Genomic DNA, 142,614 nt, shown 5'->3' with positions numbered 1-142,614 from the left:
CTTTGCAGGGATATCCCTGTGCTGCATGCCCTGTCCACGCTTGTCTTCACCTTGTCTCTACACCCCTAACTCATCTTTTCCACTGTTATCTTGTTTGTAAATGGTTCCCGGGGTGTTCTCTCTTATCTTAGCTGGCTCACACATTCTGTCTTTTAGCCTACTGACCTATTGACTTATCTATGTATCACAAACCGTCCTGTTTTCAGCCTGATGACTTGTTTACCTCCCTAATCCTGTCTTCCAAAGAATGACGCCTCCCCACATGTGTTTAAACACTCTGGTCAGGCCAGGCTTACCTGCATGTAGGACTCACACTCTGCACAAGAAATAACGGTGTAGACATTGGAGCTTGGGCTGTAGCTCAGACTCTGGCGCCTCGAGGCGGGGGGAGGGGATTTCAGAGCACAAGCTCCAGACTGACCCACAACATCAAAGCTCCACAGCTATTTGAACGCCATAGGGTGAGCCCCACTGAGCCCGAGTCTGTTGATGCAGGCTGGAGGGCTCAATGCAGTGGGCTGCTACATTCTGTGAGGGGCTGGATGCTCCGGGGTCACTGGCCCAGGAGCTCTGGCTCGGTTCCCTGGCTCACGTTCTGTGGGGAGATGGGGGCTCTGGGGTCACCAGCATAATCTATGGTGGGCTCTGCAGGGAGTGGAGCGGGGGGGATGTTGGCTGCTCAGGTTCCCATGGAGAAAGAAGCTGCCAGATCGGGGGAGGCAGTTGCCTCACAGCAATGGGAGGGGTCACGCAAAGGCACCCCAGGCCAGAGTGGACTCGCCACACTCAGCTGCTTCTACAGGGATTGCACCCTGTAGCAAACCTGTGGGATTGCTGTGATGCAGCTGCCTCTGGGGTGGAGCACAGGGGTTGTTTCCCCCCCAGTTTTCAGTGGCCTTCAATCTGCTTTCGCAGGAGGCTGGCTGGCTCTGGCTGCACTGCGTCCCTGAGGAGCTCAGTGTTGTAGATCCCAAGGCCAGCAGGGACTGTTGTGTCCATCCAGTCTGACCCCCTACAGCGTCCAGGACCAAGAACCCCCGCAGTGCTCCCTGCCTCCGGCCCGTCTCTCCAGCTAGAGCAGAGCTGTCAGAGACATCCATGGTTCTGTGCAGACTCCCCAGGATGGAGAATCCCCCCCACCCCTCGGCCAGCTGTTCCATGTCCCCTAAACATCTGTCCCTTCTTCCTAGCCTGCATCTGTCTGGGGTCAGCTCCAGCCAGTGGGTCCGGCTCTGCCTTTGCCGGGGGAGCACAGAGCCCCCTGCTCTCTGAAATCTCCTCCCTGGGCAGGTACCCACAGGCCAGGGATCGCGGCTCCTCTGACCTTCTTCTGGTCAGAGACACTGAGTCCACTGAGCTCCTTCAGCCTCCCCCTGCCCTGCAGGTTCCCAGCCCTGCAGGTTCCCAGCCCTCTAATCCTTCTTGTAGCTCTTCTCTGACCCCTCCCCGCTAGTCCCTGTACTGTTTGCAGTGAGGACACCCGACCTGGGCCATTACTGGTCTCACTAACGCCAGACACAGAGGCGATCCCCCTTCCCTGGCTGCGCTGGGAGCCTCTTGGCCCCTGGCTGCCCCCTGCTCTCCGGCACCCAGGCTGTCCTGTCTGGGGAGCAGCAATGCAGATGGGGGCAGGAGTGAAGCGCGGGAGGGACTGGGGGTTTCACACTCTCCCCTGCTGGCCAGGGCGTCAGGGCAGAGAGTGGGTGGCCGGGCGAGGGGAGAACAGGATGCTCCCACCCCTGGTGAGGAAAGGAGAAGAGGTCCCAGTCTCACACAAACACGGGAGCTTCACTTCTTTCTCAGCCCCCCGGCACAGACATCACACAGGATCCCCCGATGGCGCTCAGTCTCTGGCTGTGTCTGCTCGGTGAGCGTGCGGCCAGTGCGCACCTTCACGGGGGTCGGGGAAGCTGTGCGTGTGTGTGTGTGTGTGTGTGTTCCTGCATGTGTTTGTGTATGTGTGTTGTGTGTACACTGTGTGTGCATGCATGTCCGTGTGTGTGTGCATGCTTGTGTTCCTGCGTGTGTATGTGTGTATGCGTGTCCCTGTGTGTGTGTCCCTGTATCTGTGTGCATGTTTGTGTCTCCTTGCATATGTGTGTGCATGTCCCTGTGTGTGTACACTGTGTGTGTGTGCATGTCTGTGTGTGCGCGTTTGTGTCCCTGCATGTGTGCACACTGTGCATGTCCGTATGTGCACGTTTGTGTGTCCCTGCGTGTGTGAGTGTGTGTCCACGTCCCTGTATGTGTGTGTGCTTGTGCAAGTGAGCATCTGTCAATCCCTGCGTGTCCCTGCATGTCTGTGTGTGTGAGATCTACGTGGATGTGTGGGAGATCCTGGGGGAGCTGGAGTGATGGGAAAGATCCATGTGGCGTGACAGAACCCTACTCTGCCTGGGGAGAGAGAGCAAAAGGGGGCAGCGGATGGGGTGAGATAGATAGAGGATGTGGATGGGGTTAGATAGATAGATAGATATTTGCAGTGTAGTTGTAGCCATGTGGATCCCAGGATATTAGCGAGATGAGGTGGGTGAGGTAATGTCTTTGTTTGGACCAGCGTCTACAAGGATTCACGCTTACACAGAGCTCTCCTTCAGGGCTGGGAAATGTACTCCCAGCATCACAGCTAAATACAAGGTGGCGCAGATTATTTACCATACTTGGCTCATTAACACCCTTCCAGTCATAGGACCAAAAGTTATGAAGCCAACTTCGCTAGGCACCAGAAATCATGGTCTTCATAAAGAGACTGGATTTATGGCTTATTCCATCAATCTGTAACCCATAACCCTCCTTTTGTCCTATGACTGGAAGGGTGTTAATGGGCCAGGTAACCTCGAATGGTCCCTAGCAATCTGGATTAACTCTTTATGGTAAACAATCTGCGCCACCTTGTATTTAGCTGTGATGCTGGGAGTACATTTCCCAGCCCTAAAGGAGAGCTCTGTGTAAGCGCGAATCCTTGTAGACGCTGGTCCAATCAAAGACATTACCTCACCCACCTCATCTCCCTAATATCCTGGGATCCACATGGCTACAACTACACTGCAAATATCTATATCTATCTATCTATCTATCTATCTATCTATCTATCTATCTATCTAACTCCATCCACATCCTCTATCTCAGCCCATCCGCTGCCCCCTTTTGCTCTCTCTCCCCAGGCAGAGTAGAGTTCTGTCACGCCACATGGATCTTTCTCATCACTCCAACTCCCCCAGGTTCTGCCACACATCCATGCAGAACTCACACACACAGACATGCAGGGACATGCAGGGATTCACAGACGAATGCATCCAATGAAGTGAGCTGTAGCTCACGAAATCTTATGCTCAAATAAATTTGTTAGTCTCTAAGGTGCCTCAAGTCCTCCTGTTCTTCTTACAATCTGTGTATCTCCTTCTGCGACACACTCCGCTGCACCTTGCATTTAGCTGCGACACTCAGTGCCTTCCCCAGCCCTGCAGAAGAGCTCTGTGTGGCCCGAAAGCTTGTCTCTCTCCCCAGCAGAAGCTGGTCCAATACAAGATACGACCTGCATGACTGTGTGCTGGAGCTGTGGGTGCTGGAGAAGCGTGCAGTCTCCGGCCGCACCGCTCTCCCCTCCATGGCTTTCACACAGTTTGTGGTGATGTTACACTTGCAATGTGTGCAGGAACTGAGAGCAGCTCCCTTGCGGTGTAGACACCAGTGGCAGGCATGCGTCATGCATAACTACCTAGCAGTGCTGTGGGGGGACAGCACCAGGGAATGAGGAAGCAGCTACAGTGCCATGGTTACCTCCCCCAGAACCGTGCTAAAAACCCAAGAGGCTGAAACCAGCCGCTGTGCAGCGAGAAATCAGACAGAGCTGGGCTGAGCACCCCGAGACTGGCTGGGAGCTCGGGGCTGCTGTGGGGGATGGGGAGTGACTACGACCAGTGGTAGCCAGGCCTAGCGGAGCTGTGTGGTCACACGCCTGGCTCTCTTCTGGACCGTCGCCTGTGGGACTCTGCAAAAATCCCCACTTGACAAGCGGCTCTAATTAACTGCTGGGATTCTGGGCCTGATCTGGCAGCCCTCTGTGATGGAGTCTGTTTATACAGGGGCCCCTGGTCTGGTGCTGAGATAAGGCTGCCTCTGGGGTGGGGGATGGTTACAGGGACCCCCTTAACTGGCACCAAGAAGCAACTGCCTCTGGGGTGGGGCACAGGAGGTATTTATACAGGGACCCCTCACCCGGCTCTGAGCTGTGGCCTCATCTGAGGCAGGCCATGGTGTTGGTTATACAGAGACTCCTTGACTGGTGCCGAGACGCAGCTGCCTCTGGGGTGGGGCACAGAGGCAGTTTACACAGGGACCACTCACCCTGTGCTAAGATGCAGCCACCTCTGGGGTGGGGCACAGAGGCTGTGTACACAGGGACCCCTCGCCTGGCGCTCAGATGCAGCAAGTTGGCTACATGGTAGCTCTCACTGGCTCACTGTGCCCTGTCCCCATCACTGCTGTCTGCTCTCTTTTCCAGCCCCGGCTCTGCAGCTCACCAGCCAGAAGTCCTGCTGCCCGGAGGGTGAGTGCCCCGGCAGGCCCTAGAAAAGCCAACCCATCTCAGCAGGATGCCAAGCGCAGGGGCCCCGGGGCCCATTGCCAGTGAGAAGCAGGATGGGATCCCTCCGCTCTCCCAGCAGCGGAGCCTCGTGCGGCCCCTGTTTCCAGCTTCTCTTCCCAAATCCCAGGGCTGGGACCTGACTTTGTTTAACCAAAAACAGGGACAGCTCGGATCCCAGGGCTCCGGGAGCTGGGGCTGCAAGGGAACCCCAAACACTACTAGACTTTGGCAGATTCATGAACATCGGTGACCCTACCAGGCCAGGCAAAGGGGACCCCGATATCCCCCACAGTGACCCTGCACCTCACTCCAGAGGGGGAACCACCCCATCCCGATCTGGGAATCAGTGTCTGGCTTAGATGCTCTGCCCTGGTGGGAAATCTCTTGGGCCCCATGCTGTGTGGGGGTTCCCCTCCCCATGCCAGGGGATCTACCTGCTGGTCCCCAGCAGGGCAGCCCCCTATCAGCATATGCCTTGTCGCCAGCCCCGCGGCACTCACAGGGCAGGAGAGAGGCCCAAAATCCTGCAATTGGCTTCAAAACTAGCCAGACGCTCATTGGCGTTGTGATGGGGAGGCTGAGATTCTCCCCTCCCCCCGCATTGAGGGTCTCCCCATTGCCCCCAATGTGGTCTCTGCCCCTCCCCCACATTCAGGGCCTCCCCACCCTCCCCATGTGGTCTCTGCCCCTCCCCCACATTCAGGGCCTCCCCAATCACCCCATATGGTCTCTGCTCCTCCCCCACATTCAGGGCCTCCCCACCCTCCCCATGTGGTCTCTGCTCCTTCCCCACATTCAGGGTCTCCCCAATCACCCCATATGGTCTCTGCTCCTCCCCCACATTCAAGGTCTTCCCACCTGCCCCCCATGTGGTTTATGCCCTTCCACCCAAGGATCTGTCCCCTTCCCGACAGGCTGCTTTGGGTTTGTCTATTCTGCAGTTGTGCGCAGTGATTGCAGCTCATATAGACGTACCTGAGCCAGCTAGCTCGGGTTCCCGGCCCCTGGTAAGTGCTCCCCAGGCTCGCCTGTCTGGATGCGCACTCTGTGCTATGGGAACTAGCTAGGCCGGGTACGTCTACACCAGCTGCACCCGAGATACTAGTCTGACTCTGGTTTCTCAGTAGCTCCCTGGCCAGGCTCTCACTCCCGCTTCTCCCACCAGGGCCCCTGCTGGCTCCCCAGCTGTTTCTGAACGTGTCCCTGGCTTCCATCGGGGACACGGTTACCATAAGGTGTCTGGTCCCAGGAGAGTCCCCCATGACCTGCATTATCTTCTGCGAGGATGGGCAGGAAGCTGCAAGTCAAGTGATCACCCCCGGGCGATTCTCTCACCCATCGCGTCTCCGAACCGGGGTATGCCAAGGATTTCTCCTGCTGGTACCAGCCCAGGGGTGACAATAATGAGCTGGTTAATTCCAACCTGAGCACCCCCAAGACCCTGCGCGTGACAGGTGAGGCCCTGAGCCCCTGGCCTGCCCCACCCAGAGCGGCAGGGCAGAGACAACCCTGACCCCGCTGCTGGGACAGGAACCAGTCACTGTGCCAAGCTCAGAGGGCTCCGGGGCAGTTGGGGTGTCTGGGCAGGAGCCCCCATCATGCCCCTGCTGCTGGGCAGGGACTCTCTGCTACCTCCCACTGCTGTGTCTAGGGGAGCTGGCTGGGCTGACACAGCCAGAAAAGCCCAGGGTTCCCCAGAGTGCCCCGCGGTGTCCGAAAGCCTGGCTGAGCAGTGACTGCCTGGACTGGCTGGGCACTTTCACAAGCAGGGCCCGAGGCTCTATGCCAGCTGTTGGTGAGCCCCACGGAACCTGCCCCCACTCTGCATGTGGGGCTGTAACAGCTCCTGTGCCCTGCGGCTCAGCACAGCGGGGACCTGGACACTCTCTCCCCACTGGGTTATGGCGGCAAACCCACTAGCCCCAGCGGGAGTCACCCCCAGGCCATGCAGCACCCCCAGGAGCTCGTCTCTGGCTGGATGGCCCTGGAGGGGTGGTTCTAGCAGGCTCTGGGGCCAGAAGCCCCATCTGACAGAGGGGCAGCCCCTTTCCCTGCAGTCCTTGTGCCACCTTGGGCATGACTCAGGCTTGGTGCATTGTCCCTGCCATCAGCCTAGGCTGGCACAGGGCTCTCTGCCTCGCCGTTCCCCCTGCCAGCTCTCAGGGCTGACAGGAGGCCCAGGCTCTCTGCCCAGCAGGTGCTGCTGGTGCCACTCTGTGTGCATGTGCCCCCCATCTGGGATCGGAGCTGCCCCCATTCTCCCAGCATGCACTGGGACAGGCTCAGCTGGGATGGCAGAAAAGCTGCAGTCCAGAGCACTCTGAGCTGTACGTGGGCATGGAGGCGGTTTGGGGCTGCTGTGCAGCGGGGCCTGAGCCACTGTGGCTGGGGCGGATAAGGGGCAGGGCAGGAGAGGATGAGGCAGGAAGCGTCAGGCTGGTATTTAACCAGGTGCCCATGAACCAGGCAGGCTGCTGCCCCTAGGGGCAGACGTGCTGGCTAACAGGATGGGAGTATGGGGGCCTGGGCCTGCGGGGTAGCTGGGCGAAGCTGGGGGTGGCAGAGGATGCTGCTGTGCGGGACGATCAGCTGTGCCAGAGACCTGGAGGGCGGGCGGCTGCTGCCTCTTCTCCTGGAGGCAATTGACTCGTTCTGTGCAGGTTGGGGGAAGAGACGGCTCCTCTGGGGGCAGCCCGGGCCCTGCCTGCCCAGCCTGGCTCTCTCACTGGGGGTCAGTGTCAGCTCCCTGGCCAGAGCCCAGACCCACAGTGGGCACTGCCAGGCAGGGAGGGGGGCTGAGGGGCAGGGGGGGCTGTGGGCAGGCAGCAGGTCGGACCTGAAGGTCCCAGATATCGCGACACAGGGGCCTGGTGAACCTGGGGGACCCAGTGAGAGCCAGGAGCCCCTGTCGCTGCTCCCTGTTCCCCACAGCGCTTAGCACCCACCCGGAGAGCAACACAGAGCCGTGGGAGCCACTAGTGGCCTCTGCTGGGCCCTTCCCAAACTCTGCCCAGGGCTGGTGCTGCCAACGACCTGGGGGCTGGGCTGGGGGGCTGATATTAGGGGAGCGGCCTGGGGGGACTGGTATTAGGCGAGGAGCCTGGCTGGTATTAGGGGAGGGGCTTGGGAGCTGGACTGGGGGGCTGGTATTAGGAGGGACTTGGGGGCTGGGTTGGGGGGGTTGGTAGTAGGGGAGGGGCTGGCTGGTATAATGGGCAGGTCTGCTAGCCAGTGGCAAGGTTCATTGCTGGCTCTTGTTATTGCCAAGGTCCCTGCCTGGCTGTAAGGGGGCAGGGTAGGGGGCAGGGGAGGGTTGGGGGCCCAGGGTTTGGGGATTCCCTTCTCTCCCTCTGGTGGTGTCTGGCTTCCATCCCCAGAGGTGGGACCCGGGGCCCCTTGCCAGTGTCGCAGCCCTGGCCCCGCTGGGTCCCTCCTTACCTTACTGCAAATCTTCCTAGACGCGGAACCTGCCCAGGACGGAGGCGACTCTGCCAGCCCAGGTACCCACGCGTGAGCGCTAGTGATGTTCTCAGCCCCCAAAGCCCCTCCTCCTCACTGAGGGACGCCCCGACCCTTGCCGGGGGGGGGGGGGAGCTTAATTCCCTGCCGATGGCCCATGTTTAGGGAGGGAACTGAGGGGCAAAGGCATTGAGTGACACAGCCATTGTCAGAGCTGGGGCTAGAACCCAGGAGTCCTGGTTCCCAGCCCCCCACACCTCACTGCCCTGTTGGAGCCAGTAATTGAACCCCGGAGTCCTGGCTCCCAGCCCTCCTGTGCTCACTGCTAGGTCCCATTCCCCTCTCCACAAGTGGGAGGATGACCCCTCATCCCATTGTGTGTGCTGGTGTTGCCCTCTAGTGGTGAGCCCAGCTGGGGCGGGCTAGCGGCCCGGCTTGGGCCAGCCCTCTCAGGGCTGAGAGCCCGTGCGGGACCACCCAAGCTGGCCTGAATATCAAGGTCTGTTCATGGCCCTGGCCCCGGGCCATTCCTGGGCGGGGATCTCACAGCCTCTCCTGGGTGCTCTCTTCCAGCCAGGAACCTGAACCTGATCTTGAGCATCTCGGTGCCCTGCGCCCTGCTGCTGGGGCTGCTGGGGCTGCACAGGGGTAAGTAACGGGGTGGGCTCGGGGGAGAGAGAGGCAGAGATGGGCTTCCAGTGCCTGTGCGTGGCTAGCTCTGGGTGGCATGCTGAGCCCGCCCTCTGGAGCCACGGCGTGATTCCCGGTGCCCAGGGACAATGGGGACAGACAGAAAGACTGGCGAGGGGGGCCCAGGAACGAAAGCTGCATGCCCACATATAGGCCATGGAGCCCTCTGGCTCAGGGGGCCAGCCGTCCCTTAGATGGGGAGGGAGCGGGGCGGGCTGGCAGCGGGTTCAAACACAGCCACAGCTTGGTGGAGGAAGGGGGGTTGATGTGTGAGGTTCATAGTGACGTTCTCCCTCTCCTTTCCAGTGGCATCGTCCTGGCGAAGACCCAGGTAGGTGGGCGATTGTAGGGCATCGCCCTGGCACCATGCCCCAGGGAGTCCCTTGCAGCAGGGATGGGGGGGAGGGGCGGGGTGGATTTCGGTGTCATGTCCGAACTGCCCATGATCCCCCCAACAGACGAGAAGTGACGGCCCCGCCTGGGCACGGGTCCTGTCTGGAGCCAGCCCGCAGCGCACTCAGCTCCCCAGTCCCATGGCTGCGTTTGGCCCTCTGCCCTCCCCAGCCAGCCGAGCTGCTGTCTGGCTCCTGGGGTGGGGTTTGGGGTGCACTGGCAGCGCACAGGAGGGAGCAGGTCCGCAGAGGGCGTTGGGAGGGGCGGTGGGACTGGCTCTTGTTGAGTCAGCTGTGCTCATCCTCCACAGGGAGCTGGGCCCCACTGGCGGCGAGGCTGGCGTCGGTGATCATTACGGTGGCCGTGGTGGTGGTGGACACACTGAGGAGCAGCTGCACTGTGAGGACCCGCCAGGCTCCCCCAGCCTGGTGTCAGGAGGCTGGGCACCAAGAGCCGGGTCCTCTCCATCTGCAGATCTCACCGTCCCTGCCTGATGGAGACAGGCCCCCTTCCCCCACAGTGACCGCCCACCCCACGCCCTGTGTGGGGGTCCCCGCCGTGCGCGTCCATAGACTGAAGGGGTGGGGTGGCACCGTGTCCATGTACAGAGCCGGGCCTGACGCTGGAAGGGGCCAGGGGGAGCTGGTGAGGGAAGGACCCCAGTGGGAGCTATGTGGGGGGGAGTGACCAGACAGCAAGTGTGAAAAATCAGAATGGGGTAGGGGGTAATAGGAGCCTATATAAGAAAAAGACCCCAAAATCAGGACTGTCCCTATAAAATTGGGACATCTGGTCACCCAAGGCAGGGGTGTCTGGGGACTCCCCACACTGGGTATGGAGGAGATGGGGACGTCTGGGGACTCCCCTCACTGGGGATGGAGGAGTGCGTGGGGGGGGTCTGGGAGCTCCCCTCACTGGGGAAGGAGGAAACGTGGGGGTGGTCTGGGAGCTCTCTGCACAGGGGATGGAGGAGTGGAGGGTGGGGGTCTGGGAGCTCCCCGCACTGGGGATGGAAGAGTGGAGGGGGGGTCTGGGAGCTCCACACACTGGGGATGGAGGAAATGGGGAGGGGGTCTGGAAGCTCCCCGCACTGGGGATGGAGGAGATGGGGGCGGGGTCTGGGAGCTCCCCGCACTGGGGATGGAGGAGTGGGGGGGCGGGTCTGGGATCTCCCAGCACTGGGGATGGAGGCATGCGGGGTGTCTCAGGGCTCCCCGTACTCAGAGGTAGGGGTGTCTGGGGTGGGAAGCTGTGGGACCTACCCAGTCGTGCTCCAATCTCACCCCACCCCATCTCTCTCTCTCAGATGCTGCCATTGGCCAGTTCTGCAGCCCCAGGGTAAGTTCTGCCCCCCCACCTCGGCTTCGTTTGGGGGCCTCTGGGCTGGGTGACCCTGCCTGGGGGAGGTGTAGAGTGAGGCTGAGGGCCATGGGCTTGCCCCACTGCAGCAGGAGCTGACCCTGTCCCAGCAACCCTGGGGGTGTGTGACCCCACTGCACATCTGGGGGGACCCTGCTGCTGTGCAGTTGAGTGCCTGGCCTGGGGGAACCCTGCTGCCCTGGGGTTGAGCGTGGGGGGCTGCTCACCTGGGCAGAGACTCTGCAATGGCATTTGCTAACCCCTCTGCTCCTAGGCTGGGTGGGGCCTGGCACCTGCCGGGCAGAAGGGCACGCCCAAGCCACGGTCCCCATGGGCAGAGCAGCATGACCCGACCCCGCCGGGCTCTTTTTCAGACGCTGCCCCCCAAGAACGAGGACCCGGTGACATACGCGGCGCTGAGGTGAGCTTGTGCTGCTGCCCGCCCATACGAGGAGTCTGGTGAGTGGGGCCCAGCGCTGGGGGTGAAGGGAGCGTGGGGTGTGTGTCTGCACAGCCGGCATGTTTGTGGGGCCCAGGGCCCAGCAGGGGGCGCTGGGGGGAGCAATGGGGGACTTGCACAGCTGACACACACGCGGCATGGCCGTGTGGCACAGGGGCCAGCAGGGGGCGCTGGGGGGTAACAGGGGGCATGCACAGCTGGCTCACACCCAGCATGAGTGAGGGGCACACGGTCCAGCAGAGGGCGCTGAGGGGTAACGGGGGGACTTGCACAGCTGGCTTACACGCGGCATGGCTGTGGGGTGCAGGGGCCAGCAGGGGGCGCTGGGGGGTAATGAGGGGCATGCACAGCTGGCACCCAGCCAGCCATGGCACTGAGACACAGGGAGCAGCAGGGGGTGCTGGGGGGTAGTGGATGTGCTGGAGAGCTGGGCCCGGTGGAACTCCCTGCTGTTGGAGCACAGGCTCTGGGGGGAGGAGGTTACAGGAGCAGCTCAATCCTAGTGGCACCTCCAGCCCGACCAGGGAACGTGGCCCTCTGCCTCAGCTCAGCATCTGCTGGGGGGTTTCAGGGAGATGCCCCCATATCGCTGGGTGTGTTCCAGCCTCCATGCCTCCAGCACGAGATGCTGGCCAAGGCCCAAGACCAACCAGTCAGAGCCTTGCTGTGATCTGGGTGAGGTGATGGGGACTTAGGCTGGGGCAGTGAAACCGGGGGGCGGCAGGGCTGGGGGCTGGGTGTTCCGGATCAGGTGGCAAGGCTGGGTGCTGTGTGCCCTGGATCGGGGGTGGCAGGGTTAGGTGCTGGGTGCCCCGGATCGGGGTCGGTAGGGCTGGGTGCCCCGGATCGGGGGCAGTAGGGCTGGTGGCTGTAGTGTGTGTGGCTAAGCTCGCTCACATTTTCTCTCCCCAGGACGCAGAGGGGACGCCCCACGTCAGAAGGGCACCAGGACTCTCGGGCGCAGTGGCTGATGCTGGGGGGCAGAGAGGGCGCTGGCTGGGTACGGGGACCATGGTGGAGCCTGGGAGCTGGGTGGAGGCGTCTGGTGCTGCTGGCATCCCCAGGAAAGCCACTCTGGCCCCTCGCTCACCTCTTAAGCAAGGCGTGGTCCTGGCATGACCCCCAGCCCTGCGGCTGGGCTCTGAACACTGCTCAGCTGCCCCAGGAGCGGAGCGGGCACCTGCCCTGCTGCCCCTTGAAGCTGGGAGGAGCTGGCAGGGTGTGACTCACTCCCAGGTTCCCCCTGCAGCCTCTCCCCCATCAGTGCCCTCCCATGGCCCTGGCACCAGGCCCCTCAGCAGCCTGAGAGCCAGGCGCTCCTGACCCAGCCGTGTAGCAATGGCCGGGGTCACTGGGTTAATAAAACAAGCCGCGTTCTGCGGCAATGACCAAACCAACCAGGCCACCTCCCTTCGTCCATCTGTCTGTGTCTGAGCTCACGCCCTGCAGCACAGCGCCCCCTACTGAACCACAGTGCCCCCTACTGAGCCCCATCCCGCTCCCTGCAGCACAGCGGCCCCTAGTGTCACCCACCCACTGGCGAGCTGGACCAGGATTCCTGCATCTCTTTGTTTTTTCCATTTTCAGGAAAATGAGACCAACTTTTAAAAACGAACCAATTCTGTCTCTGTGAGTGACTCAAGTGATGACCAGTGCTGGCCCCAGGGGGTGCTTGGAGCTGGCCCCATGAAGGGCAGTGCCTGGTGCTGACCCCATAGGGTGCCTTGTGCTGGGGCTGGCCACACAGGGGGGCCCCACGGGAGGAGCGCCTTGGGGCTGGCCTCATGAGGGGTGCCTGAAGCTGGCCCCTGTTGGGGGTGGGGGGGAGGCTGGGACTGGCCCCACGGGGGGGAGTGCCTTGGGGCTGGCCTCTTGGGGGGTGCCTGAGGCTGGCCCCTGGGGGCGCTGGGGCTTCCCCCATGGGGTGTCTGGGACTGGCCATGGGGGTTGGCTGGGCCTGGCCCCAAGTCGGGAGTGGGGCTGGTGCTGGGGGGATGGCTGAGGCTGCCCCCATGGTGGGTGTCTGAGGCTGGCCGGGGAGTGGGGCTGGTGCCAGGGGTGTGTGTCTGGGGCTGACCCCAGGGGGCGGGAGTGGGGCTGGTGCCAGGGGGTGGCTGAGGCTGCCCCCATGGGGGGTGTCTGAGGCTGGCCGGGGAGTGGGGCTGGTGCCAGGGGTGTGTGTCTGGGGCTGACCCCAGGGGGCGGGAGTGGGGCTGGTGCCAGGGGGTGGCTGAGGCTGCCCCCATGGGGGGTGTCTGAGGCTGGCCGGGGAGTGGGGCTGGTGCCAGGGTGTGTGTCTGGGGCTGACCCCAGGGGCGGGAGTGGGGCTGGTGCCAGGGGGTGGCTGAGGCTGCCCCCATGGGGGGTGTCTGAGGCTGGCCCAGGGGTGGGGGGAGTGGGGCTGGTGCCAGGGTGTGTGGCTGGGGGTATTCCCCAGTCTCGGGGTCTGTAACTCAGGACTGGATGTCTGCCTGAAAGAGCCGCAGGAGCTCTGGGCTGGGTGCAGGGATCACTGGGGGGTTCCCGAGTCCAGTTCTCCCTAAGTCCCAGCTTTGGCGGCATGGTGATTCCCAAACTCCTGCTCACTCGGTGCAGGTGCCGTGTGGCCTGGTCACCCCTCTGCCCTCTAGCCCCAGAGCGCCCCATGAATCTGGGGCAGAGCCCTGCAGGGCTGAGCCCGTGCATGTGCACGGGGGCTAGACCAGGTGTCGGGGGCAAGACCAGATGTCAAGGCTGATTCCCCACTCTGGCACTCCAAGTGCAGAAGTGGGGCCCACAAGAATTCTAAAAATTAATACTGGCCACTCCAGGTTAGTATTAAACTCCCACGGTTACAGCTTATCTCTGACCTTGGATGGGTAGATGCTGCCACCACCCAAATGCAAACCCCTGGGAACCCAGGAAGGCGCATTTGGGAATTCCTTCCTGTGGGGTACCCTCAAGCCCTTTCACCCCCACTCCCGGGAAGAGCTGAGAAAGGAAACAAAGGAAATTAGCTGTGGCTACCAGCTAATCAAACAACATGTGCACAAACCTCTCAGGACACCAAAACCCAATCCTGTTCTTAAAAAAGGTAAATTTTATTAAAAACAAAAAGAAAGAAAATACATCTGGAACTTAGGCTTTTGCTAGATTTTAAAAGAGCAATTCCAAAAATTAAGCACCCAAAATAGCTTTCTTGGGGGTTCAGCTTAAAGGTTACAAGTAAACAAAGCACCCCGTGGTTAGCACAGAGGAGTCCACTCGCCATAAGAAATAAACAGAAATAACCCTAATCATGTCTGCCTCCTCTGCTGCAGGGAAAAAATTCACCCCTTCACTCCCAATACGTATCAGTACATATTGAGTGGGGGAAACTGAGTCACATCTTTTTTTTTCAGCATGGTTGTGGGGCCCAGGGCCCAGCAGGGGTGCTAGGGGGTAACGGGGGCATGCACAGCTGGCACACACCCTCTGTTGATAGTCACCCCTTCTTGTCAACTGTTGGGAATAGGCCGCATCCACCCTGATTGAATCGGCCTCGTTAGCATTGGCCCCCCCACTTGGTAAGGCAACGCCCATCTTTTCATATGCTGTATATTTATACCTGCCTACTGTAATTTTCACTCCAGGCATCTGATGAAGTGGGTTCTAGCCCACGAAAGCTTATGCCCAAATAAATTTGTTAGTCTCTAACGTGCCACAAGGATGCCGCGTTGCTTTTGCTGATACAGACTAACACGGTTACTGCTCTGAAATCTATCTGCTGTAAAACTTACCCATACACTAAAACTTGGTCGATCTCTAGAGCATTATGGCATGCCGATAGGCAGCGCGTGACTCGCGTTTGGGGAGGCTGGGCGTGAGTGCCAGAAGCTCCCTAGAAATGGGGGTCCAACTGGCGCCTGGACCGTGGCCCCGCCTCCCTCTTGGACTTCTCCCTGAGGCCCCGCCCATGCTCCACCCCACTCCACCCCAAGGCCCCACTTCTGCTCCACCTTTTCCCCCAAGGCCCTGCCCCCACTCTGCCTCTTCACCTGTGGGCCCCCGTGGCCACTTCACTCCAGCCCCAAGGCCACCCCGTTTGCCACATGTGCCTCTTTTCCCCCTCCCCCAAGGCCCCCCCCGGCCAGCGGCTCGCTCCTCTATGCCCCCTCCCCTGAGGCATGTGCATTCCGGGGGCGTGCTCCTCCAGCATTCCTGTTCTCAGCTCCCCACCCAGAGCTTCCCCAGATGCTGGCTCACAAGGGGGGCAGGGAGAGGCCCCCTCCTAGAGAGACATGCCCCCCCATTCCAGCTGCCATGAAGGGGCCAGGGAGAAAGGCTCAGACACTCCTGAAGGACAACCCCCCCACCCCCCACAGCTCCTGGTGCAGCAGCATGTGGGGCTGAGAGATGCCTCCTGCCCCCCACCTCCATGTCACCCCACTCAGTGTCCCTCCCCTCCCACCCCCTTAGTCCTCATCCTCTCCCCCTGCCCTGAGGCCTCCATCCCTATTTATCCCCACAATCCCACTCCCTTCTCTGCAGCCCATACCGCTCTCTCCCCTCCCCCTCTCCCTCTCCCCAGCACACATTTGATTGTGTGATTAATTGTTTTTTCAGGAGTAGCTGGAGCACCTCACTCCTCTGCTGCACTTTTCTCCAGCGCTGCCTGGCAGAGGGAGATGTCTCCTTGTTACTAGGGCAGATTTTTGCCCGGGGTGGATGGATTTAAACTCCCACTGCCGGGGGTGGGAGCCACAGGGGCCGTGAAGCTAGTCAAGCCTCTGGGGCTTTCTCTGCACGTACTGAGAGTCAGCAACTTAGGGATTTTTTTTTTCCCAATTGCCGTTTGATTAACACTTAAAAAAATACATTCACAGAAAACACCCACACCATAAAGTGCACATCAGCTTTTCAGAATACAGTAACCCAGACGGCCCCAATCTGTGGGGCACGGCCCCTAGAGGGACACGGAGGAATGTTTGGGGGGCACAGCTGGGGCCCGGGCCAGCCCCCAATAGGAGCGGGAAGGGAGTGCCGGCGCCACTCAGCTCCACTCCTGGCCCCAGCCACGGCCCCGTGCCCGGGGATCCGCTCCCACCCCCACAGCTGGGAACCCACTCCCAGCCGCTGGCCCCAGGGGTTAGGTTTTCCCAGGTTACTAGGTGGGGGGCTCAAGCTGGTTCTGTGTTGTATTGTTAAGTGGGACCCCTGAATGTTGAGCCCGGCCCTTGTTGCTGCCGACTCCACCTGGAAGAAGGGTTACACTGCCGAACCATAGCTATTGTTGAAACGTTTCATTGTATAATATGAATGGTTAAAACATAAATTCATTATTTGTGTTTCCCAATTTACAAACAAACACAATTTGTTAATATCAGTCCAACTAGTTAAAGAAAAATGCTTAAATTATTAAATTAAGATAAGATAAAGAGTAGATACAACTTCTTTAGGAGGGGGATTTAGGCCATGTCTACACTAGAGACCTTACCGTGCCAGAGCTGTAAGGATGCAGCTGCACCGCTGTAATATCTCTCCTGTAGTCGCTCTACGAGCAGTGGTAGCCATGTGGGCAGGAGAAGCAGGACCCTCTTCAGACATCTACCCCCGGGGAACCCAACACAGTTACGCCCCACAGCCAGGGTGCAGGCAGGATGTGGCCACACATGACAGAGGGGGTGTGACATTACTCCCCATATTCTTCATAGAAATCTTGTTATGATATGAATATGGCATAACTAATATATGTTTTATGCAAGATGGGTCATGTGAGGTATCATTGAAAAGGTTATGATCTACTGAATGTGATTACCAAATTTGTATACATGTATCATTTCTGTATCTGAAGTTAGGAATATTGACTATGTAACAGTTACAACTGTGTGTGTACTTGGGGAACGCCCACCAGACAGTCGGCAATCAGCCTAAATGAGCCATTTAAGAAGGACAATAGAACTTTGAAGATATTAATCTCCCACCTTCCTGGGGAGCTTCCTGGGATGTTGCTTTGACACTGCAGGGTCATCTGATGATGTCACCTGGTAGGGAGTACCACCTTGGACACTGCTGGTATTTTTCCACTGGAAACAAGGGGTTCCCACCTTATGTAAATTCTGTTGAAGGCTGGGGAGTAAGGCAATTGCGGAGATGAAGGAAGAAGGAGGCACGCCTCGGGGCCCTAATTCACCCCGGGGTGTTCGCTACTTCCCACCACCCAGCACGGATGTAATGAGGTTAAGTGGTGTCCGTATAAAAGAAGTAAGAACTACTAATTATTCCTCAAGAAAGACTTTTAATGACTTTTGAACAGCATAAACAAAACAGAAAAAGGAAAACCAAAGACCAGCACTGAATAAGAATTACTCTACATATGTTGGTCCTGGCAAGTCATAATAAAAGCCCCGAAGACAAGCATAAGTAAGGCTCTTATTCACCAGCTTTGTATTCCTGGTGACAAACTATTTCAAAGGCAACATAAAGCTGATGAACGACAGCACCACATGCATCTGCTCAGACTACTTAAAAGACAAGCACAAATACATGCAAAGCTATTATGCATCAGCTACCTACTGTCGACTTTATACTATGGTATCAATACGACTATGATCAATTCGACTCGAGTGACCAGACTTCTTTACTCCATAGACTTACCCTGCATTCGTCCGAAAATACATTACCCTTCAGTCAGCCGCCTTCCGCACTGGCCAGGTACAGACAGTCAAGAAGTGCATGTCCCTTTGATTCAGCGGGTGTGGATCAGGTGTGACCGAAAACGCACACCTATCCTCCCCCCACAGTCCCATGCCTTCGTCCTTTTAATCCGGTCTGACCGCTGTGTTTTAGAACAGACCAACCAATCAGGGTGGGCCACATTGTTTATGTGGTTGCCCTAATTGTATAATTGATGCATATTTAATTTTTATGTCCAATTGTTAGTTGTTCATATAATTGAGGCCTATTTATTCTCTGCAGCCAATTAGATCTTGATTGTGGGTAATCTGGGGTTGATAAGTACGTAGGAGTCAGCAGAAATTGCTATCTGGTAGCAGTGCGTCCTGAGCACAAGCCACAAGCTTAAGCTTTATTTTTGCAAGGCTCACATTTTGAAGTACACGGAAGTTTGAGGCCTAACATTTGCAATTTTTAAATTTCGTTCAAGCTTGACAAGACAGTGGTTCAATTTATTCACGTCCCCCCGAGGCCTAAACGTCTGGCTTGGGTACAATAACATTCACTTGTGTATACCCCGCTATAACAGGTGGCAGATAGCAAATACAAGCAAATATTAAGGCTCCAGTATGGAGTGTGGTAAAACAAGACTGTATGTTATGATAAAAAGTATGGTAAAACAGACTGCCAATCCCAGAAGAATGTGTCGCCCTGGGAATGTTAGGTCTGGGACCTTGACTGAGGAATGTAGTATTATGATTGAGCCTTAGAGGCACTCCCAAATCATTAATATATATGAATAATACGGATATGGCACAGATATTTGTAGTGTATATGGGCATATATGTATAGTATGTATGTATACATATAAGAGCACTTTATATTCAAGCATAACCATTTTTTTCCAATTTGTTGTTGTAGTTTGGCCCTTGTGGTACTGCAGATAGCAACCCACTTTTATTCGGGCAATTACAGTAACCATTTATATCATTATTAGCAGTAGGCTGAGTGTTTTAAAATACTGAGATAGGGATTGCGATAATGTGTTCCACAGTGCTATGTGTATGAGACGTAAAACAAAAATTTGGAGTAGTGACAACGGTAGTGTCCATTTATGTTATTGATTACCCTTACTGCTGGTTGTCACCCTTTGGTAAGCTTCACTGTGCAGGAAATAGGAACTGCTAGCTTCTCTGTTCCATGGATTGCATTGCCCCGTGATACATGGGTGATACATTAATACTGCAAATTTTGCAAGTAATTATATGATTTTTATCCATTTTTATTAAAAGTTTTAAATAACAAGGTAATAACTTGCTTATTTAGATGTTTAACCCTTTTGTTTATTTTGTATTTTTGTTTGCCTTATTTTTGTATAGTGATCAATAGAATTCTGGCACCATTTGTTTTAATTGTGTGTGTGTTGTATGTTGTTTGTCACGTGACTGTTTTGTATTATTTTTATTTTGTTGCAACAAAAGTCAATTTTATACCCTTTAAAATTGCCATAGATCCAGTTGTTTTTATGGATGTTCGCAAAAAGAAAAGGAGTACTTGTGGCACCTTAGAGACTAACCAATTTATTTGAGCATGAGCTTTCGTGAGCTACAGCTCACTTCATCAGATGCATACCATGTACTCCTTTTCTTTTTGCGAATACAGACTAACACGGCTGTTACTCTGAAACCTGTCTTTATGGATGTTGTTTTTCACAAAACCTACTGAATGGACAGTAACCAATTTCTCAAAGATTGCTGTGTCAGGATTAGTATCGGTACCAAGACACCGACAAAATTGATAGGGCAGACTTTGAACATGTTGTTTTGAATAACAGTGCCTTAGTTAGGATGCAGTGTTAGTAACCCAGATTATGAATGGTACTCACAAGGAATTTGTTTACCCAGTGTGTAGTTGCTGTGTAACTTAATTTCTTTACTAATTTGTTTTTTCCTTGCCTTTATGTTGTTTGCTGCCATTTATTTGTTGTTGGTTCAACAGTTGAGCAAGGTTATGCCCATTGTAAATGTTATCCAGCAATAATGCAGTTGTTTTTACAGAGTAACCAAGTTGAAATTAATGACAATTTATCCTGGTTCAGCTAGTGGTTTTTACCTGATTGTTAATTTAATTGTCCATATATGGTAGATAGAGGTGTATTTGACTAGTCTTTTATTAATAAAGCACTTCATTTTTCTTTTTTTGATGCTTGGGGGTTTCTTCACTATATACTGAGATCATCTGGTCTTTTTGTGGTGTGATATCTTCTGGTGTCTTTAGTCTGTGGGATGCAATTTAAATAGCTAGTTAGTTAACATAATAAAGGCTGGTTTTTGTTGTTTTTGGTGTTTTTTACGTTTTTGTTTTTAGTAACCCAAATTTAATACACAGATTAATTTAATGTGTTTACAATGTAATGGGGACCAAATCTTTTATAACACAAACTATCCTTTTTGCAATTGTTGTACAGACATTCATTTTCATTTGAGGTGCATTACTAATATTTTATACTAAATGTAATGCTTAACGGCTAAAACAAATGCTCACAATCTTCCATGAGAAGGTGTATTGCTTTCCCTTGCTGAACATTTTGTTTCAGCAAAAGAGTCAATAACATAATTTTAACAAGCCTTTTAGGGTTAATTTTCTTGTGATACCAACTTCACTCTTGTTAACTGTTTAGAAGCACAAACTTTAACACCCATCGCTTCCCATTAACATAACAAAAGAAAAGCATATAAAATTAAACCAACGATAAAATTAAACCAAAATAAATTTTAAATATAGGTCCGTGCAAATACTTTGAGGGTATTAAACTTTTATGATGCTTTGTTATGTTTGGGAGCCAAAGGTGGAAACCTGTTGAAATTATTTGGTTAGCTTTATGCATAAATTGTTATTTTAAAACATTTTTGCTATCACATTCTTATAACTATGTTCAAAAGTGCAAATAAGTTTATAAAAAGCCCACACAAGAAACTGACATTTTTTAAATATTATTTTTACCTTAATGTTGAGGTTTCCCCTTACATTTTTTCTTTCAATAACAAATTAAAAAAAAAATTAAAAAACAAAACAAACTGTGGTTGATAAAAGAGAACTCTTTTGTTTGCAATTGCATTATTTGTTGAGGCAGAAATATATGTACATATATTTGTAACTGAAACCTTTTTGAACTTTGCACAAAATATTGGTGCTAGTAATACTATGATTATACCCCAACCATGATCTTAAAATAGCTTGGTACCACATATACATATGTTTTTTAAAGGGTATAAAATTGACTTTTGTTGCAACAAAATAAAAATAATACAAAACAGTCACGTGACAAACAACATACAACACACACACAATTAAAACAAATGGTGCCAGAATTCTATTGATCATTATACAAAAATAAGGCAAACAAAAATACAAAATAAACAAAAGGGTTAAACATCTAAATAAGCAAGTTATTACCTTGTTATTTAAAACTTTTAATAAAAATGGATAAAAATCATATAATTACTTGCAAAATTTGCAGTATTAATTTAGTAACTTAAGGCATTTTTCATTACTTTATATTTAACATTATTTTAAAACTTTGCTATATGGAAATAAGAAAAGAGTGTGCATTTTTGCTGCTTGGCAACCATATCTTTAAGAAAATGAGGAATAATTCCAGCTGTTGTATTCCTGAACGGTTAAAATAATTGATTTACTGGATTTATGTAAAGTAAAGTTTTTACCTTGTTTTCTCTTTGTTTGTTGTTTTGTTTTGTTTTCAATTGCTTTGTCCTTTGGAGAGTTCTGTAAAAACTCTAACTTTTAACTTTTAAAACAAAGAGAGGGAGCCAGAGGGAGGTGAGGCGGGGGAAATGCATGAAGAGCAACCTAGGAAGGTAGCGAGATGAAAGTACAGGCAGCAGCAGCGAGGTTAGCAAACTGAGAAAGCCTATAAAGGACAAAACTTAACCGGTGTGTACAAATATTTTAGAAAGAAGGTTATGTTTTTAGATATGAGCGCGGAGTGTGGTTCTGTGGGTCAAAATAGTTGGGACCCTGCTGAGCTGGGAACTGGGCCCCTGGTTTTTATCCTGTCTTTGAGAGGAGGGGAGGGTAGTTACATGCTCTTGTAAAACCTGAATTTGTTCCCCCAGTGTCTGTTGCTTTTGTGTGCATGCCAAATGGATGGCAGGTGTGCTCTTTTTTGCTGTAGTTAACTGTTTTGGGGCAACTCCATGTCTTAATGCATCAATTTTAGGTGTTAACCCACTTAATTTTGGTTTTTTACTTTGAAATTCTTTTTTATTCACTTCCCTGGGATTGAGTCGCAGCTCCTGTCTCCTAATGACAGCCTCTGTGAGCTGTTCCATTTTTTTCTTCGTTTGATTTACCAATTCATTTGATTTAAACTTAAGTTTAAGTTTAACCAGAACCTGGCTTTTATTATAAGGTAGTGGCTGCAATGCAGTGGACCCAGTTTCATCTTTTAATTTTGCTAGGGCCACCTTTTTCCATTTCTGTCCCCATTTTTCAGGCACAGAGTAGCTACCTGAAGCCCGCTGTTTACCAAAAACATTTACACTAGGGGACGGCATGTGTATTTTTTGTAGGTTCCTTGCAGCTGTTTTCAGTGTTTTATTCTGTTCTGTGATGGCTGTCTTTGGGCTGCTTGCCACCCTGCAAGGCGGGTGGGAGCATTCCAGGGCTGTGTAGTGTCTTTTGATTTTTTTTTTTAACTCCTTCCTTGTTACTGTTACTTGCCCCGCCAATTTTGTGGCATGTTGTCTTAACCATTTAGCAGCCATGGTTATAGGTTGCAATACTTTACATTTTAAGGACGATAACAAATCACTCCAACAGCAAACAAACAAAAAAAAGTCCAGAAAAAATCCAGGTGGAAATTAATTCTGGATCGGACCATAAACTCATTTAGCTAATCATCAAACTCCACAGGGGGAAATAAAACCATACAATCGTGGACCTGCCACAGAACTTAATACCTGGGGAGAATTATAAATTCACAGTGACAACATAAACCCCAGCACAAGACAATTTTTATAACTTATGCTGACGCTGACATTATCACTGTAGATCAAAGGGATGGCACAATGGAACAAAAGGTAAACTATGTTGCAGAGTCTTACAGGTCTCAGGGCAGATGGGTTAAGTGTCTGACTGCGTCCCCTTATCCCAAAACTATACCGCAGAGTCTCTAGAGGCTTACGGGTCTCAGGGCAGATGGGTTAAGTCTCTGATTACATTCCCTTATCCCGGATTTTACAATCCCACTACTAACACCATGTGGAGATGAAGGAAGAAGGAGGCACGCATTGGGGCCCTAATTCACCCCGGGGTGTTCACTACTTCCCACCACCCAGCACAGATGTAATGAGGTTAAGTAGTGTCCGTATAAAAGAACTAGTAATTATTCCTCAAGAAAGGCTTTTAATGATTTTTGAACAGCATAAACAAAACAGAAAAAGGAAAACCAAAGACCAGCACTGAATAAGAATTACTCTACATATGCTGGTCCTGGCAAGTCATAATAAAAGCCCCGAAGACAAGCATAAGTAAGGCTCTTATTCATCAGCTTTGTATTCCTGGTGACAAACTATTTCAAAGGCAACATAAAGCTGATGAACGACAGCACCACATGCATCCGCTCAGACTACTTAAAAGACAAGCACAAATACATGCAAAGCTATTATGCATCAGCTACCTACTGTCGACTTTATACTATGGCATCAATACGGCTATGATCAATTCAACTCAAGTGACCAGACTTCTTTACTCCATAGACTTACCCTGCATTCGTCCGAAAATACATTACCCTTCAGTCAGCCGCCTTCCGCACTGGCCAGGTACAGACAGTCGAGAAGTGTACGTCCCTTCGGTTCAGGGGGTGTGGGTCAGGTGTGACCGAAAACAAACACACACACATACACACAGTCCCATGCCTTCGTCCTTTTTATCTGGTTGTTTTAGAACAGACCAACCAATCAGGGTGAGCCACATTGTTTATGTGGTTGCCCTAATTGTATAATTGATGCACATTTAATTTTTATGTCCAATTGTTAGTTGTTGTTAGAGGCCTATTTATTTTCTTTAGCCAGTTAGATCTTGATTGTGGGTAATTTGGCGTTGATAAGTACATAGGAGTCAGCAGAAATTGCTATTTGGTAGCAGCACGTCCTGACCACAAGCCACAAGCTTAAGCTTTATTTTTGCAAGGCTCACATTTTGAAGTACACGGAAGTTTGAGGCCTAACATTTGCAATTTTTAAATTTCGTTCAAGCTTGACAAGACGGTTGTTCAATTTATTCACAGCAATCATCACTTGTCTCCATTGCCTCCCGGTCCAAGAAGGAGGATTGCTAAAAACACCTGAAGGGAAAGGCAGGGGCTGAGTGCAGACTGAGACAGGGGTCCAAGTCTGTAAAGAGAAATAACTGGAACTCTAAGCTACAGAAACTCTGTAACCTGCCTGAAACAACATTTAGAGTGAGAAATTGCATTTTGTAACCTGTTTCTTGAGTGTATTAAGCTTATATTGTGTGTTTTGTTTTATTTGCTCAATAATCTGCTTTGTTCTATTTGCTATCCCTTATAATCACTTAAAAATTACCTTTTGTAGTTAATAAACTTAGTTTTTTGTTTATTACAAATCCCAGTTTGTACAATTGACATCGGGGGGTAGGTCTATGGGGGCGCAAAAGCTGTGCATATCTCTCTCCACATTGAGGGAGAGGGTGAATTTTTATGAGCTTGTGCCTTGCAGATCTTTCTATACAGCGCAAGACAATATTATTTTGGGTTTGTACCCCAAAGGAGGTGTGCACGTGAGTGCTGGGCAATCCCCAAGCTGATTCCTCCCACACAGAGCTGATCTCAGTGTCTCTGTGTCCATTTGCCACTGGGGTGTCCCTATCTGTGTGTGTGTGTGTGTATATATATCCTGGAGAAGGCTTGCGGGCCCGGCACAGCTAGGACAGGATGAGGAAACCCAGGCTGCTGGAATGGGCAAAACCAGTGGGACCCCAGCACACCAGGTGGGACCCCGGAAGGGGAGTTCAACCCATCACAGGGGATATCACAGGGGCTGGTCATGCCCCAGCCTGTCACCAGTCTCCTGGGACTGACCTCTTTAGTCTGCTGAGCCCCAAGGACCCACAGGGGCAGGCCAGTGCCCTCAAACTCCCAGCCTGGGCCTCCGGCACCAGCAACTCCTGTCTCTGTGGCTCCCTGCAGTGAGTCCAACCCAGCCAGACAGCCACGGGAGGCTTGTAGTGAGCCCTCCAGGGCACGATGCCCAGGGAACTGTCCCAAGGGCACTGGCAACCTTCGCAAAACAGGGGAACCAACAGAATCTGCAGATCCTTAGGTCAGCACAGAGAGGCAGAAGTTCAGCTGTAGACCACTCTGGCCAAGCCAGTGCCATGATGAGCCAGAGAAGCTGGGACGGCCTCCATCCCTGGCTCTCCCTCACTCTGCTTTGTCCTGCCAGGTGAGAGTGGCCCAGTCCCTCCCCAGGGCCACCTATCTCCTGGTCCCCGACACCTTTTCCCCTTTGTTCTCCAGCTCCTTTCCTACATCTGCCTGCAGGGTGTCCTGCTGTTAGGTGTTGAGTCCTTGGGGCGTCTCTTTGTCCTGCTGGACCAGCTGTGGATCTGGGTCAGGTTCAGCTGGCTCTTAAATGACTCTGTCCATTCCCACAACCAGGGAGGTGACACACACACCCCACTCCTGTTGTCTCCTGTACTGTTCCTGGAGCAGTGTTAACCCTTTGGCACCCACTGGGTAGCAAATGTACAGAGGGAAACTGAGGCACACCTAAGTTTCATGAAAATTCCCACTTTGTCACAAGGGGAAATTTAGGTGCCAAGCAGGGATCGAATATGGAGCCGACAGCAGAATCTGGAATAGAACCCAGGAATCCTGACTCTTCCCCCCACTCCCAGCTCTAACCATTAGCTCCTGTAAATAGAACCCAGGAGTCCTGATTCCCTGTTTTGGACAAGTCACATCTCTGCTCTGTACCTCAGTTTCCCCATCTGAACAAATGGGGATGACATTTACCTATTTCCGGGGCAGGGCTGTGAAACAGGATTTAAGGAGTTGTAGACTATTTTATCCTCTGCCACAAGGAGGAGCTGGCTGTGGGGAGATCAGAACACCTTGCCTGCTTAGAGCAGCCCCCCAGCCACGGTGCACCTTCAGGCCAGTCCCAAATAACCCTGCCCCCACCATACACCAGTGCCCCTCCCCGTGTGACCCTCGTTCCCTGCAGGGCCCAGCACCCTGCACAAACCGCAGGGCAAGCTGGGGAGTTGGCCAAGGGAACTGCCTGTAAAACCAGGGTTTGCCTGCGTGTGTGCACACAAATATGACATGTACACGCATGTGAGCACATGCCGGTGCATGTGCTGCATGCAACATGTGTGCGAACAGGCACACACCTATGCATGACTGTATCTGCACTCATGAGCCTGGAGCCAGCAAGGTGAGCCCCAGCGACTGGTAGCCCAGTGTGCTGCAGCCAGACACCAGCTGCCTTCTCTTGTCATCTTCCAGCCTGGCACATGTCCACCACTCTGCCCTTCACAACTGCATGCTGCTGAAGCCAGGCAAGGCCTGGGGGGATGTTCTGCCTGGTGCTGCCACCCCAGGCTGTCAGGGGAAGGTGGGGTGTGAGGAATAGTGAATAAATCACTGGTATTTGGAGAGTTTCACATGCTGCTGGGGCACAGTGACAGCTCAGAGAGCCAGGGAGATCCCAGGGGCTGAGGTATGGAAGCACAGAGTTTATATTATTAATGGTTCTATTATACTAACCCCCCCACAACCCCAGAGGGCTCAGGGACCTGTTGTGCCAGGCATGGCTCAGAGCTAACTAAGATGAGAAGCCCTACCCAACAGGGCATCCTCCCTAGCTACGCCCCTCCCCATGCCCCACATACCCTAACCTTGGCTGGTCCCTGTTACCCAAGATCCTCAAAACTTTGCACAGGTAGCATCACCTCCATTTTAGAGACAGGGAAACTGAGGCACCAGGGCATAACTAGGGTCCTACAATGAGAGAAACAGGGATAGAACCCAGGAGTCCTGACTCCCAGCTGCCTTGCTCTAACCACTTGACCCTCCAGGAGAAAGGCTCCATGTCTTATTCCCAACCAATCCAATTTATCTGGATCCTCCCACCTTGAGTGGAAGTGACCACTGGGTAACTGCTCCAGGGGCTGTACCCCACTGCAGAGCTCATGGTGCAGCTCCTGGCAGCAGCTGGCAGCCAGAGCGTGTGGGAACGACTCATTCTCAGCACTTGGGGCCGCAAAGTAATTCTGTTATTGTTTGCATTGCACTAGTGCCTAGGAGCCCACTCATGGTCCAGGACCCCATGGTGCTCGGTGCTGCACATCCTTTATTAGGTGTACTATGGTAACGCTTAGGAGCCTCAGTCATGGCCCAGGACCCCTGGCCCTAGGCACGGCCCAGCACATGTTATGGGAGTGCCCAGGAGCCCCAGTCATGGCCCAGGACCCCTGGCCCTAGGCACGGCTCAGCACGAACCCAGGGAGAGACAAAGGATTCCCACCTTGTGACAAAGCTATAAAAGGGGGTGAAACAGAACAAAGAGGGCTGCCAGTCATGGGAAATCCCCTAGTTCCCACCTGAGCTGGAACTAACAAGGGCTGTACCATGGGAAAGGATTGGGCCCAGACTAAGATGGGTCTAGTCTGTGAAAGAAGCTGATTGGAACATCTCTGAGGTTGAGATATTACCTGTAATCAGTTTCTTAATGTGTTAGGCTTAGTCTTGCGTGTTTTTGCTTTATTTAGCCTGGTGACTTACTTTGTTCTGTCTGTTATTACTTGAAACCACTTAAATCCTACTTTTTATACTTAATAATGTAACCCTTCTGCCCGTCAGAGTTGGCAGCAACAAGGGCTGGGTTCAATATCTAGGGGATCCATTTCAATAACACAATGCAAACCGCCTCGAGCCCCCACCCAGTGACCTGGGACAAATATATATACCACCCACACTGGGAGCCTTCAGGAGGCAATACTTCCCCTCTCCCAAGCACATAGTCTGAGTGTAGCAAAAAGTCTTGTAATAACAGAGAGAAACAATGTGGCATTATGTTGGGGAAACACCACCAACAGGATTCGTAACACAACCCATGAGTAAAAACCCACCCCAAGCAAATTGGGGCATGTCCTTTCCCTTTGGTTCTTGAGTCCAGCAACCCCAAATCATCCAAAGTCCCAAAAGTCCAATGACCCAAAAGTCTCTGTCCCTGGTCAGGGCAGCCCCAGAGTTCGAAAGTTTATCTGCAGAGCTTTACCTCCCAACCTGGGTGGAGATGGGGGGGGGGGGGGGAAGAGAGAGAGAGGTAAGGGGCACCTTACATGATCTGAAGCTGACTGCCCCACAGCTCCATAGGCCTTCGCTCCACTCCACCAGCCACCTCACAAACTGCTTTGCTCAGCTCCACTCTGCAGCCCACAAGCAGCTCCCGCCATCCTATGAACTGCTCCACCAGCCTGTCCACAACACACTCCAGCCGTCCTGCAAACTTCTCCACAATATATCTTCAGGCTCCCCCACTACTTAACACAACACTCAGTGATTTCATCTCTTAGTCAGTTCAGGTCTTTGGTGAATTCAGCTTGTAGTAGGGGAGCCTCAGTACTGCTGCACCATTAGCCTAAAGTGAGCTCAACAGCCTATAACTAGATTCCTAACAGGATCAAAATGAACTCTGATATTCCCCAGTGAAGAGAGGAGGAAGTACAATTAGCATGTAAGGCCCTTAACAAGAGGCCCATACCACCAAGTATTAATACTTATCCCCAACCTCTCCCAATTCACAGAGTTTTGGAACCCATGACCCTTGCCTAGCGAGTGCTACTTAGTTGATGGTGAGTCCCTCCATCATAACAAAAGGCCAAGTACAGTTCCAAGCACAGTTCCCATAATCAGGGTAATAACAATTTATTCTTCCTGCCCCAATAACAGAGACACTGGGGATCCCACAGCAGCCAAAGTGACCCTTTGGGCAGCTATGGCCTCATTCTAGGCAGGGTGGGTGTGCCGATGCAAATGAGATCGGCCCCTGAAGTTCTTTTCCACACCTTGCCACACCTCACCACCAGATGTCAGGGTGGAGCTCATCCTGACACAGCTTACATCAAAATCACTTTTGTTTATTAATTAACCCAGAGTAAGTGATAGCAAATATGGCAGGCGACCAGCTTGGCTTAACAGTGAAATCTTTGGTGAGCTTAAACACAAAAAGGAAGCTTACAAGAAGTGGAAATTTGGACAGATGACTATGGAGGAGTATAAAAATATTGCTTGAGCATGCAGGGGTGTAATCAGGAAGGCTAAGGCACAATTGGAGTTGCAGCTAGCAAGGGATGTTAAGAGTAACAAGAAGGGTTTCTACAGGTATGTTAGCAACAAGAAGAAGGCCAGGGAGAGTATGGGACCCTTACTGAATGAGGGAGGCAACCTAGTGACAGAGGATGTGGAAAAAGCTGAAGTACTCAATGCTTTCTTTGCCTCGGTCTTCACAGACAAGGTCAGCTTCCAGACTGCTGCACTGGGCAACAGAGTGTGGGGAGGAGGTGAGTGGCCCTCAGTGGTGAAAGAACAGGTTAAGGACTATTAAGAAAAACTGGACATGCACAAGTCCATGGGTCCAGATCTAATGCATCCAAGGATGCTGAGGGAGTTGGCTGATGTGATTGCAGAGCCACTGGCCATTATCTTTGAAAATTTGTGGCGATCAGGGGAGGTGCCGGACAATTGGAAAAAGGCAAATATAGTTCCCATCTTTTAAAAAGGGAAGAAAGAGAACCCGGGGAACTACAGCCTCACTTCAGTCCCCGGCAAAATCATGGAGCAGGACCTCAAGGAATCCATTTTGAAGCACTTGGTGGGGAGTTGGTGATCAGGAACAGTCAATATGGATTCACTAAGGGCAAGTCATGCCTGACCAAGCTGATTACCTTCTATGATGAGATAACTGGCTCTGTGGATGTGGGGAAGCGGATGTGATATATCTTGACTTTAGCAAAGCATTTGACACGGTCTCCCACAATATTCTTGCCAGCAAGTTAAAGAAGTATGGATTGGATGAACAGACTGTAGGGTGGATAGAAAGCTGGCTAGATTCTCGGGCTTAACAGGTAGTGATCAATGGCTCGATGTCTAGTTGGCAGCCGGTATCAAGCGGAGTGCCCCACGGGTCAGTCCTGGGGCCGATTTTGTTCAACATTTTTATTAATGATCTGGACAATGGGATGAATTGCACCCCCGGCAATTGAACCCATCACACCCAGATCTCGGTGACTGTTCCTATCATAGAATCATAGAATATCAGGGTAGGAAGGCACCTCAAGAGGTCATCTAGTCCAACCCCCTGCTCAAAACAGGACCGATCCCCAATAAAATCATCCCAGCCAGGGCTTTGTCAAGCCTGACCTTAAAAATATCTAAAGAAGGAGATTCCACCACCTCCCTAGGTAACGCATTTCAGTGTTTCACCACCCTCCTAGTGAAAAAGTTTTTCCTAATATCCAACCTAAACCTCCCCCACTGCAACTTGAGACCATTACTCCTTGTTCTGTCATCAGCTACCACTGAGAACAGTCTAAATCCATCCTCTTTGGAACCCCCTTTCAGGTAGTTGAAAGCAGCTATCAAATCCCCCCTCGTTCTTCTCTTCCGCAGACTAAACAATCCCAGTTCCCTCAGCCTCTCCTCATAAGTCATGTGTTCCAGTCCCGTAATCATTTTTGTTGACCTCCGCTGCACTCTTTCCAATTTATCCACATCCTTCTTGTAGTGTGGGGCCCAAAACTGGGCACAGTACTCCAGATGAGGCCTCACCAATGTAGAATAGAGGGGAATGATCACGTCCCTCGATCTGCTCGCTATGCCCCTACTTATACATCCCAAAATGCCATTGGCCTTCTTGGCAACAAGGGCACACTGTTGACTCATATCCAGCTTCTCGTCCACTGTCACCCCTAGGTCCTTTTCTGCAGAACTGCTGCCGAGCCATTCGGTCCCCAGTCTGTAGCGGTGCATTGGGTTCTTCCATTCTAAGTGCAAGACCCTGCACTTGTCCTTGCTGAACCTCATCAGAATTCTTTTGGCCCAATCCTCCAATTTGTCTAGGTCCCACTGTATCCTATCCCTACCCTCCAGCATATCTACCACTCCTTCCAGTTTAGTGTCATCTGCAAACTTGCTGAGGGTGCAATCCACACCATCCTCCAGATCATTTATGAAGATATTGAACAAAACTGGTCCGAGGACCGACCCTTGGGGCACTCCACTTGATAGACTAGACATGGAGCCATTGATCACTACCCGTTGAGCCCGACGATCTAGCCAACTTTCTATCCACCTTATAGTCCATTCATCCAGCCCATACTTCTTTAACTTGCTGGCAAGAATACTGTGGGAGACAGTGTCAAAAGCTTTGCTAAAGTCAAGGAACAACACGTCCACCGCTTTCCCCTCATCCACAGAGCCAGTTATCTTGTCATAGAAGGCAATTAGATTAGTCAGGCATGACTTGCCCTTGGTGAATCCATGCTGACTGTTCCTGATCACTTTCCTCTCCTCTAAGTGCTTCAGAATTGATTCCTTGAGGACCTGCTCCATGATTTTTCCAGGGACTGAGGTGAGGCTGACTGGCCTGTAGTTCCCAGGATCCTCCTTCTTCCCTTTTTTAAAGATGGGCACTACATTAGCCTTTTTCCAGTCGTCCAGGACTTCCCCGGATCGCCATGAGTTTTTAAAGATAATGGCCAATGGCTCTGCAATCACATCCGCTAACTCCTTTAGCACTCTCGGATGCAGTGCATCTGGCCCCATGGACTTGTGCTCGTCCAGCTTTTCTAAATAGTCCCGAACCATTTCTTTCTCCACAGAGGGCTGGTCATCTCCTCCCCATGCTGTGCTGCCCAGTGCAGTAGTCTAGGAGCTGACCTTGTTCGTGAAGACAGAGGCAAAAAAAGCATTGAGTACATTAGCTTTTTCCACATCCTCTGTCACTAGGTTGCCTCCCTCATTCAGTAAGGGGCCCACACTTTCCTTGACTTTCTTCTTGTTGCTAACATACCTGAAGAAACCCTTCTTGTTACTCTTAACATCTCTTGCTAGCTGCAACTCCAGGTGTGATTTGGCCTTCCTGATTTCACTCCTGCATGCCTGAGCAATATTTTTATAATCTTCCCTGGTCATTTGTCCAATCTTCCACTTCTTGTAAGCTTCTTTTTTGTGCTTAAGATCAGCAAGGATTTCACTGTTAAGCCAAGCTGGTCGCCTGCCATATTTACTATTCTTTCTACACATCGGGATGGTTTGTCCCTGTAACCTCAATAAGGATTCTTTAAAATACAGCCAGCTCTCCTGGACTCCTTTCCCCCTCAAGTTATTCTCCCAGGGGACCCTGCCCATCAGTTCCCGGAGGGAGTCAAAGTCTGCTTTTCTGAAGTCCAGGGTCCGTATTCTGCTGCTCTCCTTTCTTCTCTGTGTCAGGATCCTGAACTCGACCATCTCATGGTCACTGCCTCCCAGATTCTCATCCACTTTAGCTTCCCCTACTAATTCTTCCTGGTTTGTGAGCAGCAGGTCAAGAAGAGCTCTGCCCCTAGTTGGTTCCTCCAGCACTTGCACCAGGAAATTGTCCCCTACATTTTCCAAAAACTTCCTGGATTGTCTGTGCACCGCTGTATTGCTCTCCCAGCAGGGTGATTGAAGTCTCCCATGAGAACAAGGGCCTGCGATCTAGTAACTTCCGTGAGTTGCTGGAAGAAAGCCTCGTTCACCTCATCCCCCTGGTCTGGTGGTCTATAGCAGATTCCCACCACAACATCACCCTTGTTGCTCACACTTCTAAACTTAATCCAGAGACACTCAGGTTTTTTCTGCAGTTTCATACTTGAGATCTGAGAAGTCATACTGCTCCCTTACATACAGTGCAACTCCCCCACCTTTTCTGCCCTGCCTGGTCCTTCCTGAACAGCTTATATCCATCCATGACAGTACTCCAGTCATGTGAGTTATCCCACCAAGTCTCTGTTATTCCAATCATACCATAATTCCTTGACTGTGCCAGGACTTCCAGTTCTCCCTGCTTGTTTCCCAGGCTTCTTGCATTTGTATATAGGCACTTGAGATAACTCACTGATCGTCCCTCTTTCTCAGTATGAGGCAGGAGCCCTGTCCTCTCGCGCGCTCCTGCTCGTGCTTCCTCCCCGTATCCCACTTCCCCACTTACCTCAGGGCTTTGGTCTCCTTCCCCCGGTGAATCTAGTTTAAAGCCCTCCTCACTAGGTTAGCCAGCCTGCTTGCGAAGATCCTCTTCCCTCTCTTCGTTAGGTGGAGCCCGTCTCTGCCTAGCACTCCTCCTTCTTGGAACACCATCCCATGGTCAAAGAATCCAAAGCCTTCTCTCCGACACCACCTGCGTAGCCATTCATTGACTTCCACTATTCGACGGTCTCTACCCAGGCCTTTTCCTTCCATGGGGATGAGAAGGCTAGAACTTTTTAAAATTGAAAAAAGACTCCCCTTTTGTCTGTCTGTTGCTGTTCTCCCAGGGAGAGGTGGACAGGGCAGCAGCTATGCTGTAAGAAGCTTGGGCCAGGCATGAAAAAATCATACCTAGAAACTACTCCTTTAAAACCCCAGACAGGTAAATAGATCAGGAAATGTCTAGATAGACACAATTAGGTTTATCCCTTTGATTTTGTTATGGCTTGTGGATTCCTCTGTGCTAACCCCAGGTGCTTTTGTTTTGCTTGTAACCTTTAAGCTGGACCTTAGGAAAGCTATTCTTGGTGCTTAATCCTTGTAGTTGCTCTTTTAAAATTTAGCAATAGCCTGAGTTCCCGTGTGTATTTTCTTTCTTTTTGCATTAATAAAATTTACCCTTTTTAAGAACAGAATTGGATTCTTTTGTGCACATATTGTTTAATTAGCTGGTTGCAACAGCTGATTTCCTTCCCGCCCCCCCGGTCATCTTTTCCCAGGAGGGGGTGTGAAAGGGCTTGAGGGTACCTGACAGGAAGGAATTCCCAAGTGCACCTTCCTGGGCTCCCAAAGGGGTTCTGCACTTGGGTGGTGGCAACATCTACTAGTCCAAGGTCGGAGAAAAGCTGTAACCCTGGGAGTTTAATACTAACCTGGAGTGGCCAGTATTAATTTTTAGAATCTTTGCCAGAGTGGGGAATTAGCCTTGACAGAGCTTTAAAAAGGGAGACTTTGAGGACCAAACTGGCAGAGCAGACCTCTGGGATTCCCTGGGAAAAGGTTGACAGCTTCTACTTCGCTCCAGAGACTCTGTCTTTGTTGCTGAGCTTCAGTCACTGGGATGTCCAGGCCGGCATGTCAGTGAGGGCACCTGGCCATCAGCACTGGACAATCAAGGACCCCAGCCTCGTGCACATGAGATCCTTCCCTGTCTTCCCTTCCCTCCTGTGCTCCTTTCCACCCTCGCTATCTTCCTCCCATCCTCCCCCTCCCTCTCTGCTCTTTTCCTGAGTCATTTTGCAAGAGTCACGCTCCTAGATTGCAAGGTCAGCAGGGACTCTTGTGACCATCCAGTCTGACCTTCTGCATAGCATAGGCCAGAGGCCCTCCCCCGGCAAGCCCTGCATCTAACACCTAGCTTGTGGCTGGGCTGGAGCATGTCATAGAAAGGCATCCAAGATTATCCAGTCCCCTTCAGGTAGCCCCCTCCCGACCTCCCTGCGAGGCCCTTCCTCAGCCTCCTCCCCCGAAGAACCCTCCATCACCTGCATGACCCCAAACTGATACTGCCCATTCTTGGCGTGAATCACCCCAAACAGCCAGTTCCATCCCCCCAGCTCCCAAACAGCCAATTACATTCTGGACACACCCACAGCTTTGGGAATGGGCGGGGCAGGATGCACGCTATGAATGGGGGGCGCTAAGCAGAGCTGGGCAGCATGGGGCTGAGCCCCTCCCCTTTGTGCAGGACAGAGCGGCTGGGCCTTGCTTCCCGGGCCGGCTCCATTTTCTTCCCTGTGGACACAGGCTCCGGCTCTGTCCCACTCCAGTTAGCACCTCCCATTGGCGGATGCAGCCCAGCCACTATCACTACTGGGAGTGGGGGGATGCCCAGAAAGGGGCTGGCTCCCAGCTCCAAACACTCAGGCTGTGGGGAGGCGTAACTGGAGCGGGGGTTGCAGGGGAGCCAGAGCCTGTGTCAATGGGGCAGCGGAGCCTGGGGAGCCCTATGAGGCAGCAGCTTTGCTAGCAGCCTGCACCCACAGCGACCCAGCTTAGGGTTCCCAAGTATTTCCCTGGCTCTGCGACCCCCCCGGCATGATTCCACCCCACACTGTGATCTCTGAGCAGCATGGCTTTGGCTGGGGTCACCGGGCCTGGCACAGAGGAGGAGAAAAGGCACTTAGTGCAGGGCTGGCCAGGCAAACCATCCAGGCTTGGTGTCACAGGGAGGGGGAGTGACACACCAGAACGGCTCCCCTAGGGCTGGGGGATTTACCACCACAAGGAACCTGTCAGTCAGGATGGGGTGGCGGGGTTACAGCCTGGCCCAGCCCCCTCTGGCAGTCACCAGTCTGCTCTTCCGCAGCCCAGCCACAGGGCCCCACCTGCTTCCAAGCCAGCAGGGTCTGGGCTGAGTGTCCTCATTGTTCCTGGCTCTGGGTCTATAGGGCGCATGCCTGGCCCAGATCCCTTGGCTGAGCCCTTCCTTGTGGGATGAGGGTGTGATGGGCTGGGTCACAGAGACCCCTTTGGGACTGTCGCCTGACGTGCTGAGTCTACCTCTGAGCCTGTTTTTCCTGCCAGCTTGGGACTCCAGAAGCCTGTCTTGTTGAGCCAGACACGCTAGCCTGCTGAAAACACGGACCCAGGTCTGAGCCACATCCCTCAAAGCTGCAGGCTTTAACTAAAAACCATTTAGGAGGTACTCCTGTCTCCAACACCCAGATACCCAGTTCCCAATGGGATCCAAACCCGAAATAAATCTGTTTTACTCTGTATAAAGCTTATACAGGGTAAACTCATAAATTGTCCGCCCTCTATAACACTGATAGAGAGATACGCACAGCTGTTTGCTTCCCCAGGTATTAATTGCTTACTCTGGGTCAATTAATAAACAAAAATGATTTTATTAAATATAAAAAGTAGGATTTAAGTGGTTTCAAGTAATAACAGACAGAACAAAGTAAGTTACCAAGCAAAATAAAACAAAACATGCAAGTCAAGCCTAATACGTTAAGAAACTGATTACAGATGAAATCTCATCCTCAGAGATGTTCCAATAAGCTTCTTTCACAGACTGGACTCCTTCCTCATCTGGGCCCAATCCTTTTCAGACCAACATTGTAATTTATGGCCTGGTTCCAGCAATCACTCACACCCCCATAGTTACAGTCCTTTGTTCCAGTTTTTTTCAGGCATCCCTTTGGGGTGGAAGGGCCATCTCTTGAGCCAGTTGAAGACAAAATGGAGAGGCTTCCAGGGCCTTTTATATTCTCTCTTGTGGGCGGAAACCCCTTTGTTCTACTGTGCAAAGTCACAGCAACAAGATGGAGTTTGTAGCCACCTGGGCAAATCACATGTCCATGAATGATTCAGCTTTTTGCAGGCTGATGCCATTGTTTACATGTTAGTTTGAACGTTCCCAGGAAAGATCAGGTGTGGATTGGTGTCTCCCAAAGTCCATTGTCAGTTAAGTGTTTCTTGATTGGGCACTTACTGAGAATAGTCCTCTCTCAAGAAGCTGACTAAATGCTTCACTGAGGCTACTTAGAATCAAGCATAATGAGATATAAGTACATAGCCAATATTCATAACTTCAAATACAAAAATGATACACACATACAGATAGCATAATCATAACCAGCAAACTACATCCTTTCCATAGACACACCACTTGGCCTCCTCTGTACAAGACCTGGTGCAACCATAGGACAATGATCTATACGGTCACAGGTTTCAGAGTAGCAGCCGTGTTAGTCTGTATTCGCAAAAAGAACAGGAGGACTTGTGGCACCTTAGAGACCAACCAATTCATTTGAGCACGAGCTTTCGTGAGCTCGGATGCATTCAGTTCATGTCACAGTTCATGTCAATAATGTCACAGTGGGACTCTGCAGTCCAGCCCCCCCCAGCCCCTCCCTCAGAGCTCCTGACACCCAGAGCTGGAGGTACTCTGCCTTCTAATGTAACCCAGCCGGGGACAGCGTAGGTGGCAAGCCAGGAGCATGGGCCTAGCAAAGGGATTTCCTAACTTCGCTTATTTCACTCTTCCAAAGCACTAGAGAGTTACAGACGCCTGCTGATGTCTGATCTCACCCTATCCGTGAGTCTAAGGTCTGGCCCAGCTGGGCTGAATCCCTCCAGCCTTCTTCTCCAGCCCAGCCTCCCTGCTTGTGGCAATGGACAATCCCTGACCCTCACAGAGAAACCCTCTTAAATGCAGCCTCTGTCCTTTCTGCCCCTTGCTCCATTAGAATGCTTGTCCCATCTCCCCGCTGGACTCCTGTGTAGAGCCCACTGCTCCGCTGTGCTGGTAGCTGAGAGACCTTCAGAGTTGGTGGCCCTAGGGTTGCAAACTTCATGGCTTCTCTGAGATTGTCCTTCAAGGAAGAGTCAAGCCCCTTTCCTAGGCAGGGCAGCTGATGGCCATACACCACCAGGGCCTTGCTAGGGCGTGGTCAGACCAGAGCTCAGCTCGTAACACCAAGTGGAGACCCTATTTGACCATGGAGGCAACAAGACAGAACAGATTGACCCTGATGTTTCCCACTGTGCCACAGGCCTCACTAAATGCCCCACTCTACCTCCAACAGCAGCTACTGGGCTGGATGCAGGAGTCACTGGGCGCAATTGTCTGGCCTGGGAGTGGCAGGGCCCAGACTGGGGGATAGGAGCAGTTCCTGCTGGCCTCTACGTTGAGGGATCTGTGCCCTGCACATGCCAGCGGTTCAGGAGGTGCTGGTACCTCACCAAAGGGAGGAGAGAGGCCGGGATGAACTTTCCCCCGATGTGAATTGTGGGCAGCCCCGTTGCAGGCAGGGAGCTGAACCATTGATACTGGGGTGCATCTGGTCCACGGGGAAGGAGCTGGCCAATCCCGAGTGCAGAGAAGGGAGAGGCTCCAGCCATCACCACCAGAGGCAGTGTGACGGGGAGGAGAGTCCTGCCTGCAGGCACAGGTCAATCTCCGGTCCCCCTTCTCCAAAAGTGATAGCTAGGGTTTGCGGGGATTACTGAGCGGCTCTGGGGCTGGAGAGGGTGGCTGTGCTGACTGCACTGATGGGATTAATGCTGTGGGTCCCAGTCCAGCCAGGCATAGCCCTGACTCCCTGTGTCACCTCTGGGTTATAGCTCTTCCTTCTTCTGCAGACCCTGGGTCTCTCTGTCCCTAACAAAGAAAATAACAGAACGCCACTAGCCGTCACCTTCAGCCCCCAACTAAAACCCCTCCAACGCATTATTAAGGATCTACAACCTATCCTAAAGGATGACCCAACACTCTCACAAATCTTGGGAGACAGGCCAGTCCTTGCCTACAGACAGCCCCCCAACCTGAAGCAAATACTCACCAACAACCACATACCACACAACAGAACCACTAACCCAGGAACTTATCCTTGCAACAAAGCCCGTTGACAATTGTGCCCACATATCTATTCAGGGGACACCATCACAGGGCCTAATAACATCAGCCACACTATCAGATATCACACTATCGTTCACCTGCACATCCACCAATGTGATTTATGCCATCATGTGCCAGCAATGCCCCTCTGCGATGTACATTGGTCAAACTGGACAGTCTCTACGTAAAAGAATAAATGGACACAAATCAGATGTCAAGAATTATAACATTCATAAACCAGTCGGAGAACACTTCAATCTCTCTGGTCACGCAATCACAGACATGAAGGTCGCTATCTTAAAACAAAAAAACTTCAAATCCAGACTCCAGCGAGAAACTGCTGAATTGGAATTCATTTGCAAATTGGATACTATTAATTTAGGCTTAAATAGAGACTGGGAGTGGCTAAGTCATTATGCAAGGTAGCCTATTTCCTCTTGTTTTTTCCTACCCCCCCCCCCCAGATGTTCTGGTTTAACTTGGATTTAAACTTGGAGAGTGGTCAGTTTGGATGAGCTATTACCAGCAGGAGAGTGAGTTTGTGTGTGTATGGGGGTGGGTTTTTGGAGGGGGGTGAGGGAGTGAGAGAACCTGGATTTGTGTAGGAAATGGCCTAACTTCATTATCATGCACATTGTGTAAAGAGTTGTCACTTTGGATGGGCTATCACCAGCAGGAGAGTGAATTTGTGTGGGGGGGTGGAGGGTGAGAAAACCTGGATTTGTGCTGGAAATGGCCTAACCTGAAGATTACTTTAGATAAGCTATTACCAGCAGGACAGTGGGGTGGGAGGAGGTATTGTTTCATATTCTCTGTGTATATATAAAGTCTGCTGCAGTTTCCACGGTATGCATCTGATGAAGTGAGCTGTAGCTCACGAAAGCTCATGCTCAAATAAATTGGTTAGTCTCTAAGGTGCCACAAGTACTCCTTTTCTTTCTGTCCCCACTGGGGCTCAGGACAGCCTGATTCAGCAGTTGCTGCAGCTGCCCCCACCTGACCCCCAGCTTAGACACAGGAGCCAGCTGGTTTGCAGGGACTGAGGGTGCTCAGGCTTCCAGCACCTCCCTGTGGATTCACAGGGACTGGGACCAGCTCAGTACTTCTGAACCTGGTGACTCCAGGGGGGGACCAGGCCAGAGAGGGGAAGGGGGGTTATTTATATTGTTTCAAATGCTTTGGGATGGGTTAACCCTATTTAATTCCGATGCTGAATGTACATTGGGGAGAAAAGACCTGTCAGTTAAAGATGCTGAACCCTCTTCCCTGCAATGACAGCCTGAGCTCTCGAGTTCACGCTCTCTCTGACAGCTCTCACTTATCCCCCTCTGGGAGCTCTCACCCAGCCCTGGGAGATTCCCAAGGGCTCCTCCCACATGGCCGAGGGAAGCAGCATGGCCACTCATGGGGGCTGTAAACAAACTCCAGCCGGAATAATCCTTTTATGCCGCCACTGCACTTTGGGATCTTTACATGGGACAGAGGAGCTGCAAGAGCAGAGCAGACCAGGGTCCCACCCAGCCCAGGCGCCTCTCTGTTGCTGGGCAGAACCAGCTGCGTCAGAGGAAGCTGCAGGAAGCTAAGCTAGAGGGAAGAACCTGCCCCTGGGGGACTCTAGGGTTGCCAGGTGTCCGGTTTTCAACCAGAATACCCAGTCAAAAATGGACCCTGACGGCTCCAGTCAGCAGCACTGACCGGGCCTTTAGAAGTCCGGTTGGCAGTGCAGCAGGATAAGGCAGGCCCCCTGCCTGCCATGGCTCCGTGTGGCTCTCAGACACAGTGGCATGTCCCTCCTCCAGCTCCTACACATAGGGGCAGCCAGGGGGCTCCACATGCAGCCCCCGCCACAAGCATCGGCTCAGCAGCTCCCATTGGCTGGGAACCGCAGCCAATCGGAGCTGCGGGGGTGGCACCTGCAGACAGAGCAGCACATAGAGCCATCCCGAGCGCCTTCAGAAGCTAGCCAGAGACTGAGTCGCGTGACGCTCAATCTGCAAGGAGGCCACGTCCTTTTGGGATTTGCCGAGATGATAACATGGGAAGGTGGCTTGGGCGTAAGCTCAGGTGTGAATGGACCTGCTCTAGGTACACCGGGGGGGGGGGGTCCCCATGGGGTGAGGCCAGTGCAGTGATGTCCCATCCCTGGGCAGAGAAGGGCTGTGTCTACACCACAACCGCAGCAGGACCACAGTCCAGCGCTGCGGCTACGTCGCTGTGGTGTCGTGATGCAGACGCTGCAGCACTGGAAGGGGCTTTGCCGTCACCGTAGTTAATCCACCCTCCAAGCGGCAGTAGCCAGGCTGATGGGAGAATTCTTCATTCCACCTTCTGGTGTCTGCACTAGGGCTTAGGTCGGCTTAATCCCGTCTCCAGGGGTCTGAATTTTTCACACCCCTGAGCAATGTAGCTGGGTTGACCTAAGCTTTAGGTGTAGATCAGGCCAAGCCTCAGCCTCCTTCATCTGGAGTAAGAGCATCCACACAGCCCTCAGCATCGCTTTAACTGCATGGAATGATCCTCGCACACTCAGTCCAACCCGTGCGCCCGTCCCGTGTCCACCAGGCCTCCGTGGATCAGTTCTGCTGACTCCCGGTGAACCAGCTCTGGGAACAGTCCCTGCACCCCATGTGTCCCAGAACCAGCTGTTCCAAGAGGGGTTTGTTTGCTCAGCATGTTCCAGGAACACGTATTTCACAATCCAATGACATAAATAAAGCCACAGCGCAGAGCACAAGGATCACTTCTCCTCTGTGGACTCAGTTGCACACACCCACTGGGTCACTGCTGGGGGGCGTGGAGGGAGGGGTCTCTGCAGTGACAGGCCTGTCACATCCCCTGTCCCCTTGGATCCCTGCCCCCTTGGGTGCCTGCCCCATCTCCCCAGCCCCCCAGCCTGTGACTGTCACACAGACCTCAGCCTGCCTCTCTCACAAGGACGATTGCCTGCCCTAACGCCTGGCCACGCTGCCCCACAAGGACTGTGCGATGAACATGGGGTTTCCTGGGTGCCTCCTGCTCCCAGATGGGCACCCCTTTGGCAGGAGCTCAGCTGCCTATGCTGGAGCCGGGAACACAAAGGTCCCCATCCTCCTGGCCTGGTTTTGGGGTGAGTGGCCTTTTCCCTTTGCTCTAGCTTTGAATAGCCCTGGGGGCAACCTGTGATTCTCCAGCCCCACCCATCAGCTACAGCTGTCCTGGGAGCCAGAAATCCTGGGGTCTATTCTGCCTTGGGAAGGGGAGTGAGGTCTAGTGATTTGAGCAGGGAGTGGAACCAGGATCTATCTAGCTGTGTGTCCGATTTTACAATACAATTAGTTTAACTTTTGTTAAATGTTAAAAGAGTAAAAAGAAACCCGCATGTCTCTGAGTCCTGGAGGTGTTTCTCAGCCGCCCTGGGCTGGTCTCTTTAGGAACATGGGACACAGGGCTGGAAGGGCATGTTATATAATCCCAGTCACACACTTATCAAGCGCCATCTTCACGTGAGTTAGCACGTTCTCCCCTCACCCATTAGGAAGCTGTTCCTGAACCTTCTTCTCATTTCCAGCCTAAAGTAACTCCTGGCCAGTTCATGGTTCTCTGGCAGTGGGGAGCACAGGCCACTAGTTGCATGGAGGTGGGAGATTACCTGCAGCCTCCCCCCACCCCTCTCTGGGACAGGGACTCGGCCGTGAGGCTGCACCTGACCCTGACATAGTGCAAGGGCCAGGCTGGCCTCAGAAACACCCTGGGCCCTGCCCCCCTGCGCCAGGTGCCCCAGGTGTGGGTGAGCAGGCTCAGGCCGGCAGCAGGATCCAAGTGCAGAGGGACTTAGTGTGGGGGTATCCAGGTAGGGGTAAGAGAGTTCTCTGTGGGGCAATCTGGGTGTGGGTGGCTCAGTGGGAGATCTGGATGCACAGATGCTCACTGGGGGATTCTGTAGGGGATCCAGGTGAAGGTGTTTGGGGCTCAGCAGGGGGGTCTAGGTGCAGGGCAGGTGGGGTTCATTTAGGTGCAGGCGGTACAGATGCAGGGGAGGTGGGGCTTGTCAGGGTGAAGTTTCGATGGGCCTGCTTAACGGGGGAGCCCCAGCTTCTGCCAAGGGGATGCCACACGCTGGGCTCCAGCTTCCCCCCACTTCCCCCATTCCCTTCTCTTCCCCATCCCATGCCACTTCCCCACTGCTCCATCTCCTCCCCTCCGCCTCTTCCCCCAGCCCCCACTTCCCCCATCCCATACCCCTTCCCCACCGCTCCATCTCCTTCTCATCCCACCCCCTTCGTCCCCACTGCCTCTTTCCCCCAGCCCCCACTTCCCCCATCCCATACCCCTTCCCCACCGCTCCATCTCCTCCCCTCCCCACTGCCTCTTTCCCCCAGCCCCCACTTCCCCCATCCCATGCCCCTTCCCCACTGCTCCATCTCCTCCCCTCCGCCTCTTCCCCCAGCCCCCACTTCCCCCATCCCATACCCCTTCCCCACCGCTCCATCTCCTCCCCTCCCCACTGCCTCTTTCCCCAGCCCCCACTTCCCCCATCCCATACCCCTTCCCCACCGCTCCATCTCCCCAGGCCGGGGCAAGGTCACTCTACAACCCGCCGCCCGGTGAGTGCCGATGGCGCCTGACCCCTGCTGCTGCCCCCGGGACACGTAGCCCAGAGGAGGGGGTTGAGGGGGGAGGGGTGGAGAGGGGGCGGGGGCGGGGCAGCTTTCCTGGCCGGCCGGGGGATCAGGCTGCCTGGGGCCCCTTCTGACTCCAGGCATCGCCACCTAGCGGCTGTGCGGGTGTCACACCGCTCTGCTCTCCGCTCCACGGCCACGGCCGCGGCAGGGGCGGCGCGTTGTGTGGGCCGCTGGTGAATCACAGAATATCAGGGTTGGAAGGGACCTCAGGAGGTGTCTAGTCCAACCCTCTGCTCAAAGCAGGATGGATCCCCAATTTCTGGCCCAGATCCCTAAATGGCCCCCTCAAGGATCGAACTCACAACCCTGGGTTTAGCAGGCCAATGCTCAAACCACTGAGCTGTCCCTCCCCCCGGCAATGTTTGGGCCCGGTCTCTCCCCCAGCCCCTCCTGCCGCCCCCCCGCACCTCCCCCGAGTGTCCCGCGGCCCCCACTTGCTGCCCCCACGCACCTGCCCCGGAGCCTGCAGCTCACACGGACTCTGCTCTGCGGGCTCCCCGCATCAACTGCTGCCGCAGGGTCCTAGTGCCCCCGTCACTGATGGCAGGGCAGGCTGCCGTTACCCAGCCCTTCCACCCTAGCCTTGAGCCTCTCCAATGTCCCAAACCGCTCAACGCCAGCCCCAGACAGAGCCCTCATCCCCCTGCACCCTAATCCTCCGCCCCAGCCCTGAGGCCCTCCCACACCCCAAACCCCTCATCCCCAGCCCCAGCCCTCATCCTCCTGCACCCTAATCCTCCGTCCCAGCCCTGAGCCCCTCCCACACCCCAAACCCCTCATCCCCAGCCCCACAGCCCTCACCCCTGAACCTCCTCCTAACCCCAAACTCCCTCCCAGAGCCTGCACCTCCTCCCCCTTCCCACACACCCCCTCCGTCCCCCAAACGCTGTCCTAGAGCCTGAACCCCCTCCCCCTGCACCCCTCCACCCCGAAACGCCATCCCAGAGCCTGCACCCCTCATCCCCTCCTGCACCCCCACCCCCTGCCCCAGCCCGGAGCCTGCACCCAAACTCCATCCCAGAGCCTGCACCCCAGACCCCCTCCCACAACCAAACTCCCTCCCAGAGCCTGCACCCTTCCTGCACCCTAATCCCCAGGCCAGGGCCTGCACCCCAGACCTCCTCCCCCCACCCAAACTCCCTCCCAGAGCCTTAGGCAGGTGGAAGGTGGAGTTTGGGGGGCGGGTTCTGGGCACCACCAAAATTTCTACAAACCTGCCACTCCAGTGGGCCTGCACACTCAAGGTCGGGGCGGGAAGCCAGGTGTGGGGGTCCTTCAGCAATGCAGGCAGTGTGAAAGCAGGTGGCTTGGTTTGGAAAGTGTGGTGCAGTATCACTGGTTCTGATGTCACTAACCACGTCTTGTCTTTTGCCGGCTACTTAGGGCTCTTCTGCACTTGAAACATTACAGTGGCACAGTGGCAGCTCTGCAGCTAAAGCATTTCTGGGTCGACGCTACCGACGCCGACCGGAGGGGCAGGAGGGGCAACCCACCGCCCCGAGAGGCAGTAGATAGGTCACTGAAATACAACATGCCTCTGAGTCTTTTCTCTCAGTGCATCAGGAGATGGCAAGGGAGAGCTCACTCAGGCCGCAGCTTACATCAGCCTTGTTTGGAGATCCCCAAGGTGTCCAGCCATGGAGACAGAGACTTATCTCATCTCTTTGCTTTCTTTCAGTTTCCATGACAGGATTCCCCATGGCAGGTAAATACAAACATAGGCAAAGGGTGCGGGGTCTGTCCGTATGTGTGGGGTGCATGCTGCAGTGTGCAGCTATCTCATAAATTGGGGCGAGGAAGGGCAGAGTTAAGGTTATTTAATCTAGTCATTCAAGTGTAGAACTGGAATCTGGGTTCAAATCCTGCCTCCTCCAGACTCACCCCATGGTCTCAGCCCATCTCTTCCTCGCTACATGCCTCAGTTTCCCCTCCAGTGAATTGTTAACAAGGTGCACTGTGTGGCAGAGTGAGCAAGGCGCAGGGCATCCTGGCTGTTGGGTACCTGTGGAAATGCCACAGCAATTCAGCATCTCAAGGGCTCACCCTTGCCCAGTAAGACCGATTGAAATTTGGGCTCTGGCAGCGGCTGGCTGAGCTGCATCAGTCTGGGGTGACCCCAGATTTATCCTGAGGTATGATCTGCCCCAACAGATATTTTTGCCTTTAGTTATTGCTAGAGCAGTTTCAGCTCAGCCCTGGCTGTGGCTGGTGAATGGCCTCACCCCTGCAAAGGGCAAATGGAGGTACTGTGTACCGACACTGGGGTGCCGTGATGCTAGCTGGGGCCTGTGAGCGGTGGGGGTGGGGTACCAGGAGCTGGGCTGCCGTGGTGCTGTCACCACAGGAGGGTGCTCTGTCTGGAAGGCCCTGTCTGTCTGGATGCTGTGGAATATAGAGGAGCTGAGTCAGCCCCAGTCAGGGCCAGTGGAGGTTTTGGGGGAGCAGAACTACAGCCCTTTGGAGCTGCTGCTGTTGGCTCTGGTCAGGCAGGGGCATCAGGGCGCAGACGGGGAGGGAGCTCAGGCGGGGCAAAGGGCAGTTCAGTCTCCTGACCAGTTACACCCTTTGCCCCTCAGCTGGGAGCCGCTCGGACTGAGGGCTGGGCTGGGCTGCACACACCTGTCCTGTCATGGAGGGGAATTAACCCCAGCAGCTCATTTCACATTTTGGGCATCAGAGAGCTGCAATGGCTGCAACTTCCACTCACTACCAGCTTGGACCCACGACCCCAGGTGTGAAAACCCAGTGCCCGTTCCCCCCACACCAGCCACTGCCCCTGCCTGAGTTGGGGCCAAACAGGAACTGGTGCCCTCCAGGGGCAAAGCTTCAGGTCTCCTTCCCCCAATGTTTTGTCTCAGCTTGTCCCCCTCGTACAGACTGTACTGCAGCCAGCCAGCCCCTGGGGGGAAAGACCCTGTGTCCCATCCTCCATCCCACGAGTCAGCCATTCCGCCACGCCTGGGGCTGGATCAGAGCTGGTGACCTCCAGAGAGAAAACCCCCAGTGTCCCATTCTCAGCCCCCCTGAGCCAGCCAGTCTGCCACACTGGAACTATCAGAGGCTTGTTCACCTGCACATCTACCAATCTGATATATGCCATCATGTGCCAGCAATGCCCCTCTGCCATGTACATTGGTCAAACTGTACAGTCTCTCCGTAAAAGAATAAATGGACACAAATCAGACGTCAAGAATTATAACATTCAAAAACCAGTCGGAGAACACTTAAATCTCTTTGGTCACTCGATTACAGACCTAAGAGTGGCAATTCTTCAACAAAAAACCTTCAGAAACAGACTCCAGTGAGAGACTGCTGAATTGGAATTAATTTGCAAATTGGATACAATTAACTTAGGCTTGAATAAAGACTGGGAGTGGATGCAAAGTACACTTTACACAAAGTAAATTACACAAAGTAAAACTATTTCCCCATGTTTATTCCCACCCCCCATTCCCCACTGTTCCTCAGACATTCTTGTCAACTGCTGGAAATGGCCCACCTTGATTATCACTACAAAAGGTCCCCCCCTACCCTGCTCTCCTGCTGATAATAGCTCACCTTACTTGATCACTCTCGTTACAGTGTGTATGGTAACACCCATTGTTTCATGTTCTCTGTGTATATAAATCTCCCCACTGTATTTTCCACTGAATGCATCTGATGAAGTGAGCTGTAGCTCACGAAAGCTTATGCTCAAATAAATTTGTTAGTCTCTAAGGTGCCACAAGTATTCCTGTTCTTTTTGCGAATACAGACTAACACGGCTGCAACTCTGAAAACTGGAACTGAATGGGAGCCAGAGCAAACGATAGGGAACAAGCCCCATATTCCTTTCCTCTAGCCCATCCCTGTGTGTTTATCCCCTTGGGGTGTTTGCAGACTCAGGCATTTCAGAAGTGGCTCAGCTCCGACTGGTGAACGGCCCGAGTCGCTGTGCTGGGAGAGTCGAGGTGCTTCACGACGAGCAGTGGGGAACCGTGTGTGATGACGGCTGGGATTTAACTGAGGCCAGAGTTGTGTGCAGGCAGCTGGGCTGTGGGATGGCGTTATCAGCCCCACGTAAGTCTCGGTTTGGACAGGGAACTGACCGTATCTGGCTGGATGAGGTTAACTGCACAGGGACAGAAGCTGCCCTCTCCGAATGCAAGGCTCGGCCTTGGGGAGAGCATAACTGTAACCACGTGGAAGATGCCAGTGTTGTGTGCTCAGGTAAGCCTCATCTCTTCTGTCACGGTGGGTGCTGCAGGGAGTGGATTAGGAAGCTTTCAGCCCAGCCCCTGGTTCCCCATCTGAGTTCCCGTGCCCCAGCGCAGCGCTATGGGCCTGTACTGAAGGGAGCAGACTGGGAACACAGGAGGGGGTGCTCTCCCCTAGCAGTCTGGGCTGACCCCAGTCCTCCCGCTGGCTGACAAAAGGTCTGTGCTGCAGGGTATGGGGCTCTCGCCTCACAGTCAGCGACGCTCACAGTTCCCCAGAGCGGCGCTAGGGGGCGTGAGCTGCAGAGGGTGGAGTGTGGGGCACAGTGAGAGGCCCTCTCCCCGCTCTGATCGCTCTGATCCCCCGCCCTCCCTGGCACAATGGGGCGCTGGGTAAGCATGGATCCCAGCTGTGGGACTTGGTGTCAAACAGAGCTTCCAGTCGCTCCTGGGGATAGAAACCCAGGGTCACTTTGACAAGAGTTGGGCTCCTAACTCAGCCATGCTGGACAATTTGCACCACAAACAATTAGCCCTGAACCTGTAACGTCCCCCGCAGCTCTGACTGGCCCGGGCCAGGCAGCAGGAGCCAGGAACTAGGGGTGGTAACGGGAGCAAGGAGGAGGAACTGGCCCGGGCCAGGCAGCAGGAGCCAGGAACAAGGGGTGGTAACGGGAGCAAGGAGGAGGAACTGGCCCGGGCCAGGCAGCTGGAGCCAGGAACTAGGGGTGGTAACGGGAGCAAGGAGCAGGAATCGTGTGAGGTGGCAGGAATCTGGTCCCTGGGGTCTGGCCAGCAGCAGCCTTAGCAAGGAGTTGCTCAGACAAAGGGTAGGATGGGAACAGGGAGCTTTACAGCTGGAGGTGTCCAATCAGCAGTCTGCTTCTCGTCACCGGCTCGTGGTGGGTGGGCCTCTGCTGGTGGCCCATTAGCTACAATTCCCTCATCTCCCGGTGATGTGACAGGTAAGGCTGTAGTTCAGCAAGCTCGTGGATCTGGGCTTGAGCCCTGTAGTGCATGGGAGGTGCCTAATTCTTTCCCATTTCCTGCATAATCAGCTCAGCCAACTTTGCCGAGCTTGTCTCTCAGCTACCCTGATTCACCCCAGAAGCAGGAGCATGTCAGTGGTGGGAAGTGAGCCCGTGATGGGTATTCGCTGTGTGGACCCGTGCGTGGGAAGCACTACATTCTCCAGTGTCACTAGTGATCCGATGCACAGGAAACTCCCTGAGTGTTTATCCCCTTGGGGTGTTTGCAGACTCTGGCATTTCAGAAGTGGCTCAGCTCCGACTGGTGAATGGCCCGAGTCGCTGTGAACGGCCCTGGCACAGTGCTATTACATTGGGATCTGAACTGACTGCCCCGTATTGAGCTCCTACCCCACTCCCTGCAGCATCCACCAGGATGGCGGAGGGTTACCTGAGCACACAACACCGGCATCTTCCACGTGGTTACACTTATGCTCTCCCCAAGGCCTAGCCTTGCATTCGGAGAGGGCTTCGAGGTGCTTCACGATGAGCAGTGGGGAACCATGTTTGATGACAGCTGGGATTTAACTGAGGCCAGAGTCGTGTGCAGGCAGCTGGGCTGTGGGACGGCGTTATCAGCCCCACGCGGGTCTCGGTTTGGACAGGGAACTGATCGTATCTGGCTGGATGAGGTTAACTGCACAGGGACAGAAGCTGCCCTCTCCGAATGCAAGGCTAGGCCTTGGGGAGAGCATAACTGTAACCACGTGGAAGATGCCGGTGTTGTGTGCTCAGGTAACCCTCCGCCATCCTGGCGGATGCTGCAGGGAGTGGGGTAGGAGCTCAATACGGGGCAGTCAGTTCAGATCCCAATGTAACAGCACTGTGCCAGGGGCCCGTGCTGTAGGGAAAGTGTGCGGGCTCCTGAGAGACTGCTTTGCCCTCGCAGTCAGTGCTGGCCCCCATGTGGGTGAAGGTACTGTGCTGTAGGGAGCTGTTTGGGGACCACACAAGGGGGCCTTTCCCTCTGGAGTTCGTGCTGACCCCAGTGTCCCAGGGTGCTGACGGCTGTTGTGCTGTAGGAGGCAGGGTGGCGGTTTCAAGAATAACGTCCTCCCATTGCAGGCAGTGCTGGCCCCAGTGCCCCAGCACAGCTCTTAGGGCCTGTACTGCAGGGAGCGGGATGGGGGCTCAGTAGGGGGCGCTCTCCCCTCGCAGTCAGTGCTGAGCCCAGTGCCCCAGCACAGCACTTAGGGCTTGCGCTGCAGGGAGCAGTACGTGTGCCTCAGTGAGAGACCCTCCCCGTCACTGATCGCTCTGATCCCCCTGGCCCATGATAGCACAGTGGGGCACTGGGTAACCGTAGATCCCATTTGTGGGATTTGGGGGTGAATGGAGCCTGCAGCTGCTCAGAGGCAGTAGAAACCTGGGATCCCTTTATGAAGAGTGGGGCTCCTTCCCCCGTCACTCCGGGTGGTTTCCATCTCAGCTAATTACCCTTGAACCTGTTATATCCCCCACTGCTGTGACTGGAGACAGAGTTCTTCCTCACTCCCTCTCCTACATAGCCCATGAGTTTCTGTGCCTGGTCTCTCAGCAGTCCTGTCCCACTCCAAAGGTGGCTGAATGTCAGTGGTGGGGAGTGAAGCCCTGACAGGCAGTTGCAGAGGTGGTTCACAGCCGTCAGTGGGAGGTGCTACTTTCCCCAGGGTCACTAGTGATCAGATGCACAGCAACTTACTTGAGTGTTTATTCCCTTGGGGTGTTTGCAGACTCAGACATTTCAGAGCAGACTCAGCTCCGACTCGTGAATGGCCCGAGTCGCTGCGCTGGGAGAGTCGAGGTGTTTCACAACCAGCAGTGGGGAACCGTATGTGATGACAGCTGGGATTTAACTGAGGCCAGAGTCGTGTGCGGGCAGCTGGGCTGTGGGACGGCGTTATCAGCCCCAGGCAGGTCTCAATTTGGGCGAGGCTCTGATCCCATCTGGCTGGATAACGTTCACTGCACAGGGACAGAAGCTGCCCTCTCCGAATGCAGGGCTCGGCCTTGGGGAATCCATAACTGTCACCACGGAGAAGATGCCAGTGTTGTGTGCTCAGGTAACTCTCATCCATCACTGTGGGTGTTGTGGGGAGCGGGATGGGGGCTCAGTAGGGGGCGCTCTTCCCTCACAGTCAGTGCTGAGCCCCGTGTCCCAGCACAGCACTTAGGGCCTGCACTGCAGGGAGCAGTACGTGCGCCTCAGTGAGAGACCCTCCCCGTCGCTGATCACTCTGATCCCCTGCCCCATTACAGCACAATGGGGCGCTGGGTAACCATAGATCCCATTTGTGGGATTTGGGGTCGAATGGCGCCTCCAGGCACTCAGGGGCAGTAGAAACCCTGGGTCCCTTTATAAAGTGTGGGGCTCCTACCCCCATCATAGAGATTTCAATCTCAGCTAATTACCCCTCAATCTTTAACATCTCCCACTGGTGTGACTGGAGACAGGGTTCTTCCTCACTCCCTCTCCTATATAGCCCATGAGTTTTCATGGCCTGTCTCTCAGCTGCCCGTTCCCACCCCAGAGGTGGCTGTGTATTAGTAGGGCAGAATGAGCCCCTGCCAGGCAATTGGTATGTGTAGAGACTGATCAGATCCGAGGCACTACGTTCCCCAATGTCACTAGTGATCAGAGGCAAAGGAATCTCCCTGAGTGTTTATTCCCTTGGCGCATTTGCAGATTCAGCCATTCCAGAGCAGGCTCCAATCCGACTGGTTGATGGTTCTAGTCGCTGCGCTGGGAGAGTCGAGGTGTTTCACAACCAGCAGTGGGGAACCATCTGTGATGACAACTGGGATTTAACTGAGGCCAGAGTCGTGTGCAGGCAGCTGGGCTGTGGGACGGCGTTATCAGCCCCTGGAAGAGCTCAGTTTGGACGAGGATCTGACCGTATCTGGCTGGATGACGTTCACTGCACAGGGACAGAAGCTGCCCTCTCCCAATGCAGGGCTCGGCCTTGGGGAGACAATAACTGTCACCACGGAGAAGATGCCGGCGTTGTGTGCTCAGGTAACCCTCCTTTGTCATGCCCCTGTAAGTGCTGCGAGAAGCAGTTTGGGGACTCACTGGGGCGCTCTCCCCTCACAGTGAGTTCTGACCCTGATGCAAAATGCTGGGCTGGGGCTTAGCGGAGGCTGCTCTCCCTGCAGGCTCCTGCGTTACCACAAAGCCCAGGTCATGTCTAAGGGCCTTGCTGCAGGGGGCAGTTTGGGGATGACAGGAGGGGGCTGCTCTCTCTCTGAGTCAGTGCTGACCCCAATGCCCCAGCGTGGTGCTAGGGCACCGTGCTGCAGGCTGAGGTGTATACATCGCTGTGAGTGTCCCTCTGCCATGTCTGCTCACTCTGATCCCCCCACCCAACTCCAGCCCTATGGGTGCTCTGTGACCAGTGAGTTCTCGTCAGACTCACTTGCTGTCTTATTCTTATGAGATGAGAGGTTTGGTTGCTTCAGGGCATAGCCCTGTTGTGCCCTGCTTAGACATCTGCCATTTTTGTATGTAGTTTAGTTGCAGCCATGTCGGTCCCAGGATACAAGAGAGACAAGGTGGGTGAGGAAATGTCTTTTATTGGACCAGTTTCTCTTGGTGAGAGAGACAAGCTTTCAAGCTTACATAGAGCCCAGACCCAAAGAAGAGCTCTGCGTGAGCTCCAAAGCTTGTTTCTCTCACCAACTGAAGCTGGTTCAATGAAAGATATTGCCTCACCCACCGTGTCTCCCTAGATTTCTGTAAGGCATTCGACTTAACACTGCACAAGAACGATGCAAAATCAATGTGTCACCCGTTAAACTGATTAAAAATTGGACAACTTACTGGTCTCAAAACATAATTGGAAATGGAGAATCATCATCGGGAAATGTGTTTTGACTGGGGCCCTGCGGGATCACTGCTTGGCTTTACGCTACTTATCATTTTTATCAATGAACTGGAAGAAAACATAAAAACATCAGTCAGAAAGTTTGCAGATAACACGAAAATTGGGAGAGTAGTAAATAGAGAACAGGACAGGTCACTGACACATAGGGATCTGAATTGCTAGGTAAGCTGGGTACAAGGAAACAAGATTCCTTTTAATATGACCAAATGTAAAATTATACATCTAGGAACACAGAACGCGGGCTGTACTTACAGGAGTGGGGACTCTGTCTGGGAAGCAGTGACCCTGAGAAAGATTTGTGGGTGGGGGGTGGATAATCAGAAGAAGAGGAGCTCCCAGAGTGATACTGTGACCAGAAGGACTAATGCAATCCTGGGATGCGTACACAGGGGAATCTTGAGTAGCTGTAGAGAGGTTATTTTACCTCTGTAGTTGGTGCGAACGCTGCGGGAATCCTGTTTCCAGTATGATGGGATCCCCGGGGTGCAGCCTGGGACTGTGGGACCGTTGTGCCCCCTTAACTTTCTCCAGCCTGGTTTGTCTCACACAATGCTTTGCTAGTGACAAGCAGCAAACCCCTCCAGGCACTGTAATCACTCAGCACAACCCACACCCAGCTAGATTGCATGAATGCTCCTAGAGACATTAATGAATCACACTGAGAAAGGCACCAGCCAAATCCCCCCAGCTACCACCCTTGTACCTCAGGAATATACCGTCTTGTACTGCTCAAGATGAAGAGTGCAAATTTATTAATTGGTTCACTACTTCATCAATGGAAAGTGGATATACACCAGCCTTTGTAAATCTTAGGAGATTTACCAAACACTTCAGGCAAATTTAGTGGTAAAGATAAATAGTTAAACAAATTTATTGATGACAAAAGATATATTTTAATTGATTATAAGTGATAGGCAAAAAATCAGAGTTCGTTACCAAAATAAAATAAAATAAAATATAAGCACGCAGCCTAAACTCTCAACCCTATTAGACTGGGCAACAACTAGACTAAGCAGTTTTTCTCACTCCACTGGATATTACAGTTCTTAGTACACAGATATCGCCCTTGAAACCTGGGCCAGTCTTCTCTGTTGGAGTCTTCAGTCTTCTGACTGTCCTTGTTGCTTGCAGCATAGGTGGGGCGGGGGAGGAGGAGAAAAGGCCAAGCATGGGCCCGCTGTGTTTTGTTTTATACACTTAGTCCCATGTGCTTGGAGAACACAAGTCCAGGCATGTCTGGTCCCCAGTCAAGGTTGAGCAATTTCCCAGGTGTGGTCTTATGCAGCTGAGTCACTGAATTGTAACTCCCTTGCTGGACAATGGCTGTTGATGGTTGTTGGACAGCCACCTGCGCATTTGTTAGCTCTTTTGTCATTGTCTCTGGTGAGCTAGTATCTGGGTGCTTCCCAAACCCACAGCATATTTTAGTGAAAACTATACAACTCAATTCTTATAATATTATATGCATTAATGATACACATATTTAGATGGAACAATGGCTTTCAGCAGATCATAACCTTTCCCATGATACCTCACGTGGCATGCTTTATATGCAATATCACAATTATATGTAAATGAGGAATATGGGGGTTACAGGGCGCTCCCACAAGGTATAGAATATCACATCCAGTTCTGGTTCCCACAATTCAAGAAGGATGCTGATAAATTTAAGAAGGTTCAGAGAAGAGCCATGAGAATGATCAAAGGATTAGAAAACCTGCCTTGTGGTGACAGACGCAACGAGCTCAGTCTGTTTAGTTTAACAAAGAGAAGGTAAAGGGGTCACTTGATCACAGTCTATAATTACCATCATGGGGAACAGAAATGTGATAATAGAGGACTCTTCAATCTTACAGGAAAGTGTTTCATAAGATCCGAAGGCTGGAAGTTGAAGAGAGACACATTTAGATTACAAATAAAGTGCAAATTTGTAATGATGAGGATTATTAACTGTTGGAACTGTTTACCAATGGCTGTGGGGGATCCTCCCTCACTGGCAATCTTTAAATGAGGATTGGATGTTTCTGAAAGATCTGCCCTAGGAATTACTCTGGGGCAGGTCTCTGGCCTGTGCTACACAGGAGGTCAGACTAGGTGGTCAGAGGGGGCACTTTGGGCCTTGGGAGTCTATGAATCCCACTGATCAGATTCAGTGCCAGATGGAGCCTGCAGCCATTCACAAGGAGTAGGAACCCTGGGTCACTTTGTTAAGCATCAGGCTCCTAACCCCATTGCCCCGGCCAATTAGCATCTTAGCTGATGAGCCATGAACCTTTAATATTTGGCACCATGGTGACTGTATGCAGAATTCTTCCCCATGTCCTGCCTAAATGACTGGGCCAGATTTCCCTCGCCTGTTTCTCAGCTGCACCCTTGTGGCGGCTGCATATCTGTGGTGGAAGTGAGACCCACTGATAGGCGGTAGCTGTGTGTGGAGGCTGTTCAGACCCACCAGTGGGAGGCGCTACGTTCTGCAGCATCACTACTGATCAGATGCAAAGGAACCTCCCTGAGAGTTTATTCCATTGGCGTGTTTGCAGACTCTGGCATTTCAGAAGAGGCTCAGCTCCGACTAGTGAATGGCCCGAGTCGCTGCGCTGGGAGAGTCGAGGTGCTTCACAACCAACGGTGGGGAACTGTGTGTGATGACAGCTGGAACATAACTGATGCTGGAGTCGTGTGCAGGGAGCTGGGCTGTGGAATGGCATTATCAGCCCCAGGAGGGGCTCGATTTGGGCGAGGATCAGACCATATCTGGCTGGATGACGTCAACTGCGCAGGGACAGAAGCTGCCCTCACCGAATGCAGGGCTCGGCCTTGGGGAGACAATAACTGTAACCACGGAGAAGATGCTGGTGCTGTGTGCTCAGGTAACTCTCATCTAGCACCGTGCATGTGGCAGGGAGGAGCGTGGGAAGCTCATTACAGGGCATTGTCCCCTCACAACCGTTACTAACCCCAGCATGGTGCTTGGGGCCTGTGCTTCAGGGAGCTATATGGCGGTTCCAATAGGGGGTGCTCTCCTCTCACACGCTGTGCTGACCCTAATTCCCCTGAGCAGTTCTATAGGCCTGTGCTGCAGGGAGCAGGGTGGAGGCTCAGTAGGGGGCGCTCTCTCCTTGAAGTCCGTGCTGGCACCAGTACCCTAGTGCAGTGTCAAGGGGCCTGTGCTGCAGATAGGGGGATGGGGTGTCAGTATGGGGTGCTTTCCCCTTGCAGTTGTGCTGACACCAATGCCCCAGTGTGGTGCCATGGGCCCCTGGCATGAGGAAACCTTGTCTGTGCCCGCTGGGGGGAAGCTCCCCGACTCTCCTGGCTACAGAACACAAGCTGTGCCCTTTAGGCCTCACGGGGTGGCTTCTTTCCGGGTTGTGAGAGGCACACTCCAGCCCCCAGCCCTCCGAGCATCCCCCTGCAGCACCCAGCCCCTGTCCCGCCCAGTCACAGATCCGCTGCTCCCAAAGGAACAGGGCCCCCAGCTGACCAGCTCCAGCTCCCATCTCTGCCCCAAACAACACACAGCCCTAGATCCCTTCATAGGCACACCAAGGACAAGTGATTTCACAGAGTGTAGAGTTTCGAGGAGTAGCAAGGAGTAGGGTTGGAAAGAAATGGTTCCATGGCCAATAAAATCAAACCACCTTGACTAGACCCTAGACTCATTGAACGAGATACTTTTCTGTCTGGTAGAGCAACGCTCACCCCACAGTCCTTCCGGGGTTTTACTCCAGGCTTGGCTGTGATCTCCTGTTCCTGAGACAAACACTGTCAGCCGCCTCCAGGGTGAAAGGCAGCTCTTGTCCCCTCTCCTCTTTCTTTGTAGGTACAGACCATTTTCTCTTCCCAGAGGAGGTCTCTCTTTGGAGACTTGTGCTGAGGGTCCTTGGTCTTTGCAAATTCTCAGGCCCCCACTGGGCCCAGACAGTGAATATAGCCTGTCTCCATGGCTGTGCTTTGTTCTATGTGCTGATTGGCTCAGCCAAAGGGATTGCCATGGCGCAGGTGACAAGCTTCACTTCCACACTTCTGGAGCGTCATATTCCACATTTTACATCTCTCTTCAACTGTGTCCCATACAAAGATCTTGCCTCTATTAGGGAGACCAGCTGGCTGCTGGCTGTTGGTAGAGACCTCACATGCCACCTCTGGTGAGCTATTGTGCATATATCTCACCTAGGGGATCCCCGTAAAACTCTAGGCATCCCTCTGCTCTCTGCCAGTTGGTGTCTAGTTATCTCTGGGCCAGCGTCCACAATGGGGACCTGGGTATCTGCAGCTTTCACTGGTTGGATTTTGTGTCAATGGAGCCTGCAGCCGTTCACTCAAACTAAAAATCCAGGGCCAATTTCTCAAGAGTTTGGTTCCTAATCACTTTATTCTGGCTAATTTCCATCTCAGGAAATAAGCCAAGAACCTGTAATTTTCCCAAGAGCTGAGATGTAGGACATGTGATTCTTCCTCACTTCCTGTCCTACACAGCATACATATTTCCTTGTCCTGTTTCTCAGCTGCCCTGTCCTGCCCCAGAAGTGGCTGCATGTCAGTGCAGGGAGTCTTCTTCTTTTGTGTATGTCACAAGTCGATATCTATGAAACCTTCTGCCAGTGGAGTTGGCAGTGACCAGGGCCGGGTTCAATATCTAGGGGTTCCTTTCCAGGAATATAACACAGGTCTGGTTTGAGCACCCACCCCAGTAACCGGGGACAATTACACACCACCCCCTGGGTGCTTCTACGAGGCAAAGCTTCCCCTCTTGTGAGCACAGTCTTAGTGCAGAAAAGAAACTTTTTAATAAAAGCAGGGAAGCCCAGCAGCATTAACTTTGGAAAACGCCGGAAACAGATAAAACCATGAGCAAAACACCTATCCCAGCTTATGCTGGGCAGTATCTTTTGCCTCAGGATCTTGAATCCAGCAACCCAAAGTTCCTTTAATGTGCCCCTCCCTTGTCCCTCCACTGACCCCTCTCACAGTGGTTGTCTTTGGTTAGTGAAGACCCAGAGTTCAGAGGTGCACCTGTGTGAGTTCAGCTCCCACCATGGGGGCGGGGAGGAGAGCGCCTGGCTCGCTCTCCTGTCTGGGTGCTTGCTCTGGTGGCAGCTGCCCTGCCAGCCACTCATCACTCTGCTCGCCCTCACCTTCTGCTGCCCCCGGCCTCTCTACTGTGGCCTCTGCAGGTCGCTCTCTTGAGGCTCCCCCCAGCTCTTAGTGGAGAGACCTCAGTGCTGAAGCAGGCTGGGCAGAAACACTGTGTCACAGCAGATGATTTCTGCTCTAGTGATCACTTAATCCCAAAAGACTCCTAATGGAGCCTTAATTAGCTCTACCTTTGAAGAGTGGTGAGAGGCAGATTAAACTATGCCTAGACCTCTTACACAGAGCCCACACGCCTCAGCAGGAACACCCATCTCCACCCCGTCTCACTCTTGATAGGGGTCTGGTGTCTAAGCCCCCTGGTTAGTGGGTTTAGTTCAGTTTTGGGTGACCCCCTCAGTCAGGGCAGGCTAAGCCCAGTTCTGCTGCCCTTTTCTCAATCAGGATAACAACATTTCACTAGCCCTGCATTCAAATACACAGTGATTTGTAACCCAGCACCAGCCAACACAGCTCTGTCTGCTGGATATCTAGGCAGAGTGGGTGTGTGCATGTAAATACCGTCTGGTCCTGAAGTCTTTCCCCCTCCCCAGCTCATCACTAGCTGTCAGGGAAGAGGGTCATTCAGACCTTGCTTATGTAATGCCGACAGACCCTGGTCATCCGTGGACAGGATCAAACTGGGCCCTCTGGAGCTCAGTGCATGAGCCTCTATCACATGAGCTAAAAGCAAACTGGCTGTTAGCTAAGGCTGTAGAGCAGACTCATTAATTGCTCTCTCCTAAGTGGTCTCAGTGCCAGTAGATGGGATACAATACCACACCCAGGAGGTGTGTGGGTTATGCTTATCTCTAGCTTGTTCAGCCATCTGACTGTGCATCCTTAAAGTCCACTCTTCTGACGGGGCTCTCCTCCACCACGACCACGTGTGACTGTCTGTATTGCTGCCCCACAGGCAGATGGAGAATATCGGGCTAAGCCACATTTCTGCATTGTAACAATTCCTCAGGTCAGTTTAGTCAGGGCCCACTAAGCCTAGTCCAGGATCTGTATCCCAGGTTGCAAATAGGCAGATACAAGTTAGGGCTTCTGAAAATCCATGAGCAAGCCAGTCTCTCTATCCCAGAGTTGCTGCCCCTCTGTGAGTGCACAGTTGTCAACCCAGCTCTGCCCTCATTCATCTGAGACTGGTCCTGGACCGGCAGCACTAGACCCCACTGCAGCAATGGTTGCCACAAAACGATGTTGCCAAGTCAGTCGTGGCAAGTCAGGAGGAATCGCAGGGGCAGGTGTTTGCTTCAGGAGGGGTCCGATCTGCTTGGAGGAAGTGTGCATTGCCTCTGCACTGGGCACAACCCTTGTCAGCCTGGAGTGCAGCAGAGTCCTGGCAGCCGTCACTGCTCTCCAGGCAGTTCTCAGGGGGATGGACTCTGGGTGACATTTTCAGGAGCTATGGAGCCAACACATGTAAATTCGATGCTGATGTCAGGCTAAGGCAGCCACTAAGGACACGGGTGACTGTGTTCATCTCCCAATCACCGATATGCTTATGGCAGCGTCTATCCCCCAGCCCTGCACAGTATCCCACTGGAGCGAATTCCAGCCCCAGGAGTGAGGGTGTAAATCTGCTCCCCAGGAGGTTCCCGCCAGCTTCTACATCAAGGCAGTGCGGGGGAGGGGGGATGATCTTTTTCATTAAGTGCTCTAGTGGGAGCAGTAGGTCAGACTGCAGTCCAGTCTGCCTAACTAGGTGAGAGCTGGCTGGGAGGGGAGTGGAAAAACTTCAACACTGCCCCAGTAATTAGCCTGGTCAGTGGTGGGGAGCCCTTGATAGGTAGTTGTTGTGTGCAGAGACTGGTCAGACCCGTCAGCAGAAGGCGCTACATTCCCCAGGGACACGAGAGATTAGACGTACAGGAGCCTCGCTGAGTGTTTATTCCCTTGGGTGATTGCAGAATCCGGCATCTCAGAAGTGGCTCAGCTCCGACTGGTGAACGGTTCGAGTCGCTGCGCTGGGAGAGTCGAGGTGTTTCATAACAAGAAGTGGGGAACCATCTGTGATGACAGCTGGGATTTACAGGATGCTGGAGTCGTGTGCAGGCAGCTGGGCTGTGGGACAGCGTTATCAGCCCCCGTCGGGGCTCACTTTGGGCAAGGATCTGAGCATATCTGGCTGGCTAATGTGAACTGCACAGGGTCAGAAGTTGCCCTCTCCGATTGCAGGGCTCGGCCTTGGGGAGACAGTAACTGTACCCACGGAGAAGATGCTGGTGTCGAGTGCTCAGGTAACCTTCATCCATCATGTCACTGTGGGTGGTGCAGGGATTGGGCTGGGAAACTTTCAGCACAGACCCAGCTCTCCTGAATCAGCGCTGACCCCAGTGCCCCAGCATGGTGCTAAGGGAGACAGTTCGGGGTCACAGTAAGTGTTGCTCTTCCCACGGTCTCAGTGCTGACCCCATTGTCCCCACAGAGTTCTACATGCCTGCACTGCAGGGAGCAGGATGGGGGCTCAGTGGGGGGCGCTCTCCCCTCGCAGTCAGTGCTGGCCTCAGTGCCCCAGCACAGCACTTAGGGCCTGCGCTGCAGGGAGCAGTACGTGCGCCTCTGTGAGAGACCCTCCTCGTCGCTGATCGCTGTGATTCCCCTGCCCCACTACAGCACGAATGGGGTGCTGGGTAACCATGGGTTCCATTTATGGGATTTGGGGTTGAATGAATCCTGTAGCCACTGAGGGATCCCTTTATGAAGTGTGGGGTTCCTACCACCATCACTCCGGGTGATTTCCATCTCAGCTAATTACTCCTGAACCTGTAATATGCCCCAATGATGTGGCTGGAGTCAGGGTTCTTCCTCACTTCCTCTCCTACACAGCCCATGAGTTTCTGTGCCCTGTCTCTCATCTACCCTGTTCCACCCCACAGGTGACTGCATGGTCGTGGTGGGGAGTAGGGCTGTCAAGTTATTATGAAAATCATAATTAATTGTGAGATTAAAAAATTAATCATGATTAAACATGCAATTAATCGCACCTTTACACAATAATAGCATACCCTCACTTTATATTAATTTTTGATTACAAATATTTGTACTGTAAAAAAGAAACAAAAGAAATAATATTTTCAATTCACCTCATACAAGTACTGTAGTGCAATCTCTTTATCAGGAAAGGAGAATGATTTACAAATAACTGCAATCAAAAATAAAACAATGTAAAATTTTAGATCCTACACATCCACTCAGTCCTACATCTCATTCAGCCAATTGTTCAGACAGACAAAAGTTTGTTTGTCAGACAAAGTTTGTTTACATTTGCAGGAGATAATGCTCCTTGCTTCTTGTTTTCAATGTTACCTGAAAATGAGAACAGGCATTCATTCACATGGCACTATTGTACCCAGCGTTACAAAATATTTACGTGCCAGATGTGCTAAAAATTCATATGTCCCTTCATACTTCGACCACCATTCTAGAGGACATGTGTCCATGCTGATGATGGGTTCTGCTCGATAACGATCCAAAGCAGTGCAGACCTACAAAAGTTCATTTTCATCATCTGAGTCAGATGCCACCAGGAGAAGGTTGATTTTCTTTTTTGGTGGTTCAGGTTCTGTAGTTTCTGCATTGTAGTGTTGCTCTTTTAAGAGTTCTGAAGGCATGCTCCACACCTCGTCCCTCTCAGATTTTAGAAGGCACTTCAGATTCTTAAAGCTTGGGTCGAGTGCTGTATCTAGCTTTAGAAATCTCAGATTGGTACCTTCTTTGCGTTTTGTCAAATCTTCAGTGAACGTGTTCTTAAAACGAACAACATGTAATGAATCATCATCCGAGACTACTGTAACAGGAAAGATATGGCAAAATGCCGGTAAAATACATCGCAGGAGATACACAATTCTCTCCCAAGAATTTCAGTCACAAATTAAATTAACACATTACTTTTTTAACAAGCATCATCAGCATGGAAGCATGTCGTATGGAATGGTGGCTGAAGCATGAAGGGGCATGTGAATGTTTAGCATATGTGACACGTAAATACCTTGCAATGCTACCTGCAAAAGTGCCATGCAAACCCCTCTTCTCACTTTCGGGTGACATTGCAAATAAGAAATAGGCAGCATTATCTCTTGTAAGTGTAAACAAACTTGTTTGTCCGAATGACTGGCTGAACAAAAAGAAAGACTGAGAGGATATGTAGGCTCTAAGTTTTACATAGTTTTTTTTCTGAGTGCAGTTATGTAACAAAAAAAATTCTACATTTGTAAGTTGCACTTTCACAGTAAAGAGTTTGCACTACAGGACTTGTATGAGGTGAACTGAAAAATACTATTTCTTTTACCATTTTTACAGCGCTAATATTGTTAATCCAAAATACAGTAAAAGCTGTTTTATCCAACGCTTCACCAACTGGAAAGCTCTATAAATCAGCATTTCTGATTTTCATTGAAATGCTGATTTATAGTCCGGTTGGTGCAGGGCTAACAGGGCGTTGGGGCGCAGGATGGGGTGCGGATCAAGGGCTCTGGGAAGGACTTTGGGTGTGGGAGGGGGCTTAGTACAGGAGAGGGGGTGCGGGGTGTTGGATCCAGTTGGATCCAAGTTGGATCCAAGGAGGAAGGGCAGTGTGGATACCAGATTAATAGGTCATACTGGCTGTAGAATGACCATGCCTAATCAGGTAAAGAATGTGAGCGAGGCCAAACAGCAAAAATTAAGATGTTTGTACACCAGTGCGAGGAGCCTAGGTAACAAAATGGAGGAACTAGAGCTACTGGTGCAGAAAGTGAAACCAGATATTATAGGGATAACAGAAACATGGTGGAATAGTCGTCATGACTGGAGTGCAGGTATTGAAGGGTATGTGCTGTTTAGGAAAGACAGAAATAAAGGTAAAGGTGGTAGAGTAGCATTGTATATCAATGATGAGGTAGGTTGTAAAGAAATAAGAAGCAGTGGAATGGATAAGACAGAGTCATCTGGGCAAAAATCACATTGGGGAAGAAAACTACCAGAGCCTCCCCTGGGATAGTGCTTGGGGTGTGCTATAGACCGCCGGGATCTAATCTGGATATGGATAGAGCCCTCTTTAATGTTTTTAATGAAGTAAATAGTAATGGAAACTGCGTGATCATGGGAGACTTCAACTTAGAATCATAGAATCATAGAATATCAGGGTTGGAAGGGACCTCAGGAGGTCATCTAGTCCAACCCCCTGCTCAAAAGCAGGACCCATCCCCAATTAAATCATCCCAGCCAGGGCTTTGTCAAGCCTGACCTTAAAAACTTCTAAGGAAGGAGATTCCACCACCTCCCTAGGCAACGCATTCCAGTGTTTCACCCTCCTAGTGAAAAAGTTTTTCCTAATATCCAACCTAAACCTCCCCCACTGCAACTTGAGACCATTACTCCTTGACCTGTCCTCTTCCACCACTGAGAATAGTCTAGAACCATCCTCTCTGGAACCACCTCTCAGGTAGTTGAAAGCAGTTATCAAATCCCCCCTCATTCTTCTCTTCCGCAGACTAAACAATCCCAGTTCCCTCAGCCTCTCCTCATAAGTCATGTGTTCCAGACCCCTAATCATTTTTGTTGCCCTTCGCTGAACTCTTTCCAATTTATCCACATCCTTCTTGTAGTGTGGGGCCCAAAACTGGACACAGTACTCCAGATGAGGCCTCACCAATGTCGAATAGAGGGGAACGATCACGTCCCTCGATCTGCTCGCTATGCCCCTACTTATACATCCCAAAATGCCATTGGCCTTCTTGGCAACAAGGGCACACTGCTGACTCATATCCAGGTTCTTGTCCACTGACACCCCTAGGTCCTTTTCTGCAGAACTGCTGCCTAGCCATTTGGTCCCTAGTCTGTAGCTGTGCATTGGGTTCTTCCGTCCTAAGTGCAGGACCCTGCACTTATCCTTATTGAACCTCATCGGATTTCTTTTGGCCCAATCCTCCAATTTGTCTAGGTCCCTCTGTATCCTATCCCTGCCCTCCAGCGTATCTACCACTCCTCCCAGTTTAGTATCATCCGCAAATTTGCTGAGAGTGCAATCCACAGCATCCTCCAGATCATTTATGAAGATATTGAACAAAACCGGCCCCAGGACCGACCCCTGGGGCTCTCCACTTGACACCGGCTGCCAACTAGACATGGAGCCATTGATCACTACCCATTGAGCCCGACAATCTAGCCAACTTTCTACCCACCTTATAGTGCATTCATCCAGCCCGTACTTCTTTAACTTGCTGACAAGAATACTGTGGGAGACAGTGTCAAAAGCTTTGCTAAAGTCAAGATACAATACATCCACTGCTTTCCCTTCCCAGATATAGACTGGAGGACAAGTGCTAGTAATAATAAAAGGGCTCAGATTTTCTTACATGCGATAGCTGATGGATTCCTTCATCAAGTAGTTGCTGAACCGACTAGAGGGGATGCCATTTTAGATTTGGTTTTGGTGGGTAGTGAGGACCTCATAGAAGAAATGGTTGTAGGGGACAACCTTGGTTCAAGTGATCATGAGCTAATTCAGTTCAAACTGAACGGAAGGATAAACAAAAAGAAATCTGCAATTAGGGTTTTCGATTTCAAAAGGGCTGACTTTCAAAAATTAAGGAAATTAGTTAGGGAAGTGGATTGGACTGAAGAACGTATGGATCTAAAGGCAGAGGAGGCCTGGGATTACTTTAAGTCAAAGCTGCAGAAGCTATCGGAAGCCTGCATCCCAAGAAAGGGGAAAAAATTCATAGGCAGGAGTTGTAAACCAAGCTGGATGAGCAAGCATCTCAGAGAGGTGATTAAGAAAAAGCAGAAAGTATACAGGGAGTGGAAGATGGGAGAGATCAGCAAGGAAAGCTACCTTATTGAGGTCAGAACATGTGGGGATAAAGTGAGACAGGCTAAAAGTCAAGCAGAGTTGGACCTTGCAAAGGGAATTAAAACCAATAGTAAAAGGTTCTCTAGCCATATAAATAAGAGGAAAACAAAGAAAGAAGAAGTGGGACTGCTAAACACTGAGGATGGAGTGGAGGTGAAGGATAATCTAGGCATGGCCCAATATCTAAACAAATACTTTGCCTCAGTCTTTAATGAGGCTAATGAGGATCTTAGGGATAATGGTAGCATGACAAATGGGAACGAGGATATGGAGGTAGATATTACCATATCTGAGGTAGAAGCGAAACTCAAACAGCTTAATGGGACTAAAGCGGGGGGTCCAGATAATCTTCATCCAAGAATATTAAAGGAATTGGTACATGAAATTGCAAGCCCATTAGCAAGAATTTTTAATGAATCTGTAAACTCAGGGGTTGTACCGTATGACTGGAGAATTGCTAACATACTTCCTATTTTTAAGAAAGGAAAAAAAAGTGATTGGGGTAACTACAGGCCTGTAGACTTTGACATCTGTAGTATGCAAGGTCTTGGAAAAATTTTGGAAGGAGAAAGTAGTTAAGGACATTGAGGTCAATGGTAAATGGGACAAAATGCAACATGGTTTTACAAAAGGTAGATCGTGCCAAACCAACCTGATCTTCTTTGAGAAAGTAACAAATTTTTTAGACAAAGGAAATGCAATGGATCTAATTTACCTACATTTCAGTAAGGCGTTTGATACGGTGCCAATTGGGGAATTATTAGTTAAATTGGTTTCAGAGTAACAGCTGTGTTAGTCTGTATTCTCAAAAAGAAAAGGAGTACTTGTGGCACCTTAGAGACTAACCAATTTATTTGATCATAAGCTTTCGTGAGCTACAGCTCACTTCATCAGATGCATACTGTGGAAAGTGTAGAAGATCTTTTTATACACACAAAGCATGAAAAAATACCTCCCCCCACCCCACTCTCCTGCCGGTAATAGCTTATCTAAAGTGATCATTCTCCTTACAATGTGTATGATAATCAAGTTGGGCCATTTCCAGCACAAATCCAGGTTTTCTCACCCCACCCCCCCACAACCCACTCTCCTGCTGGTAATAGCTTATCTAAAGTGACCACTCTCCTTACAATGTGTATGATAATCAAGGTGGGCCATTTCCAGCACAAATCCAGGGTTTAACAAGAACGTCGGGGGGCGGGGGGTAGGAAAAAACAAGGGGAAATAGGTTACCTTGCATAATGACTTAGCCAATCCCAGTCTCTATTCAAGCCTAATTTAATTGTATCCAATTTGCAAATGAATTCCAATTCAACAGTTTCTCGCTGGAGTCTGGATTTGAAGTTTTTTTTGTTGTAATATCGCAACTTTCATGTCTGTAATTGCGTGACCAGAGAGATTGAAGTGTTCTCTGACTGGTTTATGAATGTTATATTCTTGACTTCTGATTTGTGTCCATTTATTCTTTTACGTAGAGACTGTCCAGTTTGACCAATGTACATGGCAGAGGGGCATTGCTGGCACATGATGGTATATATCACATTGGTAGATGTGCAGGTGAACGAGCCTCTGATAGTGTGGCTGATGTTATTAGGCCCTGTGATGGTGTCCCCTGAATAGATATGTGGGCACAGTTGGCAACGGGCTTTGTTGCAAGGATAGGTTCCTGGGTTAGTGGTTCTGTTGTGTGGTATGTGGTTGCTGGTGAGTATTTGCTTCAGGTTGGGGGGCTGTCTGTAGGCAAGGACTGGCTTGTCTCCCAAGATTTGTGAGAGTGTTGGGTCATCCTTCAGGATAGGTTGTAGATCCTTAATAATGCATTGGAGGGGTTTTAGTTGGGGGCTGAAGGTGACGGCTAGTGGCGTTCTGTTATTTTCTTTGTTAGGCCTGTCCTGTAGTAGGTGACTTCTGGGAACTCTTCTGGCTCTATCAGTCTGTTTCTTCACTTCCGCAGGTGGGTATTGTAGTTGTAAGAATGCTTGATAGAGATCTTGTAGGTGTTTGTCTCTGTCTGAGGGGTTGGAACAAATGCGGTTGTATCGCAGAGCTTGGCTGTAGACGATGGATCGTGTGGTGTGGTCAGGGTGAAAGCTGGAGGCATGTAGGTAGGAATAGCGGTCAATAGGTTTTCGGTATAGGGTGGTGTTTATGTGACCATCGTTTATTAGCACTGTAGTGCCCAGGAAGTGGATCTCTTGTGTGGACTGGTCCAGGCTGAGGTTGATGTTGGGATGGAAATTGTTGAAATCATGGTGGAATTCCTCAAGGGCTTCTTTTCCAGGGGTCCAGATGATGAAGATGTCATCAATATAGCGCAAGTAGAGTAGGGGCTTTAGGGGACGAGAGCTGAGGAAGCGTTGTTCTAAATCAGCCATAAAAATGTTGGCATACTGTGGGCCATGCGGGTACCCATAGCAGTGCCGCTGATCTGAAGGTATACATTGTCTCCAAATGTGAAATAGTTATGGGTGAGGACAAAGTCACAAAGTTCAGCCACCAGGTTAGCCGTGACATTATCGGGGATACTGTTCCTGACGGCCTGTAGTCCATCTTTGTGTGGAATGTTGGTGTAGAGGGCTTCTACATCCATAGTGGCCAGGATGGTGTTATCAGGAAGATCACCGATGGATTGAAGTTTCCTCAGGAAGTCAGTGGTGTCTCGAAGGTAGCTGGGAGTGCTGGTAGTGTAGGGCCTGAGGAGGGAGTCTACATAGCCAGACAATCCTGCTGTCAGGGTGCCAATGCCTGAGATGATGGGGCGCCCAGGATTTCCAGGTTTATGGATCTTGGGTAGTAGATAGAATATCCCAGGTCGGGGTTCCAGGGGTGTGTCTGTGCGGATTTGATCTTGTGCTTTTTCAGGGAGTTTCTTGAGCAAATGCTATAGTTTCTTTCGGTAACTCTCAGTGGGATCAGAGGGTAATGGCTTGTAGAAAGTGGTGTTGGAGAGCTGCCGAGCAGCCTCTTGTTCATATTCCGACCTATTCATGATGACAACAGCACCTCCTTTGTCAGCCTTTTTGATTATGATGTCAGAGTTGTTTCTGAGGCTGTGGATGGCATTGTGTTCTGCACGGCTGAGGTTATGGGGCAAGTGATGCTGCTTTTCCACAATTTCAGCCCGTGCACGTCGGCGGAAGCATTCTATGTAGAAGTCCAGTCTGCTGTTTCGACCTTCAGAAGGAGTCCACCTAGAATCCTTCTTTTTGTAGTGTTGGTAGGGAGGTCTCTGTGGATTAGTATGTTGTTCAGAGGTATGTTGGAAATATTCCTTGAGTCGGAGACGTCGAAAATAGGATTCTAGGTCACCACAGAACTGTATCATGTTCGTGGGGGTGGAGGGGCAGAAGGAGAGGCCCCGAGATAGGACAGCTGCTTCTGCTGGGCTGAGAGTATAGTTGGATAGGTTAACAATGTTGCTGGGTGGGTTGAGGGAACCATTGCTGTGGCCCCTTGTGGCATGTAGTAGTTTAGAAAGTTTAGTGTCCTTTTTCTTTTGTAGAGAAGCAAAGTGTGTGATGTAAATGGCTTGTCTAGTTTTAGTAAAGTCCAGCCACGAGGAAGTTTGTGTGGAAGGTTGTTTTTTTATGAGAGTATGCATTTTTGAGAGCTCATTCTTAATCTTTCCCTGTTTGCTGTAGAGGATGTTGATCAGGTGGTTCCGCAGTTTCTTTGAGAGCGTGTGGCACAAGCTGTCAGCATAGTCTGTGTGGTATGTAGATTGTAATGGATTTTTTACCTTCAGTCCTTTTGGTACGATGTCCATCTGTTTGCATTTGGAAAGGAAGATGATGTCTGTCTGTATCTGTGCAAGTTTTTTCATGCAGTTGATAGATTTCCACTCCAAAGTTGTGATATTACAACAAAAAAACTTCAAATTCAGACTCCAGCGAGAAACTGTTGAATTGGAATTCATTTGCAAATTGGATACAATTAACTTAGGCTTGAATAGAGACTGGGAGTGGCTAAGTCATTATGCAAGGTAACCTATTTCCCCTTGTTTTTTCCTCCCCCCCTCCCCCCCAGACGTTCTTGTTAAACCCTGGATTTGTGCTGGAAATGGCCCACCTTGATTATCATACACATTGTAAGGAGAGTGGTCACTTTAGATAAGCTATTACCAGCAGGAGAGTGGGGTGGGGGGAGGTATTTTTTCATGCTTTGTGTGTATAAAAAGATCTTCTACACTTTTTACAGTAAGCATCCGATGAAGTGAGCTGTAGCTCACGAAAGCTTATGCTCAAATAAATTGGTTAGTCTCTAAGGTGCCACAAGTACTCCTTTTCTTTTTAGTTAAATTGGGAAAGATGGGGATCAATATGAAAATTGAAAAGTGGATAAGGAATTGGTTAAAGGGGAGACTACAGCGGGTCATACTGAAAGGTGAACTGTCAGGCTGGATGGAGGTTACCAGTGGAGTTCCTCAGGGATTGGTTTTGGGACCAATCTTATTTAATCTTTTTATTATTGACCTCGGCACAAAAAGTGAGAGTGTGCTAATAAAGTTTGCAGATGATACAAAGCTGGGAGGTATTGCCAATTGAGAGAAGGACCGGCATACCATACAGGAGGATCTGGATGACCTTGTAATAGTAATAGGATGAAATGTAATAGTGAGAAGTGTAAGGTCATGCATTTAGGGATTAATAACAAGAATTTTAGTTATAAGCTGGGGACGCATCAATTAGAAGTAACGGAGGAGGAGAAAGACCTCGGCGTATTGGTTGACCATCAGATGACTGTGAGCCGCCAATGTGATATGGCTGTGAAAAAAGCTAATGCGGTCTTGGGATGCATCAGGCGAGGTATTTCCAGTAGAGATAAGGAGATGTTAGTACCATTATACAAGGCACTGGTGAGACCTCACCTGGAATGCTGTGTGCAGTTCTGTTCTCCCATGTTCAAGAAGGATGAATTCAAACTGGAACAGGTACAGAGAAGGGCTACTAGGATGATCTGGGGAATGGAAAACCTGTCTTATGAAAGGAGACTCAAGGAGCTTGGCTTGTTTAGCCTAACCAAAAGAAGGTTGAGGGGAGATATGATTGCTATCTATAAATATATCAAAGGGATAAATACTGGAGAGGGAGAGGAATTCTTTAAGCTCAGTAGCAATGTGGACACAAGAAAAAATGGATATAAACTGGCCATCGGGAAGTTTAGACTTGAAATTAGACAAAGGTTTCTAACCATCAGAGGAGTGAAGTTCTGGAACAGCCTTCCAAGGGAAGCAGTGGGGGCAAAAGACCTATATGGCTTCAAGATTAAACTTGATAAGTTTATGGAGGAGATGGTTTGATGGGATAACATGATTTTGGCAATTAATTGATCTTTAACTATTCATGGTAAATAGGCCCAATGGCCTGTGATGGGATGTTAGATGGGGTGGGATCTGAGTTACTACAGAGAATTTTTTCCTGGGTATCTGGCTGGTGACTCTTGCCCACATGCTCAGGGTTCAGCTGATCGCCATATTTGGGGTCAGGAAGGAATTTTCCTCCAGGACAGATTGGAAGAGACCCTGGGGGTTTTTCGCCTTTCTCTGTAGCACGGGTCACAGGTCACTTGATGGAGGATTCTCTGCACCTTGAAGTCTTTAAACCATGATTTGAGGACTTCAGTAGCTCAGACATAGGTGAGAGATTTCTTGCAGGAGTGGGTGGGTGAGATTCTGTGGCCTGCATTGTGCAGGAGGTCAGACTAGATGATCATAATGGTCCCTTCTGACCTTAATATCTATGAATCTATGAATCCAGGGGCCGCTCACCTCGGATGGCTCCCCGCAAGCGGCGACCTGTCCTGGGGTCTAGCTACTCCTAAGCGGAGGCGTCTCAGGCGGCTCAGCATGCTGCCCCTCCCAGTGCTGGCTGCACAGGTCCTATTGGCTGGGAACCACGGTCAATGGGAGCTGCGGGGGTGGTGCCTGCAGGCAGAGGGAGCGCGCCAAGCCACCTGCTGCTCCTCCGCCTAGGAGCAGGTGGGACAAGTTGCCGTTTCCGGGGTGCCACCTGAGGTGAATGGCCCACAGATCCAGCACCCTGCACCCTGTCTCGTGCCCCAACTGCCTGTCCCGAGCCCCCACCCGCAACCAAACTTCCTCGCGGAACCCGTGCTCCACACCCCCTCCCGTGCTCCAACCCCCATCCCCGCAGACACTCCCGCACCCAAACTCCCTCCCTCTTAGTTAACTGGCATTTTTCATTTACCAGCATCCCCCATTCCCCAGCATGCTGGATAAAACAACTTTAACGGTAATAGTATAAAGTAGGAACTGTACACATTGTATTCTGTGTTGTAATTGAAATCAACATATTTGAAAACATAGAAAAACATCCAAAATATTTAATACATTTCATTTGGTATTCTGTTGTTTAACAGTGTGATTAAAACTGCGATTAATAATGATTACTTTTTAAAATCATGATTAATTTTTTGAGTTAATCGCGTGAGTTAACTGCGATTAATTGACAGGGAGTGAACCCCTAACAGGCTGTTGCAGAGACTGCTCAGACCCATCAGTGGGAGGAGCTACATCCCCCAGCATCACTAGTGATCGGATGCACAGGAACCTCTCTGAGTGTTTATTCCCTTGGGGTGTTTGCAGACTCAGGCATTTCAGAAGTGGCTCAGCTCCGACTGGTGAATGGTCCGAGTAGATGTGCTGGGAGAGTCGAGGTGCTTCACAACCAGCTGTGGGGAACCGTGTGTGATGACAGCTGGGATTTAACTGAGGCCAGAGTTGTGTGCAGGCAGCTGGGCTGTGGGACAGCGTTATCAGCCCCAGGAGGGGCTCGATTTGGGCGAGGATCAGACCGTATCTGGCTGGATGATGTTCACTGCACAGGGATAGAAGCTTCCCTCACCGAATGCAGGGCTCGGCCTTGGGGAGACAATAACTGTAACCACAGAGAAGATGCCGGTGTTGTGTGCTCAGGTAACCTTCATCTACCACCCTGCGTGTTGTAGGGAGCGGTGTGGGGGCTCAGTAGGGGACGCTCATGCTCTCCCCTTGAAGTCAGCGCTGGCCCCAGTGCCCTAGTGCAGTGCTAGGGGGCCTGTGCTGTTGGTAGGGGGATGTCAGTAGGGGGCGCTCTCCATTTGTAGTTGTGCTGGCCCTAATGCCCCAGTGCAGTTCCATGGGCCCCTAGCATGAGGAAGCCTTGTCTGTGCCCACTGAGGGGCAGCTCCCCAACTGCCTCGGCCACACGCCACACAAGCTGTGCCCTCTAGGCCTTTTGTGGGGGAGTGACCTCCTTCCAGGTTGGCAATAGGCACACTTCACCCCTCGGTCCTCCGAGCATCCCCCTGCAGCACCTATTCCCTGTCCCACAGGGCATTCACAGCAGTCACAGATCTGCTGCTCCCAAAGGAACAGGGCCCCAAGGTGACCAGCTCCACCTCCCATCTCTGCCCCAATCAACACACAGCTCTAGATCCCTTCAGAGTGACACCAAGGACAAGTGATTTCACAGAGAGTAGAGATTCGAGGGGTAGCAAGGAGAAGGGTTGGAAAGAAATTGTTCCATGGGAAATAAAATCAAACTACGTTGACTAGAGCCTATACCAAGGGTCTCAAACATGCGGCCTGTGGGCCGTATGCATCCTGTGGAATTATTTCCTGCGGCTGCCAAGCTCCCCTCACCCGCCGCCCCAGCACGCTGTGTCCCAGCTCCTGTGCCTACCTCCAGGTGCTTCTCGCCACCAAACAGCTGTTTGGTGGCTCTTAGCGCTTTCCAAGAGGGATGGCGGAGGAGCGGGGAGCTGCGTGCTCAGGGGAGGAAGTGGAGAAGCGGCAGGGCAAGGGCGGGGATTTGGGGAAGAGGTTGGAATAGGGGCAGGGATGGGAAGGAGTTGGGGTTGGGACTTCAGGGAAAGGGTTGGATTGGGGGTGGGGAAGGGGTAGGAAGAGGCAGGGCAGGGCTGGGGCCTCATGGATGGGGTGAAATGGGGGTGGGGCTGGGGGCAGCGGGTGGGAGGCTTTTGTACCTTTATATGGGTATGTCTACACTACGAAATTAGGTCGAATTTATAGAAGTCGGATTTCTAGAAAGCGTTTTTATATTGTCGATTGTGTGTGTTGCCGGCACTCAGTGCCGAGAGGCTGAACAACAGCTTGAGTGGTTCGTTACCTGGTGTGCTACACCCAATAATCACAACGGGGTGGAGAAGCAGAAAAGTTTATTTGAAGCTTCAAATAGGTACAGGGAGATTTGAATCTCAAATCCTGTACCCAGAGCAGGAAGTTACACAGGCTTTTATACATCCTTTTTCCCAGCATACTTATCCAATAGCAAGCTGCCCCAAGTATCCATATAGCCAGCCAATCCAGTTCCCAGCTAGTTCCCTGATTCTCTGTATCATTTGTTAAACTATACATAAATCTGCTTTATTCAGCATTGTTCTTCCATATCTGCCCTGTTTGGCCTTGCTTAGTTTCAGGCAGTCTGACTCTGCAGCATATTGTTGCAGATCCTCAGCATAACTGCTGTGTGTGCCTCCAGGCGGGGGGGCCAAGGACACTTGGGCCTAGTACGCAGAGCTGCTGCGAGTGCCTCCAGGCGGGAGGGGGGGCCAAGGACACCTGGGCCTAGTGCGAGGGGGCTTCATCGACACTCGTGGTCTTCCATCCCCTCGAGTTACCTAGTGGCCATGCCCCAGTGTCCCCAACAACTCCCCCCTTTGAGAACACTCAACAACCTTGGCTCTGAGTTTTCTCACTTGGGCTACTTATTTCTTTACAATAGGACTTTGCATAAGCACTTTTTGATAGCCCTGAAAAGAATGACTTATTAACTTTTGCAAAAGGGCCCTAATACATGATACTGCACAGCATAATACCAGTAATACAAGCAATACAGGAAAGAGAATTTTCAATAGCAGGCTAAATAAACCACCAAGCCAAGACGACAAACCCCAGCCTGAAAACAAGGTTTGCAACCAATCGTTCTCTGGGGCAGTATAGGCAACCTATGCTCCGGCTCGGATTTTCATAGATCTCATAACTGCTATCATTTACATATACACACCATCGGGGCGCGACGAGGGCACAAACCCCTCCTTGGGATGCCAAGATAGTCCAAAGCCAGCCTGTTTTGGAGGGAAAACGTCCTGAGCTGCTGTGCCTCTTTATTTAATGTTTTTACTGCTGACCCTAAATCACTAACTGAGTCCTCTAACTCTAAGGCCACCTTCTCAAGTACCATCTGCAGCCTTATAGTATAGCGGCCTATGCATGCCATGGCTGGTCCGGTAAACAGTGGCGCTATTCCCAGTACAGAGCACCCTACAAGCTTCTCGGTTGTGAGGGGATTCTTCATCTTGCCCTCCAATGCCTTAGTCAGTCGCCGCAGGGTCTTTTCTCGTGACTCAACAGAGGTGTCTCGGGCATTTCTAATCTTTCCTTTGGGCAGTGTGGCAGTTATGGAAAGGTGAGGAACTCCATGAGCTATATAACAGCTACCTGTCCAGTTGTCTGGCAGCACCTTGTAAGCCTTTCGGCCACATACAAAATAGTGACCCTGTAGAGCCCAGTAAGGACTGTTTCTTAAGGGGATTCCTGGGATATTTAAGGCTGCTTTGGCTGCTTTTTTAAACAATTTATATGCCCCTAAGGGGGCATCTTATTTTTTTGATTGGGTACAAGTGGGGGCGTTTCTAATTGTGCCGTTCAAATTACACTCGCCATAGGGACCATTACAAACCCACCATTGGCTTGCTACATTGGAGATATTAACTGGACGGCAAGTTATATTTCCAGACCTTTCTTTTGTGGTAAGATTATTTGTAAGAGTTTCCCTAAAAGGGGAGGAACCATTACACCCACACTGTTGGCCTCCCCTTTTGGTCTTTATCCAGTACCCATCAGCCCACTGTGTAATAAAACAGGAGCTTTTTCCCACAGGACGCCCATAGTGATCAGATTGGTTTCGGGTAAAACATAACACTCCCTCAGTGAGTACTGCAACTGAATACTCCTGGTCCTGATAGGTGGCTTGCTGTAAAGAGGTCTTATTCCAGAATGGTGAGTCCGTTCTTTCCTGCTCTTTGGTGGTGGCTAATTCTGCTAGGGTCAAGGGCAGCATGTCAAGAGGCATTCCCGTTTTGGGGGGACAGTGGAATTGGAGCACATACCCAGCAATCAGTCTGGTTTGTTAAATTAGCAACATGGTGCGCAAGCGAAACAAAGGAGTTATGCTCCCAATATGCACAATTTGGAAATACCAATACAGAGAATAACAATGTTACCCAATTAATTATCACCAGAGTCTTTCCAACCCAGGGTCTCCAGTACCTGGGTGGGCCCATTTTAGCATTAAGGTGCCCACTATTTGTGTCTTTTAAACAGTAGCTTTAGCCCGAGATCGTCACTAGATGAGGAGTCAGCAGGTTGGACGGTCCACTGTTCTGCTGACGAGGGGGCGGGTACTGCCTTCAGACGAGAGTGATGGATTCAGTTCTTGTGTCCCTCGATCTTTGCCACTGTATGGGAGATCAGCAGGACGGTATAGGGTCCTTTCCACTTTTCCTGGAGAGGCTCGTCTTTCCAGGTACGAACAAGCACAGAGTCACCGGGCTGTAAGGAGTGGACGGGAGAGTCCAAGGGGAGAGGCTGGGAATCCTTGGTATACCTGTGAAGAGACAAGAGAACAGCAGACAGGGAACACATATACTGTGACAAAAAAACCATTACCCAACTCCCATTCCCCTGACAGAACTGGGGTGCCATTCATAGGCCATGCCCTTCCAAACATAATTTCAAAGGGACTGAGCCCTAATCTACCCTTTGGGAGAACGCGGAAACGGAGTAGGACGAGGGGCAAAGCATCAGGCCATCGCAGTGAGGCTTCTTGGCACGCTTTTGAGAGATGCCGTTTAAGGGTCTGATTGGTACGCTCCACTACACCACTGGCTTGCGGTTTCCAGGGCGTATGGAGTTTCCAGGGAATCTGTAAGGCATGTGAGATGCTTTGAATGATTTTTGACGTGAAGTGTGTCCCGTTGTCAGATTCCATCCACAGGGGGAGTCCAAAGCGAGGAATGATCTCCTTAACAAACTTGAGGGCCACTGTCCTGGCAGTGCAGTTACGGCATGGGAAGGCTTCTGGCCATCCACTGAACCGATCCACTATAACAAGGAGATATTTGAACCCTTGGGTCCGAGGAAACTCAGTAAAGTCTATTTGCCACACTTGTCCGGGGCCCGGAGTGGGTTCTAGGGCAGCTGGTGGCACAGGATGTCCCGGTCGGGGGTTATTCTTTTGGCAGACTAAGCAGTCCGCTTGTACCTGGGCAGTCAGGGGTCGGAGTCCGGAAGTGATAAAGTATTTTCCCATTAGTTGGATAAGTGCTTCCCTGCCAGCATGAGTGGTTTGATGTAGTTTCTGCAGCACTGGCCGGATTAGGCCCTTTGGTAAGAGGACCTTCCCTTCTGGGGAATGGAGCCATCCCTCCTTTTCCCGGAGACCGAGTTTGTCCGTTAGCTGTCTCTCCTCCCCAGAGTACTGAGGGGTTGGAAGCTCCCCTACTGATGGGATAAGGGCATGCATATGGGCGTTCTCAGTCTGAGGGGATGGCAGGGTGGCAGCATGCTTAGCTTTTCTATTTGCCCGGGCGTTACCTCTGGCCACATCTTGATCTTCCCTTTGGTGGGCTTTACAGTGTACCACCGCCACTTCCGAGGGAAGTTGTACGGCTTCTAGGAGCTGGAGGATTTGGGGCCCATACTTGACTGGGGAGCCTTGGGCTGTCAGCATTCCCCTTTGCTTCCATAGGCCAGCATGAGCATGCAGCACACCAAAAGCATACTTTGAATCAGTAAAAATGTTGACCCGCTTTCCTTTTGACAGTTCAAGTGCACGGGTCAGGGCTATTAGTTCGGCAAGCTGGGCAGAGGTCCCAGCAGGCAAACCTTCAGCTTCCACAGTGTCATGGAGCGTCACAACAGCATAACCCGCCCTCCTTTGCCCATTTATTACAGTACTGCTACCATCAGTGTACCACTCATAATCTGCATTTGGGAGGGGTACATCCTTTAAATCCGGACGGCTGGAGTACTGGACATCTATGATCTCTAAACAGTCATGTTTCTGTTCCTCTGTTTCTGGCAAGAGGGTGGCTGGGTTAAGGGAGGGGCAAGGCTGTAAGGTGACTTCAGAGGTCTCTAACAGCTTAGCCTGGTACCGAGCAATCCGAGCCTGGGTGAGCCAAAGCCCTCCCTTTGCATCCAATAAGGCTCGGACCATATGGGGAGTATAGATTTGCATAACCCCTCCCAATGTTAGCTTCTCGGCTTCCTCAAGGAATAGGGCAGTAGCTGCGACCGCCCGTAAACATGCCGGCCAACCCTTTGCAACCTGATCCAATCGCTTAGAAAAATAAGCCATGGACGTCTCCATGCTCCTAACAGCTGTGTAAGCACTCCTAGGGCCACCCCCCTTCGTTCATGTACATACAACTGAAACGGCTTAGAGAGATCCGGCAGGCCCAGAGCCGGGGCTTCCATCAATTTTCTTTTCAGGATTTTAAATGTCCTGTCAACCTCTGGGGTCCAATAGAAGGGGTCATGATCTGCTCCTTTTACACAGTCGTACAGGGGTTTAGCCCACAGTCCAAACTCTGGGATCCATATCCTGCAAAAGCCTGCCATACCCAGAAATGCCCTGAGCCGCTACGGTTACTTGGGGTAGGAACCTGACAGATAGCTTCCTTTCTTTCGCTTGAAAGCTGTAGCCAGCAGCCAGCCCCCCCCCCCCCCCCAGACCAGCATTGCTGGAAACACAGGAGGAAGCCGGAACAGGGCACTTAACATATATTCCAGCACAGCCTTTGAAGCTGTGAAAAGCACAGGTGTGCTGCTACAATGTGCCTCTGGGAACAGATACAACGATTAAGCTCACAGCAGGCAGAGGCCCTGTGACAGACATGGCTCTTAGCCCCTACTAAATAGCGTGATGCACACACACCAACATCCTAGGTGGGAAAATATTTACTCTGATAAAAGAAATGTCCAGTAGTCGAAACTTATTGTTTCTCTCCCTTGCAAGTGTAAACTACTCTTTCGAAAGCTGGCGTCACCCAGACAGACCAGCCTCAATTTGGCATAAGAAAGGAGAAAGAGAATAAAGGAGTACAGAGGTATAAGTAGGGGACCTACAGCACCATGATTTTTGAGTGCTTTTCACTATCTATCTGCTGGTCAGATAAGTGACAGCCTCCCAAGGCTTCTGCAGCTAAGAGGGTCCCTACGCCTTGTCCCTTATTTGTCTTTCCGCGGAATTGAGTGACCGATCCTGGCTTGGCACCGCTGGAATCGAGAGATGCAAGGAGGGTAAGAAGCACCCACACCTGATCTCCTATCTTTAGTGTACACATATTTTGAAATAGAGCTCTATACTTTGTTTTCTTTCTTTGGGATTGTGGCTTCAGTTTTGTAACTTGTTTGTGTGTGTAACATCTCTACATTTAAATAAGTAGGCACTAGCAATTTTATAACCACATGATTAGAATCTAGCTTAATAAATTTTGGTAACCATTTGTGCATAAGCCTGACTTGTTTTCTCTGGTTTACTGTAAAGCAGCCAACACAATTAAAGAACCTCAGCCGTTTTGGCTCTAAAGCCTGGCCATTAGGTGAGAGTACTAAGAGCCTAGGGTTGAGTTATGCCGCCTCCACGGGGCAAACTCTTGGGGCACCTGTCAGTCAATCCTGGCTGCCCGCTGCGAAGGAGCTCTGAGCTCTAGCAGTTAAAGTCACGGGTGTGGAGAGGCTCTTAGTGCTGCCATTGGGGCACCTGTCAGTCAGTATTGACTGCCCGCTGCGAAGGAGCTCTGAGCTCTAGCAGTTAAAGTCACGGGTGGTTAGGACCTTGGGGCATCCGTCAGCCTAGCCCGGGCTGCCCGCCACGAAGGGACAGTGTGTCCTAGCGGTTAAAGTCACGGATGGTATAAACGGGCATAGCTGGCACCTCACCAAACATCCTTGGCCGTCGGCTAACAAAAGCTGACGCTCCCCTTGCCATATGTGAAACCCGAGGTACCGTACCTCTGGGAGGGCAATTTGAGCCTTACTCCGTGCTACCCGATATCTCTGGAGTCCAATAAAATTCAGGAGGCTCACTGTGGCTTTAAGGCAGGTTGTTTGGCCCACAGTGGCAATTAACAAATCATCTACATACTGCAGAAGGAGGGCCTCCTCATTATCCCACTCCTGTAGGTCCCTGGCCAGAGCCTGGCCAAAGAGGGTGGGGGAGTTTTTAAATCCCTGGGCCAACGCTGTCCAGCAAAGTTGCTTTTTAACCCTTTTTCGGTCCTCCCACTCGAAGGAGAAGATCTCCTGTGACGGGGTGACAACTGGGATGGTAAAGAAAGCATCTTTCAGATCAAGGACTGAAAAATGGGTATATTGTCCCCCTATAGAAGCCAATAAGTATACAGGTTAGGGACAAGAGGGTGCAGAGTCTTAACCCGTTCATTGACTGCCCTTAGGTCCTGTACCAGCCAATACGTGCCATCAGGCTTCTGTACGGGTAGAATGGGAGTGTTCCAGGCTGACTGACATTCCCGGAGAATACCATACATTAGGAATCGATCTATAGTTTCCTGTAAACCTTCTCTGGCTTCCCTCTTGATTGGATACCGTTTTACTTGCACTGGGTCTTTCCCTGGTATGAGCTGAATAGTAATGGGGATCTGATGGGTGGCCTTTCCTGGAATCCCTGATGCCCACACGAGGGGGTACACCTGGTCTTCCCACGGGCTCCATTCTGGGGCTTGCATGGCTGAGGGCTCAACTGCAAGGGTCATGAGCCATGCATTCTCAAGGGGTAAGGTAAGGGTTATTTCGTCCTCAGTAAAATGCAGGGTGGCACCGAGGCGACAAAGTAGATCCCGTCCCAGCAGAGGTGTTGGACACTCAGGGAGGTATACCAGCTTGTGGGATATAGTCCTGTTTCCCAAAGCGCATTCCGCTGGGGCATACACTGGGCACTTGGTGTCCCTGCCTGTGGCTCCCACCACAGTAAGGGAATCTGCTACTGGCAACTGAAGAGGCTGATTTACGGCAGTTCGGGCCGCTCCAGAGTCCACTAAAAAATCTATTTCTGAGCTTCCCACCCACATCTTTACTCGGGGTTCCGGGGGTAGGGTGGTCCATCTCCCCTGACACCCCTATTCCTGCTCCGCCATCGCCATCATAGGGGCACCCCCCTTTTCTTTCCTCTTTGGGCACTCATTTTTCCAGTGTCCCTCCTGTCGACACAGGGCACACTGGTTGTGACCTAGTCGTCTCTCCTGCAGGCCCGGACGGTCGCGTCCATGGCCCCTTCCTCCCCGGCCACTTCTCTTAGTGCCAGCCTGTACCGCTGTTACCATCAATTTCACTTGCTTTCTCTCCTTCTCTGTCTCTCTTAGACTATAAGCTCGGTTTGCAGTCTGTAAGATTTGTGCCATGGTCATACCCATTAAATCCTCCTTTTTTTGTAACTTTCTCTTAATATCAGGGGCTGCTCTGCTTGTAAAAATTCCCTCAATAATTGACTCAGTTGCCTGATCATCGGGGTCTGCATTAGTGTTCTGTTGAATGGTGTCCCGAATACGCTGTAGAAAGGCCCCTGGGCTTTCTTTTAAATCCTGCATTACTTCATATGGCTTTGCCCAATTATTATGTCGGACAGCCGAGTGACGGAGTCCATGTAAAAGCAACTCCTTATAGGAGGTAAGGCGGCTCATATCCCCATGATCATTTGGATCCCACCTGGGGTCTGCTCGGGGAACTTGTGCATCCAGGTCAGGGACATTAATATGATCCCGGTCGTACCGTCTCTGCGCCTCCTCCCTTGCCTTGGACACAACCTGTTGTCTTTCAACCTCAGACAATAGGGTTCGCAGGAGGACGTTACAATCATCCCAGTCCGGCTTGTGACTACTGAGGCACCCCTCAAAGACTGAAATAAACCTGCTTGGGTTCATTGAGAATTCCCCAGCCTGTGTTTTAAAAGCTGCTAAGTCTATTGGATTGAATGGCACGTGGGTGTAAACTTGCATAGTGGTAGCCTGACGTCCGTCTGCCCCTGGGCAAGCCACAACAGTCTCGGTCAGCAAAGGATAGAGTACCACCGAGGGGGCAATCTCTAACCCGAGGCATCCTACCCTTATAAGGTGGAGGTGTGGGGACCGAAGGGGACACCGGCTCTGCCATTACAGTGGGGGTGGGGGTCTGGGGACTAACATTAGCTACTACCGAACCAGTCGGAGTCAAATTTCAACTTTGCAAAATTACAGCTCTGTTCTATTTCTTAAAGCCATAAACGCTTGTGCATACAAATATTCATTCCATTTACCCATTCACTGACAAAACAAAACTAATTGGAGGATCGTGTTGTAATTAATTGACCCTCCTGGTGGCCACCACTCCTGGTCCTCTAGTTGATATTGAGGCCAGTCAACTGTACAGAATCGTTTTAATTGGCTCTTAATCATTGGATCCGCACCAAATACCTTCCAGTTTGCTAGAATGCACTCTAGGGGCGTACACCGTGCCCTAACCCCTGAGCTCTGTCCCTGTCCCATACCTACAGGGTAACTCTGGGCGTCCCCAGGTTCCAACAGAGCATATAATCCGGATTTTAAAAGTTTCCTACCTTATCCAAGGGACCGGTTCTTCACCGCCGTCCACAACAGCTTCTCCACTATATGAGTGCGTTGCACCGTTGTGCCCTCTGGGGTCGATCAAATCGCGTCTCCTCCGAGGCCCCCGATGAACTCACCGGTGCGCGCTGGGCGTCGGTTCTCGCCACAATCCTTGACCTCCAGGAAGGGTCCGGGCAAGGCTAAATTGCAGCCTCGTCGCCCACCCAGGGACGCCAAAAGCTGTTGCCGGCACCCAGTACCGAGAGGCTGAACAACAGCTTGAGTGGTTCGTTTCCCGGTGTGCTACACCCAATAATCACAACGGGGTGGAGAAGCAGAAAAGTTTATTTGAAGCTTCAAATAGGTACAGGGAGATTTGAATCTCAAATCCTGTACCCAGAGCAGGAAGTTACACAGGCTTTTATACATCCTTTTTCCCAGCATACTTATCCAATAGCAAGCTGCCCCAAGTATCCATATAGCCAGCCAATCCAGTTCCCAGCTAGTTCCCTGATTCTCTGTATCATTTGTTAAACTATACATAAAGCTGCTTTATTCAGCATTGTTCTTCCATATCTGCCCTGTTTGGCCTTGCTTAGTTTCAGGCAGTCTGACTCTGCAGCATATTGTTGCAGATCCTCAGCATAACTGCTGTGTGTGCCTCCAGGCGGGGGGGCCAAGGACACTTGGGCCTAGTACGCAGAGCTGCTGCGAGTGCCTCCAGGCAGGAGGGGGGCCAAGGACACCTGGGCCTAGTGCGAGGGGGCTTCATCGACACTCGTGGTCTTCCATCCCCTCGAGTTACCTAGTGGCCATGCCCCAGTGTCCCCAACATGTGTGTCCCCACACAAATGCTCTAAGTGCATGTAGTCGGCGGAGTGCATCCACAGTACCGAGGCAACCATCAACTTCCAGAGCGTTGCACTATGGGTAGCTATCCCGCAATCTCCGCCGCCCATTTGAATTCTGGGTAGAAATCCCAGTGCCTGATGGGGCTAAAACATTGTCGCGGGTGGTTCTGGGTACATATCGTCAGGCCCCCCTTCCCTCCCTCCCTCCGTGAAAGCAAGGGCAGACAATCGTTTTGTGCCTTTTTTTTTGAGTTACCTGTGCAGACGCCATACCACGGCAAGCATGGAGCCCGCTCAGCTAACCGTCACCGTATGTCTCCTGGGTGTCCCCTCAGCACCAGTGATGATCCCCGCATGGTGCTTGGGGCCTCTGCTTCAGGGAGCAATATGGAGGTTCCAGTAGGGAGCGCTCTTCTCTCAGTCTGGGCTGACCATAATTCCCCTGTGTGGTTCTATGGGCCTGTGCTGCAGGGAGCAGTGTGGGGGCTCAGTGCGGGACATGGAAACTCTCCCCTGGAAGTCAGTGCTGGCCCCAGTGCTCTAGTGCAGTGCTAGGGGGACTGTGCTGCAGGCAGAGGGTGTCAGAAGCGGGTGCTCTCCTTTTGCAGTTCTGCTAGCCCTAATGCTGGAAACAGGTAAAACCATAAGCAAAACACCTATCCCAGGGTACATTGGGCAGTGTCTATTGCTTCAGGATCTTGAATCGAGCAAGCAAAAGTCCCTTTAATGTGCCCCTCCCTTCTCCCTCTGCCACACCCCACTCACAGTGGTCACGAAAGCTCATGCTCAAATAAATTGGTTAGTCTCTAAGGTGCCATAAGTACTCCTTTTCTTTTTGTCCTTAGTTAGTGAAGACCCAGAGTTCAGAGGTGCACCTGTGTGAGTTTAGCTCCCACCATGGGGGCAGGGAGGAGAGGGCCTGGTTGGCTCTGCTGTCTGAGTGCTTGCTCTGGTCACAGCTGCCCCGCCAGCCACTCACCACTCTGCTCGCCCTCACCTTCTGCTGCCCCTGGCCTCTCTACTGTGACCTCTGCAGGTCGCTCTCTTGAGGCTCCCCCCAACTCTCAGTGACTGTCGGCTCTTAGTGGGGAAACCTCAGTGCTGAAGCAGGCTGGGCAGAAACACTGTCTCACAGCAGGTGATTTCAGCTCTAGTGATCACTTAATCCCAAAAGAAATTAATCCCAAAAGACTCCTAATGGAGCCTTAATTAGCTCTATCTTTCAAGAGTGGTGAGGGGCAGATTAAACCATGCCTAGACCTCTTACACACAACGCACACCTCATCTCCACCCCCTCTCACTTTTGATAGGTGTCTGGTGTCTGATACCTGGTTAGTGGGTTTAGTTCAGTTGTGGGTGACCCCCTCAGTCAGGGCAGGCTAAGCCCAGTTCTGCTGCCCTTTACTCAGACAATCAGAACAACAACATTACACTACCCCTGCATTCAAGTACTACAGTGATTTGTAACCCAGCACCAGCCAACACAGCTCTGTCTGCTGGATACCTAAGCAGAGTGGGTGTGTTCATGTAAATACCGTCTGGTCCTGAAGCCCTTCCCCCTCCCCAGTTTATCACTAGCTGTCAGAGGAGAGCTCATTCCAACCTTGCTTACTTCTAGCTTGTTCAGCCATCTGACTGTGCATCCTCAAAGTCCACTCTTCTGACGGGGCTCTCCTCCATCACGACCACGTGTGACTGTCTGTATTGCTGCCCCACAGGCAGATGGAGAATATCGGGCTAAGCCACATTTCTGCATTGTAACAATTCCTCGGGTCAGTCCAGTCAGGGGCCCGTTAAGCCTAGTCCAGGATCTGTATCCCAGGTTGCAAATAGGCAGATACAAGTTAGGGCTTCTGAAAATCCATGAGCAAGCCAGTCTCTCTATTCCAGAGTTGTTACCCCTCTGTGAGTGCACAGTTGTCAACCCAGCTCTGCCATCATTCATCTGAGACTGGTCCTGGACCGGCAGCACTAGACCCCACTGCAGCAACAGCTGCCACAAAACGATGTTGCCAAGTCAGTCGTGGCAAGTCAGGAGGAATTGCAGGGGCAGGTGTTTGCTTCAGGAGGGGGCCGACTTGCTTGCAGGAAGTGTGCATTGCCTTTGCACTGGTCGGAACCATTGTCAGCCTGGTGACATGGCCAGTCCACAACATTTTGGCACCTGAGGTGGGGAGGTCAAATGATGCCCCCATACCTCCTCGCTTGGGCCAAAACTTTGAAAGATCTCAATTCTGCCTTCCTCCTGTTCTACTCCTCTCATGGTACTGCTCTGCTACCTACCCCAATAAAGGGGAACTAACAACTTAGAATGCCTTGTTCAAAAATTTTAAGTAACACTTAACTTTCAAACGCCTGAACAGCAAATGTGATATTTCTTGTCTGCATAGTAAACACTGGCATTTTTATCTGTTTGAATAATGAAAGTGGTGCTTTCCATGCCTTCTTGGTTGCAAAGATTTGAACTGCTTCCTGCTGAAGGTCCACAGTCTGGGCCAGCTCATGCTCTATTGAGATGGTTGCAAGGCCGACCAGCCTCTCCTGTGTCATTGTGGAGTGTAGACGTGTTTTTATTAACTTCAGCTTCAACATCACGCATGTCATCATGTGTCAACACTGTCTCTAGTGCCTGCTTTGCTGGTGTAGGTCTTCTTGAGGTATAGTGAGGAGTTTTGGAATATCATACAACATCCCAAATATACTGCTGTGTTCCTTGAGCTGCCTGAAATGTTCTTCAACAGATTGTATTGCACAATCTAGCATCTGGTTCAAGAATTCAACTTTGAATTGTTGTTTGGGGTCTCTTGTGGGATTATCCCGTGCCTCGTAATCAAAATGTCTTCTTCTTTGGTGACTCTTGTATTCTTGAATGGGTGGAAAAATAGCTTCAGTGTTGTGGTGGAAAAGTTAACCACGCATTCTGTTTGGATCAGAACCAAGCCTGAGGCTCCTTTATTGATTACAAGAGCAGGGGGGTAACAGCTCTAAGTAGCTGCCCCGCCGCATACAGAAAATACAGGAGCTTATATTGCTGAAAACCACAATTTGTTAAGCCCACTTTCTTTAACAGCATTTTCCTTATTTGGCATATAGTGCAAGTTTCAACAGTAGCTTTGCCTTATTTGGAGTTTAGCAAAAACAAGCTTTTCCTGTTATTGACAGGTGTTTTCTTTGCGGTTAATGGTTTTTTTCTAACTTCTGGCGGTTATGGTTACATTTCTTAAGCTGTGCTGTTTGCAATCGCCCCTTAATGGAATTTTCCACACTCTTTTCTTATGCTTCATGTACACAGTTAGCTTGACCAAAGTTTTAGGCCTACTTGGGAAGTTTAGGCCTACTTGGTTCCACTGAATTTTTCCTCCACAGTGTGAAGTTCCTCTGCCAACTTCTGTGCACTCTTCAGAATGTTTTGAAATCCCGCATCTGACCGGTAAGACTGTAGGTATGACTTTGCTTTGTCCAGTTGTTCCATTGCTCCAGATATATCAAGGTCAGCACCTTGGAGTCTCTTGCTTACAACATTTATTTCGAACAGTATGTCATGCCACAACACTAAGCCACAGAGAAATTTGAAGTTATGTATGTTTCTGGTGATTCCATTTTCCTCTGCCACTGTTCTCCCACAAACAGTTCCTGTCATAGCATTATCCTCCATAATGGCAACTGTGGCATCATCTATCTTCCCAATTTGGTGTTTGGTAGGCTTTATCGCCTCCGCTCGATTTTCCCATCGTGTGGCACTCAGTGGTTTCAGTGTCAGAGAGGATGTTCCCAGAAGTTGCTTCAAAATTTGCCATCGATGAGTTGATGCAGAGAAAAATACAGAGATGCTTCGAATTACACTAAAAAATTCAGCAGCCTCACTAGAAGCTGATGCTGCATCACTGACCACCAAGTTCAATGAATGAGAACTGCATGGGACAAAAAAAGCTCAAGGGTCCGTGTCTGCACTCTTCTGTTGTTTCCGCTCATGTTCGCACCATTATCGTAGCCCTGACCTCTCATGTCAGCTATCGGAATTCCCGTATCTTCCAGCTTTTTAAGAAGCACATTTGTCATACCAGCTCCTGTAGTATCATCAATGTCAATAAATTCTAGAAAATGCTCTGACAGTCACTATTGCAGGGACATTTTCACTAGGTTCTGTTGATGTTACAAAACGCACAATTAAAGTTATTTGTTCTGTATGGATGATGTCAGGTGTGCAATCCAGAATAACAGAGTAATATCTTGCTGACTTCAGATCTGCCACAATCTTCTGTTTGACTTTTGTTGCCAGTAACTGTATGATCTCATTTTGAATTGTTTTTCCAAAGTAGTGGTGTGTGCCATCAGCTCCACAATGTTAAGGAAGTTTCCATTGTTTGGCACATCCAGCTGATCTGAAGTGCCATGCAGTGCTAGGTTTTGGGTAGCAAGCATTCTCACAATGGCAATGAGCCTTTTCCGAACATTTTGCCAATAAAGAGACTCTGATGCAATCTTCTCTTGATGCTGATCATCTATGGTGGCCTTTAACCTTAGTCTCATCTCAAGCTCTTTCCACCTACAGAATGAATGCTCTCTGGTGATTTGCTGCCTTCTCATGGCATGCCAGATTTCTAGCCAGATTTTTCCAGTCCTTTGTTCCTGTAGAACCCAATGTGGCTGGAAAATTAGACTAGAAGAGTTTGCAACAAAAAAGAGTATGCAGCATTTTGGGTTTTTGAGTACATAAGCCCTGGCCTCTCCACTTTGTCACCATTGGGGATTTCATGCCAGTAATGTGTTGGATGGAAACTTCTATTTTCATTGTCTTTGGGGAACATGAAGTTTTTCACTTGCTGTGGCCCATGCAGTACAAGGAAGTCCCTCAGGCTACTGCTCAAGTGGGTCCACAGTCCTGGATCATCTAGACTTCGATGCTGATGTCAGGCTAAGGCAACCACTAATGACACGAGTGACTGTGTTCAGCTCCCAATCACCAAGATGCTTATGCCAGTGTCTGCCCTGCAACACTGCACAGTATCCCACTGGAGTGAATACCAGCCCCAGGAATGAGGGTGTAAATCTGCTCCCCAGGAGGTTCACACCAGCTTCTACATGAAGGCAGTGGGGGGGGAAGGGGGATGATCTTTTTCATTAAGTGCTCTAGTGGGAGCAGTAGGTCAGACTGCAGTCCAGTCTGCCTAACTAGGTGAGAGCTGGCCGGAATGGGAGTGGAAAAAGCCTGGTCAGTGGTGGGGAGCCCTTGACAGGACCTCACTTTGTGCAGAGACTGGTCAGACCCATCAGCAGGAGGGGCTATATTCCCCATTGACATGAATGATCAGATGTAGAGGAACGTCCCTGAGTGTTTATTCCCTTGGGGTGTTTGCAGACTCTGGCATCTCAGAAGTGGCTCAGCTCCGACTGGTGAATGGTTCGAGTCGCTGCGCTGGGAGAGTGGAGGTGTTTCATAACAAGAAGTGGGGAACCGTGTGTGATGGCGGCTGGGACTTACAGGATGCTGGAATCGTGTGCAGGCAGTTGGGCTGTGGGACGGCGCTATCAGCCCCCGCTGGGGCTCACTTTGGGCAGGGATCTGACCATATCTGGCTGGATAATGTCACCTGCACAGGGACAGAAGTTGCCCTCTCTGATTGCAGGGCTCGGTCTTGGGGAGACAGTAACTGTACCCACGGAGAAGATGCTGGTGTCGAGTGCTCTGGTAACTTGCATCCATGACGTCACTGTGGGTGGTGCAGGTTGGGAAGTTTTCAGCACAGATCCAGCTCTCCTATCTGAGTCAGCGCTGACTCCAGTGCCTCAGCATGGTGCTGAGGGCCTGTACTGCAGCGAGCAGGATGGGGTCTCAGTAGGGGGCTCTCTGCCCTTTCCCTCTGTGCTGGCCCCAGTGCCCCAGCACAGCACTTAGGGCCTGTGCTGCAGGGAACAGTACGTGTGCCTCTGTGAAAGACTCTCCCCATCGCTGATCGCTCTGATCCCCCTGCCCCACTCCAGTACAATGAGGTGCTGGGTAACCGTAGATCCCATTTGTGGGATTTGGGGTCGAATGGAGCCTGCAGCCGCTCAGGGGTCCCTTTATGTGGGTATCCTACCCCTGCCACCCCCGGTGATTTGCAGCTCAGCTAATTAACCCTGAACCTGTAATATCCCCCACTGCTGTGACTGGAGATAGGGTTCTTCTTCACTTCCTCTCCTACACAGCCCATGAGTTTCTGTGCCCTGTCTCTCAGCTACTCTGTTCCACCCCAGAAGTGGCTGCATGGCAGTGGTGGGGAGTAGGTCTGTCAAGTGACTAAAAAAATGAATCGTGATTAATCGCTCAATTAATTGCGCTTTTACACAACAATAGAATACCATTTATTTCAATTTTGGGGGAATGTTTTCTCCATTTTCTAATATATTGAATTCAATTACACTACAGAATACAAAGTGTACAGCGCTCACTTTTATATTTATTTTTGAGTACAAATATTTGCACTGTGAAAAAGAAACAAAAGAAATAGTATTTTCAATTCACGTTATACAAGTACTGTAGTGCAATCTCTTTATCAGGAAAGTTGAACTTACATACGTAGAATTATGTACAAAAAATAACTGCACTCAAAAATAAGACAGTGTAAAACTTTAGATTCTACAAGTCCACTCAATCCTACGTCTTGTTCAGCCAATCACTCAGACAGAGAAGTTTGTTCACATTTGCAGGAGATATTACTGCCTGCTTCTTGTTTACAATGTTATCTGAAAGTGAGAACAGGCGTTCGCATGGCACTGTAGTAGCTGGGGTCACAAAGTATTTATGCATCAGATGCGCTAAAGATTCATATGTCCCATGCTTCAGCCATCATTCCAGAGGACGTGTATCCATGCTTATGATGGGTTCTGCTCGATAATGATCCAAAACAGTGTGGACCAACACATGTTCATTTTCATCATCTGAGTCAGATGCCACCAGCAGAAGGTTGATTTTCTTCCTTGGTTGTTCAGGTTCTGTGTTTCCGCATTGGAGTGTTGCTCTTTCAAGACTTCTGAAAGCATACTCCACACTTGGTCCCGCTCAGATTTTGGAAGGCACTTCAGATTCTTAAACCTTGGGTCGAGTGCTGTATCTAGCTTTAGAAATCTCACCTTGGTTCCTTCTTTGCATTTTGTCACATCTGCAGTGAAAGTTCTGAAAACAAACAACATGTACTGTCATTGTGCAAGACTGGTTTAATATTAAATATATGGCAGAATGCCGGTAAAACACAGAGCAGGAGATATACAATTCTCCCCCAAGGATTTCAGTCAGAAATTAAATTAACACATTATTTATTTAACGATCGTCATCACCATGGATGCATGTCGTCTGGAATGGTGGCCGAAGCAAGAAGGGGCATATGAATGGTTAGCATATCTAGCACATAAATAACTTCCAATGCCAGCTACAAAAGTGCCATGTGAATGCCTCTTCTCACTTTCTGGTGACACTGTAAATAAGAAGCAGGCAGCATTATCTCCCGTAAATGTAAATAAACTTGTTTGTCTTAGCAATTGGCTGAACAAGAAGTTGGAGTGAGTGGGACATGTAGGCTCTAAGTTTTAATTGTTAAGTGCAGTTATACAACAACAAAAAAATCTACATTGTACTTTGCACTTACACGAGAAAGAGATTGCCCTACAGTACTTTTATGAGGTGAATTGAACAATACTATTTCTTTTGTTTATCATGTTTACAGTGCAAATATTTGTAATTCAAAAGCACTCTACACTTTGTATTCTGTGTTGTAATTGAAATCAATATGTTTGAAAACGAAGAAAAACATCCAAAAGTATTTAATAAATTTCAAGTGGTATTCTATTGTTTAACAGTGTGATTAAAACCGCGATTAATTTTTAAAATTGTGATTAAAATTTTAGTGTTGATTGCTTAAGTTAACTGCGATTAATTGACAGCCCTGTTTTAAAATAAAATGTTTCAGGTATTCCACATGTGGATTCATTTTCCACTAGCCTCCTAGAATGTTCTGGACCTTTGTAGAATCTCTTGAAACCTTCCAGACTTTCTGAGAATGACATTTTCCTCGAACCTCCTCTAGCTTTTCTGTTTCTGGTGTTGACACTCGCTTACCTCCTCACTGCTGGAGAAACACAGGCCCACGTAACTGCCGATACTTGGAAGGGGCGAATTAACATGCTCAGTATAAGGCAAGCAGCAACTTGTGGGTGGGGTTGGGGGGCATGTGACCCCGCACCCAGGCTGATCAGCTGCTCTGAGACAGAGTTAACTGTGAGTTAACTTGCATCCGATGAAGTGAGCTGTAGCTCACGAAAGCTTATGTTCAGATAAATTGGTTAGTCTCTAAGGTGCCACAAGTACTCCTTTTCTTTTTGTGATTAATTGATAGCCTTAGTGGGGAGTGAACGCAGTTGCAGAGGTTATTCAGACCAGTCAGTGGGAGGGGCTATGTCCCCCAGCATCACTAGTGGTCAGATGCACAGGAACCTCCCTGAATGTTTATTCCTTTGGGGTGTTTGCAGACTCAGGCATTTCAGAAGTGGCTCAGCTCCGACTGGTGAACAGCTCCAGTCACTGCGCTGGGAGAGTCGAGGTGCTTCACAACCAGCAGTGGGGAACCGTGTGTGATGACAGCTGGGACATAACTGATGCTGGAGTCGTGTGCAGGCAGCTGGGCTGTGGGACGGTGTTATCAGCCCCAGGAAGAGCTCGATTTGGGCGAGGATCAGACCGTGTCTGGCTGGATGATGTTCACTGCACAGGGACAGAAGCTGCCCTCTCTGATTGCAGGTCTCGGCCTTGGGGAGACAATAACTGTAACCATGGAGAAGATGCCGGTGTTGTGTGCTCAGGTAAACTTCTTTCACCACTGTTGCAGGGAGCAGAGTGGGAAGCTCATTATGGGGCATTGTCCTCTCACAGCCAGTGCTGACCCCAGCATCGTGCTTTGGGGCCTGAGCGTCAGGGAGTAATATAGCAGTTCCAGTAGGGGGCGCTCGCCTTTCACAGACTGTACTGAGCCTAATTCCCTTGTGTTTTCTATGGGCTTGTGCTGTAGGGAGTGTGGGGGGGACTCAGTAGGGGGCACTCTTCCTTTGAAGGCAGTGCTGGCCCCAGTTCCCCAGTGCGGTGCCAAGGGCCCCTGGCATGAGGAAGCGTTGTCTGTGCCCACTGGGAGGAAGCTCCTCGACTCCCTTGGACTCAGGCCATACAAGTCGTGCCCTCTAGGCCTTGTGGGGTGGCCTCTCTCCAGGTTGATGATAGGCAAACTCCAGCCCCCAGCCCTCCAAGTGTCCCCCTGCGGCACCCAGCCCCTGTCCCGCAGGGCACTCACAGTAGTCACAGATCCACTGCTCTGAAAGGAACAGGGCCCCCAGCTGACCAGCTCCAACTCCCATCTCTGCCCCGATCAAAACACAGCTCTAGATCCCTTCATAGGCACACCAAGGACAAGTGATTTCACAGAGTGTAGAGATTCAAGGAGTAGCAAGGAGAAGGGTTGGAAAGAAATGGTTCCATGGCCAATAAAATCATACCACGCTGACTAGACCCTAGACTTATTGAACGAGATACTTTTCTGTCTGGTAGAGCAACACTCACCCCACAGTTCTTCCAGGGTTTTACTCCAGGCTTGGCTGTGATCTCCTGTTCCTGAGACAGACGCTGTCAGCCACCTCCTGGGTGAAAGGGAGCTCTTGTCCCCTCTCCTCTTTCTTCGTAGGTATATGACACTGATAGACCCCGGTCATCAGCAGGCGGGATCAAACCTGGGACCTCTGGAGCTTAGTGCATGAGTCTCTGTCTCTGTCATTTTATCTCTCTGTGTGGTCTCGGTGAAACTAGATGGGACAGAACACAGCACCCAGGAGGTGTGGGGGTTACAGATATAGACCATTGTCTTCTCAGAGGAGGTCTCTCTTCCGAGACTTGTTCTGAGGGTCCTTTGTTTTTGCATATTCTCAGGTCCCCACAGGGCCCAGACAGTGAATATAGCCTCTCTCCACGGCTGTGCTTTGTACTATGTGCTGATTGGCTCCGCCGAAGGGATTGCCATGGCACAGGTGACAAGCTTTACTGCAACACTTCTGCAACCTCATATTTTACATTTTACATCTCTCTTCAACTGTGTCCCATACAAAGATCTTGCCCCTATTAGGGAGACCAGCGGGCTGCTGGCTCTTGGTAGAGACCTCACATACCACCTTTGGTGAGCTATTGTGCACACAGTATATCTCACCCAGGGGATCCCCATATAACTCTAGGCATCCCTGTGTCCTCTTCCAGTTGGCATCTAGTTATACCTGGGCCAGACCCTGCTGCGGCACTTTGGGGACCTGGGTAACTGCAGCTTCTACTGTTTGGATTTGGTGTTGACAGAGCCTGCAGCCGCTCACTCAAACTAAAAATCCAGGGCCAGTTTCTCAAGAGTCCGGTTCCTAATCACTGTGTTCTGGTGGATTTGCATTTCAGGAATTTGGCCCTAAATTTGTAACTTCCCCAAAGGCTGGACACAGGACACGCAATTCTTTGTTACTTTCTATCTTGCACAGCCGACATATTTCCCTGTCCTCTTTCTCAACTGCCGTGTCCTACCCCAGGCTGCATATCAGTGGGGGGTCTTCTTCTTTTGTGTATGTCACAAGTTGATATCTAAGTAACCCTTCCCCCAGTGGTGTCAGAAGTGACCAGGGATGGGTTTAATATCTCGGAGTTCCTTCTCAGCAATATAACACAGATCCGGCTTGAGCATCCACCCAGTAACCAGGGGCAATTACACACCACCCCGTGGGTGCTTCTATGAGGCAAAGCTTTCCCTCTTGCAAGCACAGAGTGTCAGTGCAGAAAAAAACTTTTTAATAAAAGGAGGGAAATCCCCTCGCATTAACTTGAGAAAACGCCGGAAGAGCAAAACAGTTATCCCAGAGTATGTTGGGCAGTGTCTTTTGCCTTAGGACCTTGAGTCCAGCAACCAAACGTTCCTTTAATGTGTCCCTCCCTTCTCCCTCCAGTGACCCCACTCACAGTGGTTGTCCTTGGATAGTGAAGACCCAGAGTTCAGAGGTGCACCTGTGTGAGTTCAGCTCCCACCATGGGGGCGGGGAGGAGAGCGCCTGGCTCGCTCTCCTGTCTGGGTGCTTGCTCTGGTCACAGCTGCCCTGCCAGCCACTCATCACTCTGCTCGCCCTCACCTCCTGCTGCCCCCGGCCTCTCTACTGTGACCTCTGCAGGTCGCTCTCTTGAGGCTCCCCCCAGCTCTTAGTGGAGAGACCTCAGTGCTGAAGCAGGCTGGGCAGAAACACTGTGTCACAGCAGATGATTACTGCTCCAGTGATCACTTAATCCCAAAAGATTCCTAATGGAGCCTTAATTAGCTCTACCTTTGAAGAGTGGTGAGGGCATAGGCGCCAACTTTCCCTGGTGCTGGTGGGTGCTCGTGCCCACCCGGCCCTGCCCTGACTCCACCCCTTCCCTGCCCCCATTCCAACCCCTTCCCCAAAGTCATTGTCCCAACTCCGCCCCCCCCACCCCTATTGGACCTCTTCCCCAAATCCCCTCCCTGGCCCCGCCTCTTTCCCGAGCACGCCACGTTCCCCCTCCCCCCCCAGCCGCATGAAACAGGTGTTTCGTGGCGCAAGTGCTGGAAGCTAGGGGGAAAAGCAGGTACGCGGCGTGCTCAGGGGAGGAGGCGGACATGGAGCGGAGGCAGAAGGGAGCTGGGTGGGGGGGTGGGGAGCTGCCGGTGGGTGCAGAGCACCCACCAATTTTTCCCCATGGGTGCTTCAGCCCCAGAGCACCCACGGAGTTGGCGCCTATGGGTGAGGGGCAGATTAAATCATATCTATACCTCTTACACACCCCACACCCCTCAGCAGGAACACCCATCTCCATCCCGTCTCACTCTTGATAGGGGTCTGGTGTCTGAGCCCCCTGGTTAGTGAGTTCAGGTCAGTTTGTGGGTGACCAACACAGCTCTTTCTGCTGGATACTATGCAGAGTGAGTGTCTTCATATAAATACCGTCTGGTCCTGAATCCTTTCCCCCTCCTCTGCTCATCACTAGCTGTCAGAGGAGAGGCCATTCAGATCTTGCTTCCATCTAGCTTGTTCAGCCATCTGACTGTGCATCCTCAAAGTCCCGTCTTCTAACAGGTCTCTCCTCCATCACGTGTGTGACCATCTGTACTGGTGCCCTACAGGCACACTGAGAAGAGCGGGCTAAGCCAAATCTCTGCATTGCAGCAATTCCTCTGGCCAGTCCAGTCCGGGGCCTGTTAAGTCTAGTCCAGGATCTGCATCCCAGGTTCCAAATAGGCAGATACAAGTTAGGGCTTAGAAAAACATGCAAAATATTTAATACATTTCATTTGGTATTCTATTGTTTAACAGTGCGATTAAAACTACGATTAATAGTGATTAGTTTTTTAAATCACAATTAATTTTTTGAGTTAATCGCATGAGTTAACTGCGATTGACAGGGAGTGAACCCCTAACAGGCTGTTGCAGAGGCTGTTCAGACCTGTCAGTGGGAGGCTCTACGTTCCCCAGCATCACTACTGATCAGATGCACAGGAACCTCCCTGACTGTTTATTCCCTTGGGGTGTTTGCAGACTCTGGCAACTCGGAAGTGGCTCAGCTCCGACTGGTGAACGGTCTGAATAGATGCTCTGGGAGAGTCGAGGTGCTTCACAACCAGCTGTGGGGAACCGTGTGTGATGACAGCTGGGATTTAACTGAGGCCAGAGTCGTGTGCAGGCAGCTGGGCTGTGGTATGGCGTTATCAGCCCCAGGAGGGGCTCGATTTGGGCAAGGATCAGACCGAATCTGGCTGGATGATGTTCACTGCACAGGGACAGAAGCTTCCCTCACCGAATGCAGGGCTCGGCCTTGGGGAGACAATAACTGTAACCACAGAGAAGATGCCGGTGTTGTGTGCTCAGGTAACCTTCATCTACCACCCTGCATGTTGTAAGGAGCAGGGTGGGAAGCTCATTACAGGGCATTGTCCTCTCACAGCCAAAGCTGACCCCAGCATGATGCTTTGGGGCCTGTTCTTTAGGGAGCAATATGGCAGTTCCAGTACGGAGTGTCCTCTCAGTCTGTGCTGACCCTAATTCCCCGTGAGTTTCTATGGGCCTGTGCTTCAGGGAGCGGTGTGGGGGCTCAGTAGGGGATGCTCACGATCTCTTCTGGAAGTCAGCGCTGGTCCCAGTGCCCTAGTGCAGTGCTAGGGGGCCTGTGCTGATGGTAGGGGGATGTCAGTAGGGGGCGCTCTCCATTTGTAGTTGTGCTGGCCCTAATGCCCCAGTGCAGTTCCATGGGCCCCTAGCATGAGGAAGCCTTGTCTGTGCCCACTGAGGGGCAGCTCCCCAACTCCCTCAGCCACACGCCACACAAGCTGTGCCCTCTAGGCCTTTTGTGGGGGAGTGACCTCCTTCCAGGTTGGTAATAAGCACACTTCACCCCTCGGTCCTCCGAGCGTCCCCCTGCAGCACCTATTCCCTGTCCCACAGGGCATTCACAGCAGTCACAGATCTGCTGCTCCCAAAGGAACAGGGCCCCAAGGTGACCAGCTCCACCTCCCATCTCTGCCCCAATCAACACACAGCTCTAGATCCCTTCAGAGTGACACCAAGGACAAGTGATTTCACAGAGAGTAGAGATTCGAGGGGTAGCAAGGAGAAGGGTTGGAAAGAAATTGTTCCATGGGAAATAAAATCAAACGACGTTGACTAGAGCCTAGACCAGGGGTCTCAAACACATGGCCCGTGGGCCATATGCATCCTGTGGAATTATTTCCTGCGGCTGCCAAGCTCCCCTCACCCACTGCCCCAGCACGCTGTGTCCTAGCTCCTGTGCCTACCTCCAGGTGCTTCTTGCCACCAAACAGCTGTTTGGTGGTGCTTAGCACTTTCCAAGAGGGATGGCGGAGGAGCGGGGAGCTGCATGCTCAGGGGAGGAGGTGAAGAAGCGGCAGGGCAGGGGTGGGGATTTGGGGAAGGGGTTGGAGTAGGGGCAGGGATGGGAAGGAGTTGGGGTTGGGACTTTGGGGAAGGGGTTGGAATGGGGGTGGGGCCTGGGGCAGCAGGTGGGAGGCTTTTGTACCTTTATATGGGTATGTCTACACTTAGAAATTAGGTGAAATTTATAGAAGTCAGTTTTGTAGAAAATGTTTTTATATAGTTGATTGTGTGTGTCCCCACACAAATGCTCTAAGTGCATGTAGTCGGCGGCGTGCATCCACAGTAGCGAGGCAACCATCAACTTCCAGAGCGTTGCACTATGGGTAGCTATCCCGCAATCTCCGCCGCCCATTTGAATTCTGGGTAGAAATCCCAGTGCCTGATGGGGCTAAAACATTGTCACGGGTGGTTCTGGGTACATATTGTCAGGCCCCCCTTCTCTCCCTGCCTCTGTGAAAGCAAGGGCAGACAATCATTTTGTGCCTTTTTTCTTGAGTTACCTGTGCAGATGCCATACCATGGCAAGCATGGAGCCCGCTCAGCTAACCGTCACCGTATGTCTCCTGGGTGTTGGCAAACGTGGTACTGCATTGCTATACAGCAACAGTTTATTGCTTTTGGCAGCAGACACTGCAGTATGACTGGTAGCCATTGTTGACGTAGTCCAGGGTGCTCTTTTAACCGACCTCAATGAGCTAAGGGGCGCCTGGACAAACATGGGTGTGATTCAGCCAAGTCATTCCCTTTTAAGTTTCTTTTAATCTGCAGCCAGCAGAAGACGATGGCGAGCAGTCATACTGCACTGTCTTCTGCCAAGCACCCAGGAGATGACGATGGCTAGTGGTCGTACTGCACAGTCTGCTGCCAGCAAGATGTATAAAGATAGATGAAGTGGATCAAAACAAGAAATAGACCAGATTTGTTTTGTATTCATTTTCTCCTCCCTTCCTCCGTGAAATCAACGGCCTGCTAAACCCAGTTTTGAGTTCTTTCCTTGAGGTTTTGAGTTCTATCCTTGAGGGGACCATTCTGTTTCTCGCAAAGCCACCCCCTTTGTTGATTTTAATTCCCTGTAAGACAACCCTGTAAGCCATGTCGTCAGTCGCCCCTCCCTCCGTCAGAGCAACGGCAGACAATTGTTCCGCGTCTTTTTTCTGCGTAGACGCCATACCATGGCAAGCATGGAGTCCGCTCAGATCACTTTGGCAATTAAGAGCACATTAAACACCACATGCATTATCCAGCAGTATATGCAGCACCAGAATCTGGCAAAGCAAAACTGGGAGAGTAGACGATGTCAGCGCGGTGACGAGAGTGATGAGGATATGGACACAGACTTCTCTCAAAGCACGGGCCCTGCCAATGTGGGCATCATGGTGCTAATGGGGCAGGTTCATGCGGTGGAACGCCGATTCTTGGCTCGGGAAGCAAGCAGAAACTGGTGGGACTGCATAGTGTTGCAGGTCTGGGACGATTCCCAGTGGCTGCAAAACTTTCGCATGTGCAAGGGCACTTTCATGGAACTCTGTGACTTGCTTTCCCCTGCCCTGAGGCGCAAGAATACCAAGATGAGAGCAGCCCTCACAGTTAGAGAAGCAAGTGGCAATAGCCCTGTGGAAGCTTGCAACGCCAGACAGCTACCTGTCAGTCGGGAATCAATTTGAAGTGGGCAAATCTACTGTGGTGGCTGCTGTGATGCAAGTAGCCAATGCAATCAAAAATCTGCTGATATCCAGGGTAGTGACCCTGGGAAACGTGCAGGTCATAGTGGATGGCTTTGCTGCAATGGGATTCCCTAACTGTGGTGGGGCCATAGATGGAACCCATATCCCTATCTTGGCACCAGAGCACCAAACCGGCAAGTACATAAACTGCAATGAGTACTTTTCAATAGTGCTGCAAGCACTGGTGGATCACAAGGGACGTTTCACCAACATCAGCGTGGGATGGCTAGGAAAGGTACATGACGCTCGCATCTTCAGGAACTCTTATCTGTTTCAAAAGCTACAGGAAGGGACTTTCTTCCCAGACCAGAAAATAACCATTGGGGATGTTGAAATGCCTATATGTATCCTTGGGGACCCAGCCTACCCCTTAATGCCATGGCTCATGAAGCCATACACAGGCAGCCTGGACAGTATCATAGAATCATAGAATATCAGGATTGGAAGGGACCCCAGAAGGTCATCTAGTCCAACCCCCTGCTCGAAGCAGGACCAATTCCCAGTTAAATCATCCCAGCCAGGGCTTTGTCAAGCCTGACCTTAAAAACCTCTAAGGAAGGAGATTCTACCACCTCCCTAGGTAACGCATTCCAGTGTTTCACCACCCTCATAGTGAAAAAGTTTTTCCTAATATCCAATCTAAACCTCCTCCACTGCAACTTGAGACCATTACTCCTCGTTCTGTCATCTGCTACCATTGAGAACAGTCTAGAGCCATCCTCTTTGGAACCCCCTTTCAGGTAGTTGAAAGCAGCTATCAAATCCCCCCTCATTCTTCTCTTCTGCAGACTAAACAATCCCAGCTCCCTCAGCCTCTCCTCATAAGTCATGTGTTCTAGACCCCTAATCATTTTTGTTGCCCTTCACTGGACTCTCTCCAATTTATCCACATCCTTCTTGTAGTGTGGGGCCCAAAACTGGACACAGTACTCCAGATGAGGCCTCACCAATGTCGAATAGAGGGGAACGATCACGTCCCTCGATCTGCTCGCTATGCCCCTACTTATACATCCCAAAATGCCATTGGCCTTCTTGGCAACAAGGGCACACTGCTGACTCATATCCAGCTTCTCATCCACTGTCACCCCAGGTCCTTTTCCACAGAACTGCTGCCTAGCCATTCGGCCCCTAGTCTGTAGCGGTGCATTGGATTCTTCCGTCCTAAGTGCAGGACCCTGCACTTATCCTTATTGAACCTCATCAGATTTCTTTTGGCCCAATCCTCCAATTTGTCTAGGTCCTTCTGTATCCTATCCCTCCCCTCCAGCGTATCTACCACTCCTCCCAGTTTAGTATCATCCGCAAATTTGCTGAGAGTGCAATCTACACCATCCTCCAGATCATTTATGAAGATATTGAACAAAACCGGCCCCAGGACCGACCCCTGGGGCACTCCACTTGACACCGGCTGCCAACTAGACATGGAGCCATTGATCACTACCCGTTGAGCCCGACAATCGAGCCAGCTTTCTACCCACCTTATAGTGCATTCATCCAGCCCATACTTCCTTAACTTGCTGACAAGAATACTGTGGGAGACGGTGTCAAAAGCTTTGCTAAAGTCAAGAAACAATACATCCACTGCTTTCCCTTCATCCACAGAACCAGTAATCTCATGATAAAAGGCGATTAGATTAGTCAGGCATGACCTTCCCTTGGTGAATCTATGCTCGCTGTTCCTGATCACTTTCCTCTCATGCAAGTGCTTCAGGATTGATTCTTTGAGGACCTGCTCCATGATTTTTCCAGGGACTGAGGTGAGGCTGACTGGCCTGTAGTTCCCAGGATCCTCCTTCTTCCCTTTTTTAAAGATTGGCGCTACATTAGCCTTTTTCCAGTCATCCGGGACTTCCCCGGTTCGCCACGAGTTTTCAAAGATAATGGCCAATGGCTCTGCAATCACAGCCGCCAATTCCTTCAGCACTCTCGGATGCAACTCGTCCGACCCCATGGACTTGTGCACGTCCAGCTTTTCTAAATAGTCCCTAACCACCTCTATCTCCACAGAGGGCTGGCCATCTCTTCCCCATTTTGTGATGCCCAGCGCAGCAGTCTGGGAGCTGACCTTGTTAGTGAAGACAGAGGCAAAAAAAGCATTGAGTACATTAGCTTTTTCCACATCCTCTGTCACTAGATTGCCTCCCTCATTCAGTAAGGGGCCCACACTTTCCTTGGCTTTCTTCTTGTTGCCAACATACCTGAAGAAACCCTTCTTGTTACTCTTGACATCTCTTGCTAGCTGCAGCTCCAGGTGTGATTTGGCCCTCCTGATATCATTCCTACATGCCCGAGCAATATTTTTATACTCTTCCCTGGTCATATGTCCAACCTTCCACTTCTTGTAAGCTTCTTTTTTATGTTTAAGATCCGCTAGGATTTCACCATTAAGCCAAGCTGGTCGCCTGCCATATTTACTATTCTTTCGACTCATTGGGATGGTTTGTCCCTGTAACCTCAACAGGGATTCCTTGAAATACAGCCAGCTCTCCCGGACTCCTTTCCCCTTCATGTTAGTCCCCCAGGGGATCCTACCCATCCGTTCCCTGAGGGAGTCGAAGTCTGCTTTCCTGAAGTCCAGGGTCCGTATCCTGCTGCTTACCTTTCTTCCCTGCGTCAGGATCCTGAACTCAACCAACTCATGGTCACTGCCTCCCAGATTCCCATCCACTTTTGCTTCCCCCACTAATTCTACCCAGTTTGTGAGCAGCAGGTCAAGAAAAGCACCCCCCCTAGTTGGCTCCTCTAGCACTTGCGCCAGGAAGTTGTCCCCTACGCTTTCCAAAAACTTCCTGGATTGTCTATGCACTGCTGTATTGCTCTCCCAGCAGGTATCAGGAAAATTAAAGTCACCCATGAGAATCAGGGCATGCGATCTAGTAGCTTCTGCGAGTTGCCGGAAGAAAGCCTCATCCACCTCATCCCCCTGGTCCGGTGGTCTATAGCAGACTCCCACCACTACATCACTCTTGTTGCACACACTTCTAAACCTAATCCAGAGACGCTCAGGTTTTTCTGCAGTTTCGTACCGGAGCTCTGAGCAGTCATACTGCTCCCTTACATACAGTGCTACTCCCCCACCTTTTCTGCCCTGCCTGTCCTTCCTGAACAGTTTATAACCATCCAAGACAGTACTCCAGTCATGTGAGTTATCCCACCAAGTCTCTGTTATTCCAATCACGTCATAGTTCCTTGACATCACCAGGACCTCCAGTTCTCCCTGCTTGTTTCCAAGGCTTTGTGCATTCGTATATAAGCACTTGAGATAACCTGTTGATCGCCCCTCATTCCCAGTATGAGGCAGGAGCCCTCCCCTCACAGACATTCCTGCCTGTGCTTCCTCCCGGTATCCCGCTTTCCCACTTACCTCAGGGCTTTGGTCTCCTTCCCCCGGTGAACCTAGTTTAAAGCCCTCCTCACTAGGTTAGCCAGCCTGCTGGCAAAGATGCTCTTCCCTCTCTTCGTAAGATGGAGCCCATCTCTGCCCAGCACTCCTCCTTCATGTAACACCATCCCATGGTCAAACAATCCAAAGCCTTCTCTCCGACACCACCTGCGTAGCCATTCGTTGACTTCGACGATTCGACGGTCCCTACCCAGGCCTTTTCCTTCCACGGGAAGGATGGACAAGAACACCACTTGCACCTCCATCTCCTTTATCCTTCTTCCCAGAGCCACGTAGTCCGCAGTGATCCGCTCAAGGTCATTCTTGGCAGTATCATTGGTGCCCACGTGGAGAAGCAGGAAGGGGTAGCGATCCGAGGGCTTGATGAGTCTCGGCAGTCTCTCCGCCACATCGCGAATCCTAGCCCCTGGCAAGCAGCAGACTTCTCGGTTTTCCCGGTCAGGGCGGCAGATAGATGACTCAGTCCCCCGGAGGAGAGAGTCCCCGACCACCACCACCCGCCTTCTCCTCTTGGGAGTGGTGGTCGTGGAACCCCCAACCTCAGGACATCGCATCTCATGCCTTCCAACCAGCGGAGTCTCCTTCTGCTTTCTCCCCCCAGACGTATCATCTGGTCCACTCTCCGCAACGGTACCTGTGGAGAGAACATGAAAGCGGTTAGTTACCTGTGTCTGTGTTACTGGAACCCGGACATTCCGCTTACCTCTTCTGGAGGTCACATGTTGCCGAGCTTCTTCATTGGCCTCTTGGCTCCTCTGTGCAACCTGCTCTATATCTTTAGAGCTTTGTGCCCCTAGAAGCCTATCCTGAGTTTTGTCCAGAAAATCCTCAGTTTCTCGTATGCAACGCAGGGTTGTTATCTGTTGCTCCAGACCTTCAATCTTCTCTTCCACTATGGAGACCAGCTTGCACTTTGTACAGACAAAGTCGCTTCTGTCCTGTGGAAGAAAGACAAACATGGCACATCCAGTGCAGGTCACAACAGCTGAACCCCCCCCTTCCATATCACCTTCCTACTATGAGCTTCCTCAGAGCAGTTTGCAAGACGTAAGCCTCACTGGGCTCACTCCAGGCGAACTCCCAGGCAAACTCCTGCTGTGAGCTGCTCTGCTGTCATAGAATATCAGGGTTGGAAGGGACCCCTGAAGGTCATCTAGTCCAACCCCCTGCTCGAAGCAGGACCAATTCCCAGTTAAATCATCCCAGCCAGGGCTTTGTCAAGCCTGACCTTAAAAACTTCTAAGGAAGGAGATTCCACCACCTCCCTAGGTAACGCATTCCAGTGTTTCACCACCCTCATAGTGAAAAAGTTTTTCCTAATATCCAATCTAAACCTCCCCCACTGCAACTTGAGACCATTACTCCTCGTTCTGTCATCTGCTACCATTGAGAACAGTCTAGAACCAGCCTCTTTGGAACCCCCTTTCAGGTAGTTGAAAGCAGCTATCAAATCCCCCCTCATTCTTCTCTTCTGCAGACTAAACAATCCCAGCTCCCTCAGCCTCTCCTCATAAGTCATGTGTTCTAGACCCCTAATCATTTTTGTTGCCCTTCGCTGGACTCTCTCCAATTTATCCACATCCTTCTTGTAGTGTGGGGCCCAAAACTGGACACAGTACTCCAGATGAGGCCTCACCAGTGTCGAATAGAGGGGAACGATCACGTCCCTCGATCTGCTCGCTATGCCCCTACTTATACATCTCAAAATGCCATTGGCCTTCTTGGCAACAAGGGCACACTGCTGACTCATATCCAGCTTCTCGTCCACTGTCACCTCTAGGTCCTTTTCCGCAGAACTGCTGCCTAGCCATTCGGTCCCTAGTCTGTAGCGGTGCATTGGATTCTTCCATCCTAAGGGTCCTGCACTTATCCTTATTGAACCTCATCAGATTTCTTTTGGCCCAATCCTCCAGTTTGTCCTCCAATTTGCTGGTTCGCTGCTGCTCAGCTGGTTCGCAAAGCTCTGGCTATTTTTAAACAGCCAGGCTTCCCTGACACAAACAAACGGACACCCTAATGCCCGCCCCCTGCAGGCTAGCAGCCAATCAGACACTCACTCAGGCTCTCACACTGCCCTCCCAGCAAACACACGCTCGGATACTTCCTCAGCAAGCAAACACACACACACTCGGATACTTACCAGTCCCAGGCAAAGTCCTGCTGTGAGCTGCTCTGCTGTCCTCCGCTGCTCAGCTGGTTCGCCGCCGCTCAGCTGGTTCGCGAAGCTCTGGCTATTTTTAAACAGCCAGGCTTCCCTGACACAAACAAACGGACACCCTAATGCCCGCCCCCATTAGTAGTCAGGAGCTGTTTAACTACAGGCTGAGCAAGTGCAGAATGGTGGTAGAATGTGCATTTGGACGTTTAAAGGCGCACTGGCGCAGTTTACTGACTCGGTTAGACCTCAGCAAAACCAATATTCCCACTGTTATTACTGCTTCTTGTGCACTCCACAATATCTGTGAGAGTAAGGGGGAAGACGTTTATGGCGGGGTCGGAGGTTGAGGCAAATTGCCTGGCTGCTGGTTTTGCATAGCCAGACACCAGGGTGGTTAGAAGAGCACAGGAGGGCACAGTGCACATCAGAGAAGCTTTGAAAACCAGTTTCATGACTGGCCAGGCTACGGTGTGAAAGTTCTGTTTGTTTCTCCTTGGTGAAACCCCCCACCCCTTGGTTCACTCTACTTCCCTGTAAGCTAACCACCTACCCCACCACCCTTTGATCACCACTTGTAGAGGCAATAAAGTCATTGTTGCTTCACATTCATGCATTCTTTATTAAATCACACAAATAGGGGGATAACTACCAAGATAGCCCAGGAGGGGTGGTGGAGGAGAGAAGCACCAGGAGGGATGGTGGAGGAGGGAAGGACAAGGCCACACAGCACTTTAAAAGTTTAAAACTTATTGAATGCCAGCCTTCTGTTGCTTGGGCAATCCTCTGGGGTGGAGTGGCTGGGTGGCCGGAGGCCCACCCCCACGTTCTTGGGCGTCTGGGTGAGGAGGCTAAGGAACTTGGGGAGGAGGGCGGTTGGTTACACAGGGGCTGTAGCGGCAGTCTGTGCTCCAACTGCCTTTGCTGCAGCTCAACCATACACTGGAGCATATTGGTTTGATCCTCCAGCAGCCTCAGCATTGAATCCTGCCTCCTCTCATCACGCTGCCGCCACATTTGAGCTTCAGCCCTCTCTTCAGCCCGCCACCTCTCCTCACGGTCATTTTGTGCTTTCCTGCACTCTGACATGGTCTGCCTCCACGCATTCATCTGTGCTCTGTCAGTGTGGGAGGACAGCATGAGCTCAAAGAACATTTCACTGCGAGTGCGTTTTTTTCTCTTTCTAATCTTCACTAGTCTCTGGGAAGGAGAAGATCCTGTGATTATTGAAACACATGCACCTGGTGGAGAATAAAAAGGGACAGTGGTATTTAAAGAGACACATTTTATAGAACAATGGGTACACTCTTTCACAGTAAACCTTGCTGTTAACATTACATACATAGCACATGTGCTTTCGTTCCAAGGTCGCATTTTGCCTCCTCCCACTGCATGGCTAACCCCTCCCCTCTCCCTGTGGCTAACAGCGGGGAACATTTCTGTTCAGCCACAGGCAAACAGCCCAGCAGGAACGGGCACCTCTGAGTGTCCCCTGAAGAAAAGCCCCCTATTTCAACCAGGTGACCATGAATGATATCACTCTCCTGAGGATAACACAGAGAGATAAAGAACGGATGTTGTTTGAACGCCAGCAAACATACACTGCAATGTTTTGTTGTACAATGATTCCCGAGTACGTTCTACTGGCCTGGAGTGGTAAAGTGTCCTACTATGGAGGACGCAGTAAGGCTGCCCTCCCCAGAAACCTTTTGCAAAGGCTTTGGGAGTACATGCAGGAGAGCTGCGAATGCCAGGGCAAATTAATCATTACACATGCTTGCTTTTAAACCATGTATAGTATTTTAAAAGGTACACTCACCGGAGGTCCCTTCTCCAGGTCCAGGTCCATAAAAGCTCCAGGGTGAGAAACAGTTCCTGGCTGTCGGGAAAACCGGTTTCTCCGCTTGCTTGCTGTGAGCTATCTTCCTCGTCCCCAAAACCTGCTTCCGTGTTGCCTCCATCTCCATTGAACAACAAACAACACAGCTGGGGTAGTGGTGGCTGAACCCCCTAAAATGGCATGCAGCTCATCATAGAAGCGGCATGTTTGGGGCTCTGACCCGGAGCGGCCGTTCACCTCTGGTTTTCTGGTAGGCTTGCCTCAGCTCCTTAAGTTTCACGGGGCACTGGTTCGGGTCCCTGTTATGGCCTCTGTCCTTCATGCCCTGAGAGATTTTGACAAATGTTTTGGCATTTCGAAAACTGGAACGGAGTTCGGATAGCACGGATTCCTCTCCCCATACAGCGATCAGATCCCGTACCTCCCGTTCAGTCCATGCTGGAGCTCTTTTGCGATTCTGGGACTCCATCATGCTCACCTCTGCTGATGAGCTCTGCACAGTCACTTGCAGCTTGTCACGCTGGCCAAACAGGAAATTGAAATTAAAAAGTTAGTGGGCTTTTCCCGTCTACCTGGCCAGTGCATCTGAGTTGAGAGTGCTGTCCAGAGCAGTCACAATGGAGCACTCTGGGATAGCTCCCGGAGGCCAATACCATCTAATTGTGTCCACAGTACCCCAAATTTGACCCGGCAAGGCCGATTTAAGCGCTAATCCACTTGTCAGGCATGGAGTAAGGAAATCGATTTTAAGAGCCCTTTAAGTAAAAAAAAAAAAAAGGGCTTCATCGTGTGGACGGGTGCAGGTTTACTTCGATTTAACGCTGCTAAATTCGACCTAAACTCCTAGTGTAGACCAGGGCTTAGTCGGTACTGGTTCTGCTTTGAGCAGGGGGTTGGACTAGATGACCTCCTGAGGTCTCTTCCAACCCTAATCTTCTGTGATTCCATGATTCTGCTGCCCCCTGCCTCTCTATTGTGACCTCTGCAGGTTGCTCTCCTGAGTCTCCACCCAGCTCTCAGTAACTATCAGCTCTTATTGAGGAAACCTCAGTGCTGAAGCAGGCTGGGCAGAAACACTGTCTCACAGCAGGTGATTTCAGCTCTAGCGATCGCTTAAACCAAAAAGACTCCTAATGGAGCCTTAATTAGCTCTATCTTTGAAGAGTGGGGAGGGGCAGATTAAACCATGCCTAGACCTCTTACACACAGCCCACACATCATCTCCACCCCCTCTCACTCTTGATAGGGGTTTAGTGTCTGAGCCCTTTGGTTAGTGGGTTCAGCTGTGGGCAAGCTGAGTACATTTCTGCTGCCCTTTACTCAGAGATCAGGACAACAACATTTCACTACCCCTGCATTCAATTACTACAGTGATTTTTAACCAAGCATTAGCCAACACAGCTATTTGCTGGATACCTAGGCAGGGTGGGTGTGTTAATGGAAATACTGTCTGGTCCTGAAGACTTTCCCCCTCCCCTGCTCATGACTAGCTGTCAAGGGAGAGCTCATTCCAACCTTGCTTACCACTAGCGTGTTCAGCCATCTGACTGTGCATCCTCAAGGTCCAGTCTTTTAACTGGGCTCTCCTCCACCATATGTGACTGTCTGTATTGCTGCCCCATAGGCACACTGAGAAGATCGGGCTATGTCAAATCTCTGCATTGTAGCAATTCCTCTGACCAGTCCAGTCAGGGAACTGTTAATTCTAGTCTAGGATCTGTGTCGCATGTTGGAAATAGGCAGATACAAGTTAGGGTTTCTGATATTCATCAGCAAGCTAGTCTCTGTATCCCAGAGTTGCCGCCCCTCTGTGAGGACACAGCTGTCAGCCCAGCTCTGCCATCACTCATCTGAGACTGGTCCTGGGCCGGCAGCACTAGACCCCACTGCAGCAATGGCTGCCACAAAACGATGTTGCCAAGTCAGTCGTGGCAAGTCAGGAGGAACCGCAGGGGCAGGTGTTTGCTTCAGCTTTCACTGCGCTCCAGGCAGTTCTCAGGGGGATGGACTCCGGGCGACGTTTTCAGGGAGCTATGGAGCCAACACATGTGAATTCGATGCTGATGTCAGGCTAAGGCAACTATTAATGACACGGGTGACTGTGTTTAACTCCCAATCACCAAGATGCTTATGACAGCGTCTGTCCCGCAGCACTGCACAGTATCCCACTGGAGCAAATACCAGCACCAGGAGTGAGGGTGTAAATCTGCTCCCCAGGAGATTCCTGTCAGCAGTGCTGAGGGTGATCTTTTTAAGTGCTCTAGTGGGAGTGGTAGGTCAGACTGCAGTCCAGTCTGCCTAACTAGGTGACAGATGGCTGAGAGAAGAGTAGACAAATTTCAACATTGCCCAAGTGATTAGCTTGATCAATGGTGGGGAGCCCTTGACAGGCAGTGGTTGTGTGCAGTGACTGGTCAGATTCGTTGGCAGGAGGCACTACATTCCCCAGCGACACAAGAGATCAGATGCACAGGAACCTTCCTGAGTGTTTATTCCCTTGGGAGTTTGCAGACTTTGGCATCTCAGAAGTGGCTCAGGTCCGATTGGTGAATGGTTCGAGTCACTGCATTGGGAGAGTCGAGGTGTTTTATAAACAAGAAGTGGGGAACCGTGTTTGATGACAGCTGGAACTTACAGGATGCCTCAGTTGTGTGCAGGCAGCTGGGCTGTGGGACGGCGTTATCAGCCCCCGCCGGGGCTCATTTTGGGCAAGGAGCTGACCGTATCTGACTGGATGACGTCAACTGCACAGGGACAGAAGCTGCCCTCTCCGATTGCAGGGCTCGGCCTTGGGGAGACAATAACTGTCACCATGGAGAAGATACTGGTGTCAAGTGCTCAGGTAACCTTCATCCATCACGTCACTGTCAGTGCTGCAGGGATCGGGCTGGGAAGCTTTCAGCATAGACCCAGCTCTCCTGTCTGAGTCAGCGCTGACCCCAGTGCCCCAGCATGGTGCTAAGGGCCTGTACTGCAGGGACCCGGTTCGGGGTCACAGTAAGTGTTGCTCTTCCCATGGTGTCAGTGCTGACCCCATTTCCCCCACACAGTTCTACATGCCTGCGCTGCAGGGAGCGGGGTGGGGGCTCAATAGGGGGCGCTCTCCCCTCACAGTCAGTGCTGAGCCCAGTGCCCCAGCACAGCACTTAAGGCCTGCGCTGCAGGGAGCAGTACGCGCGCCTCTGTGAGAGACCCTCCTCGTCGCTGATCGCTCTGATCCCCTGCCCCATTACAGTACAATGGGGGCCTCTGTAACCGTAGATCCTTTTTGTGGGATGTGGGGTCGAATGGAGCCTGCAGCCGCTCCGGAGCAGTAGAAACCTGGGATCCCTTTATGAAGTGTGGGGCTCCTTCCCCCGTCACTCCCGGTGAGTTCCATCTCAGCTAATTACCCTGAACCTGTTGTATCCCCCACTGCTGTTCTGGAGTCAGGGTTCTTCCTCACTCCCTCTCCTACACAGCCCACGAGTTTCTGTGCCTGGTCTCTCAGTTGCCCTGGCCCACTCCAGAGGTGGCTGCATGTCACTGGTGGCGAGTAAACCACTAACAGGCAGTTGCAGAGGCTGTTCAGAACTCTCCATGTGAGCCGCTACGTTCCCCAGGGCAGTGTTTTCCCCAGGAATTGAAATTAGGGGGGTATTTGAATTTACCAGGGAGGGGCAGGACCGACGAGGGGAGAGACCGTGAAGGTGAAGTTTCGCTGTATGGCACCATAGTAAAAATGGAAAAATGTTTCATGACCGTTAGATTTAACTCAACTCATCTTTTAAAATCTTCACACAAATTAAAGTTGGCTACTCAAGCCTTCTATGAAGCACTACATCTACATCCTTCTTGCTTTCTTGTTATAATTTTGCACAACTCTGTTAATGAACTTCTTGAATGCAATGCCTTCATCTTTGGTGGCTTCTCGTGTGTCTGGTACTTCCATTCCTTCAATTGATATGCTCATTGGTTCATTCACATGATCAGACAGAAGGCGACTTTTCAGAACACAAAATTCTATTCAGTGATGATGAAGAACACTCAGCTGTAGCTGTTGTGACTGGGAGTAGCAAGAGATGAATTCCTACTTCTTTCATCCCAGGAAACAGAGCACAAAGATCAGGCTGAGCCACTAGTGATGAGAAAAAAGAAGTTGAAGTCAAATCTTCATTCATTTGTCGTACGATATTCCACTCTGTGTTCAAATTCTCTATTCTGTCCTGAGCACATGGCAGCCCAATTGCTGGTAGTGCCTCACTCCACTCAACAGTCGGTGTTTTATGGGACAGGGATCTGTAAAAGCTACGTAGTGGTTGAGTAGAATCTAGAAGTCGCTGCTATAGATTTTTAAGAACCAAGTCTGTGTACTTTTTCAGTTGTCTTAAACACTTCTTGTCCTCTTCACTTAAGGGATTCAAGATAAATGCCTGCATTGTCAACTTCTGGACTGAAGTCTTTGCTTCTTCCAGTTCTTTTTCCATTGATAGCTCTCTGATTGATCCAAATGTAGCTTCTGTTGCTGGACAAAGATCTACTACTGTTGTAGCAGATGCCTGGATGGCATTGTTTAATGACCCAAGTGGTTTCAACAGTAGACTTGCAAGAGAGAGAATGGCCATAGGCACCGACTCCATGGGTGCTCCGGGGCTGGGGAAAAATTGGTGGGTGCTCTACACCCACTGGCAGCCAAGCTCCCCTCCCCGCCTCCCCACCCCCTCTCACCTCACCTCCGCCTCTACCTGCTCCCCTGAGTGCGCCGTGTCCCCGCTTCTCCGCCTACCTCCCAGCACTTGCCGCCGCAAAACAGCTGTTTCATGGTCTAACAAGCTCCGGGAGGGAGGGGGAGGAGTGGGAACACGGCGCACTCGGGATGAGGCGGGGCTGGGGCGGGGATTTGGGGAAGAGGTTGGAATAGGGGCAGGGAGGGGTTGGAGTTGGGGCGGGGACAAGCACTCACCAGCGCCAGCAGAAGTCAGTGCCTATGAGAATGGCAATAGTCTTCTCTGAACGTAGTAGCAAAAGTAATCCACAAGCCTCACTACTTTGATCCATCCCATCTTGGTAGATACTTTCCAAAGCCAGTAACAATGGCTGGAGTAATTTTAAGACAACAGCCAAGGATCGCTCATGAAAAAGCCAGCGGGTTTTCCCAGGTTGGACTAATTTGAACTTCAGTCCCAGTGTAACTTCTATATTTTCCAAGATATTCAGTCTTTTTGGACTCTTGTTGAAAAAAGAATATAATGAAGACATTAAATTTATAACTTTTTAAATGCCTTTTGAAGAGTCTGTAGCTCGTACTAGTGCTAGGTGGAGTAGATGGCCTCTGCAGTGTGTGTAGGAGAGATTAGGGTTGCACTTTTCTCTGAGCAAAGCTTGTACTCCACCATGTCTTCCAGGGAAGTTTGCAGCTCCATCAAATGCACAAGCAGCCATCTCTTTGGGGTCCAATTGACAAGCATTTAACTCTTCTAAAAGATATGGGTTGTCACAGATGCAGCGGATGTGTCTTCTATAAAACTTGAACATCTAGAAATGCCTCTACCGGCCTACCACTGACATCAAGATAATGTATACAGTGACTTAAAACTTGATGCCCATTTGCATCGGTGCATTCATCAGCCATGTATGCAAATATTTTGAATGTGGTGAGAGCGTTCTTCACTTTTTCAAATGTTGAGTCTTTCACTGTTGCACCACATGCTTCTAGCCAGTCAGTTGAGTTTCTTGCAGAAAGATAGTGAGCATTTGCTGGTCTTGTTCGGAAACAGTGTTCAACTTCAGGATGAACAAGTGACCATGCACTTAACATTGGCCTTCAGTTTGTAGCGTGTGGTATCTCTTGCTTAAATAGAAAGTAGGATTCCACAGCCATGTTTGTTCACACGAACTGTGTTGTGTCTCCAGCATTCTTAACAGCCTCATTAAGTACTTCTAAAATTGGCTTTGAAAGGGGGCTTATAAGGCTTTCTGCATGTTGATGCACTCCAGAGGCATGGTGTTTTGCAGCCTTTTCACGTAGTTTGTCAGCATTGGCTTTGCTGATCCATCTGACAAACCAAAGTCCTCCATCTTTACCAGTTATAGCATTGAAAGCTTTCCTTCTTCGTAAGCTTTTTTGCAAGAGGTGCACCAGTAGCCATCTTTTGTAACTTAAATGGGAACACTTTGACTGACAAACATCAGGAACTGCCTTTAGGTTTCGGAGGCACTGTTTCTTCAGTAGGTAGCTGTATTTGTGCTTCGGGCTGGCTGGATGTAGATGCATCACTTGAACCTTCAGATGACATGTTGATATATTCTTGGTTCTTGATGTGTTCTTCACCTTGGTTAGTTTTTGAGGCCTTTGAGTGGAAAAATTGTTGGTTTTTTTTTTGTCTTTTCATTTTCACTTTGACCTGCAACATATAAAAGAGATATTCATAACTTAAATGTTTTGTTAGGGTAATGCAAATTTAACGTAAGGATAATGCAGATTACACCAAAACACATAACAGTTCTAGATTTCTAAAACAAAATATAACTTTTTTAAAAAATGTATTTAATTTAAATTGACTTTTGAAAAATAAGCCATCATGGGATAAGAGGGAAGTCCTCTCATGGATCAGTAACTGGTTAAAAGATGGTAAACAAAGGGTATGAATAAGTTATCAGTTTTCAGAATGGAGAGAGATAAATATAGTGGTATCCCTGTGGGGTCATTGGTATGGGGACCATTACTGTTCAACATATTCATAAATGATCTGGAAAAATGGGTAAACAGTGAGGTGGCAAAATTTGCAGATGATACAAAACTATTCAAGATAGTTAAGTCCAAAGCAGACTGTGAAGAGTTACAAAGGGATCTCACAAAACTGGGTGACTGGGCAACAAAATGGCAGATGAAATTCAATGTTGATAAATGCAAAGTAATGCAGATTGGAAAACATAATCGCAACTATACGTACAAAATGATGGGGTCTAAATTAGTTGTTAACACTCAAGAAAGAGATGTTGGAGTCATTGTGGATGGTTCTCTGAAAATATCCACTCAATGTGCAGCGGCAGTCAAAAAAGCAAACAGAATGTTGGGAATCATTAATGACAGGTTTCAGAGTAACAGCCGTGTTAGTCTGTATTCGCAAAAAGAAAAGGAGTACTTGTGGCACCTTAGAGACTAACCAATTTATTTGAGCATAAGCTTTCGTGAGCTACTTTGCACAGTATGCATCCGATGAAGTGAGCTGTAGCTCACGAAAGCTTATGCTCAAATAAATTGGTTAGTCTCTAAGGTGCCACAAGTACTCCTTTTCTTTTTGGGACTCATTAAGAAAGGGATAGGTAATAAGACAGAAAATATATTGCCTCTATATAAATCCATGGTACGTGCACACCTTGAATACCGTGCAGAAGTGGTCACTCCATCCGAAAAAAAGAAGATATATTGGAATTGGAAAAGGTACAGAGATGGGCAACTAAAATGATTAGGGGTATGAAACAGGAGGAGAGATTAAAATGACTGGGAATTTTCAGCTTAGAAAAGAGATGACTAGGGAGGGATATGATAGAGGTCTATAAAATCTTGACTGGTATGAAGAAAGTGAATAAGGAAATGTTATTTAATCCTTCACATAACACAAGAACTAGCAGTCACCCAATGAAATTGATAGGCAATAGGTTTTAAAAAAACAAAAGGAAGTACTTCTTCACACAACATATAGTCAACCCATAGAGCTCTTTGCCAGGGGATGCTGTGAAGACCAAAACCAGGATTAAAAAAAGAACTAGAAAAATTCTTGGAGAATAGGCCCATCAGTGGCTATTAGCTAGGATGGGGAGGGATGCAACACCATGCTCTGAGTGTCCCTAGCCTGTTTGCCAAAAGCTGGGAATGGGCAACAGGGGATGGATCACTTGATGATTACCTGTTCTGTTCATTCCCTCTCAAGCATCTGGCCTTGACCACTGTCGGAAGACAGGATATTGGGCTGCATGGACCATTGGTCTGATCCAGTGTGGCCATCCTTATGTAAAAATTAATTATAATAATAAAAATGTTTAGTACAGAAACTCCCCAACATAATGACCTCTCAAGATAGCAACAATGTCAGATAACAACCTTGGCAAATAATGCATTTTAAAAATCTTGGCCTACTAGGAAACATATTTATATAAGTTTCCATTCCCAGTCACAAATCTAGCATTCTGGAGCAAAGTCACTAAAATATAGTCCAACAAACGTTTATGTAACGTGCCCCTCACTTTTCCCTCCATCACACCTCACTTACCAGTGTTGTCCTTGGTCAGTGGAGACTCAGAGTTCAGAGGTGCTTTCACATGAGTTCACCTCCCAGGTAGGGGGCAAGAAGGCACCTTGCTTGTTCCTCCAGCTGCTCACTGTTCGCTCTGGCCATTGTTGTTGGTTGTACCATGTTCACTCCATCGCTCTGTTGCCAATGGACCTGTGCCATCACCTTCTGCTGCCACCAGCCACTGTGACCTCTGTCAGTTGGTCTCTTGAGGTTCCACCCAGCTCTCAGTGATTTCAGCTCAGTGGGGGAACCTCACAGCTAGTGCAGGCTGGGCCATCTCTTCCACAGAAACACTGTCCCACAGCAGGTCTAAGCACTTAGACCTGATTGTCAGTGATTTCAGCTGCAGTGGTCACTTAACAAAATAAAAGACTCTCTATGGAGCCTAATCAGCTCTGTCTTTAAACAGTGGAGAGGGGCAGGTCAAATAGTACTTGTGACTCAGGCAGACCATCAAGCAAAACACCTGTCCCCACCCTCTCTCCTGATGCCCTCAATCAGCACAGGCTAGGTACAGTTCTACTGCCCTTTACTCAGACAATAAGAATAATTAATAACAAGATTAATAACAAGAATTTTAGTTATAAGCTAGGGACGCATCAGTTAGAAGTAACGGAGGAGGAAAAGGACCTTGGAGTATTGGTTGATCATAGGATGACTATGAGCCGCCAATGTGATATGGCTGTGAAAAAAGTTAATGCGGTCTTGGGATGCATCAGGAGAGGTATTTCCAGTAGGGATAAGGAGGGTTTAGTACCGTTATACAAGGCACTGGTGAGACCTCACCTGGAATACTGTGTGTAGTTCTGGTCTCCCATGTTTAAGAAGGATGAATTCAAACTGGAACAGGTACAGAGAAGGGCTACTAGGATGATCCGAGGAATGGAAAACTTGTCTTATGAAAGGAGACTCAAGGAGCTTGGCTTGTTTAGCCTAACTAAAAGAAGGTTGAGGGGAGATATGATTGCTCTCTATAAATATATCAGAGGGATAAATACCAGAGAGGGAGAGGAATTATTTAAGCTCAGTACCAATGTGGACACAAGAACAAATGGATATAAACTGGCCACTAGGAAATTTAGACTAGAAATTAGACAAAGGTATTTAACCGTTAGAGGAGTGAAGTTTTGCAATAGCCTTCCAAAGGAAGCAGTGGGGGCAAAAGATCTATCTGGCTTTAAGATTAAACTCAATAAGTTTATGGAGGAGATGGTATGATGGGATAACATGGTTTTGGTAATTAAATATTCATGGTAAATAGGCCCAATGGCCTGTGATGGGCTATTAGATGGGGTGAGATCTGAGTTACCCAGGAAAGAATTTTCTGTAGTATCTGGCTGATGAATCTTGCCCATATGCTCAGGGTTTAGCTGATCGCCATATTTGGGGTCGGGAAGGAATTTTCCTCCAGGGCAGATTGGAAGAGGCCCTAAAGGTTTTTCGCCTTCCTCTGTAGCATGGGGCACGGGTGACTTGCTGGAGGATTCTCTGCTCCTTGAAGTCTTTAAACTACGATTTGAGGACTTTGATAGCACAGATATAGGTGTGAGGGTTTTTTTGTAGGAGTGGTGGGTGAAATTCTGTGGCCTGCGTTGTGCAGGAGGTCAGACTAGATGATCATAATGGTCACTTCTGACCTAAATATCTATGAATCTATGAATAACAACATGTCATTACCCCTGCATTCAAGTGATTTGTAACCCAATCCCAGCCAAAATCTATCACTTGGGCAACACAGCTCTATTTGCTGGATACCTAGGTAGATTAGGTGTGAATGTAAATGCAATCTGGTCCTGAAGCCTTTCCCCCCAGCCCCTAGCTCATCACTAGCTCTCAGGGAGAGCTCATTTTGACTTTGCTTACAAATCATAATTTGAAATTATTAGGTTGGCCATCATCACTGAAATGAATGCACTGACATTGTCATAAAAAACAACAGCTGTATAAGGAAGCTAGTCTATGTTCATACTTTTCAAATCTATTTTACTTTTTTCAGATAAAATGTGTATCATACACTGTATATGCTTTTAAAGTGTGTATTAATGTTTCAATTTAATTCAAATTTCTAAACAATTACGAAATTGGCAACACTGCATGTAACTAGTTCACAAAACTGGGGGGGAAGCGGGGGCACGTGTTGGGAAATTTCATGGGGGGTGTAGGGAAATCCTTAGGGATCAGATGCACAGGAACCTCCCTGAACATTTATTCCTTGGGACATTTGCAGACTCTGCCATTCCTGAGCAGACTCCGCTCCGACTGGTGAATGGTTCAAGTAACTGCTCTGGGAGAGTCGAGGTGTTTCACAACCAGCTATGGGGAACCGTGTGTGATGACACCTGGGATTTAACTGAGGCCAGAGTCGTGTGCAGGCAGCTGGGCTGTGGGACAGCGTTATCAGCCCCTGGAAGAGCTCAGTTTGGGCGAGGCTCTGACCGTATCTGGCTGGATGACGTTCACTGCACAGGGACAGAAGCTGCCCTCTCTGATTGCAGGGCTCGGCCTTGGGGAAACAACAACTGTCACCATGGAGAAGATGCCGGTGCTGTGTGCTCAGGTAACTCTCATCCGTAGGGGTTGCTCACCCCAGGCAGTCACTACTAACCTGAATGACACAGTGCAGCGGTGTGCAGAGTTCTGCAGGGACTGGAGGGGGCGCTCTTCCCTCGCAGTCAGTGCTGAGCCCAGTGCCCCAGCACAGCACTTAGGGTCTGCGCTGCAGGGAGCGGTACGTGTGCCTCAGTGAGAGACCCTCCCCGTCGCTGATCACTCTGATCCCCTGCCCCATTACAGCACAATGGGGTGCTGGGTAACTGTAGATCCCATTTGTGGGATTTGGGGTCGAATGGACCCTCTAGCCACTCAGGGCCAGTAGAAACACTGGGTCCATTTATGAAGTGTGGGGTTTCTGACAGTGGCCAAGGCCAGGTGCTTCAGAGGGAATGAACAGAACAGGCAATCATCAACTGATCCATCCCCTGTTGCCCATTCCCAGCTTCTGGCAAAGAGGCTAGGGATACTCCGAGCATGGTGTTGCATCCCTCCCCATCCTGGCTAATAGCCACGGATGGAACTATTCTCCAGGCATTTCTTGAGTTCTTTTTTTAATCCTGGCAAATAATGCATTTTAAAAATCTTGGCCTACTAGGAAACATTTATATAAGTTTCCATTCCCAGTCACAAACATTCCACTATTCTATCAGGAGGATGTTAAAATAGAAGCTATGTAAGTTAGGTAGTTTAAAATCAGCAAGTCCAGGTAATTTGCATCCAAGGATTTTAAAACAGCCGAGGAAGGAGCATGCTGGACCATTAATATTTATTTTCAATAAGTCTTTGAGAGCTAGGAAAGCTCCAGCAGCCTGGAAGAAAGCTAATGTTATTCCATTTTTTTAAACGGGTAAAAGGGATAACTCAGCTAATTACAGGCCTGTAAGCCTGACATCAATCCCAGGCAAGACAATGGAGGGACTGATATGGGAGTAGAACAATAAAGAATTAAAGGAGGGTAATGTAATTGATGGAAATGAACGTGGGTTTAATGGAAAATAGATCTTGTCAAACTAACTTGATATCTTTTTTTGATGAGATTACCAGTTTGGTTGATAAAGGTAATAGTGTGGATGAAATAGACTTAGACTTCTGTAAGGTACCGCAAAACATTTTGATTGAAAAGCTAGAACAGTATAAAATTAACATGGCAAGGAGTGGTTCTTCGGTCTATGCTATTTAACATTTTTATCAATGACTTGGAAAAAGTATAAAATCATAGGTGTTAAAGTTTGCAGATGATACAAAAATTGGGGGAGGACAGGTCACTGATTCAGAGTGATCTGGATAACATGGTAAGCTAGGTGCAAGCAAACAATATGCATTTTGACATGGCTAAATGTAAATATCTACATCTAGCAACAAAGAATGCAGATCATGTTTACATGGTGGGGGATTATATCCTGAGAAACAGTGGATCAGAAACAGATTTCCAGGTCGTGGTGGACAATCAGCTGGACATGAGCTCTCACTGAGACTGTGGTCAAAAGGGCTATGCAATCCTGGGATGTATTAAGAGAGGAATCATGAGCAGGAGTAGAGAGGATATTTTGCCTATATTTGGCACTGCTGTGGCCATTGCAGGAATACTGTATTCAGTTCTGGTGCCCACAATCCAGGAAGGATGTTGATAAATTGGAGAGGGTTGTAGAAGAGCCATAAGAATGATTAAAGGATAAGAAAACCTGCCTTACAGTAATTGGCTCAAGGAGCTCAGTCTATTATTAACAAAGAAGGGTAAGAGGTGACTTGATCACAGTCCACAAAAATCAACCCAGGGAACAAATATTTAATAATGGGCTCTTCAGTCTAGCAGAGAAAGGTAGAACAAGATCCAATGGCTGGAAGCTGAAGCTAGACAAATTCAGAGTGGAAATGAAGCATACATTTAGAATAATGAGGGTAATTAACTACTGACAGTTTACCACGGGTTGTGGTGGATTCTCCATCGCTGGCAATTGTTGAGTCAAGAATGGATGTTTCTGTAAAAGCTCTGCTCTAGGAATTATTTAGGGAGAAGTTCTCTGCCCTGTACTGGAGATCAGACTAGATGATCACAAAGGTACGTTCTAGCCTTGGAGTCAATGAACCTATGATCCCCTGCCCTGCTATGACACAATGGGGCACTGTGTAATCACGGGCCACACTGGCTGGATATGGTGTCAAATTGAGCCCGTAGCCAATTACATGGATTAGAAACGAGGGTCACTTTGTCCAGAGTAGGTCTGGTATCGCCCATTGTTGTGGCCAATTTGCATCTTAGCTAATTAATCCCGAATGTTCTCCAGGAGCTATGATTGGGCTTAGGCTGCTTCCTCACTTCGTGTTTTAAACAGCTGGGCCATATTTCCCTGTCCTATTTCTCAGCTGCCTGGCCCTACCCAAGAGGTGGCTTCATTTCAGTGGTGAGGAGAGATCCTGTTCTCCCATTCTCATGCAGTCTCGGTGGGTGGAGCCTGTTCAGACTAACAGAGTTTAAGGCTGGAAGGGAGCGTTTTGAGCACTGAGTCAGGCCATCGGCAAAACATGGTGAGAGAATCTCTCGAGCCAAGGGCACAACTCAACCTATCCTGAAGGATGATCACTCACTTTCACAGACCTTGGGAGACAGGCCAGTCCTCGCTTACAAACAGCCCCCCAACCTGAAGCAAATACTCACCAGCAGCTACACACCACACAACAAAAACACTAACCCAGGAATCAATCCCTGCAACAAACCCTGTTGCCAACTCTGTCTGCATAGTTATTCAAGGGACACCATCATAGGACCTAACCACATCAGCCATACCATCAGGGGCTCGTTCACCTGCACATCTACCAATGTGATATATGCCATCATGTACCAGCAATGCCTCTCTGCGAAGTACATTGGCCAGACCAGACAGTCTCTATGCAAAAGACTAAATGGGCACAAATCAGACATCAAAAATTGTAACATTCAAAAACCAGTAGGAGAACACTTCAATCTCCCTGGACACTCAATAACAGATTAAAAGTGGCAATTTTTCAACAAAAAAAACTTCAAAACCAAACTCCAACGAGAAATTGAAGAACTGGAATTAATTTGCAAACTGGATACCATCAAATTAGGCCTGAATAAAAACTGGGAGTGGATGGGTCACTACAAAAAGTAATTTTCCCTCTGCTGATACTCACACCTTCTTGTCAGCTCCTGGAAATGGGCCACCTTGTTTACATTGGCCTTGTTAGCACTACAAAAGTAATTTTCCCTCCCTTGGTATTCGCCCCTTCTTGTCAACTGTTGAGACTAGGCCACTTCCACCTTAATTGAATTGGCTTGTTAGAACTGACCCCCACTTGGTAAGGCAACTCCCATCTTTTCATGTGCTAGAATATATATTCTGCTTACTGTATTTTTCACTTCAGGCATCTGATGAAATGGGTTTTAGCCCTTGAAAGCTTATGCCCAGATAAATTCATTAGTCTCTAAGGTGCCACAAGGACTCCTTGTTGTTTTCACAGATACAGACTAACACAGCTACTGCTCTGGAACTTTTGAGTTACCACAGATTTTTAAGAAAGACGCCTAGTCTTCTTCTTCCTGTATAGACTTAAAGTGCCAGAGGATCTTACATGTCTCTAGATCCATTGTTCCAATAATTAATTAAACTCACTGGTATCAATGCCCTGATATTTCTGAATATATCTAGCGTCAGTCACTGGATCTCATTCTGTTTTTGTTTGCTGGATTCGAGAGCCCTCTGTGCCTAAAATCTCATCCCCCGAAAGGTACTGAGAGAGTGTAATCAAGTCACCTCTTAACTTTCTCTTGATTAAACTAAATAGACAGAGTGTCTTATGTTTTTCATTGTGATGCAGGTTTTCCAGACCTCAGACCCTACTTGGTACTCTTTTCTGAACTGTTTCCAGTTGGTCACCATCCCATTTAAAGAGTGGACAGCAGAGCTGGATACAATATCCAGTAACGGTCTCACTAATGCTGCGTACGGAGGTGATACCACTTTCCTGATCGTACTCAACATCATTCTCCAATTTATACATTCTCGGATTGCAGTGGCCCTCCTAGTTACAGCACCGAGCAGAGAGCTCATGTTCAGTTGGTTTCTACCATGACCACTACATTCTTTGCGGAGTCATTCCTTTCCACATTACAGCCCCCTGTGCTGTACACGTGACCTACATTCTTTGGCCTATATCCCAAAAGGGAGCCTTGAAGACATGGGCCTTTGTTCCTAGGTGTGTGACCTCACACTTGTCTGTACTTAAATACATGTTGTTCAAATGAGTCCATCTTACAAAGTGACCCAGTTTGCTGTGTAGAAAGGACCTGGCCTCATCATTATTTACCGCTCCACTAGTCTGTGTGTCTCTTGCAGACTTTACCAACAATGAATTGATATGCTCTTCTAGATCACTGATAAAGATATCGAATAGCACTGGATCAAGACCACCTCCCTGTGAGACCCCCCACCAGAAACACCCCCTGTGGGATGACAATTCCCCATTTACAATTATTTTTGAGAGCCACTTTTTAATCCATTTGATCTGGGCTATGTTGGTTCTGCATAGTGTTAATGTTTCTTATCAGAATGTCAGACTCCTTACAGAATTTAAGTATGTGCAGCCTTCTGGCAGGTGGAGCTGGCAGCAAGGGTCAGGGTCCATACAAAACAGAAGAAAACAAAACAAAGCAAAACAGAACCGGCTCAAGCTCCCACCCACTGATCTGGGAAAATTAAACACCACCTCGGGCGCCTCGCAAAGGCGATAGTATGATGATAGTTACTCCTTTTGATCGGAGCAGTTAGCTAATTTTCAGGATCAAGTGGGTTGTTTCTGATAGAAGGAGAGATTGAAGATGCTGTAGCTAAGCGGGCAAACGTGATCCTGCGATGTATAAGTGGAGGAATATCAAGTAAGAGGAGGGAGACAGTTATTAACATTGCTGGATTTCTGCAACGCAGTCCTGGTTATGTACAAAGCATGTACAAAGTCCCGTCTCGCTGAACACAGCAGAAAATCAAACAAAGGGGGAGAGTTTCGTTGCTCACAGTTCAAAGTCTCTCTCAGCTCACCCTGACCCAAAGCTCTTAGCATGTTTCAGAAGGTCACATGATCAGCGATTCTCTGGCCGTGTCTGGGCTTCTTTGTGCCTTTTCTGCGTCATTCTCTGTAACTTAAGACTCAGATAAAGATCCAGCATCAGCCCCATCTGTTGGTATTGGTGCTGTCTGCACTGATCACTAGAGCTTTCCCCTCCTCACTGCCAGTTAAATGGGCATTTAAAACAATAACTCCTAGGAACCCAGGTACTCTGCCATCCACACAGGTTTCCTTGTCACTCTGCCTGCTCGAGTCCTGTATTCGCTCATGGAGACATCAGTCATAGCTGGACCTAGATTATCAGTGAATTCAGGGCTCATGCCCTCTCGGTGAGGCCTATCTGTTGTGGACAGGCTGTCTGTAGAAGATGGCAGTGTGCTGAGGTAAGCTGCATGCTCTTGCTTTTGGTATCAGCAAGGATAAGGTTGTTCAGCTGTTAATGACCATGTAAAGTCCCCTCCAAAAAGGACTACGTTTGGGATTGTTTTCTAGGAGGCTTTTTCCAGTTGTGTAGCCACTGCTGCACCTTCTGTCCTTCCTGCACAGGCATTCCATTCTCCTCTCTCCTGGCATCTCGTGTCTACCACGCTCCCTTCCGGCTCCTCTTTTCCTCCACCTGCTGGAATGCTGTCCTCAGGCCACTGAGACAAGGCCAGGGTTATGCTACACAATTACTTCAGTATAACTACGTTGCTCAGGGCTGTGAAAAATCCTCACCCCTGAGTGACGTAGCTATACAGACCTCAACTGCCCATGTAGAAGGTGCTATGTTAGCAGGACAGCATCTCCCATGGGCATACCTACTGCCTGTCATGGAGATAGTAAATGTGACAAAGTGGGAATGTTCTTAATGTTTTCTCTGAATATTGTGGGGGTGCCTCAGTTTCCCCTATGCAGTTCTTAAGTATCTAGGTGGTGGGATAAGGGTGTATGATTGTTGCAGAGCCCTAGAGGGCAGGTGTGTGCAGGGGCCTGGACACAGAGAACGGCTGACACCCTGTTTCTGGCAACTGATGGCCTGGCCCTTCCCCCCTGCAAGGTGAGAGCTAAAGTGTTGGGAAAAAAAAAAAAAAGGAATCAGGTGACCTCCTGGCCCAGGAAAGGGACAAAGCCCAGAGGAGGAGGGGCTGGAGGGTGAGTCAGCTTGGGACTGGCTGGGGACATGGAGCGAAGTGCAGACGGGGTTGTCTGGCTCACTGCCCTCCCCCCCCTCAAAATGGACCCAGCTGAGGGGTCCTGTTCTCTGTACCTATAAGCTCTGTTTTAGACCATGTTCCTGTCATCTAATAAACCTCTCTTTTACTGGCTGGCTGAGAGTCACGTCTGACTGCGGAGTTGGGAGGCAGGACCCTCTGGCTTCCCCAGGACCCTGCCTGGGCGGACTCGCTGTGGGAAGCGCACGGAGGGGCAGAGGATGCTGAATGCTCCAAGGTCAGACCCAGGAAGGTGGAAGCTGTGTGAGCTTTTTGCCCTGCAGACAGGCTGCTCACAGAAAGGAGACTTCCCCAGAGTCCTGCCTGGCTTCGTAGGGAGCAGTTCCAGAGCATCGCCCGGGGACTCTGATAGTAAGCCGAACAGAGAGCTCGCCCCTCGGCTGAGAGCGGTGATTTTCAGTCTGTGGCCCGCTGGCCCTGGGTGTTTGCAGACTATGCCTAAGGGGTCAACAAAAGGTTGTTGTTACCACAGAACTGTGGTTTTCATCCTGTGATCCATGAATGCTTGATGGTCCACAATCTAGGTCTGAGATTTCCAAAGGGGTCCCCACCTCCATTCGAAATTTTTTCAGGGTCCACAAATGAAAAAAAGGTGGAAAACCCCTGGATTAGAGCATCCTCATCAGGAGCACCACAGCCGTGCAGGTACAGTGGTGCAGCTGCAAGTTTGTAGTGTCGACCTGCCCTAAGACTCCACCGTATCTCTGACCTGTGTAGGAGCAGGGAGCCTGGCCAGTTCTTACTACTGGAACATCAAGTCACTAGGAAGCCTGGTAGGAAGTGGCCCAGGGCAGGGACTAGCTATATTCCAGTGGGAAGTTGGCATGTTTCAGTTGGAGCCCCGCTGACTCAGTGGCAGAATGCTCCACCACTGTTAGGGCCCTAGACTGGGACCCAGCAGAGCCTGGTGGGCCCGAGTCCCCCTGCTTCCTCTCAGGGGGTGGCAGCTCATTGGCTCTGGCTGCAAAGCCTTAGTACCCTGTGGATAAGGGCAACTCTGCTGATTCTGGCCATTGGGCCACACAGCCCTGAGGGAGAGGGCATCCGTATCAACCCTTACCATTAGGTCCTCTACCCCTGAGGACAAGGGTAGCCAAATTGACTCTGACCACTAGGCCATACAGTCCTGGAGACAGAGCCAATCATATCAACTCTAGCCATTTGGCCTCACTAATGTGAGGCAGAGGGTAGTTTAGAGGATGGGGTTCCCTCACCCCCATCACAGGTGACTTGATCACAGTCTGTAAGTACCTATTGTGGCAAGATGGCCAATTTTAGTTTGGTGGGTCCTGTGCTTTTCTTGGCAGGGAGCTAAGAGGCCACCCTTTGCCCCTGCTCTGGGGTGCTGAGGGCCCCTCTACTAGCCCTGGGAAGGTGGTAGAGGAGGGAAGCGGTCTGGGTTTGCTCCTTGCTCTGAGTCCCAGCCCCTTTCAACCACTGTGGGTTTCTTACTCTCATCTCCCTTAAATGGGGTTACCCTCAGACCTTAGATGCTGGGCAGGCAGGGTCTTCCTTCCTCCCAGTCTCAGGTCTCTCAACACACCTCCAAGCTCCAGTCCTTCCTCTTTCCTCCTTTATCTGCCTGATGTAGGGGGTTTTATTAGGTTCCTAACAGGGCCTTAATTGACAGCAGGTGCGCCAATTAACCTGCAGCCACCTTCCCTAGTCTACAGGGAACCACGCCTTAATTAGCCTTGAGCTTATACGTCTAGCACTCTCCCTGGCCCTCCTGGATCACACTATATAGGGAACAAACTGTCTAGCTGAGAAGGGTGTAGTACAATCCAATGGCTGGAAGTTGAAGCTGGACAAATTCAGACTGGAAATAAGGTGTACGTGAGAGTAATTAAGCATTGGAACAATTTTCCAAGGGTTGTGGTGGATTCTCTATTGCTGGCAATTTTTGAATCAAGATTGGACATTTTTCTAAACCATCTGCTCTAGGAATTATTTCATGGCAGTTTGGTCTTGTGCGATTAGAAAATTGGCAACCCTGCCCTGTTGCCATGTCTCCATGGGAACAGTGTTCCCTACACTTTCCACGTCTGACACTGCTGAGCGCTCACTAACTGTAAAGCAAGTCAGGGTGCTATCCCCCCTCTGCTCTTCCTAAATGAGGAGTGTTGCCTGTTTGTTGCATTAGCCATAGTGGGGCCTTGATGGGTGTTTCTGGGAAGAGGAGAAATTAATTACACAAGTCAGGTGTTTCTTTGGTGTGATCTGGTTTATTTACAAAGTTCTGTTTCCCTGAACACAGTAGAGACGAGCAACAGCTGGCAGTTTCCTTGCTCTCAATTTCCAGAGTCTGCCTCTCCAGCCAGTCCTGTGTCTCAAGGCGCTATGTTCCCTGTGTCACTACAGATCAGATGCACAGGAACCTCCCTAAGTCTTTATTCCCTTGGGGTATTTGCAGGCTCAGGCATTTCAGAAGTGGCTTCGCTCCGACTGGTGAACGGCCCGAGTCGCTGCGCTGGGAGAGTGGAGGTGCTTCACAACCAGCAGTGGGGAACCATGTGTGATGACAGCTGGGGCTTGTTCGAGGCTGAAGTCGTGTGCAGGCAGCTGGGCTGTGGGACAGCATTATCAGCGCCACATGGGGCTCACTTTGGACAAGGATCTGACCGTGTGTGGCTGGATGAGGTTCAGTGCACAGGGGCAGAAGCTGCCCTCACCGAATGCAAGGCTAAGCCTTGGGGAGAGCATGGCTGTAACCCCGGAGAAGATGCCAGTGTTGTGTGCTCAGGTAACACCCAGGGCGGTAGGAGCTTGTGCTGCTGGAAGTGGGGTGCGGGCTCTGCGGAGGGTGCTAACCCCTGAGAGTCAGCCTACATGTGGTGGTGTGTGTGTGCGTCTCTGTACCTGTTTGTGGCAGTGTTGTGTAGGTGTGTGTGTGAAGGGGTATGCACGAGACAGTCTATGACTATTGGCATACATGTGCAGCAGTGCGTGTGTGCATGTGCAGTTTGTGTGTTTGAGGCAATGTGTGGGTGTGCATAGGGACGTATGGGGTTGTGCATGGGATTGTATGTGTGTCTGCTTGTGTGGCATTGCGTGTGGGGGGGTGCAGTGTGTGTGTGTGTCTGTGAGTGCGTGTGCGCACACACAGGTGGGGTGAAATAGAAATGCTCCTCTCTGCTCTGTGCAGACACCCCCCCCCCATCCGCGTGCGGTGCCGGGTATTCGGGCGTCTGGCAGCAGGGAACAGCCTCTTGTGCCCTGTGCTTTGTGTTTCAGATCAGGGCCAGCTGAGGCTGCGGCTGACAAGTGGCCCAAGCTCCTGCTCCGGGCGAGTGGAGGTGCTGATTAACGACACCTGGGGTGCCGTGTGTGATGCTGGCTGGGGCCTGCCGGAGGCGGGGGTGGTGTGCAAGCAGCTGGGCTGCGGCACGGCGCTGTCGGCCCCGGGCGTTGCTCAGTTCGGTCACGGGGCCGGCGACGTCTGGCTGGAGGGCGTGAGCTGCTTGGGCCAGGAGTCTCTCATCACTGAGTGCCAGCTGAGCCGGCTGGGTCCCGGGCTGTGTGGCCGTGGCTCCGAGGCCAGCGTGGTGTGTGCTGGGCAGGCCGGTGAGTGACCAGCGCTGTGCGCCGTAGCCATGCCCATGTTCCTGCAGACATGGGGTGAGCAGGAGTGACACCCTGGCCGTGCCAGGGGGTGGCCAGGCTCCAGGGGGGCAGCGCCAGGGCTCCTGCTCACGACACCGAGGATACTGGCTGTCCCAGCGGTTCCGACAGCCCTGCTCAGCCTGGGGCACCACTCCTGGGTCTCTGAGCAGCCTCCTTTGCCACGGGGCTCCCTCTCCTGCCAGCCCTGGCTCTCGTGCTGGAGGCTGCAACCCCTGCAGGCAAACCCAGAGCACAGATCTGCGGGGCAGAGAGCCTGTGGGGTCTGGGAGAGGAGACTAAGGGACAGGGCCTGTGGGAGCAGCCAGGGAGAGGCCTCTGGGAGCTAGTGCCCCCAACCCTCTCTCTAACCCATTCCCCCGCCCACTCCTTGGGCTGGGAATGGTCCCTGCATCCCCAGTTTTTGACCAGAACATCTGGTCCAAAAAGGATCTTGGTGGCTACGGTCAGCACTGCTGATCGTGCCATTGACTGTCCGGTTGGCAGCACCGTGCAGCAGGGCTGGCAGGCTCCCTGCGGCTCCTGGAAAGCAGCCGGCATATCCCCTCTCTGGATCCTACACTTTGGGCATCCAGGGAGCTCCACATGCTATCCCCGCCCCAAGCACTGCCTCTGCAGCTCCCATTGGCCAGGAACCACAGGCAATGGGAGCAGTGCCTGTGGACCAGGCAGCATGCAGAGCCTCCTGGCTGCGCCACCACATAGGAGCCAAAGTGGGGACATGCTGCTGCTTCCAGGAGAAGCTTGAGGTAAGTGCTGCCTGGAGCCTGCACCCCTGACTCCCTCCCAGGCCCCAGTCCCCTGCCCCAGCTCCAGCCCTGATCCCCCTCCCGCCCTCTGAACCCCTTGATCCCAGCTGAGCGCACCCTCCTACATCCCAAACCTCTCATCCACAGCCCCACGCAGAGCCCGCACCCCCAGCCGGAGCCCTCACTTTCCCCTGCTGTGCCCCAACTCCCTGCCCCAGCCCTGATCCCCCTCCCACCCTCCGAACCCCTCAGTCCCAGCCCAGAGCACCCTCCTACACCCCAAACTCCTCATCCCCAGCTTCACCGTGGAGTCTGCACCCCCAGCCAGAGCCCTCGCACCCCCTGTACCCCAAGCCCCTGCCCTAACCCAGAGCCATCTGAACCCCTGAGCCCAAGCCCAGAGCCCATTTCTGCACCCCAAACCCCGCATCCCTAGCCCCATCCCAGAGCCTGCACCCTCAGCCAGAGCCCTCACTCTCCCCCGCCATGCCCCAACTCCCTGCCCCAGCCCTGAGCCAGCCCGGTGAAAATGAGTGAGTGAGGGTGGGGAGAGCGAGCGATGGGGTGAGGGGGGAATGGAGGGAGTGGGCGGGGAGCCTCAGAGAAGGGGTGGGGCATGGGCAGGGCCTCAGAGGAGGAGCGGGGCGGGGCAAGGGTGTTCAGTTTTGTGCGAGTAGAAAGTTGGCAACTGCCACGGCCCCGGGCCCGGAGGAGCGCGCCCTCTCCCCGCTGCGGCCCCGGGCCTGTGGCAGTGGGGACAGAGCTTCTCCGGCCTTGGGGCTGAAGTTGGGAGGGGCCGAGAGGAGCAAATGTCTTGCGGGGGGTGGAGTGGGTCAGGACAGTGGGTGCAACAGGCGCAGGGCTGTGGGGGAAGGGGCAGAACGGGATGGGGCCGTGGGCGGGGTTGCAGGCAGAAGAGTTAGGGAGGGGCCCCAGGAAACCTTAATCTGCCTCTGGCTGTTGGGGGGGCCTGTGGGGTAGGGTGACCATATTTCCCAAAGGGAAAACAGAACACCACATGGGGATAGACCAAGCCCTCCTCCCCAACCATGCGGGGCTGGTCCGAGCCATTCACCTGAGTCCTGTCTGCCCCCTCATACCAGGCTGGGGCTTGCATTGCTGCTCGCTTGAGCCCTGCCTGCCCCCCACCTGACCCCTGCCTCTCCCTCTGCATGGGGCTGGCGTCGCTGCCTGCCCCCGCAATGTTCCTCTGCACCCCACTTTTTGACATAAGCCCACTTTTGCCAAAAAAGTCGGAATGGCTGGGACAGGGCTTAAGAAAGGGACTGTCCTGGCCAAAACGGGATGTATGGTCACCCTACTGTGCATGGAGGACGGAGTCGGGCCCAGGCAGGTTATGGGGCAGGGGAGGGAGTCAGCCTTGGCAGGGGCCTGCGCATCTGGAGGGAGTCAGACTCAGGGGCTGTGGGGCAGAGACGAGGCACAGCTCATTGCCTGGCTCTCTCCCTAGGCCCTGGGCTACTCTGCTCTGTGCTCCTCGGCCTGGGCGCCCTGGTGGTGCTGATCTGTGGGGCACTGCTCTGCTGGAGGAGGCGTCGGGACAGAGCCGCTGGGAACCCCCTGGGTAAGAGCCCTGGACCCCTGCAGGGGAGAGAAAGGGGGGGCTGGGACAAGGGTTGCCCTGCTGTCCTGACCCAGGAATCCAACCCCAGCTGGAGCCCAGTATCCCTGAGCTACAGGCCAGTGCCCTGTCCATGCCCTGTGCTGCCTCCCTGCATGGGAACCTTCTGCTCTCACAGCTACTGGGATCTCTGCTCTGACTGCCATGCGCAGGCCCACAGTCCTGGCCTGCGGGTGCCCCATCCCTACAGCCCTGCCCTGGCAGTGGGGTCCCATTCACAAGGTGCCCTGGCATGCTGGCTTGGAGGGAGGGTGGGCTAGGGTTGCCAGGCATCCATTTTTTGACTGGAACGCCCAATCGAAAAGGGACCCTGGTGGCTCGGGTCAGCACCACTGACTGGGCCGTTAAAAGTCCGGTCGGTGGCGCAGCAGGGCTAAGGCAGGCTCCCTCCCTGCCCTGGATGTGCGCAGATCCCAGGAAGTGGCCGCCATGTCCCTGTGATCCCTAGGTGCAGGGGTGACCAGGGAAACTCTGCATGCTGCCCCTGCCCCCAACGCTGGCTCTGCAGCTCTCATTGGCCGGGAACCAAGGTCTATGGGAGATGTGGGGGCAGTGCCTGCTAGAGCAGGCAGAACGCACCGTGCAGAGCCGCCTGGTGGCTGCGCTTCTGCCTCGGGGCCGGACATGCCGGCTGCTTCCAGGAGCAGTGTGGAGCCAGGATAGGCAGGGAGCCTGCCTTAAGCCCGCTGCGCTGCCAACCGGGAGCTGCCTGAGGTAAGTGCTGCCTGGCCGGAGCCTGCACCCCGAACCCCCTGCCTCAGGTCAGAACCCCCTCCTGCACCCTAACTCTCTCCCAGAGCCCGCACCCTCATCCCAACCCCTGCCCTAGGTCAGAACCCCCTCCTGCACCCTAACTCCCTTCCAGAGCCCGCACCCTCACCCCAACCCCCTGCCCTAGGTCAGAACCCCCTCCTGCACCCTAACTCCCTCCCAGAGCCCGCACCCTCATCCCAACCCCTGCCCTAGGTCAGAACCCCCTCCTGCACCCTAACTCCCTTCCAGAGCCTGCACCCTCACCCCAACCCCCTGCCCTAGGTCAGAACCCCCTCCTGCACCCTAACTCCCTCCCAGAGCCCGCACCCTCATCCCAACCCCCTGCCCTAGGTCAGAACCCCCTCCTGCACCCTAACTCCCTCCCAGAGCCCGCACCCTCATCCCAACCCCCTGCCCTAGGTCAGAACCCCCTCCTGCACCCTAACTCCCTCCCAGAGCCCGCACCCTCACCCCAACCCCCTGCCCTAGGTCAGAACCCCCTCCTGCACCCTAACTCCCTCCCAGAGCCCGCACCCTCATCCCAACCCCTGCCCTAGGTCAGAACCCCCTCCTGCACCCTAACTCCCTTCCAGAGCCCGCACCCTCACCCCAATCCCCTGCCCTAGGTCAGAACCCCCTCCTGCACCCTAACTCCCTCCCAGAGCCCGCACCCTCATCCCAACCCCTGCCCTAGGTCAGAACCCCCTCCTGCACCCTAACTCCCTTCCAGAGCCCGCACCCTCACCCCAACCCCCTGCCCTAGGTCAGAACCCCCTCCTGCACCCTAACTCCCTCCCAGAGCCCGCACCCTCATCCCAACCCCTGCCCTAGGTCAGAACCCCCTCCTGCACCCTAACTCCCTTCCAGAGCCCGCACCCTCACCCCAATCCCCTGCCCTAGGTCAGAACCCCCTCCTGCACCCTAACTCCCTCCCAGAGCCCGCACCCTCATCCCAACCCCTGCCCTAGGTCAGAACCCCCTCCTGCACCCTAACTCCCTTCCAGAGCCCGCACCCTCACCCCAACCCCCTGCCCTAGGTCAGAACCCCCTCCTGCACCCTAACTCCCTCCCAGAGCCCGCACCCTCACCCCAACCCCCTGCCCTAGGTCAGAACCCCCTCCTGCACCCTAACTCCCTTCCAGAGCCCGCACCCTCACCCCAACCCCCTGCCCTAGGTCAGAACCCCCTCCTGCACCCTAACTCCCTCTCAGAGCCCGCACCCTCACCCCAACCCCCTGCCCTAGGTCAGAACCCCCTCCTGCACCCTAACTCCCTCCCAGAGCCCACACCCTCACCCCAATCCCCTGCCCTAACTCAGAACCCCCTCCTGCACCCTAACTCCCTCCCTGACCCCACACACCCTCCCACACCTCAACCCGCTACCCCAGCCCTGAGCCCCCTCCCGCACTCCAAATCCCTTGGCCCCATCCTGGAGCCCCCTCTTGCACCTCAAACCCCTCATCCTCAGCCCCACCCCAGAGCCCACACCCCCAGCCAGAGCCCTCACCCACTCCCACGCCCCAACTCCCTGCCCTAGCCCCAGCCCAGTGAAAGTGAGTGAAGGTGGGGGACAGCAAGCGATGGAGGGAGGAGGGCTGGAGGGACTGGGGGGTGGGGCCTCATAGAAGGGCAGGGGTGGGGCCTTGGGGCAGGGGGTGGGGCAAGGATGTTCGGTTTTGTGCAATTAGAAAGTTGGGAACCCTAGCCTGGGCCCTTCATCCTGTCCTCTTGCTTGCAGGCCATGTGCACCTGGAGGAGCTGGGGGCTCCAGGGACCCTGGCCCGGCCCCAGGGAGTGGCAAATCCAGAGCCCCCTGAGGAGCCCCACAGTGAGATGACCTGGCTGGTGAGAGAAGACGTGGTGCTGTGAGAGCCGCATGCCGGCCAGGCTGGGCTGGGCTCGGCTCAGCCTGCAGTGAGAGACGGGCCGGTGGGACCCTGCACAGAGCAGCCCCAGGGCTGCCAGCTGCCTGGGCTGTGGGGACGCTGATGGGGCTCGTCCTGGGGCTGGGGCTGCTGGCTGGAGGTCTCAGTTCCGCATTGCCTTCCCCAGCTGCCTTGGAAAGCTCCCCTGCTCTGTCCCACCCCCACAGCTTTCCCTGGTGCAGCTCCCATGTCCATCCCTGAGCAGCCTGTGCCCAGCCATGCAGATAGCATGTGGTGCGCCCTGCAGAACCATTGTCCGGTGCACAGGGACAGCCGGCTCCTTCCCCACATTCAGACGAGCTATGGAGAGAGACTGACTACGGGTGTCTGCCTATGTCCGATGCGCCAGGCCCTGTCTGTCTATACTGGATGTGCCAGGCCCTGTCTGTGCCCAATGCCCCTGAGCTCGGGGAGCCAGACCCCATTTGTCTGTCTGTGCCTGATGCCCCCTGAGCTCAGGGCACCAGGCCCACCAGTCTGTGCAGCAGCCAGCCTGGGTCCCCAGTAAATGATCATTACTGTTTCTAGTGTGTAGATAAGGTGCAGCTGCATGATGGTGCCTTGCTTATTGGAAAGGAATGGGCCAGCTTACAAATACAGAAAGCTCCTCTCTATCCTTCCCTCCCCGACCCTGTCCTTGTGCTGTATAAACACTCTGCGGTACTATTACACAGCTAGACTCGGAGACAGCAGCTGCATCCAGGCGCGAACCTGTTGTGCATTTCACTGCAATGTGCAGGTCAGTCTAAATGATCATGGTGGTCCCTTCTGGCCTTAAGGTCTATAGCTGTATGGAACTGTGTGTATAATGGTAACGAAGCACTATCAGCAAGTCATCCTCTTCCATCCCTGGGGCGTGAAATTAGTAGGGCCCCACGTGGATACAAAATTTGTATCTGCATCCGAGCCGCAATCCACAAAAATGATCCATGGATATCTGGATCCATGGATCCGTGGCTATAAAGCAGATATCAGCGAGCATGCAGGGCTCTAGGAATTAGGTACTTCCATCTTTCTGCAAAAGGCCTGTTCAAGCGGCTCTGCCTCTTTTAGACAACACTTTTGAGACACTTTCTTAGCAGATGCTTCAAAAGTCCATTGACCTCTCCCTAGGTAGGGTAACCATAGTTTAGGTTCCCCCAAAGAGGACACTATTGTGGGGGGAAGGGGGGAATCTGGGGGGAACAGAAGGGAGTACCTGGGGGGTGCTGGCAGGGATGTTTGGGGGGTACTGGAGGGGTGTGTGTGTACTGGGAGGGGTACCTGGGGGAATGTTGGAGGGAGTCCTGCAGCCTCACTCTCGAGGTGGGGGGCAGTGTTACTCCCTGTCACAGTGGCAGGGTGGCTGCGCAGACCCAGGACACAGTGTCAACTGTTAGTCAGCATCTCCCTGCAGGCCTCTCCCCCTCCCCAGGACGATGTGGATGGGATCCAGGAGCACCAGAAGTTTCCTAAAAGTGGGGGGGCCACCGGCACCCGAACAGTGGTCCCACCCTCCATGCCACCCGTTCCTCCCAAGTCCCCACCCTCGCGCCGCCCCTTCCCCCCCAGGCCCGTGCCCTAGCATCACCCCTTCTCCCAGAGCCTCTGCCCACACACCGCCCCTTCCCCGAGACCCTGCTCTTGCACTGCCCCTCCCCCCAAGTCCCCGCCCTCCTGCTGCCCCATCTCCCCAAGCCCCTGCCCTCGTTCTGCCCCTTCACCCCGGGCCCCTGTCCTCGTTCCGCCCCTTCCCCCAGAGCCCCTGCCCTCACGCTGCCCCTTCCCCCCAAACTCCCTCCCTTGCATCATCCCTTTCCCCAGGACCCCCGCCCTCTTTCTGCCCCTTCCCCCCCGGGCCCCTGCCCCCTCTCCCCATCGCTCATCCTTACAGCTGGTCAAAAGTGGCCCCCCATTCCGGCATCCATGCTGCTGTGGCTGCAGGGAAGGGACCAATCAGAGATCCGTCTGAGTTGCGACCTTGGCTCACAAAAATTCCAGACGTTGCCTCTTATTTGACAAATCCGCCAGGACAGAGGGCGGTGGATCAAAAAAGAGGAAATATCCGGGAAAACCCGGACGTATGGTAATCCTAATGCTAGGTAAGGACAAACTTCCATCTGTGCTCCAGAGTCTGGGGAAGGAGGGTTGTGAAGGCAGTAGGCTGCCCTCCTCCCCAGGTGCCCAGTACTCTCCATGCTGGTGATGGGGAGCAGGCCAAATGTGACCCAGGCTCTGGCTTTCATTGGGTGTTCAGAACTGGTGCCGGGGATGTCAGGAGCCAGTGCTGCTAAAACCCGATCCTCTATCACAGAGCAGCTGTGTAGGCGCCGGATCTGGGCCCCTGGCTTTCATGGAGCATTGATCTCTGGCACAGGGCCTGCATGGGCTAAACTCCTCCAGTGATTGGTCACCTGAGTGTGTCTGTCACCAGGGAGGCTAGCAGCGAGCCTAGATGTGCTGAAATGCACGGCACTCAGCCAGCGAGGGGTTGCCAAGCCCGGGAACAGAGAGGTTCCCCTTCACAGAGGGGTTCCCAAGCCCCGGGATCTTTTTGTAACTCTGTGTGAGGCCCTGATGGAGCGGTTGGGTTCCTTGCTGGGTGGGTGGGTGTCCTGGGGCTCTGTCTGGCTGAGAGCCCTGTTCTCCCTGTGGAAGAGCTGAGCGTTTTGGGCTCAGGGCAGGATGGCAGGGGTGCATTGCTTTGACATGTGGGCTCTGTGTGTGTGTGGGGGGGGTCTGCGCTAATATTCCTGCCGGAGCTAGGCTATGGGTGGGCCTGGAGCCTGTGTGTGTTTCAGCAGAGGAAGGCGTTCACAGGGGGTATGTTTTCCAGCAGGAAGCAGGCTCACAGGCATACACTTGGATTATCATGTCCTTTAGAGAGGCAACTAGGCCCAGGGGGAGGGCAGCCCCTCTTTGACTCCTGTGGCAGGAGAGATCTCCCCTCCAGGTGTGGAGCGGCCCAGGGGGGAACTTAGAGCTCTATAGCATAGAGCCATGGTTCTCCTGCTGCCTGCTCTAAGGTGCAGGGCATTCCTGGTGTTCGCTGGCATGTGACTGAGTGTGACTGCTGCTAGGGTGTCCCTTGGTTGTGCTCTGCCAGGGAGCGGAGCCTGTGGAAAAGGCATTTGTGTCTGTGTGACTGGGCAGTTCAGCTCACCCCCCCCCATTCCGCTCGGCCACACCGCTCTGCTCCCTGCATATGGAATGGATCACAAGTCCCGGTGGTATTTTGGGAGGATTTTTAAGTGTGGAGGTTGTGGCTTGGGTGTCCAGCATCCTGGGGGTACAGCGCTGGGTAGGTGCAGCTCCACACAGATGGTGCCGGTTGAGTGAAATGATGTGTTTGTAGAGGAGTGGGAGCCCCGCCCCGCCCCCTGGGACAATCCATGTCGCTCTGCTTGTCTATGCGTGTCAGAGAGAGGCTGTCCAGTCCCTCCCAGTTTCAAAGCTGCCATGTGTGGGCCTCGCCATGCCCCCAGGCTAGCCTGGGCCGGTGGAACCTAACAGGGAACTCTTTGAGCCTGGCTGTGTGAGGCACCTCTGGCTCTCCATTCATTGTGTGGGTGCGTTGGGTGCCTAATTCAGGCTGTGAGCAACTCTTGTGATTTTTTTTTTTTTTTTTTAGCCTCCAAACTCCTTGTGAATATCCAGCCCTTTCATAGAATCATAGAAGATTAGAGTTGGAAGAGACCTGAGGAGGTCATCTAGTCCAACCCCCTGCTCAAAGCTGGACCAACACCTAGTAAATCATCCCAGCCAGGGTTTTGTCAAGTCAGGCCTTAAAAACCTCTACAGATGAAGATTCCACCATCTCCCTAGGTAACCCATTCCAGTGCTTCAGTACCCTCCTAGTGAAATAGTTTTTTCCTAATATCCAACCTAGACCTCCCCCACTGCAACTTGAGACCATTGCTCCTTTTTCTGTCATCTGCCACCACTGAGAACAGCCCAGCTCCATCCTCTTTGGAACCCCCCCTTCAGGAAGTTGAAGGCTGCTATCAAATCCTGACCCCCCACTCTTCTCTTCTGCAGACTAAATAAGCCCAGTTTTCTCAGACTCTCCTCGTAAGTGATGTCTCCCAGCCCCCTAATAATTTTCATTGCCCTCCGCTGGACTCTCTCCAATTTCTTCACATCCTTTCTGTAGTGGGGGGCCCAAAACTGGATGCAGTACTCCAGCTGTGGCCTCACCAGTGCCAAATAGAGGGGAATACTCACTTCCCTTGATCTGCTGGCAATGGTCCTACTAATGCAGCCCAATATGCTGTTAGCCTTCCTGGTGACAAGGGTACACTGTTGACTCATATCCAGCTTCTCATCCACTATAATCCCCAGGTCCTTTTCTACAGAATTGCCGTTTAGCCAATCCGTCCCCAGCCTGTAGCGATGCATGGGATTCTTCCTTCCTAAGTGCAGGACTCTGCACTTGTCCTTGTTGAACCTCATCAGATTTCTTTTGGCCCAATCCTCCAATTTGTCTAGGTCACTCTGGACCCTATCCCTACCCTCCAGCGTATCTACTTCTCCCCACAGTTTAGTGTCATCCACAAACTTGCTGAGTGTCCAATCCATCCCATCATCCAGATCATTAATAAAGATGTTGAACAAAACTGGCCCCAGGACTGACCCCGGGACACTCCACTAGATCCAGGCTGCCAACTAGACATTGAGCCATTGATCATTACCTGTTGAGCCCTTTGCTTGAAACCATTTTGTCTTTATCCCTTGTACTTCAACTCATTTAAAACCTTTTAATTCAATCAACTCGTTTTGCTTTTAATCTAAACCAGCCCAGAGCTGAGTTTGAAGTGAAGTGACTGTTCACTCCAGTGAAAGTCAGAAGCTGTGCTTTTGTCTCTCTAAAGGCTCAGTCAGCTGTGGTATTTCTCTGAACTGGCCAGGTGAGGGCTGGCCACTGTGGGGCAGATGGTTGGGGGAAATTCAGGACTAGGAGAATGCTGGGGTCCCCCTGCACATAGTAACCAAGCTGGCAGAGAGCAGGGTGGGGCTGCTGTGCTGTAGGCAGGCTGTGGGGGCCCAAGTGCTGCCCCAGGGCTGAACAGCACATAGACACTCAGGGCCCTGCATGCTTATCTGCTGGCTATGGGTGTCCAGACTGTGAGCCTCAGCAGCAGAGCATTTAAGGCACCCAGAGTTACAGGGCAGGAGGTGACATAACCCCTCACCCCCAGAACGTGACCAAGCATGAGGGCCTCAGTCTATGTAGCGGTTGGTGAGAAAGTTCAGGGGGATGTCACAGGGCCGAGGGATCTTTAATCCAGAAGACACTGACAGAGCACACTGCAGTGGGTGGAGGCTGCAGCTGGACACAGTCACAGGGGCAATTGGAGATGCAGTGGGCCCCAGGAGGCTGGGGCCAGGCTGACTGGCCAGGTGGGATGAAGGGGCATTGGAGGCAGTGCTGGCAGAGGACAGCTGAGCCGGGCAATGCTCCTGGCACTGGTCCATCCTGCTAGGCTGGAGCCATGCCGTCCCATGGCCTGTGTGAACCATGGCAGACAGCTGTCCTCAGTAACTCAGCCCGGCTCCCTGCAGTTCCATGCTTTGCTTTATTCCTGCTGTTCATTCCTAATGTGCACCCCATGGGAATGCCTCCATCAGGCCCCCCATCTGGTCCTGGTATATCGTGTCGAAGGCCTCGCTCTGCGCCACCGTGAAATGGTTCTTCCAGTCCCCACAGATGCCTGTGAAATCAGGAGAGGCGTCAACTCGGGATTTGCACCGTGGCCATCGAGGGGGTTGGGTCAGAGCGTCTCTCCCCGCACCCTGCACATCAAGGGGAGCTTGCTCCCAGAAGGAGGGGCTGAGCCCACCCAGCTCCCAGCAAGGACTCCTGGCTCTGCTCCCTGGCTTATCCCCCTGGAGGGCTGCAGTGGAGTTGCCAGAGCCTGACTCCCCAGAGATGGGGTCAACCCCCTCGGGCTGGCTCACAGCAGCTCCCCTCACTGTCACTATGGGGGGGCCCAGACTCACCACCCCCAGCAGCTTGGGGGGAGTGCCCCAGGGCAGCCATCTCCTCACCCTTCCTCAGGAACGTGCCCTTCTCCTGATCCATGATGTCCTTGGGGAGCAGCGTCGAGTTGCACATCTTGTTCTCCTGCATGGCCCTGAAGGAGGCGTTCTCCACCACCGAGGTGATAGCTCCCTCATCCAGCTCCTGCTCCAGGAACTGGCAGAGTCGCCGCACGCTGCCCCTCAGGTCCTGGGGGAAAACAACAGCCTCAGTAACCATGGCACGGGTTGGTGGAGCCCCCCCCCGCTGCTCCCAGTGACAGTAATCGTGGCGTGGCAGAGCCCCGCTCCCCCAACCTCTGGCAGACAGGGTCGGTGACATTACCTGGGGCCTGGCCTGGCAGAGCCCCCCCATGCTGCCCTGGGCAGGCGGTGACAGTAACCATGGCACAGCCAGGCAGAGCCCCCTATGTTGCCCTGGGCAGGTGGTGACTAGGGTTTGCCAGGAGTCTCCCAGAATCAGGCTCTATCTCCTGGAGGCTACGAGATTTTAGGGTGCTAAAATCCAGTGGTGCAGCGGGATAAGGCAGGCTCCCTGCCTGCCCTCGCCCTGCACTGCTGCCAAAATTGGCAACATGTCCCCACGCCCCGCGGGGGGGGGGGGAGGGGGAGGACAGGGGGTCTCTGCATGCTCCCTGCACCCCATGTGCCAACTCCCATAGCTCCCATTGGCCGGGAATTGCACCAATGGGAGCTCTGGGGGTGGTGCCTGCCTGCAGGGAGTAGCATGCGGAGCCCCCTGCCTGCCCCCCTCCAAGGGGCCACAGGGATGTTCTGGCTGCTTCTGGGAGCAGCACAGGGGCAGGGAGCCTGCCTCACCCTGCTGCCCCCCAACTGGGAGCCACCCAAGGTATGTGCCACCTGGCCGGAGCACGCACCTCTTCCTGCACCCAAACCCTCTGTAGCCCCTTCCTGAACCCAACTCCCTCCCAGAGCCCACACCCCTCATCCCTTCAAACACCCTAATCCCTTGACCCAGTCCAGAGCCCCCTCCCAGAGCCTGCACCCCAACCACCTCACTCAGCCCTGAGCCCCCTCCAGTGCCCAAATTCCCTCCCAGAGCTTGCACCCTGCATCCCCTCCTGCACCGCAATGCTCTCCCCCAGGCACAGCCTGGAGCCCCCTCTCACACTCTGAACCTCTCCCTCACCCCCTCCCGCACCCCAACCCCCTGCCCCAACCCGGTGAAAGTGAGCGAGGGTGGGGGCAGACAGGGACGGTTACAGTAACCGGGGCCTGGCCCAGCAGAGCCCCCCCGCCACTCCCTGGCTGACAGGGACAGTTACAGTCATGAGGGCTTGGCCCAGCAGAGCCCCCCCGACTGAAGCTATTCTGGGAGATTTCCTCCCACCCCAACATTACGTAATGTCATTTTCATTTTCTCAAAATATCCTATTAAAGTCTCCCAGATTGCTTTCAGTAGTCACTGGGAGACCAATGCTGAATCTGGGAGTCTCCCAGCCAATGCTGGAGAATTGACAACCCTAGGGCATAGTGACAGTAACCAGGGCAGGGCCTGGCGGGCAGGGCCTGGCAGACAGGGCCGGGGGATGACGACAATTTCCAAACCCTGGATTGTGTCTGCACTGGAATGCTGTGAAACATGGATGTCAATGGAGCAGCTGGACAGGCATGGAGCTGATTCACCCCCCCACTCCCACTAGTTCACATGGCGCAGCCTACTGGACCTTAATGGGGTGACTCCTGATTAACATCATGATGAATTAGGGGAATCAGCCCCATTGACTCCAGTTCAGTTACTCATGATTTACCCCAGCCGGGGAGCTGGCCGATTGACTCCAGTGGAGCTATGGCCAGTCTACAACAGCGGGGGATGTGGCCGGGTCACTTTACCTGCTGCAGCTCTTCGTAAGTGATGAAGAAGAAATTCTTTCTGCCCTTCATTTCCATCCAGCCTCTGACATGATCAAACCAGGACCCGTGGGGCACTGCAGAGGCAGAGAGCAGAGCGGGGTGGGGCTGTGAGTGTCAGCCAGAGAGTCAGCACAGTGGGGACTCTCATGTGGGCAGGGAATGCTCCTGCCAGGCTGCGAGGAGACACTCCGATGGAGACTCCTAGAAACGTCGGGCTGGAAGGGCCCTCAAGAGGTCAGCACGTCCATCCCCCTGCACCAAGGCAGGGACGAGTCACCCTAGATCAGCCCTGGGAGGGGTTTGTTCAACCTTTTCTTGGAAACCTCCAGTGACAGGATCCCACAGGGTCACCTGTTCCAGAGCTGAGGTATCCATGGAAAGTTTGTCCTACTATCTAACCTACATCTCCCTTGCTGCACACTGAGCAGATTCCTTCTTGTCCTCCCCTGGGTGAACACAGAGAACAGAGGATCCCCATCCTCTTTACAGCAACCTTTCCCAGCTTCCTCCTCTCTGGACTGAACACGCCCTATTCTTCCAACCTTTCCTCATAGGCCGAGGTTGCCAAACCTCTTAGAACCTTTGTTGCTCTTCTCTGGACTCGCCTCAGTTTCTTCCCGTCTTTCCTAAGGACACAGTCCCCCAGCTGACGCCTCACCAGTGCCTAGTGTGGGGCAATGTCCTGGCAGACGAACACTCCTGTTAACATCCCCCAGAACGATAGCAGCCTTTTGTGCGGCTGTCCCATTGCTGACTCACGCTGAATTTGTAAGCCACTCTAACCCTCAGATTAGACCCTCCACCCCCTAGCCAGTTATTCCCCACTGTGTAGCTGGGCAGTTAGTTTGACATGTGATGGACTCGCTGCTCACGTCACCCTAATGAGATGAGACTAAAGAGCCCCAATACCATTAGGCCCATGCCCTGGGACACATGGAGAACCCCCTTTCCCCCCAGGGCATGGCTAGGGGCAGGAGCTGGGACTGGAGAGCCCTGGTGAATACCCCCACAACACACACACACACCACTGCTCAAGGCTGCAGAATGATGGGATTGTGGAGTCATTGGGATCCACTCTCTGCCCTGGCAGCAATGTGGGGCAGACTGCGTCTGGGGCTGGCCAGGCTTGAATCTGGTAAGGCACCTCCCATGTCCCAAGACGTCCCAGGCCCTGAAGCCACACTCACCATCCCCGCTCAGAAAGTCCCGCAGGAACTGCTCAAAGGATTCGGGGTCCTCGTACGAGCTGCACATCTTGGAGAAATAGAAATAGGAGACCAGGACGTCCTTGGGATTGCGGAGTGTGTAGACCACCTGGAGGGGAGTGCAGGCAGGGTCGGACCAGCAGTGTATTAACGCCTAGGCGGCCTAGGCCTAGGCCTAGGGCAGCAAATTTGCAGGGGTAGCAAATTTATAATAGCAGCCAGAGGCTGCTTCCCCCGGCACCTGTTCACGCCCTCCGCCCCCGGCCCCGCCCCAACTCCACCCCTTCCCCACCCCTGCCCTACCCCTATTGGTCCCCGCCCCAGCCCCGCCTCCTCTCCCGAGTGCACCCCATTCCCCCCTCTTCCCCCCTCCTTCGCGAACCTGTTTCGTGCACAAGCACTGGCAGGGAGAGGGGAGAAGCAGGACCGGGTGGCGCGCTCAGGGAGGAGACGGAGTCGGAGCGGAGGTGAGCTGGGGCGGGAGGAGCTGCTGGGAGGGACAATTATTTCAGGGCCTGGGGTGGCAAAATCATTAATCCGCCACTGGGTTGGACCAAGACATAGGCTGGGGGGAAAGGGCAGGGACTGGCACAGGAAATGCTGTTCTGCTATTAACTCTCCTACGGGTCAGGGAGCCCCTGAAGCACTCTGCAGAGCAGAGCTGCCAGCATCACCCTCCCGGCTTGACTGTCCCCGGGCGTCCAGCCGTTGGCCCCAGAGCCAGGTAAACACCCGTTGCTCCACAGGGGCAGGGTTAAAGCACTTGGAATTCAGGCACAAGCTTAAGGCACATGCCCCACACCCTACTCCCTATGTGTGACACTCTGCACCCATATTCACCATGGTGATATGATTCGGATAGGTTTTGTACAAAGCATGCCTTGTGAGGTGTCATTCTAAAAGTCTTAATCTGTTGAACATTAATATCCTGTTAAATTCTATGTGCTGTGATTGTATGTGAAGTTATGAAGTTTGGCGATGTGTGTGCCACTGAAACCTGTTGTAAGGTTGGGGACACCCACAAGCAGCCTTTGAGATACAACGATAAAAAGGCCAAACAGTGTTGATGACCTACTGAGGAAATACAGCCGCTCACAAGGATTACCCCAGGAACTGTGTAGAATAGAAACCTCTCAGAGATAGCACCGGACAATGGGAACTGTTTGACTCAGCAAAAGAGCTTTCCAGCAAGTTGGAAGAAGATATAAAAGGGGGAAGTGACATCATGACTGGACCTCACTCTCCCTACAACAGAATACCCAAGAATACCAGAGGAAAAGACAGAACTGGGGGGCAAGAGCTGGTGCCAGGCAGGAAAGAAGAAAGCCCTGCCTTTGTATGAAACATTAGCAAATTGCTCGTACTATGTATGTAACAGGGTGATACACTGCTTGATTCAGATCCTATTTAGTATATTAGGCTTAGATTGCATTTTTGTTTTATTTCTTATGCTATCTTTGATCTGTTTGCTATCATTTATAATCACCTAAAATCTACATTTCTGTGGTTAATAAATCAATTTTATATTTTTTATATAAAACAGTGTGGTTTAAGTGAAAGGTGGGGGTGGGGAAAGTTCAGCTCAGTTATTAAAGGCTTTGTGCATATTCCTCTCCACATCGAGGGAGGGGGAAGACGGGGTAATAATTAATATACCGTTCATGTTTTTGACCAGGGCAAGACAGTACAGCTCTGGGGTCCTAGTCTGGGGAGTATTTTGGCCGAAGCCTCTGTATTGTTGGCTGGTAGAGCATTCATGAACACAGCCGAGTGTGGCCACTGCCTGTGGATGTTGCTGTGAGTGCAAGCTTGGAGGGCTTTGCAGCTTGCCACAACATCACAGTGTGAGAGGGAACCCACACTGGTAAAACAGAAGGCTTGGCTGTACTCCAGTTCCAGGTGGCACCCTGGGGAGGACCCATCACACTATGGATCTGCACCTTAGCCCCTGCCACCCCGGCTCTGTACTGTAACCCCCATGCGCAGCCTGCCTGGTCCACCTTGGCCCTGGAGCCAAAGAAGGACGTGGGGAAGAGCTGGACGGGGAGGTGGCAGGTCAACAGACGGGGTCGGGGATAGCTCAGTGCAGACTCCAGCCCCAGGCGGGTAGTGAACCAGGGCACGCGGGTGGAGTTGAGGACGGCTTGGTTCCAGGCTGGGTCCCCGCCGCTGCGGATCAGGCTCAAGATCTCGATCATCCACACTGTGCCTGGGGGACAGGGGGCTTCTGTCACAGGTGCCTTGTGGGGTCTGGAGCTGTCTCTGAGACTGCATGCCTCCCTGGGCCAGTGGAGCCAACAGGGCTGAGCCCCATCACTGCCCCTATAGCCCTCCCAGCCTTCTCCTATAGCCCTCCCCACCATCCTCCCCATAGACATCCAAGCCTCCTCACCCCATCCCCTATAGCCATCTCAATGCCCCCGAGCCATCCCCAACCCCCAATAGACACCCCAGACACACTCAGCCCTCCCCATCCCCTCCCTGATAGCTGCGCTGGCCACACCCAGCCCTCCCCATGCCCCACATAACCGGATTCCAGGATAACAGGTTGTCCCTCCCCTCCTTCCCAGGGCCCTCTCCCACCACCCTGACTCAGGATGATCCCCCTTCCATGCCTGCAGCACCCTACCTGATTTGGGGTAGGTGACATTGAAGACATCATCATCCTGCACCTGGAACTCCTTGTGGGCGAAGCGCAGGCTCTGCTCAGAGTTATATGCAGGGGGGAACTTGATGCCCTGGTATGTGACGTACTCTACTGCCATTGCCCGGCCTCGCAATGCCTGAGATGACCAGCCCCACAGGGAGACACAGGAGCCTGTCACCACGCACAAGGGCCTGTGTCTACCTGATTGCAGACCCATCTCCTGCCCTCCTCCCCCCTCCAGCACTGTGCACCCTGCTGAGGGGGCATCGGGCCTGCATCTACCTGATTGCAGATCCATCGCTCCCCCGCATTGTTCACTGCCTGGGCAGCGCTGATATGCAGCCCCCGTAGGCAAGGGTTAAAAGCAGCCCTGGAGAGGGCTGCAATTGGGAAAAGGAGTGAAAGTAGCTGAGGGAGTAGCTGACCACAGGTGTGGCCAGCCCAATCAGGCCACAGCTGGCCCTATAAAGGGGCTGTGAGCCAGCCACTAGAGGAGTTTGACTCTAGGCCTGGATTGAGAAGGACCTGGTTGCAAGGTGCC

The 142,614-nt window shown here is 51.6% G+C and overlaps 2 protein-coding genes across 2 annotated transcripts; one reads left to right on the top strand and one right to left on the bottom strand.

The window, feature by feature from the left end:
• The first annotated feature begins 41,233 nt into the window (after positions 1-41,233).
• Positions 41,234-131,871, top strand: LOC144279296 (scavenger receptor cysteine-rich domain-containing protein DMBT1-like). Its single transcript, XM_077840777.1, is given in 19 exon segments — positions 41,234-41,354; positions 46,789-47,118; positions 49,846-50,175; positions 50,799-51,128; positions 54,537-54,866; positions 59,046-59,375; positions 70,575-70,904; positions 86,807-87,136; positions 89,953-90,282; positions 94,039-94,368; positions 98,865-98,872; positions 104,498-104,516; positions 107,043-107,113; positions 107,115-107,355; positions 115,017-115,346; positions 124,052-124,381; positions 124,873-125,202; positions 127,480-127,593; positions 130,142-131,871. Coding segments are annotated over 19 exon segments (4,665 nt in total). The 3' UTR covers positions 130,273-131,871.
• Positions 131,872-134,857: 2,986 nt separating this feature from the next.
• SULT2A1 (sulfotransferase family 2A member 1) lies at positions 134,858-142,259 on the bottom strand. The gene is made up of 6 exons (XM_077840128.1): positions 142,056-142,259; positions 141,418-141,635; positions 139,409-139,535; positions 138,201-138,295; positions 136,356-136,536; positions 134,858-136,018 (listed from the first exon to the last, which is right to left on the bottom strand). Exons 1-6 carry the CDS (start codon positions 142,189-142,191, stop codon positions 135,903-135,905), a joined length of 873 nt encoding a protein of 290 aa, XP_077696254.1. The 5' UTR covers positions 142,192-142,259; the 3' UTR covers positions 134,858-135,902.
• Positions 142,260-142,614: the final 355 nt, after the last annotated feature.

Source organism: Eretmochelys imbricata, chromosome 23 (genome assembly GCF_965152235.1).
Source record: "Eretmochelys imbricata isolate rEreImb1 chromosome 23, rEreImb1.hap1, whole genome shotgun sequence".
NCBI classification, from domain to species: Eukaryota; Metazoa; Chordata; order Testudines; family Cheloniidae; genus Eretmochelys; species Eretmochelys imbricata.
Note: the sequence above shows the minus strand (reverse complement) of the source record. Positions and strands in the feature narration are given on the sequence as shown.

What these genes read in the sequence shown, in the direction of transcription:
- SULT2A1 (XM_077840128.1), bottom strand. Translation starts at nt 142,191, where the DNA reads ATGGCAGTAGAGTACGTCACATACCAGGGCATCAAGTTCCCCCCTGCA. An exon ending in TGTCACCTACCCCAAATCAG is followed by an intron (nt 141,636 to 142,055) that starts GTAGGGTGCTGC and finishes CCTGTCCCCCAG; the next exon opens with GCACAGTGTGGATGATCGAG. An exon ending in GGACTTTCTGAGCGGGGATG is followed by an intron (nt 138,296 to 139,408) that starts GTGAGTGTGGCT and finishes CTGCCTCTGCAG; the next exon opens with TGCCCCACGGGTCCTGGTTT.